A 144,179-nucleotide genomic window follows, 5' to 3' on the forward strand; every position below is an offset into this window, starting at 1 on the left:
AACTTCTTTTACAGAAAAAGCAACTAAAGAGCTTAAAAATTAAAGCAAAAATTAAAAACATCTGGTTTGGGGTCTTTGCATTTGATTGGGTAAATATGTATATAAATTATACTTAGACCTGAAGGTAGTCCCTGCCCGTTTTTACTTTATGATTACCTCAAGTCAATGTCGTGCCTTGTAAAAACATACCTATGCTGCAGTTATTCCATAAACTCTATGAAATAAAACACATCTTTCTGGCTCAGTGAAGTTCAGAAAATCTGGGTCTTCGCTCCTATAAATGTATCATATTGCATTTACTGGCTAATAAAGTCTCAAAGAACAAGATTGCCCTTCTTCTCACAACTTGATCCTTTACAAATTTACAAATGTAATGCTTTAACCTACTTGAACTCAACTCTGGCTCCCTGAGGGAAGATCCTAACCAAGTGGAAGTGTCTGTTCTCGGTTAGCTGGGCCTGGGCTCGCAGCAGCGGGCGCATCGGGAGGGGGCAGCCGTGTGCCTGAGGGTACAGTTGGCCTCCGCTAGAGGTTTATGTAGCCTGAGTTAATGAGGTTAATAAACCAAGGTCAAAACAAGGAGACAAAAGGAGAGAGTGGGCACTGAGGAAGCAGAACACAGGGACCAGGTACCAGAAGGTTTGGTCACAAGACAAGGTCGAGACCTGTTATCAAACCGGAGGCCAACTCCCCGAAAACCAAACAGAGATAAATGCTGAGGAATAGGTGACATTCTTCAGAATCAAAGTGTTCGTTCCCTCCTAGCCATCAAATGCCGGGAGAAATATTTCTCTGCAGAGCTTCTGTATCTAGACAATCACAGCCCCCTTACCTGAAAGGCCTTTGTGACATTCATGTGGCCTTATGGAGGGTCTCATGATAAAAGGCCCTTACTCAAAGGCCACCCAGAACAAGTCATTTTAGTCTGTTTTTTGGTTAAAAGGGTATAGTTTGAAAAGAGAAGCTCCAAAGGAGTTAAATATATAAGAAACTGTAATGACACTGTAGGCAGTAACTTGAACGTGACCTTGTATAAAAATGGCAAGTTCTTTATCAAACAATGAAATGTTTTGTCTCTACAACTCCAAGCATTCTGAACTAGGAACAATAAAACAATGAGTTTGCACTGGACGTAGAGGGAAAGTGGAGAAAAGTAAAATTCAAAGAAGAGAGAAGAAATGAGAGGTAGGGAGAGGGAGGGTTGATGTGTTTTCTCTCCAAAGCAGGGGAGCATGTTTCACCTGTCAGATAAAAAGAGCCCATTTCTGCTGCAAATTATCCTCATGGAAGACTGGATTTTTTTCTGAATTCCCTGCATGTTTGTCGTTGAGTCTGATCACTTAATAAAATGGATAATTAAAGCTGTTTGCTAAATAACTCCAAAAATTGCTTCAGTTTCAACACCACCACAAAAATGCAACCCATGCATTTTCTAGGTAATTTGAAATCAAAGCTTTGGGATCTAAAAGAATTACCTGGTTTTCCATTCTGCTCTGCTAGTTGATCTTCATTGGAAAAAGAACAAACGGTTTCTTAGAGTCTGCAATGCACACGCTCCATTTGTTTTGAAGTTTTTAACTGGGCAGATGCCCTATCCATTACCCGTGGTTAAGAGCCACTTCTAACTACCTCGCGCCCCCTCCAAGAAGAAGCAGTGTGTGATCATCATCAAAACGCTGACAGTAAAATGTCTGTTTCACTAAATTTCAAAATAAACCACTAAAAGCACTGTGACCACTGGCCACCTCGTGCTCGTTTCCTTCATCTTTTAACAGTTCAAAATTTTATGGAAAACAAGTACTTTTCATGAAAATGGTTGGAGCTCTGGCTGTCCCTAGATGAATGTGGGTCCCTCCAGAAATAACATCGCATAAGGTCCCCAACTGCCAGCATTTTAATCCAGGTAAAAAAAATCAAGTGATGTGAGTCTTTGTGGCAACCCTAAAGGGCAAAAGGTCAGCCAGAAGGTCTGCAGGTGGTCTGTGGAGGTGGGGAGGGGCAGTTAAGGAGCCTTGAAAGGCTACAACTTCTGAAGAATGTTCTCAGGAAAACAAGTACCCCGTCCCCCCCAACACACACACACATTTTTCCATCCTCGCTCCACTCCCTATAAGAGGTTTTGTTTGTTTTGTTTTATTTAGCATATTTGGGGACCAACCGCCACCATCTCATGAGTTGCCGTCATAGTCCCACCGGGCAGGGGCTGAAACGACCATCTTTGATTAACATATGGAGAAAATCCACCCTCTGTTTTGGAGCTGAAATGCCAGTTGGTCTTTGTTTTACAAATGTGTCTGTAGTTTTATCTTTACTTCTGATGCAGATGAGGCACCGTGACTTTTTTTTTTTTTAAGATGTAAGAGAAAAACTTCCCAGTGAAATATCTGTTTGCAGTGGTAATGTGCTTGCCTGAATATTTTGGGAAATATTTGCTTATTCTTTACAACAAATATTTGGCAGAGCAACTGTGTTTTAAATAGTAGCTAAAACTCTATAGTGGAGATATGATTACCCAAGGAGTGGTAAACATTTCAATTCAATTCAATGTAGTACTGCTTTCCTAGTCTATGCTTAGCACCCTCTAAGTGCTGGAAGATAGCAAAGAAGTGTAAGAAGCAGCTCCAGCTTTTTGCAATGTTATTGAAGAGAAAAGACAGAAATAACAGACGGTGCAAGAGAGCATGAAACGAAGTACCAACATGTGTCCTGCCAAGGACATATTCTTGTTTTAAGCACTAAAGGAAAAAATAAATTGTACTGAAGCTCTGCTAAGAAAAATGGCTTAGCTCTACTTTCATTGGAGGTAGTATGGTACAGTGGGGAAAAAAAAAAAACAAAATAGATTTTTAAGGTCAGAGCGTAGCAACCCAGGTCAGTGGGGTGGCAAATATCTAAGCCAGAGGGTTCTTACGCAGACCTGGGTTTGAATTCGGACTCTTCCTCTGATTTCGTTTTGTGATCTTGGACAAGGTTAGTTTCCAATTGCAATTGAGGATAATGATATAGTGCAATTGAGGATAATGATATAGTACAATTGATTTATTTCAAAGTCTCAATGAAGTGGGGTATAAACATGAACTGGCTTTACGTTTATCCAATCACTGCTTTGAACATTGTTTTGGGTAACCCTATCTTTCTCATTGGAAGGCTTGTAATTTCTTATCCGTGAGATAAGCTGTACTGACGCCAGGAAAAATGTCTGGTCCCCGTGTTAAACGTTACTTAGATCAAGCAAAATCACTAGGCAGTTTGGTCCGGAAAACACTTGTTTTGGAAGAGAACATCATAAATCCATTCTGGAAGACAAGAGTCAACTAAATAGCTTACTGATCAAGACTAGCTACTTGCTCAACAAGGTTCATTCCAAGACTGGAGTCTTGATTTGCACTTAACCAAAGCTGTTACGTCACAGACCGCCCGGTCTCACCCAGTGACCCCTACTCCTGCCTCGCAAAACCTGCCCCAGCATCACCAGCCCAGACCCTTAGGCCCTTTCCCAACTCCCCACTTTGAGGCACCCCTGAGACTTTGTCAAGGTGGTGTTCTCTCTTATTGCAGTAGATCTAATAAACTTCTCCTGGCTGGATCAATTGGTTTTCTGGTGGCTTTTTAAGAAGTTAATGATCAACGCATCCCTCCAGAATATCTTCAGCAGCTCTCCTAATATTCTGGCCACTCTGGAATTAAAACACAAACCTATCGGGTCTGGCTTATAAAGTTCAATTTCCATCTTCTTCAAAGCACTCACCCAACCTTACTTTACCCCAGATGTGTGGCTCAAGGGACCTGGGAGGGCAAGGTGGGTTGGCCTTCCTTTAAAGTGGGGGTGAGGCAAGAGGGGGAGGGGACATGGCTTGAGATGACCCTTCCCCCTTTGAAGAACTCATACCCCTGGGAAGAGGAAGGTAGCTGGTCACTAGCTGGTTGTGTGGAGAGGTTTTTCTCATATTGCTGCTCTAGCTGGTTCCCTGGGTCCCTATGTCCACCAATATGGTGGCCCCTGTGTAGATGGTGCCCATGGCTTTCTCTGGGCACAGTCAGCATCACGCTGCCCCCTCCATCACTAATGCCCTTTTCAAAGAAGAGAATCCTATCCATCACACCTGCCTCACAAAACCTTTCTTGGTACAGTGTTGCCCTGCTCTGCCCCCTCTTATAAACTTTCTGCTCCTTCATATGGAGCCACCAAGAAAATGAGAATAAAATAGAACATTGTAGTGAGAATTAAACACACTTCTAAAATATATGGCCTACAGACAATAACTAGAAATCTTCTTTCTTCCCTGTTATACAGGATACATTGTGATGGTGACACTCCCTTTGTAATTAAGAATGAAATATGAGAATATTATCTAAATTTACCATTTTCAAGTATACGAAAAGGTTCACAAACCAAACTACAAACTAATGTAAATTTACCATCAAGTATTTAAAAATTCTTGTCCAGACCAATAAGGAAAAAAATTTTGGTGCCAGAGTGGTGCTCTATTTTGACTTTTTGTTGTTGTTACCTCTTAATAAATAAACTTTAATTCCACGTCTTAAAAATGGATACATCGTTGTTGATGTGGTTAGACTCTATTCAAGGTGTGAAATTAGTATATGCCAACATGAAAGGGGCATAGTTTTCTTAATAACACTTTCCATGACATGTCTTAAAGAGTATTGCTATTTGGGGGAGAGCCAAAAGAGCAGAGTGAGAAATACTTACAGCATATGACTGTAATAAAAAAATGTAATCATGAACAAACAATACGTTAAACTGGTAGGACATAGTTTACATTAGATCACAGGAATGAATATCAAAAATACAGGCAATATTTTTGAAAAAACAACCAGCAGTGAAAAATTTATTTATAATGCAAACCAGACACTCCAAAATAATTTGTGGTTTACTTAATTCTTACCGTTCATCCTATATTCTTTTGAATAAGCTGAAGGAAGGCACCCGAGTAACTACCTCAGCTGTTTTTGATTTTGATTCTGAATTTTCAGTGAGATGAAAACTCTAGTCTATACAACAAAAAGAGATGGCATGTCATTTTTAGAAATTTAGATTTTTCCCCCTCATTGTAGATACATAGTTAAAAGAAATGTATTACAATAAATTACTGTATTTCCAAATTGTCTCATTATTTCTGGGCAAACAATAATTACATATAACTTCTGAATAAAGGAATATCACATTGCATCTTATGCGTTCTGCAATAGGCACTCACAGAAAATCATTACAGTAATAAAACCAGCTGTATGTAATAGAAAGCAAATGATTTACAATGTTACTATGAGAAACTACTTTATTTCATATTATCATAAAAAGAGCAGAGCTGAATATTTGCATGACAAACAGAAGAATCCAGGAAATTCCAAATGCAGCTCAGTTTTTTTTTAAATAGGTATTAACGCTGGGAGGTGATTTGAAAGCTTTCTACTCTAGAGAATATTAGCAATTATAATTTGCAGTCATTATTAGTCCAACAATTGAAAGAAAAAAATCTACAAACACTAATAGAATATAGAAATAAATACTTGGAGTAACATGGGCTTCGATCATACAACATCGACATTACAAGAGCTTACATTTAGTGATTGTGAACACTTTATTTCATTTAAGCTGAGAAGTAGAATGCATTTTTTGTCCCTATGTGAAGCTTGACCCTGAAACTTGACCCACACCAAAAGTCTTCAATGTCTGTGTTTTAACGTTTTATATGTCATTCATCGTAGTTGCCTACCAACAGCCTAGTCCAAGAGAATTGGCTCTGTCCACATCCCTGATAAAGGTGAAATCCTCTGCAGACTGTGGGGTCCCAGCTTTCTCCCTCCATCCAGCCACAGCCATGGGGATAGAGTCAGAGCTACTCTGATATGCCCTGCCTCAAGAAAAGTTGAACTGGGTCTGTGAGACTCTTAACATCACCAAACCAGAGAAAGGTCCCAGGATGCAGATATTTATACCTGAAGTCCAAGCTCCAAGTCCCTTGTTAGAGCTACCAAATAAAAGTTGTCTTTAGTGATCATGCTTTTTAGAGAAGCACCTAGTATAGGCTGTTTGATAACTTTTATGGTGGAAGCAGTGGGTGGATATAAAACATATTTTAAATATAATTGAAAAAAATACACTAAATGAGTACAGGAAACTAGCTCTTGGTTTATATTTTCATTACTAATCATCATATATCACAATGACATTAAACTATAATACACCCAATACTGCAACAGAGTAGGCCATCACTTTGAACCTTGGTGTTGTTCTAAGACGTCTTTGCTCCCTAAATTCTAACATCAGTTTTACCTCATGAATGAAAGAAAGCGATTAAGTGATTAACTGTATCAAATGTTGCTAATCTGCCCAATAAGATGAGGACTGACCATTGACCCTGGCAACATGTAGGTGTAGAGTAGGGAAGACAAAATCTGATTGGAGCACTTTCAGTAGAAAATGGGAGAAAGAGAGAGCAAATCTTGACAAGACTTTCAGGAAGTTTTCCTCCAAAAAGAAATAGAAAAGTGGGGTGGTAGCTGGAGGGGATGTAAGGTCAAATGAGCGATTATTGTTTTAATATGAGAAGTATTGGAGAATATGTATATTGATGAGATTTGATCCAGTAGAGAAGAAAACAGCTGAGATGCAGGAGGGAGAAGGGAGGATGGAAGACGCAAAATCTTGAGACGACAAGGGATGAGACGCATTGCCTGTGCAGAGGAAATGTCCTCAGGTCGGGGCACAGATCAGTGATCCACTGCAACAGGAGAGCAGAGTGAAGGAGAATACTGGAGTACCTTCATGAACTATATTTCCATCAATGCATGCAAAATTTGCATTAACTTTGCAAGAAGCCACACCATGATATCAATTTCAACTGCCTTTGGAATCAACCAAGGCTCTACGTCTTTTCCCTGTTTGCTGTTGAGAGGTCAGGTGTCCAATCCACCGCAGGTGATTTTCAGGACCAAGTTCACTAGAGACATCACTTCAGGTTAATACATTTGTAGTGTTTGTTATATATGCTAATACATTTTAACATTTAGTCCTAATGTACCACCGTAAGCTGATAGAAAAGGGGATCCAACACCATCTTATAACATCATGGAGGGACCCCTCAAATCCATGGGCTCTGGCAATCACTTCACTTTGCTTATAATGTATTACCCCTTGTAGTGAGTATAGTATTTTAGGCCACAGCCTGGGGTGATATGTAAGAAATGTAACTATTTTCCCTATTATTCAACTTAATCTCTGTTTTGATTGTTCCATTTCTATCCCTGTCAAAATTCATCCAGAAAACATAGCTGGATAAATTTAATAATTTCAGGTTTTAAACTCGGGTAATAATTTCTGCCTCCCTATCCTTCTCCCTGGGACAGAACTGAAGTTCTAAGGGCTGAACTGAATTTGAGGCCCAGGGGACCAGCCAGGGTGTGTCCATGGCTGTTGGAATCTGTTCCCAATAGCATCTCCTTATGTATAGCAATACGTGTGTGTGCCATTGTGGTCGGTTCCTGGTCTTGGATCCGTGTACTCCAATCCTTTCCAGTCCTGATTTGGATGATCATTTAAGTCTACCAGTGGTTTCTTAGTCATTTTCACACTTCTCTGGGGAAGATGAAATTCTCAGAAGTTTTCTGGTGCCTCTCTGATGACAGGAGGCTCAGGGGGTTACCTTGGATCTTCTCTACCTAGGGTTCCCCTGCCCTGATGTTCTACTGCTACAGTAGCTGCTCCAAGGCAGCGTGGTGCAAAGGAGTGGGGAGCTCTAGTACCTTGCACACCTTCAAGGACCCTCCCAGGAGACAAGATACAAGCGATAACCGCTTTTGGTCTGGAGGCTTTATCAACAATATGCCCAATTCTTATGCTCAACAAAAGCAGGAAGAGAAATACCATGCACACGTTAAAAAACATCAAACAAGCTCGACCTTCTGTGCCAGTATCCTTATTTTTTCCCTTCTCCCTGACCAGTAAAATCTTTGTCCAGTGTAATTCTTCCATCAATTGCATTCTTCCAAAATTCTTTGTTTACTGCATAAACTTTGGCTTTTGTTATCTCTACCCTTACTGGTTACTTTGACATGGCAAAGCTGATACTGGACCCTGGTGCAGTAAGTCTGGTTTTCCTAGCTGCTGCCTGAAACTAGGAGGAAGGTCACAAGGGGACCAGGTATAACTAAGAATGAGAAGCACGTAAGGTGTTATCAACGTATTATCAACCTTAACAACCACATGAGCTTGCTAAGGTGTGTTTTTCCAAGAGGGTACTGGGATTCTCATTCCATAATAAATTTACATTTAGTCTGTCTAAGTACAGTGTATTTGACCCATCACATATATTTATCTATGTAGCTTTCAAGTTATTATTTATTCATTACCCTATAAATTTGATTGAGTTGAACTTAGCTTGAATGATGGTAAACTAGAATTTTCTTTCTTTTAAATCTGTCCAACACTTATCATTCTAAGCAACTATTGATGCTAGAAGAAAAAGTGTGAATGCTAGTAGGTATGCATGTGAGAGATACAGGACTAAAACCTATGATAAAATTTCATATTTGTAAAATTCTTTATAGTTTACAGCATGTTCTTCCATACATTATTGTGTTTTACTCTCCAGCAAATGTCTAATAAATATAATGAGTAGGCTGAGGTACTATGTGAGCCTTGGTCTCCTGAATGAAAACCCAACAATTTCCCAACATTGAGCTATGAAAGCAGAAGAATGAAGTGATATCAAAAATGACTTGTTTTTCAATGGAGAGGGTTCACTAATACATTACAATCCCCTCTAGTTTGTGGATGCCAAATACCACAGAACAGGCTGCTGCTCCAGGGAGTATGCCATGAGCTGCAAAATAGATCAATTGTCTTTTGTTTGTCTCTACGCTTTCACTAAAGCAGTGTTAGGCTCTGGGATTGTGTCAAGGATGCTACGATAATGCTTAAAGCCAATTGAGGTACAAGAGTTGTTCAAAGGATATGAAGGATTTGATTTCCAAGTTTCCTGCCTCATCCTGGTGTGAGCAATGCCTAAGAGGACAGTCTACTGTACAACCTTCCTCCTTCTTTGTGATGGGATAGGAAAAGGCAATGGTGATGTTTGTGTTGGCTATAGCTTTATCTCTTTCAAATTAAATGAGAATGCAATGTTAAAGAATTTAGCGTAAGGTGAGCAATCAGCAAATATTAGCTATTATTATTAGTACAGAGATAACATGCTTAAAATTAGAGTGGTACACGGGAGTTCGAAAACACTGATTAGTCGCTGAATGTTTATGTTACTAGGTGTACCAAAGGATGTCATACTTTTGTTTTTAAATTCGTCACAATTCTAAGTAGAAATCTAGTATATTAAAATATTATCTGGTATATGATCTATTACTTAAGTTTCTAATTCAGCTACTTGTAGAGATAGAAGGTACATAATTTAGGGAGTCTTCGTTATTTTTCTGCAACTCAAAATCTGTCTAATAAAGTTGTTAAAATGATACTTTAAAAAGTCAGTATTAAATGTTAAGTGAAGGTCTGAAATATTAAGGAGTTATTTTATTTTTATTTGGAAAAAAGTGTCTAACAACATTGGGTTTGGCTTGAAACTAAAGTAACTCAGGGTCTCCGCTGGCTGGCTCTCACCTGCTGAGCTAGAGAAGCACCTGCTGCAGCTCCAGACCCTTAACCCCTTGGTGAAGAATAGCCCAGAACAACCGTGCTGCTAGCCATTGCCTTCAGATATGAGGAAAGCCGTTGCAAAGAGAATTGGAATTGTACCACCAACCCAATAGCAATGAACATCTTTTGAGAACTTCCTATGTGCCAGGTCCTCTCTGAACTTTACATGACCCCTCAATTCATCCTCCCAACAACCCATTTGGCAGATGAGCAAACCTAAATTTAGAGAGTTTACATCATTTTCCAGAGGTTGCACTGGTAGTTAGTGCCCAAGGGACAAAACCTTTCCTGGGATGGACACTCAATCAAAGTTGAGTGAATGTTTCTATCTGAGTGAGTGCCTGTATCCCAGGAACTTTGGAGAAAGTCTTGTTTTAGAAAATGTTGCAAGCCCTTGATTCCTGAGGTGCCTAATGCACCGGACTTCATTTTTACAAAGCTAGTTTGCTCCATTCCTTTCCAATGTCCAAGTGTATGTAGAAAAGGCAAACAAAACCCCTTGAAATTACAAAGATGATTTAGTCAAAACTTGAGCTTAGAAATTCATACAATGCACTTTGTAGTTTGGACAGGAGTTTTTTTTTAAAAACTTCCTTAATTTTTCTTAAGACCTCAGGTTACAAGAGCACAGTTACAGGCACAAATTACACCATCTAAATACCTTATCCTCCTGGGTAAGCCTGATAAACAACCACGGTAAAACACAGTTGCTTATTGATGTGAGTCCATTGGGAAGTAGGTCTGGATAACCTGAGATCCAAGTTTGGAAGTAGAAGAAAGGTACAAGTTGCTATTTTACTAAAGAAGAATTTAAGTTGCTCAGGGTCATACATACTGTTGGTTGGTTGACCCAGATGGCCTCTCTCAGTCCAATGTTCCTTCCATTATTCCTTCACTTTTTGGAAGCAAGTATTGCTTTTAGGTCTACTTTGCCAAACTAAGTCCGATGCTTAATTCTGGCTATGGAGATCATCAACGATCATTTCAATAACTAGAAAATGATTATAATATGGTTTCGAAATCATCGTTCCCTATATCATAACCTGTAAGTGCTCGGAAGGTGACCTAATCCAGACCATGTAAAAGATAAGTACCCGGTTCTAAGCCAAAACTATTTTTATTATCAGACATTCAGATGGACTAAAACATTGTTCTGGCTGATTGAAAACCGCTTAGCAGAAATCTGACCTTGGAGCAAGAAGAGTTGGGTCTAGCCCTCAAAATGAAATGCTTTTCCCCAGGCTTTATATCAAACACACAAAATATAACAAATACTTTTAAAGTCCTCTACTTTGTTTTGGATAGATTAAATAAGTAGAAAGGGAGAGAGAGCAGTAGATCTTATGTAGGGGGAGAAAAACATCCCATCAAATGGTTTTGCAAGCTGCTCACCAGTTTAATGCTCTCCCAAAGAACATATATATTAGTTCCAGAAATATTGTAATTCTAATCCCTTATTATTTGTTTCTAAAAATCCTCCATCTTGGATCTTAACTGGTCATGAAAAACTATTAACAGATGTTTACCGAGTACGGGGATGATAAGTTTATGTAACTCTGATAAACATTTCTTTCAATAATAAAGTTATCCCGTCCTTGTTAACTTCCACATAAATCCATACAAGTAGCAATGTTCTGGAAGATTTCAGTAAGACTCATGATGGTGAGACAATCACAACTTGAAGACAGATACCTGTGTATTTGCAAAATCTTTTTCCAATAGCAATAATCTCTGCTTTTCAGTAATTGCATACATATATAAACTTAGTTTACTTTATCAATATATACAATATATGTATACATAGAAACAAATCATATATATTAACATATAACATTATACATTATAATATATATATTTATTAAATTATAATATATTATAAATTATACATATTATATATGCATATATGATATGTTATTAGATATTATATACTATATACAACATGTAAAATTTATAATATATTATGTTGTATGTAATATATAATATATTATGTACAGTATTTTATCTATTTATTTTTATATATAACTTTGAGAATTCTGGAGGTGGAAGGGGCCTCAGAGGCACAGAAAGATTATGACTTGTCACGTCTACAACTCCTTAGATGCAGAGCCAGAATTAGAACTCATGTCTTCTGATGCTCAGGCCCATGGGTTTCTCACACTATCATTCACAAACTCCTAATAATTTCATTGTCAGTTGTCAAAAAGAGGCACGATTACCAAAAAAAAAAAATTCCCTGCACATGTGCATAGGAGACATATATGGATATCTCTGCAGCATTGTCTATGATACTGAAAAATTAGAATCAATTTAAATATCCTTTGGAAGGAGAAAAGATCAAATCGGGCTTATTCATTTGACCCAATACTACTATAAAGTATTAAAGTAAATCAGTTCATGTTCTGTGTGTTAACATGTATTGACTTTGTTGAGGAAACAAAAATTGCACAACATAATAGTAAGATACCATGAAGAGGAAATTAGAAAGCATCCATACTAAACATTTTTATGTACAAATATGAATTCTGGTCCACAAATTCTTACCCTTCTCAGCATGTCTTCATAGATTGAAAAAGCTACAAGTTATATGAATAGAAGTTAGGTTTATTACTACTAATGAAAAGTTTAATACTTTTCAAAACCCCTTTATGTAATTTCTTCCAAATCTTGAGTTGTTCGTGTCAATTTCCTCATGCAGGGTCTATAAATAAAAGTTATATTTACTTCCTTTCTGTGATGGTCATTTTCATCTGGGAGAGAGAGCTCTCATTTTGAAGATCTTTTTCTCCTGAATTAGAAAATCCTTCATTAATAAATTACATAAAAAGGGATCTGCTTTAGTATATTGACCAAATTCAATTAGATAATGATAATGCGATTTGCTTCTTTGTGTTATGGACGTACTACTTCAAATTATTAAATGATAGAAAATGCTTTAAGTGGTTCCTATTATAGACTCTTACTTTACAAATGAATAAACAGAGGTCCAAAGAAGGAAAATTACTTCCCTAAAGATATGTACCTAGGAATCTGTAGCCCTGGGATTAAGATACAGGCTGTTGACTAGAGCACTTTAAACTACACACCACACTGCTTCTCCTGCATCACAAACTGTGTCCATACACTGCCCAATCCCAGAGACAAATTAATCAATGATAGAAACAAAACAATCACCAAAAACCCCAATACTAGTTAATAGCTATTATAATTTCTAATTGGCTTGCCAAGTTTACTTTTTTACTGATTATGTGGAGTTTATCTATGTATGTATCTCCAACATAACCCTGAGTTTTGCCATATTGTATATGTATATATATTTTATATACATTGAGTTGTATGTATATTTGCAGCATGTGTGTGTGTGTGTGTGTGTGTGTGTGTATCTGAAGTCTGAAGATTGTAATGGTACATTGGGAAAGCTTCTTGTTGCCCTGTGTTTCTGAACCTCCATCTGGAAAACAATATCTGGTACATAATGTATATGTTATGCAATGTATATGTGGGCTATTTAAAAACTAAGAGCACTATAATTGTCCTACAATAGATTTGCAAGTCTTAATTTTGAAGATGCTGATGCCCAAAGGGGGAAAAAAATGGAAAGATTCATGATGATGCTTAGAATAAGTCTCCTTATGGGATTTTATTAAAGGTACAGCATTTAGTAAATATTTTCGTCTGTAGAATCCTCCACTATTGAAGAATAAATATTGATTAGTTTTACTTTCTGGCCAAATCATTTTTATTCATTGCAGCAGTATTGTTAACAGTTAGAAATTTCAGCATTTTCCTCCTTTAAGATATGTTATTTTTCCAAGCCCTTGATTTTTGGAATTACACCAAACATTTCTGGACATATCATTAGTCATAGGGTAATTTTTAAAAAGTGACTCCTTTAATTCTGGTATGTTGTCCTTATGAATGCAATCCTTTTTCCCTGTTTAAATTATGGTCCTTGTATATTTTTAAATTAGTAAAAAGAATCTTTAGACTGTAAGACAATAAACATTTTTGTAGAACCACTTTGATCTCAGATCTTACATAATTACCATTATATTTCACAGTGAGCCAACCATATATTTGACTCGACTGACATGTTTTTACTCTTCATACAAATAATCAAAAAAGAAAAAAAACACTTTCTTATAGAAAAACACTTTTATAATGCAATTCAAGTTCTATTTAGTTCATTTTGATTTGTTTGTTTATTTGCTTTCTCCGGGGCAAAAATATACTATTCTTTTATTTTGGCTTAGAACATTAAGTCATGACTTCTGATCTTGCCAGATAGTAAAACTAAACAATTTTGGCTCTAGCCAAGTTTTGGGAAAACTCAAAAGAAATTTAGGTGCAACAGGGAGAGATGTTAGTAATTCCATTTGTTCAGCTCTTGCTTTTAGAGTATTCCCTGAATTTTGTTGAAGTCTGTTACTGCATTGCTGTGAATCATTGCTGCCAACTTCCACCCTAGAGATGGCTATATTTCAGATGGGTGAAATGATACTTGTAAACAAGTTTATAATCATTAATAAAGCTTATCAAACAATTTTAAGCTCTTTAGAAACACACATTCACTATTATAGTTGCCTATTTCTTATTTAATTACAACTTTTAATAGAGACATGATGACTTTTAAAATGCAATTTATAACAATTCTACACTTAAGTTTTTTTCATGATGTTTATCTTGTTTTTGTAAGTTTCAGGTGTCAATTTATTTCTCCCTGGACATACTGGTTGAAATTTCACTGTTGACTATTCCAATGCACCCTTTAAAAATCCCTGAGAATATTTTTCTTTCAGGTTGACAACAGCCCACTCTGGGATCCAGGTGCAATATTAACAGTATGATGATTTTGTTCTGTTTTCTACACATGGCTTTTTCATACACTGTCTCTCAGAGATGGAAAATTCTGCCTCTTTTTTACATTTTATAGTAAACTTTCATCAGAATGACCTAAAACCAGGTCTTTTCATTCTAGATGGCTCAAGATTATTCAAGATTCATCTGTAGTTCGGTTCCCTGAATATCTTGGTGATAAATTAATCTAATGTCTCTTTTTAGAGTGCCTACTTCATGCAGAACATACACCAGCCACTGTGTGTAAGCAGCACTAAAAAACTGTGGTTTCCAATAAATGAAATCTATAGATGCGAGCAAGTGTCAGTGGGTCCCTGAAAGAATGTGCTAGAATCTGAGTAGTCTTGAGGTTTGTGGTGCTGTCCTTTAGAGTCAGGAGAGTATCTTCTTTCCATAAGATTAAAATAATATATAACGTTATCCCCTCTCCCCCTAAGGTTTTCCAACTGTATGGTTGCTCTTCTGACACAAATGCATTGGGCCCTCCCATACCTCCATTCAAAAAGTAATGAAAAGACCCTTGTTTCTTAAGAGTTTTAAGTGCTGCAGCTAGTACCCATGAGGATAGCGAGAAAACATGGAGAACACAATGTTCTCCCCAAACTGAAAAGTTTTAAACATTGCCTGAAAATCATAAACACAATACCTTACACTTTTATAGTCACTTTAAGTTGGAAAAGTGTATACACATCTATCATATTGTTTTACTCTCAAAATTAGTCTTGTGAAGGGAGAAGGGCATTCAATAATTGAGTGTCTACTGCCTGCTAAACACTGTGAAGTGATGATCCATGATACACAAGGCAATCCAAAGAGGTTAGACTTTCCTTGGGAAGATAAGACATGAACAGAAATAAATACAATAAAGATAGAATGTATCTTGTAATAAATAGAGGGAGGAAGGGAGACTTAGAATTATGTTCCATACTATGCCAGGAAATGAATATGTATAATCTCTTAATACCCCTCCCAACTCTATAGTAGCAATTTTATCAACAATTTATGGACCAGGAAATCCAGGCTCCCAGAATCTAACTTCCTTGTCTCAGGAAGCTAAGTGCCCATCACAAGCTTTGTACTGAATTTCTGGCAGTCAGGACATCAAGCAAGGCTCCTGACTCATCAGCCATTACCCAAACTTTTCCCATTAGATCAGGCTGATTTCAGAAAAAATGCAGTATTAACACATCCACATTTTGTTCTCTTAACACCGTCCCTTCCATTCCAACAGCGCTGGTGTCCCTCAGGACTTGCCCTCAGGGCAGGTAAGGAACTTGTCGGTTGCCCTTGGTGAGGGAGGCTGTTTGCTTTTCTTAGTTGACTTAGCCGAATACGACCAGAATCACCTCTGCGTTTGGCGTCTGACGTTAGATAGACTAACAGACTGTGAGTGCCCAAGGGGGTCCTTTGGACGCGTAAGCCCACAGAGTGGCGATGGCGTCTCAGACTTTACGGAGACCTGTTTTACCTGTGAAGAAAACGAGGCTCAGGGAGGGGAAATGACTTGACCAAGGTCATACATTCGACGGTGGCAGATGTGGGATCAGAACCAGGTCTTCTGACTCCAGCCCAGTGCCTCCCAGGATCTAATTTATTAACCCCTGTGTTAGCTTTGGAATCTTTTATCCGCTTCCCTTTTTCCTGTCGTCTGAGTGGGGGATGTCATTCCAGTCAATTAGCAGCCTTCTCTCCTTTCAAAAAGGGAAGAGTGGATAAGGGGTTGGGGAAAAGTATGTTTTCGGCCAGTTAAAGGGACTGATTTATTTCACCACCACTCATCCAACGCCCGCTCGGTGCCAGGCACTGGGCATCCACGGTACAGTAAAGACAGCTTCCAAAGATTGAAACTGGGTCTCTCCCAAGACCGGGCGTGCCCTGGGCCTTGACTGCCTCCTCTCGGAGCAGTCTCCCGCTGTCCCCAGAGCCCCCCTGCTCGAGGAACCTTCAGCACTGGGCGCCTAGCTCACGGCCTCAGCGCCCGCGCGACACGCCCCCGGTCACCACGGCAACCGGGGAGGTGCTGACCCTTGACCCCGGGCCCCGCCCGGCCCTGCCCCGCCCCGTCGCATTCCCGAGATCAAGATGGAGAAGGACAACCCGGAAGTGCCGCCGCCCGCCTGGTGCTAGGAGCCGCCGGCTCGGCTAGGCCGAGACCCGCGCCCGCCGTCCTTCCGCCAGCGGCCCACCCCGCTGTCCTTCCGCGCCGGAGCTGCAGCGTCCCCCGCCCCCGGTCCCACTCCACCCCACAGCGACCCGCCCCCGCCCCCAGGCCCGCCCGAGAGGAGGAGCCGAGGCGAGGGGGAGGAGGCGGGAGAGGTTTGCGAGAGGGAGCGAGGCCGCACGAGCCGCCGGCGGTTCGTATTACCGGGGTCGGGAGGAGGAGCCCAGCCGGGCCCGCGGACCAGCGCCGGGCGGGCGGGAGGCGCGGAGGAGGCGGGCGGAAAGCCCGGGGCTGCGAATTGGGGCGGGGGCGCCCTCCCACCTCTGCCGCCCTCCGTTCGGGCCTTGGCGGCCTGGCCTCACCTGCCCGGAGGCCTGGGAGCCACCAGTCGCCGCCGAGGGCCAGTCCCCGGGGCCGGCGGAGCGTGGAGGTGCGGACGCGAGGCGCGGGCCTCCGCGCGGAGGCCTGGACTGCGCGGCCAGGTGATGGTGGGCCCCTGTGCTTCTCCAGAGGAAAGGGGACCCCCAGAGCAGCTGTGCCCCCAGGCTGCCCCAGCAAGCCGTTTGGACATCAGCCGTAGGGAAGTCGGGCAGCTGTGAGTTTGCCTGTCTCCGTTAAGTGTCCTTAGGATGCAGTGATTTAAGGAATCAGGCTCTCCCTGCGGGAGGGGCCCTGCCTGCGCTGGTGAACTCGGTGCAGAGAAAAAGGACAGAATGATGCTTTCCGAGCAAGCCCAAAAGTGGTTTCCGACCCACGTGCAGGTCACAGTGCTCCAAGCCAAAGATCTTAAGCCAAAAGGCAAAAGTGGCACCAATGACACATACACTATAATTCAGCTGGGCAAGGAAAAGTACTCCACGTCTGTAGCTGAGAAAACCCTTGAGCCAGTCTGGAAGGAAGAGGCCTCTTTTGAGCTGCCTGGTTTGCTAATGCAGGGGAATCCAGAGAAATACATCCTTTTCCTCATAGTTATGCACAGGTCCCTGGTGGGTCTGGATAAGTTTTTAGGGCAGGTGGCCATCAATCTCAATGACATCTTTGAGGACAAACAAAGAAGGAAAACAGAGTAAGTTATGTAATTTATTTTGAATTGGGGGGAGTTTAACTATTATCTCATTTATGGATTTCCTGTTCTTGGAAATTATTTGTCTATCTAGGGCATTGGTTTTTGGACTGAAATATGACCCAGTTTTAAACACCATATTTGCATGAATCTGAAGTAAAAATAGCCCTTGTGAAGAAACATTTTTTAAGTGGAGTCTTTAATGATCCATTACTCTCTCATTTGTTTGAGGTAAACATCTTCAATAGTTGAATATTTTGCGCAGGATTTTAAGTAAACATTGTTTCACTGCTTAATAAGAGGACTGGACCATAGTGTTGACCAATTAAAACAACATATATGTAAATTGTTACAATCTTTAAACATGAACAGTTTTTCAGAAAATGGAACATCAGAAAATTAAGTCTGCCAATATGACGTCTTATATATATATATATATATTTTTTAATTGAACTCTGAAGCTGTTAAGTGGTAAATTACCAAATTTAGAACTCAGTATTTTATTTCATCATTATAAACACAGTTGACTTTTATTTTAGCTCAGATTTAAGGATCAGTACATCTTCATGGAGTCTAAAGCTATTAAAAGAAAAGTTTTAAAAGTATGTACAGATATCCTCAACCTTGAATGCAATTACTTCAAAGTTAGTTCTGTAAAGCCAGTGTGTTTAGACCATATTAAATGCTAGTCAGATTGGAGACAGTGATTAAATTCTTGTGATGAAATGATTTAATGACATCTTCAATAAAAACATGGGCTTTTTAATATGACTTACAAACTTAGGTTAGATGTATTCTAATTTAAAAAACCATAATATAAGTTAAAACTAGGATATATGTCTTAAATTGAAAATAGTATGTTTTCTGAGATAGAGATACTCACCCCTTGCTTAAACTTATAATTTCTCTAGTCTGAGAAAACATTAAAGTTGATGTAATTAGTGAGAGAAAAATATAGGTTGAATTTATGAGGACTTCAGATTCCAAAAATAGCTTTGCTGTTTCAGTTATAACTGAAATTTATTTATGCTTTTAAGAAGAACTTTTATAATAACTTTCTTGAAGTTCATGTTATTTTCTTATATTTTAAAACAGCCATCTCATGTTCTTTCTGTACATATCTTCCTGCAAGATTCTCTTGATTGGAGTTTTTATTGAAAAAAAATTTTTTAATCAGGTCTTTGGTTTAATATATGTGGGATAAAAGGGTAGAGAGATAAGTAATACTAGGAATGCTGGAGGAAAATGGTAAATATTTAACTGAAGAGATGAAAATATTTTAAAAGGAGAGAAAAGGGTTTAAAGAAAAGTGTAAAGTTGAATATATATCAATGATTTTAATAACACTGTTTGATACCTACAAAGTAGCATTCAGTTACTTCTGAGGAGTTCTTCATCAAATTTAAACTGAAAAATGGATAATCACCAAATAATTTATTTCAAATTGCCAATTTTAGATGACCTTACTAAATAATATTTAGAAGTGTTTTGAATGTAAACTTTTAAGTATATTGCATCTGCAAATTTCATACTGCATTTTCCGTACTTTTAGTGTTAATGGTTGATATACTACAGGCCTTCTCTGAAATATAAGTTTTCCGAGTGAAAGTAGGCCCAACTGTGTGAACCCAGAGATTCTGAGGATGAAATAAGCTTTTAAAGTTTCTTCTTGTTTTACTCCTTATCTTTGGCAGCATCACAATTACAATAAAGTTGGCTGTAAGCGATACTCCAATATCGTAGTCTCCGTACAGAAATTCTCTATTGGCTACTATATGAAATGGATTAGAACTTTTGGGAAGGAAAATGCTTTTAAATGTTATCAAGAGCGCTTGTGATGTTATTGCATTCAAAGTGATTTTCATATGTTATTAAATCCCTAACATTTTCTTTCTTTGTGGGTAAATGGGGACCACGTATTTGATGAGATCTCTTTATTGGTAATATTTCTAGTTTTTTAATATAGTTAATAGCTTCCTTTTCCAGCACAGCTGTACATATGGCCCAGTAAGAGACAGACTTGAGTCACCGGTGTGTTGCAAGAAAGATATTTAATATTCTGCACATTGTTGAGCCTTGTCAGCATATTCCCAAGTGCTTTTTAGAAAACCGGTATGAGTGATGAAGGCTACCAGCTGATTTAGAAGTCCCATGGAACTGCTGGGTGTGACAGTTTCTACTCTTGACACTGAAGACAAGTATTTACAGCTTGTCTTCCAGTTGTGTTATGACAAGCCAAGAAGTGTGGTGGCTAAAACTATCATTTTACTTATTTTTATACCTTGAAATTAAAAGCCTTTTTTTTTCTTTCAAGGAGAGGGGAAGAGGGGCCTGAGCCAGAACACTTTGAGTGGGGCATGGAAAGAGAACTTCTGTATCTCCCACTTTAATGGGTGTCTGGGTCGGTTCTGGCACGAGATTTAAGGAAACAATACAGTATTTAATAATAGAATGGTAAAATAGTTCATGCTGTTATGTAATACCGATTGATTTTTTTTTTTAACAGCAGAAGTGGGTGATGTTGATTTTTTTTTTTTTAAATGCTCATGAAAAGTAGTAACTATCAGAGTCCCCAGAGTTAGGTATGACTCAAGCACATGCAGATTTTAGGACTTTTGTGTGCAGCTCTGCAGTGCACCTGCGTCCTGGCCTCTGGCACCCTTACTGCCAATCTTGTCCCATTTCTGACCACACAGTACCAATTGCTTGGGAATAGTTCCCACATGTGTGGTGGTTTTTGAACATGGACCTGTGCCCACTAAAAATTGAACAGAGGCCATATACAGTTTAAATCCAGCACTCCAGAGGTGAAAAAAAAATCAGCATTAATCCACTAAGCCTCAAATGCTATGTCTTCATTTTATCTTTTTGAAGCCTGGGAAAACAAGTGCTATCTCTGGAATGATTCTTGAAGGTCTCATTAAGACTTCCCTATTATATCACTTTCAAAACAAAGCAGCTAGAGTTATTTGTCATGCCTGTATTTTCAGTTGGTATATTAAAGTTCTTCGCAGTTGGGTTTTTGGAGGGTTTTTTTTGACGAGGAGGAAGGAAAATACTGTTTTTACAGTTTATATTCAAACACTGACTTGCTTTATCCATTAAAGCTTACCTAAGTCTTTATCTTTCCTTACCAAAGAACAAAACAGTGCAACACACACACACACACACACACACACACACACACACACACACACACAGGGTTGTAGCATGGCTGTTTTAAGAATATAGTTCTAGAAATGAAAATTCAGTAAACATTTATTTAGTGCGAGGCACACTGCCTTCAAGGAGCTTACAGTCTAGCAGGACAAAACCTACATTGCCTTCTTTGTTGGCTCTCATGTCTCCTGATTAAATACAGTGTCCTGTAAGGTACAACCTGGTATGCGTTTAACCTTATTGACATATGTGATTCATTAGATACAAAACAACTACTATTTTCATGCAGCTGTTATTCATCAATTTTGGCTATTTTCCTTGTTGACTCCGATCTGACATTGAGAAGTTACTTATTCTCTGTGCCTCAGTTTCCTCATATGTGAAATAAGGATGTTAGACTAGATGATTTATTTGGTCTCATTTCTAAAATTTATGAATTTCGATTACCCTTACTCCCTTACATTTATTGGGTTATTGCTTCATTTTTTCCTCAGATTTGCTTTGATTTGTTATACACATGCAAACCCTATATGCTTGGAGTTTTTGTTTGGTTCATTTTGTTTGGGGATTTGTGGGGTTGGGGGGTGCATTTCTTGCAAAGTGGATTCACCTATTTTCTATATAACCTGAGTTGTTAATAGAGCATTTCTCATGGGCCATCCATCGGAAGGATTTCTCCCCCATGGAAAATGCTCTGTTTCCCCAAACTGTGAGTTAATAATTGGATATATAACCTTGCTTCATTTCCAGGCTTTTCGAGTGCTCAACTTTGTTTTGTTGAAGGTTCTCTATTCCACAGAATTTATTGCTGTAATTTTTTATTTCTAGTCTCTGAGTTTTCAGATTTCACCATTTGCCTCAGATAAGGGATTTTCTCTATTTAGGGTTAATGCTTTCTATTATAAGATATTCATGTTAATGCTTTCTATTATAAGATATTCTCTTTAAAAAATTGCTTGTTTTGATGCAACTAGATCTTAATTGATTGAATTGCTTCAAATTAAATAGAAAATATTTCTCTTGCATGTTACTTGCTAAGATGTAGCTGGTATATGTATTATGTGCCAGTTTTCTTTTGCCTGGAAAGGCCTTTGAACCAGTCTTCCAATTGATAGTAAATGTAGCTTCTTCTGGTATATCCTGTAAAATTAGATCAGAGTTCCTTTTGTAGCTAAGAAAATTTAACACTTGCAGAGCTGTATTTAAATGATGACCTGTCTCCGATAATATACGGATATATACGGGATATATCAGATATATACAGGACGGATAATATACTTCATTGTTAAGTAATGTGAAAACATTGTGGAAACTCTCTTCTAGGCTGGCGTTTGTAGTTTTTTTGGCTGTTTGCCCTGTAGACTGACCATTTGTGACACCAACAGCTGGAGAGGTTCTCATGGATAAAAATACTGTAAACAAAACCAAAATAAACTTTGCTTCTTACACATCATTTAAAAATGGGCAGTGTAATTCACTGAAGTGACTAAAAGCATAGGATATGGCTCCAGTTAAAATAAGTTTTATTTGGTATTGTCACAGTACCAGTAGTTAATGAAACAAATAGATTCTAAGAGGACGCACGTAAGCTTTCTTTTTTCATCAAAAACGCTTTACAAGATTTATGACTATTTGTCACTTCTTGCATTTTATTAATTTGCATATTTTATTCAGGAAGAGGCTTTGACCCATTTTATATGAATGCAAATTATATCATATGCGATTTTCATGATTAGCAAACTATATGGAGTAGTCTCCCATATTAACAAAATTCTTTTAATAGCTTTTGCAGAGGAACTATTTTGAGATAGAGGCTAAATGTTTATTATTTTATTAAAAAATTAGTCATTATCATTTTATGGTGCTCAAAAATAGTTTGTATTGATGAATTATTTCAGGGTCTCTATCTTAGTGTCTTTTAATGCTAAAAAATGTTCTTCAGCCATTAGCAACACTTACCCCAGATGGAAACATAATAGGCTATGTATGGTTGGTAAGAATTTTTGATGATGAGTGATTTTCAAATCATGAAAGAAAAAGTTGTCTAAATAGCTTTTCAAAAAAGACTGATTCCTTCTGTATATGCCACATGACAGAGACTTATCTGTTTTTTAAATGAAGCATTGAATAAAACCAGAAGCAGTCTGGCTGACAATTTCTCGTTTAGTGCTTAGATTGCCTTGATGTAGAGTAACTTTACCTAAAAAGCTGTTTGTATACAACAGAGCTCAATAATCCTCTCTTCATTACATGTTACAACCCAGTTTTTCCTTCTCTTTAAGGTGGTTTAGTTTAGAATCCAAACAAGGAAAAAGAGCCAAAAACAGGGGTGAGATAAAGGTCAATATTCAATTTATGAGGAACAATATGACAGCAAGTATGTTTGACTTATCAATGAAGGACAAAACAAGATCTCCTTTTGCAAAATTAAAAGATAAGATGAAAGGTAGAAAAAATGATGGGACATTTTCTGATACATCTTCTGCAATCATTCCAAGTTCTCACATGCCTGATGCCAATACTGAATTTTCAAGTAGTGAAATACAGATGAAATCTAAACCAAAAAAGCCTTTCCTTTTGGGTCCTCAGCGACTCTCTTCAGCGCATTCAATGTCTGATTTAACTGGGGCCCACGTATCCTCGGAGAAGCTGAAGGCTGGCACTGTTGCTCAAACGCATCTTCTCGGACACCAGATAGGTTCCTTTGGAGCAGTTCCGGAAAGTGGTAAGTGACTCATGCATTCTTTCTTGTTGATCCTCCGTGGTTTGAACTACCCTCTTAATTTTTAAAGTTTGACTTCAAAGTTAGAGAATAAGAATTGGAGTTTCTTGCTAGTATTTTCTAAATTTAGTCATCAAATATTTATTGAGTACCTACTGTACTCAAAATTGGTAAGTATATTAAAGGCAGAGCTTGTCTGCATTCAGTACTGTATTTATATTATTAGAGAATAAAAATGATTCTTGGTTTCTTTTCATGGCCTGGCTTCTTTTTCTTAACTGCCGTTTCTCCTGTCTCAAAAGCCTGAAGCATAAATGAATATTCCGTTTCATCAGAAAGTTCCTAGAAAAGAAACCTTTAATGTTCAGAAGTAAGAAAGTAAATTTAATGCTAATGATGAAAAAAAGTCTGAGAATTTATAGCACTATGATGCCAAGCAGAACCTTTAGTTTTGACATTATAATTTGTTTATGTGATTGTTTCTTTCTGAGCTGAGTAAATTACTAATTGTCTAGCAAGATACTAATTGTTATTAGCCTACATACCGCTGTACCTTAGCATTTTAAGGTTGTTTTCCTTGATTATTTTAAAAGGTTAATATCTTTAAATAGCTAATTGCTCTCATTCTAAAAACAGCAGTATGCTCACAGAACATGTCAAATAGTGTGATGTAATGTGTCACTGATTATGTACTAACTACAAAATTGTTTGCAGGAAGTCTCAGATCTCCACACAGAAGAACATTAAGCTTTGATACTTCTAAAATGAACCAACCTGACAGCAGTGTGGGTGAAGGTGAATCGTCTTTCGGAAGACAAAATGACCCATTTACAAATGTGACTGCTTCATTACCCCAAAAATTTGCAACACTGCCAAGGAAGAAAAATCCATTTGAAGAAAGCAACGAATCGTGGGACAGCAGCATGAATTTATTTTCAAAATCAACTGAAGTAAGAAAAGAAAATAAAAGAGAAAAAAGGGAGAAAGTTAGCCTGTTTGAAAGAGTGACTGGAAAAAAAGACAGCAGAAGATCTGATAGACTTAACAATGGGGGATCTGATAGCCCTTGTGACTTGAAATCACCTAATGCATTTAGTGAAAATCGTCAGGACTATTTTGATTATGAGTCAACTAATCCGTTTACAACAAAATTCAGGGCTTCAAATATAATGCCATCTTCAAGGTAAGCTTAAACGGGGGGAAATTGTGCTATTTTGGAAAATATTGTACTTGAAAGTATCAAATATCCTTTTTAAATTCCTTTTATTTTACTTGAAAAATAATTCTTATCTTATTTTTATAATTAATTTTGGAGCCGGGCAGTGTTGCATACATCTTTGGAATTGAACTTTTTATCTTAGAAGGATAAAAGATTCTTAATCCCCACTGTAGTTTATTTCTACTTATGTTAGCCAGAAGCTCACCGAAACTTACAGAGAAAACAGCATAGCTTTTGATGAGACGTAGTGGGAGTGAATCACCAGTGGGAGTTAATTCAAGCCAGAAATTTAGGTGATAAGTTGTGTTTCTAGATGTTATTTTCCGGAGATTAGTTATGGACCAATAGCAGCCTATGGACTATTCTTTAAGAAATGCTGGCTTCAGTATTAATGGTTTTCATAATAGGTGTTAACTATCCTTATTAAATGGCTATTTAGAGTAGTTTTTATTTGTGAATGTTTATTGGAATTCAGTGAACCTTGTGGGTACTATAAATACATCAAAGAGTATCTGTAATGATGACTTATAGTTATAGAAATAATCTATCATGATAAGGTTTAGATTTTCAAAATCTGTTCTCAGTTATGTAATAGTACTTTTCTAATTCCTTAGTACAGGTTGGAACTGTATGGTTTAAATAAAATGATAGATTTTGCAGAAGTGAATGGTGGAATAGCTGATTAAGGAAACCTCAAGCAAAGAGTAAGATGAATTTATTGGAACCTTAAGCAGTCATCATGGAAGAGCATGGTAGGCTGTTTGCCATGTAACATAGACGTTCTTTCCCAAGGCAAGGACGTATGGTGTTCAGACCCCAGTGGGAAACCTGGCTCAGTAGCTCTGTGACCTCTCTCAACCTCAGCATCTCCATCTTTGAAATAAGGAAAATGATATCTACTTGATAGGATTGGGAGACGATAAATGATAAAGTACATGGTACAAAGCCAGGCCCCAAATAGGGAACCCATAAACGGTGGTTGCTGTTTACATTGCCATGTCATACTTTGTTCAAGAACAGTGCTTTGTGTTGTCCTACTATAAACAGAAAATAGTACTAACAATTGCCCTTTTAGGCTTGTGATCTCCTGCCTGTCTTCTGATCTTCTAAAACATGCATTTAGAGTTTTCCAGGGAAAGTTTGTGTTTCTTTTATCAATAAATGGGTATTTGCTGTGGCTTTAGAAAGTATTGTTCAGTTTTCTTTATAGACTGTACTCCAAAGAAATACGTTTTTATCATATGGTATTAATATTTTATTGAAGAGTCCATGGTTTTTTCATGCTATTCTCAAGCATTTCATTTTGGTATTTTACATAGTGTACTTCACATATTGCGGTTAAGTCTTAAACTACAGAGGTAAATAGAAATGTATTTGCTTTTTTCCCCTCTTTAACTGAACTTTTTTTGAAGAGGATTACTGTAAAGAACTGAGATAACTTAGAGATTGGATAATTTACATAATGTTAGAGTCAAAGAAAAGCAAGAAAAATGGGAAACAATAGGAAAATAATTTTTAAATTATGGCAGCATATGGAAAAATAGGTATCCTCAAATTTTTTTTTTTTTTTTTTTAACATCTTTATTGGGGTATAATTGCTTTACAATAGTGTGTTAGTTTCTGCTTTATAACAAAGTGAATCAGTCATACATAAACATATGTTCCCATTATCCTCAAATTTTTAATTGCCTTATACTTGGGCTTATTTACGTGGACTTAAAAATTAATGTTTTAAAAGTGAGTGTGGCATTTTGTGAAATTCAGGCTTTGTTTTGGGTTACTTCGATATTAATACTGTATCAAAATTAGAGCTGTTTCGTGATATTTATATAAAATGATTGCAAATGTGTGAAAAACAATAGGTTTTTTAACTTTAAGAATTTCTCTTCTTCATATTCATGAGATGCCAGCTATAAGAACAGAAACATTTGTAGATTCCTGAGAAGTTACTCTTCCTTTTTGTGTCACAAACCATCTTTGTGATAAATGTGAAACATTTGCAATAAAGGGGTAGGTCTAATTAATAGTATAAAAAAAGAAGGATTGAATATAAATAGATCTAGGAAGAGAGTACAGTTCAAATTCTTGGAAAGCAACTTTGTCTCGAGTGGAATTAGGAAGGATATAGTCTGAGGTAGTTTGGTCTATTCATATTTATCCTCCCAGTATCATTCCTCAGTTATATGGGACATTTTAGATTTCTCACCTTAACATCTAAACCAAATGCACTTTGAAGCTATAGACTCACATCACTAGGACACATGCTGTGAATTATTTTTTTCTGTAGTGCTAAATAGATCCATTTACAGAGTCTCCTGGACTCTTTTTTTTAAAAATTTATTTTCATTAATTTACTTTTTTGGCTGTGTTGGGTCTTCGTTGCTGCACATGGGCTTTCTCTAGTTGCGGCGAGGGGGGCTATTCTTTGTTGTGGTGCGCGGGCTTCTCATTGCAGTAGCTTCTCTTGTCGTGGAGGCACGCGGGCTTCAGTAGTTGTGGCACGTGGGCTTAGTAGTTGTGGCTCACGGGCTCTAGAGTGCAGGCTCCGTAGTTGTGGTGCACAGGCTTAGTTGCTCCACAGAATGTGGGATCTTCCCAGACCAGGGCTTGAACTCGTGTCCCCTGCATTGGCAGGCGGATTCTTAACCACTTGCGCCACCAGGGAAGTCCTCTCTTGGACACTTGTGACTGATGTTTTCTTTTTTTTTCTTTTTCTTTTTTTTTTTTTTTGCGGTACGCGGGCCTCTCACTGATGTGTCCTCTCCCGTTGCGGAGCACAAGCTCCGGATGCACAGGCTCAGCACCATAGGCTCCATGGCATGTGGGATCTGCCTGGACCGGGGCACGAACCCATGTCTCCTGCATCGGCAGGTGGACTCTCAACCACTGTGCCACCAGGGAAGCCCGACTGATATATTTGAGAATGCTGAACAAAGTGAAGGGTAAAATATGTAGCTGTGGAACTGGATTTTGTTCTTTAGTGAGCTGTCTCCGCTATGATTGCAGGTACACAGGAACCATATTATTACCCTCTGGGTGAATAATGTGTATGATTACAACCGTAGAATTTTCTTTATGCCAAAAAAATTTTAAATACTAAGGAACGCTTTCTTGAAAGTTAGTTTTTATTTCTTTGTAAGTAAAGTCCACCTGAAGAAATCACCTCGTAATCACAAAAATTACTGCATTTTGGTTCTGTTCTTGGAATAGATCCCATAGTCTTACATAAAACTGAGAGAGGAAATGAGTTAGGCTTTTTGTTGGGTTACTTCTACAAAGAGCAGGGCTCTTTGAAACACCTTTCCCTGCAGTTACTAATTCTCAGTCTCTTTCCTCTTACCCACCCCCACTTCTTTGAAGCCTCTCTTACTCTTGTAGGAAGAGGTATCTGTTCCTTGTGCTGCAGCATGTTCTTACCTAATCTTCCTTTCTGTGGGCATCTCATTGTTCACTAATGTGACCAGCCACTTTTTTTCCCTCTCACCTCCATGAACAACATGAGGGCAGGGCCTGCATTTCATTCATCTTTCAACCCTTCATCTCCAGCATGATGGGAAGTAGCTGGTATTGGAAAGCATTTTTTGATTAAATGAACACGGTATAGCAGATGGATTTCCTAAAATGCTACTTTCATTCTCTCATTCCCTTAGTCTCCTGCTTCCAGCTCAGTGTGGGCTAATAACACTGAGACACCTGCTAACACCAACAACAGATCCATAAAGGCAGGTGTGTGCATTTTTATATACAACTAAACATGATTAGAAATCTAAGTGAGTTTTAAGGGACTACCAAAATTTAATATTCATATCCTAATTAACATATTTCTGGAGTTTGTTAAGAACTCTGTATTAATTAGGTTAGGTTATCAGCTGCAATAAACAACCTCAGATCTCATTGGTTTGCTCCAGTAAAAGTTTATTTTTCCTTGTTGTCACAATTGAATTCTCTGAGACGGGGCTGGAAGAAGTGGCTGCTTTGTTCCATGCTATTGCTCAGCTCAACACAGTTGCTCAGGAACCAGACGCCTTCCTTCTTGTGATGCCACCCTTTAACACCCATCCTCCAAGGCAGCAGGGAGAGAGAGTGGAGGATCACATGTGGGACGTCTTTATATGCCAGGCCTGGCAGTGGTACCCATTACTTCCACGTGTGTCCCATTGGGCAGCGCTCAGTCATGTCCCAACCTGAGTGCAGCCAGTTAAGAAACATGGTTTAGCTGTGGACCCAGAGAACACTGAATTGGGTGTGGTGAGTGTACCGTATTGTGTGTGTCCTGGATGCCAATTCTAAGAAGTGTGGACACTGTCTAACACTTGGCATGCTGTAAAAGTCCAACTACACGTGTATGTGAAAGGGTAGCTGGGATTATAATTTTCAGGAAAGTGTTTTCTTAATTTACTATTGGTATTGAGTTGTTTGTATTTTAAAATTGCTCTTGCTCTTGCTTTTTAATTACAAATCACAGGTAGTTTAGCAGAATCAGTATCAACTAATTTGTTATGTGGTTAACCCTACAATTTGTAAAATAATGATTTTTTGCATCAGCAGTAATTAACTTTCCAAAAACAAATATTCCTGAATGTTTGTTATACCGTTTTCAATAATTTGTTCACAACCAGTTCTTCTTTGATACTGGGTTATTTTCCCTCTGGAAAGTGGAAATAGGTGGGTATGTTCACCAAACCAGATTTCCCTTTTTTTTACAGAGATGGAGCTAGACCGTTCACTTAGGTGGGGACATGTGACCAAGTTCTGGCTTATTGAAGACTTAGTGGAAGAGATGTACGGTGGGCCCTCCATATCCCCAGGTTCTACATTCGTGGAATCAATCTCGGGTCGAAAATATTTGGGGGAAAAAATTCTAGAAAGTTCCAAAAAGTAAAACTTGAATTTGCTGCATGCTGGCAGCTACTTACATAGCATTTACATTGTATTTACAGTATTCACATAGCACTTACATTGTATTGGGTGTTGTTAGTAATCTAGAGGTGACTTAAAGTATATGGGAAGGATGTGTGTAGGTTACATGCAAATACTATGGCATTTTATATAAGAGACTTGAGCGTCCAGAGAGTTGAGTAATCTCCTGGGATCCTAGAACCAATACCCCACAGATACCGAGGGATGACTGTATACCAGTTTCAGGTCTAGTCCCATGAAAACCTCCTATACAGTCCCCCATATTGCCTGTCTTCCTCCATACCCTAGGCTGAAGGTTGCCAAATCTGGCTTGCTGCTTGTTTTCGCAAGTAAGGTTTTCTTGGAGTGCAGTTCGCCCATTTGTTTATGACTGCTTTTGTGCTATAATGGTAGAGTTGAGTAGTTATGACAGAGACTGTATGACCTACAAAGCCAAAAATATTTATTATTTGACCTTTTACAGAGGTAGTTTGCTGAACCCTGTACTAGCTGGATGGGGGTCTTTAAGAAGGGCAGAGCCATAAGATAGGGACAACCTGGGTCCCTGAATGCATTTGGAAGGCCACCTGATAAACAAGAATAACTGTTGAACCTTGTCTTGAATGATAAATTTTCAGAATATTGTTACTGTGATTTTTGCATTTATTTATTATAGCACGTAGCATCATTATTATTTATCATTTACGGCACAGGGGCCATAGTGCCTCTTGTTCTTTTTAAGAAAGCCTAATTCAAAAACCTTTCAGAACCACTGGTGTGCAACACCAAATCCAAACTCTTGTTCCTAATTTTCAAGGATTATTGTATTTTAGGCTTTTCTTAACTACCCAACTTTTCTTTTACAATTCCTCACCTTTCTGTGCCAGGTGAGTTCATTTCCTTACTGCACCTCTCTACCCTGCGGTCCCTATAAGCCTGGCCAACTCTATTCCTTGGCTCAGCTGTGGAATGCACTCTTCACTCATCTCTGAGTGTCCTAAGCCTAGCTATCCTTGATGTTGAAAACTCTTTAATCCTATTTTGATTGATAACATAGTGTTCCCTTCTGTGGAATTCTGCTGATATAGAACATAATTGCTGTACGATGTTCATTGTGTCTCAGTTTTAGTTGTCCCCACTAACCTGTATCAACTGCTGAACAGTTGTGCTGAATCTTCTTTTGTGGGTGCCTGCAGCACCTAGATCACTGCATGTCATCAGTGCTAGAATCTTCAGTGAGTGGGCCCTGAAATAAAAGTCAGCATTTAAAGAAAAAAAACTTCCTGCTGATTCTCAGGCTTAAAAATTGTTGATCTAAATTATATCATCTATTTCATAAAAGTTCAGTAAGTACTTATTTATGAATAGGAATCAGGAGTCGTGCTGGTAAAGTCATAGTTGAATGGACAGTTTAGTCATATTAGCTTTGTCTACAGGGCCCTAACTAAGTAAAGGGATCAGTGAGGAGATCGGCTTGACTAAAACGGGGGTGTGGAGAAGAGTATGAATTTGGTTGAATGGCTAAGAAACATCTAAATTTACTTAGGCGTTGAAGACCAGGCAGAAATGTCTGACTGTTAAATATTTATGGCATCTGTGGATGGGTTGTTTTTCAGGATTCAGGTAACACCAAGGCATCAGTAGTGATGAACAACATTTAAAAAATATGCTTGTGTTTGTATGCTACCTATAATAAATTGAAGAGACTACATTTGTGAGGTATATTCTTCTGAGGTTCCAGTTTAGGACTGAAGATACCTCCTGGTTAATTAAGAGAGTTCATTAATATAAGGAGAAAATTTGTGGTGTATGTCTTATTCTGAAATTTAAAAAAATATAGTCAGTAATATAAGCATACTCTGTAGGATGAGCTAATGTTGTTTGATGTTAGAGGTAGCTCATCAGAGAGCAAGACCTTACGGGAGATATTTTTACCAGAGAATTTTGTTTTGGGAACATCCTTCTATTTATGACCTGCACAAAGAACACACTTTCCCTTCATTATTTTCTGCCTTGTTGTAGTTGTGAATATACCATGTAGCAAACTCTTAGTTGCGCTACAGAACTTAATGGTATGTTGTATAATAACATGCCTAGTATCATTGATTTTATTAGAGCATGTATGCATATATTTCCTTTTGCAGTAATTGCTGTGGAAGAACCTGTCTACTTCTTTGCTCTGAACTTAGGCCAAAGAGGTATTTTTTAGGGCAGTACATAAATAGTGTCTGAGATGGCGATCTCATATTTATCACTAACATTTTATAATTTTGCATGATAGTATGCCTTTTCCTTTCCGGATCAGGTTAACCTACTTCTCTTTTCCCTTCCTCCGTCCCTGCTTTCTTTAATCAATTCCGGTGATGATTGTACCATACCTTTCTTAAAAGCTGCAAAAAAGTTAGTTATCTAGAATGTATATTTAAATGTGTCTCTAATTTTCTCAAATCAAAAATCACCATAGGCTTTTAAGCATGTAACCATTATTATGAAGTTGTATAATATGTCCATAAAAAGACTTCACTGTAGACTTACATTTTTATTTTAAAAAGTTATAGTAAACAGATGATCCTAAAGAAAAGACCTATATTCATAGTTTTAAAACCTTCATTTTTATAATGCTCCTTATGGACATTTTTTTTTTTCCTGTATAAGTTTAAAGCTCAGTCTTTGGCTTAGTAAACCTTATCCTGCATAAGGTTTACTTTAATAGCAATATTTATTTTTTATCCTTATTTGTCTAATATTAAAGATAATCTCCCTGTTATTCATAGCAGCCTATAAATCTTTTACACAGCTGAAAATTTGTAGCTTCATTTATGAGACAGAAAATAAAAACTTGACATGAATTTTGGAGCCATTAATCCATTAGTGCCCAGGGATTTACAGAATGTGTCTAATGAAACAATGACTAGGAGCATGAAATATGCGATGTGATTAGTTCCCTTAACACTAACTCGAACTTTTATGCTTAACTCCCCAGGTACTACTTGAAACTTTTTTACCCTTTGTCATCCTAATACTCATTATAATAGCTTTCATTAATTGGTACATCTCCCCATGGGTTAATTTGCAGGCACCAACCATGCCATCCTTTTGCTAACTTGCTAATGCAAATTGATATTTATAGACTTCAAAATTGAAAACAATAAAAGCTCTAACAAAAAGACTTTGCTAAGTTATTATCATTATTATTATTTTGAGCTGAGAGATTGAGATACACAGAGAATCTGTGAGAGAAGAAAACAAGCCAAAAAAATCCACAAAAACTACTGTAGGCTAATAAACTGATGTGAAAATTTCTCAATTTACAGCACTTGACAGGTGCTAAAAGAAAAGCATCTTTAATTTTAATGTGTTGTTAGGACCTCTTTAGAGAGACTGTACAAGTTATTAACAAGGTCCTCTGAGACAGGAGACGGGTAATTAACAAGACCTATGGAGGTATAGTTTAGGTAATTAACGAGCTCTTAGGCACTGGACACAGGATAACACATAGCGAGTCCAATAGTTAAAGAGAACAGGTTGTTATGATATGATCAAATACAAGATGTAGTATGTAAGTCTTCTTGCAGTTTCTGATAGAGTATTAAGATTATATTCCAATGACCTTAGTGTACTAATTTTTGTAAATCATATATAAATATTTTGCTTTAAGATAGAATTTGAGAGGATTATTTGCAAAATCAACAAGCAGAGAAGCTTGTTACATGTAGATTAATAATCTTCGTTAATTGCCATTAATGAACATGTATATTTTAAGAGCAATATATTGGAGAGACATAAATTACGTGATTCTAAGTTTAGACTTTTATTCCGTTTACTTTTTACCTGTGGCCTCTTGGCTAAAATTGTCTATTCCAAATTGGCAGTCTACTTTCCTTGTCCAGTTTAAGACTGTCAGGATCTAGGGCAGAGAGAAGACTGTCCTTCCTCAGTTTGTTTTTTACATAATATGCAAAGGTCCCTCAAGTCATGATCTTATGGTACCTTTAAGTCTGAGACTCGAGAGTCCCAATTTCAGGTACTTGGTCTAATCATTTCCAGTGTAAATTTGAAATTGTTGGAGTATGAATCGAGTTCTGGTTCAGAAAACTCCCAGTCAGCAAACCTTTATTATAAACATGTTATACTCTGAAGATTAAGAATATGAAGAAAGAAAGCCCTGCAGGTCTGATTCATTCCATTGCTTCCGACGTGTGGCTGCTCCAGGCCATCAGTATGACTTTTTCCGAATTTCAGATCTGATAATCAAATGATATTTTCATTTTTATTATTTTTGGATGAACAGCAGTACTTTAATAAGATAGAGCAATACTTGCTATAGACAAGGACAGCAGAGGTTATTAAGATATAAATCCTGCTCTTAGAGCTCATAAAAGCAGTCATGTAAATATTAGGTCTGAATTCCATGCTCAGGACTGGACATTGTATAGGCGTTGGGGTACTTTGAAAGACTTTTCAGTTGGGTTGTGATATGATCAGAGTAATATCTTAGATAACTCTGTAGCATGGTGGGGGGGTCTGCTGGGGCCAGGAGTGGGAACAGGGAGGAGGCTTTGGGGCAAGAGAACAAGTTGGGAAGTTACCGTGATTGTTGAGGTGAGAGTTGATGGAGGTCACTTGACAGTAAGGATGGAGAAGAAGGGAACCTCTCTGAGATACATTTCTGGGCTAATATAGATGGGATTTAACCATTCTGCTTGTGTGTGTGTGTGTGTGGAGGGGAGGGATGGTGGGGGACTAGTAAAGGAGAAGAAACAAGGAGGATTATTCCAAGGATGTGTCTTCAATCGGTGTCTTCAATTTGATGAATCACAGTACTGTAAAAACTGTATTACAGCAATGTCAGGTCTGTAGTCTTGAATCAAACTTGGCATTTCAGTCTTGATGGAGAGGGCTACGGTTTTTTGTGTTTTTAATGAGGTGCTGTCTTGTTTATTTTAGAATTTTGTTTTTAGAGAATAGGAATTATGTGTTTTGAGTTATTCGAGACAAGCAAGTTAGTATCAACATAATAACAGTTCTTGAGAATTTGTTTTTGAAAGCTGGAAAATATTTTGGCTTCTTTGAACACAAGAATGTGTTCTGTAACTGCTTGTGGACTTAATGCATTTAAAATGTGTTCACCTTAACACTGTAATTACTCCATGTATTTCTCTCCAGTGGCTTTTGGTTTTACCAAACCTTGCCCCCTTTTGTTAGCTTCTCACTAAGAGAATAACTTCTTTCTTTTATACTTTTCCCTTACTTCTGTATACCACTTTTCCAGGCCTCCTGCTTCTATATTTAGAACATTTCCTTTTGGACTACTGTGACCATATCACCTGTGGTTACCTTTTTTCATAGCAGTAAAGCTTTAATTTTTAAAATATGGGTGCTGTTTCTATATATTTAATATATGGTGGTAGTGTTACCTGATTATTTGATGTGTTAAATATAATTCAGTATTATTATATGACAGATAATAATTATAATGTAAATGTGTAAGAATTAATATAAATATTAAACTACAGTATTATGTAACTATTTTGAATATATTATACATCAAGTAAAAATGTTTTATGTATTTTATATATTTATTTTAAGCTTACATATCTTTTTGACAAAAGTGCTAATACCACTTAAATAGCAATTACATGGATCACCTTGTCCAGGATAAAACTTAATTCAAATTGCCAATTTTTAAAATTATTTTCACAAACATGTCTGTAAAAGTCTACTAGGGCTAGGGGTTGGATGGGTTGAAGATAAGATTCATAGGTTACTAGTAGCCTCATAAACTAGGGAGAGGGATGTGTAAGCAGTGACCTGTAATCCAGGCAGAGTGAACTGTGTTGAACATAGCATTTGCTGCGGGAAGGGAGAGGAACAGCTTGCTAGAAATTAGGAAATGCTTCTTCAAGGAAGAGGCCTTTGAACTTTTGTTCCTGACCGTTGAACATGATTTTTTACGTTGGGGAATGAGTAGATAGACAATTGTTTTAGTAAATAGCGAGAAAGCTTATTTTAAAAATTATGAGATGTGTTTGGAAGGAATGTTTTATAAATTGTGACTGTGTACTAGTATATCATTAGTTGTCTGCTAAACTACTTAGTAATTTTACCATTGCTTTTCTAGTTGGAACTATAGTCTTTGTCTGTTGTTCCCTGCCTGGTAGGTTCCTGAGGAAGTATGTTTGTTACTTTAGGCTACCAGGAGCCAATTAGTGAGTGCCCTGCAGCAGCTCTGCATTAAGTATAACAACCTCTTTGTTATGGAGCCTGGTGTGGGAATGGGGGTATTCAGGTTAATCACATATTTTGTTTACTTGAGGTGTACAATATTGTTTCATGTAGATTTTTTCACTTTAAAAGAAATTAAATGCCCCAAATAAATTTAAAATGGAAATCATACCAAACATAATTTAATATTTGATTCAGAAGGTATATTTAACTACTTCTACCTGAGGATTTTTCAGTGTTACATGAAAGTATAAATATAGTAATAGAATATCTAAATACAGTACTAGTAGAATATCCTAAAGCGAGTATAGGATAGGTTTAAGAATTCAGGTTTAGGACTCAGGTCTGGATTTGAGTCTTTGGAATAGCTATATGACCTTACTTAGCCTTTCTAAGCCTAATTGTAAAATGGAATAACAACCTTGGTGTGTTGTGGAAGAGATTAAATGATGTAAGGCACATAAAGTGCTGAAGGTAGGTTTGCCACATGGTAAACCTGGAAATGGTAGCTCTTGCTATGATCTTATTACAAAGCATCTACAGAATCTGTAACAATCGGTTTAAATAAGTTAAATGAAATTATTTACAAGTAACAATAGATTCTCAACTTTAAAAACCGTAAATAAAAGAAGTTAGGAGCTCATGTTTTTCACTGACTGATAAAGGACATACATTTGGTAGAAAACAATAAACTGGATAAAAGTTTTTTTCAAGATGTATGTTCAGTAATAATCTTTGATGAAATAAACTAAACCACATTCAAATTAAGTAAAAGTATTCCCTGTATTTAGTAGAAAATTTATTTTATGACTTTCAAGGCAAAGGTATTCTAATCAGTATTGCTATAAAATCCTGTGTCCAGAAATTATCGCATAGCACTAATAAGGACAGTGCAGGGTAAATATCTAAGCTGTGGCTTTACCTTAAAGGATGATGAGGTTTTCATAAACTCACATGACTGAGTTCAAATTAAATTGTTCAAAACTATCATAGTAAGAAAGATAAATGCCGCTTACCAAAAACTCCTCAGAGACCCCTTTGGGAAGAGGGTCCCTGCCTTAGGAAATTCACACAGGTAGTAGTATATCCCTTCTAACCAAGGTTTAGAAGTTGGCTCTTTCATTTCTTTGTCAGTGAAAGTACACTCTTTTGTCTTTGTTTTGTTTTTGTTTTTGTTTTTGCGGTATGCGGGCCTGTCACTGCTGTGGCCTCTCCCGTTGCGGAGCACAGGCTCCAGATGCGCAGGCTCAGCGGCCATGGCTCACGGGCCCAGCCGCTCCGCGGCATGTGGGATCTTCCCGGACCGGGGCATGAACCCGTGTCCCCTGCATCGGCAGGCGGACTCTCAACCACTGCGCCACCAGGGAAGCCCCTGTCTTTGTTTTTTAAGCAAAAGTATAAGATTCTACTCGAGTAGTCTCCGAGCTCAGCATTCTGAGAGATAGTATAATGTATAATTTCCAGTAAAATCATTATACTTATCTTTTTTGGGGAGGGGGCTGGAGAGTGTATCTTAACACAAAACAGTAAATTCTTTTCTAGCAAAATTTTATTAATTTCGTAGCACTGTGAAACCAGCTCTTACTTGCCAAGAATGTTTTAAGGCTGGGCTTTTCAGCCTAGGGTGTAGCATGGCCAGAAATCCCCCAGTCACCCCAGCAGCTCTGCTTCCAAGGAGGATACACAGGAGTTTGGGGTTTGTGTCACCAAATGGAGGGTCCCCAGGAAGTCTGGCTGCCTTGAGTGCCTCTCCTTGAAGGGTCTGCAGAGATGACAGGTTAAGGAAGCAGTTGCTTTCTGGCCAGGGGCCTCATTGCAGGGTGTTCTTGAACATTGGAGGCCTTCCTGGTGACCAGAGGGCACCAAGGCTTCTTTTCCAGAACTTGGCTTCGTCCTGGGTACAGAGCCAGCTTGTGGTACTTTTGGCCAAGGGTGTTGTGAGCCAACTTGCTTCGCTCTCCACCTTCCTGGAAGAGTTACCTCTGCCCAGGTTGTCCTCAACCTCTCCTCATAGGAAAAGGCTGATCAGGGATGCTGGGTTGTCCTTGATCGCAGACAGAACCTGTGCTCTGTCAGGCCCTGTCAAGGGCCCTCGTGCCTTGTTCTCATCGCTTCTGTCCAGTTTCACTGTTTGGCTTCCAAAGTAAACAGAACTTGCTTTCCACTCCCCTGTACCCTCAGGTAGACTCTAGTGGATATATGGCAGACAGTGGACCAGGATCTACTCAGAGCAACAGGATAATCACAACACAGTTTCCCAGAGTGACAAGGTTCCTAAAGATTTAAGGAGAAAAGATTCTTTTTCTATTAAGAGAAGCACAATTATGATAGGGAGTAAAACTTAAAAATCTACCTGAATTTTTAAGTTAAATTTGAGATGTCGAGGCAATTTTATGCTTGTTGTCAGATTTATTCTCATGGATCAGGGGTACTAAAGAGAACAAAGTTTGAGAAGCTTAGTTGTAAAGAAATGGAGAATTTTTGGAATTCATACAGATTATGTTTGGAAATTTGTGAATTGTTTGATTGACTGTATTTTAAATAATCATTTCTTTTCTTCACCAGGAGAAAATAGTAAGTTAAACTTGATTGAACGTGATATTCTTGATGAAACATGCCTTAATTTCATGGGTATCTTTCAGCCTTCAAGTTTTAGGACTTCTTCAACAGTATCGTCATTACCATTTCATGATGGAAAACCAGTTAGGTCTGAATTTGCTGTCCATGATCTTTGGTATCACTGACCACAATTTCCTAATTGTCTTGCCTACGAGATCTCATAAAAGATATCCTGTGAGAATAATAATAAGTAAATTACTGTTAATCCCCATAGACGTTTATAAATTAGGTTCTGTTTTGCCATCGCGGTATTAGTGTGCATGCCCAGTCCCAAGAGAGATAATGGAGTATTTTAATCTCTAATAGCATTAATTTGATTTGGTACTCACTCCCCACCCCCCCCCACAAAAAAAAACAGGAAAAAAGCAGTATTGAGTTGCACTGTGGCTCTTAAGCCCTATTTGCATGTGTAATAGACATAATTGAAATGTGCTAAAGGTTGAGTTTACTAGTGGAAAGTCTCTTTGGACACTTCATTTTTTAGGGCTTTTATAAAAGGAATCATTAAGAACATTTCTTTAAACTCCTTTAACATTGAACCTCTATGGAATAAATGTTTTCAGGATTTACCAGAAAATTGTCAGTTGAATCTGTATTGTGGTCAAATACCTAAACTGGTAGACTTGGTTGGTAAACTGGATAAACTGGCTAGTTGAATGGATTATATTAGAAGTCACCAATTTGAAACTTATTTCAATTCATATTGGCAGTTTTAAGTATCAGAGTAATTCTTTCTGTCTTAAAAAGAATGGAAAAATATTCCATTCATATGCTGTCAGGTCTAGATAAAAGTGATCTTTGTTATTCAGAAAAACGATATCCTCTGCTCTTTGGGGACTTGATACCTTGTTGTCGAAACCTGTATTGACCTACTATTGATTTACTCAGTCAGCTATTAGCCCAATTTTTATTAAGCACTGGCTGCTAATTTATTCAGCATACATTTGTTAAGCATCTGCCATACCCTAGGTACTATGTCAGATGCTAGGGCTGAAAAGATTGAGATATCATTCCTTCCTGTAAGCAGTTTGTAGTAGAAAGAGGTGGGGAGGCCAGGGGTTAGGATAGATACCCAAAATGCAAACTTAAAAAAAAATTCATTTTTAGAGCAGTTTGAAATCACAGCAGAATTGAGCGGAAGGTATGAGATTTCCCATATACATCTTACCTGCACACACATAGCCTCTCCCATTAGCAACCTTCCCCACGAGAGTGGTACATTTGCTAAAATTGATGGACCTACGTTGACACGTCATAATTATACGTAGTCCATAGTTTACATTACGGTTCACTCTTGGTGTGGTATATTCTGAGGCTTTTGACAAATGTATTAATATAATGGCGTGCGTTCATCTTTATAGTATCATACAGAGTATTTCTACTGCCCTAAAAATCTTTTGTGCTCTGCCTATTGACTGGTCCCTCCCCCCAAACCCTTGGAAACTGCTGATGTTTTTACTGTCTCCATAGTTTCTGCCTTTTCCAGAATGTCATATAGTTGGAATCATACAGTCCGTAGCCTTTTCAGATTGGCTTCTTTCACTAAGTAATATGCATTTAAGGTTCCTCCATGTCTTTTCATGGTTTGAGAGTTCATTCTTTTTTTAAGCACTGGATGTACTAGTTTATCCATTTACCTGCTGAAGGACATCTTGGGTGCTTGCAAGTTTGGGCAGTTATGAATAAAGCTTCTATAAACATTTGTGTGTAGGTTTTTGTGTGGACATACATTTCAACTCCTTTGGGTAAATACCATGGAGTGCAATGGCTGGATCTTATGGTACAAGTTCCTGTTGCTCCATATCTTTGTCAGCATTAGGTGGTGGTAGTGTTGCGCATTTTGGCCATGGCAGTAGGTGTGTGGTGGTATCTCGTTTTAATTTGCTTTTCCTGGATATCATATGATGTGGAACACCTTTTTATGCCTATTGCCATCTGTATATCTTTGTATCTGTTGGGATCTTCGGCCCATTTTTAAATTGGATTTTTTTTCCTTATTGTTTACTTTTAAGAGTTCTTTGTATATTTTGGGTACCAGTCCTTTATCAGATATGTCTTTTTCATATATCTTCTCCCAGTCTTTTCATTCTATTTAACAGTGTTTTTCGCACAGCAGAAATTTTTAATTTTAATGAAGTCCAGCTTATAAATTCTTTGTTTCGTGGATCCTGCCTTTGGTGTTGTATCTAAAAAATTATTACCATACCCAAGATCATCTGCATTTTCTCTGTGTTATCTTCTAGGAGTTTTATAGTTTTTTGCTTTACATTTGGGTCTGTGATCAATTTTGAGTTGATTTTTATGTAAGGTCTGTATTTAGGTTCATATATCTGAAATTGGAATAGCACTTCGTCATGCAAAACATTCCATTTTAACTCTCTTTTAATCCTAATTCTTTGAAATAGGTGGTAAAATGTCTATTTCTTGATTAAAAATAAAATATGAAATTTAGAGCAATTTAATAGGTTGTACCTGGGTACTGGGTGGTGGGCAGTAGGTTTGGAAAGATAAGTATAGTCAAGCCCAATAGGCTTTGAAAGCCAGGCCAAGAAATTTTGTTATTGTTCCAGAGGAAGGTGGAGGCCAGAAGTTTTTTTTTTTTTTGCAGTACGCGGGCCTCTCACTGTTGTGGCCTCTCCTGTTGCGGAGCACAGGCTCCGGACGCACAGGTTCAGCGGCCACGGCTTACGGGCCCAGCCACTCCGCGGCATGTGGGATCTTCCCGGACCGGGGCACGAACCCGTGTCCCCTGCATCGGCAGGCGGACTCTCAACCACTGCGCCACCAGGGAAGCTCCAGAAGTTTTTTGACAGAAGAATAATGAGGTTAGACTTTAGCTTTAGAATGTCCTACCCAGCCATGTTGCATAGGCTGGATGGGACAAAGGAGTAGTGACAGAGACTGAGAGGAGGCTATTACAGCAGTCCGGGCTGTTATAGTCTAGGTGGTCATGTGGTCTTGTGAGCGGAAAGGTAGCTGTGAAAGTGAGTAGTGAGGAAACAATGAGAGATCCATGTCCAGAAGCTGAATGGGGAGAACTTGGCAGCTTATTGATGAGGCACAAGCTGGAGGCTGGAGTCAGGGGTGCCTCTGAGGCTTCACCTTTGGTGATCAGGAGACTGGCTGTACCAGAAGGAAGAAACAGACAGAACTGATAGAAAAGTCAAGATGATGATTGGTTTGGGAGAACTTTGAGACAAGTTAAGTGCAGGTAAGATATCCAGTGTGAGACTTTAAACAGACATTTGTAAAGGCGGTATTGCAAAGGACAAAGTGATTGTGGTTGAAGATCAAAGATTTAGCAGTCATCTGTCCATTTAATGGTGGCAGTTGAAGTAGTGATTTCCAAGGTAGAGTGGAAAAAGAGGTTTGAAAACAGAACGTTAAGAAATAGCTAGTGTTGGGGCTTCCCTGGTGGAGCAGTGATTGAGAGTCTGCCTGCCGATGCAGGGGACACGGGTTCGTGCCCCGGTCCGGGAAGATCCCACATGCCGCGGAGCGGCTGGGCCCGTGAGCCGTGGCCGCTGAACCTGTGCGTCCGGAGCCTGTGCTCCGCAACGGGAGAGGCCACAACAGTCAGAGGCCCGCGTACCACCAAAAAAAAAAAAAAAAAAAAAGATAAAAAAAAAAAGAAATAGCTAGTGTTTCCCACCTAGGGTGAAACGGGGAAGAAGATAGGTAATCAGAAACATAGGAGAAAATTTAGGCCACCACTTATCACAGAGGGGGAGAGTCTCAGAAAGAACAGTCATCAAAGGGAGCTGAGAGGTTAAAGAGAATGAGGCTGTTACCTTAAGTAAAAATTGCTTGTTGGCCGTGAGTATCGGTGGCGGGGGGATGTGTTTCAGGTTATAAAAGGTGAGGCAGTGAAGTAACGAAGACAGCAGGAGTTACTTGTGAGGGACCTGGGAGGGATTAGAGATTGGCAAAATAAAAGTGGTGGAACATCTGAGGGGTAATGGACTATAAGTATGCTCTGGTGAGACGGGTGAGGAAATACAAACAGGTTAGGAAACAATTGGGATGACAGTGGGGGTCCACAGAGCAGGTCTGATGGGGTGACGGAGTGGGAGAATCGGAAGGTGAGATGGATCAGTTGGAATTTCAGTTGGATGAGATCCTTCTGTGAGTGATCGCATCCCACCTTATTGATTACTGTTCCTCAGTTGAGAGGAACTCCGTTTGTGGAAATGTGTTATAAATTGTAAGGCAGTGTATAACTGTGCAGTGGTACTATTCAAATCCCAGTCACTTCAGTTATACCATTTCAAAAGTGCAGTTTTTCTTTGGCTTCCTTTCTTTCTCTCCTATTTTAAATTATTAAGTGAACAGTTTTTGGCATTTATTATATATTCTTGTATCAGTTAAAGTCCTAGCAGGAAACAAATGACACACTCAAAATGAGTAATTGAAGTAAGTTTAGTGAAGATATCATTTATAGAGGGGTGGCTAGGGTTAGGACACCAAGGAAGGGATAGTAGAGCACTAGGGACCAGCAGTATCTGGAAGGGACTGCCATGCTTAGGTGTGAAGGAACAGCTGTGGCTGTCTGTACAGAAGCTACTGGTAAAGCTGCAGTGCAGCAGGGCGACTGAAGAGGTTGGTAGGATGGGGCTGGAATAAATACCCTGTCTCCCCTTATTTCTGTCCTCCAGTCTCTTGCAGGTGCCTCCCAGTGGCAGAGCACAACTGGAAGCCAATGGGCAAGGGGACCCAGGCGATGCCCTTTCCAGAGATCAGCCTTCTGGGGTGCAGGGAGGGGCAGAATGGAGCAGGAGAGGCAAACAGGAAAAAATTCAATACCTGTTGCTTTTCAGCCTTTGTTCTGTCTCTTTAAGATTGTCTAAGTCTTGCACTTTTCTTAGTCATTCTGACTGGAAGAATCCTCAGGAAATTGTGTTGGCCTGCCTGAAACCAGCTGTCTCTGAGCTCATGGTTAAAGTCCAGTAATACCAGTCGTTGCTAGGCTGGTGTCATTACTCTCTGCCCTTGCTTCGCTGTAAATGGTGTATTTTTCTTTTCTTCTTTTCAGACTCATTAAAGGTTTTGTATTATGTTATAGTTCTCAGTTTACGCCCCTCCGCCTCAACTACATTTGTCACCAAAGTGAAGCTCCAGGTCTCCAGAGCCCACTCTGCTAGCTAAACAAGAAGATCAGTAGGATACTGTCCTTTGAAAAGAATTCATGTCCGAAGTTCTTCTGTGATAAAGTTATACTTATTTCCTATACACCATAAGAAATTGAATGGTGTTTAAGAAAGTTACTCCTCCACTCTGTTTTCCTCTCTTTGCCCCACCTCCCAGACAAGCAGGACGAGGTCCTGAGTTTTGCAAATAACTTGAATTGACTTATTAAATACAAAATGAGTCAAGTTGTAGGCCAAAGTGGACTTAGCTTTATAATTCCAGCAGTAACAGGGCTTGGAAAGAGGTACATGGAAGATGTAATAATAGTTGTTTTTAAAATGCCTTGGAAAGAACTTCAGGTGTTGTTACGTGACTTCTCCTTGAAAGATTTAAAACCCTAGAGCCAGGAATTTACACAGTTTGCCTTGTCTTATACTGACAAGGCAGCTAGTTAATCAGTTTTAATAGATCTTTGTTCTTCTGTGGGCTTTTTTTTTTGTCATGACAGACTTTTTCACTGTTAATAGTCTCTTCCCTTTCTTAGGTATTCTTGCTCCAAAAGAGAGCAAAAAGTTTTAAAAAGAGAAAAGGAAGGACATAGAAGAAAACTCTGATCACTGACAAATGCTTTAGTGATTTCTGTAGTGGTCAGTTTTATCACTTTATAAATGTTGCTTTGCTTTTCTGGCTTATCTGTGGAAGACTAGTCCATAGCAGAAATTGAAGGACAGTTTCAAGTTTCACCAATTTACTTACTCAGTATTTATCCTAACTTCAAAGTAAATTAATGTGATGTTATTGAAGAGATACTAATGATGCCTTGAAATACATTTGAGTACTGTTAATTTTAAAATTTCGAGTTTACCAGGAAAAATTGTTTAAAAATTGGAAATATCACAAGGTAAAAAATAAGCTTTTATTAAACCTAAAGACTTCAGAATGTTAAGGTAAAGCATTTTATTTAAATTATTTTTTAAAATATGAATTTAAAAATATTTTTATCAGTCTCAAAGTTACTTCAAAATCCTCTGCTGCCACCAAACTCTTTCAGTTCCGATTTCAAAAATTAATTGTTTTGAATTCTGAAGTTTAAATTTGTGTAGACTTTTTCAGTGTGAGCATGTCTAAGTTTATTTTTATACATGATTAAAAACACCATTTTCCTTAACCTGTCAACAACTCAGTTGAGCAGACTACATTATTCAGTATCTTGTCTGGCATGAGGAAGCAGTCCAAGAAGGGTAGCACAAATTGGTGCCGCACTTGGATAGAGACATTTCCCCCCAAGCTAATTCATCCAGTTCAGTTAACTTTTTTTTTCCCACTTAAGGACAGATCAAAAAAAGCAGCTGTGAATGACTGAGTTGGTCACGTATTTGATGCGTCAGTTTGTGAATATAAAGCCGAACACAGGAGCGGGGTCCTGCCTTTAGATTCCAGACAATGGCCAGTACCAGAGCCCTGGCCTCAGATCGCTGCACTGGGCTGCTGGAGAGTGTGGGCGAGCTTAGGTTACACTCAGGTACAATGGCAAAGAGCTGGGGCTCGCTGTGCTCCATACCTCTTTCCCTTACAGTTGTGACCATTCTTGAGAATTCTCAGACACTTTTCAGGTTGTCACTGAGTTTCACTTCCCCATAGGCTGAAGACGTTGGATAGTACATATGGTTAGGTTCGTGATTTTGATAAAATTTTTGTCCTAAATGTCTGTTCCTTCAAAACTCTTATTACAATTAATATAATACCAGCATTTCTATTTCTCAGTTCAATAATTTCTTCCTGAGACATATAATGAAATTTATACAGTCATAATACTGTTTATTCTTCAAGGATGTGATAGGATAGATATGAAACATCTAAATAACATTTATGAAAGATTAAATTTGTCAAAAATGGCCTGTTGCTCTATGGATCAGCTCTAAGAGCTCATCTTCTGCATGACAACCCTTCAGGGGCTCCTTCCCATCCCGCTTCCTGTGTACCAGTCTGCTCCGTGTCCCGCAGTGGCACCGCTGTCCGGCATCCCCAGACAGCATGTGTCTTCAGAGTTCTCTTTCTCTGGCCTGCCGAACCTAACCGTCATGTAATTTTAAGTTCTACTTTTTCCTTGACTTAGTAGACCTTCCTTGACTAATGCTGCGATAGAACGTTTCCTTCCTCTGGGTGGTCTAAGAATTTAACTCTCAGGGGTGCTCTCCCCCTACAAGGGCATCTCTCCTGTGTGCTTACTCAAAACATCTGATTGATCCACGCGTCCTGTGTGTTCAGGGCTTCAGCCGTGCGGCCTGTGCTCACTAGGTAGATCTATGAGCAGAAAACAGGGCTAGGACTGTGTCACCTCCAACACTCATCCACTGGACAACCTCACACAAGCTACCTAACCTCTCTGTGATTCATTTCCTTCTTTTGAAAATGAAGAGCATACCTACCTTAAGGGTTATGAAGATTAAATGAGTTAATTTTGGTAAAGTGCTTAGCACAGTATCTGGCACTTTCTAAGGGCTATGCAAATGTTTATTAAAATAATTTACTGAACATGTTGTCTGTTAACCACTGTGCTAAGTGTTTTACATGTGGTCAACTCATTTAATCTTCCCAGTAGTCTTACATGGTGGATCCTGTTACCATCCCCATTTTACAGAGGAAGGAACCCAGACACACTCAAAGGCAAGTAAGTAGAGGGCCGAACCAGGATTTGAGTTCACACCATGTGGTTCCAGGGCCCTCAAGCACTTCTCTGCCTGTAACCAGTACGGTGTGCCGTTACACTGAATGTAAATCAGTTTGTCTTCGAGAATGTCACAGTCGGATGGAGAGAGATGCAGCAGAATGCGTTTCTTGACCTATTAGAGAGCAACATGCTGTGAGATCACGGGACAAGGAGAGATTAGTCCCACTGGTCCCTGGTGTTGACCTCCTTGGACTGAAAATCAGGGAGGCTGAGAACTGTGCATGTTATCAGCTGCTCCCTCGGCACTCTAGGCCTAGGGGTACCACGTGATAATGTATTTTGGGTTTGTATTTGTTTTCTTTTAAGCCACTTTTCTGTCAGGCTTTTGAGACTTTGCCGGTACAGTGACTCTAGTCTGGGACCATACAGAACACAATAAAGACGGTGAGGTACAGGGAATGAGAAAATGTGTCAGCCGAGTCGGCCTGTAAATGGTGCATCGTAGGTATTTAAAACATGTTTCAATCTTCCCTACCATGTCACCCAGCTCTACTGACATACCAGGTTTATCCACAGGAGTTCTAGGTAGAAAAGATCAGCAACCGGTTCTGGAAGCTAGTACTACAAATCTTAGTCATAACAAATGAAACGTTGGATATGTTAGAAATTCTCTTGAGGTGGTTGTACATGCCTGCATGCCCTGTAGATTTACAGCTGGGGATATGTACTTGTAATAATAGATACTTTTCAGTGTCCAGACTTTTTGTGCATACAGTCAAAAGTTTTAAAAGTGAATTTCTTCAAAGGATTCCAGTTATTTGGCTGATAAAGCACAGATAATGAAAAAATATATTTTACAGTTAAGTCTTTTTTTTTTTTTTTTTGAAATAAAAAGGTTCCTAGGACAGTAATGCTTTGTAGAGGTTCTAATGGTTAATACTCTTAAGTGCCGGGTAAAAATTAAACTTGAATAGCAACGATGAAATATTTACTCACCAGATGGCTTTGAAGTTTAGCTTCTTTTTGGTTCCAGTCCCCTTCCTAATGGACATGTTTCAAAGAAGAAAACGATTATAGCATTCAGCTGTGATGTTTTCGTCCTCTGTGCATGCAAGAAATCCATTTTGTTTTGGTCCATTTGGGTATTTAAATTTTGAAGACCAGCTACTTAGAAATTCATTAATGACAGAAATGGTTCACACAGCTCCGAATTCATTCTCCTTGATAGGATAACATTTAAAGGTTAATTTTTCTAATACCTATAGAAATAATTGTTTTAAAAGATTGCTTCAACTCTTTTAGTCTACAGTCTTCCCAACCTAAATTTATTTAAGTCTCTACAGTTTTATATTAGAAGGCCTAAGGTAAGTGAGTGTGTGTATATAAAATGAATAATAACATTATAGAATTTAATTTTATAAAACATCTCACTAGGTAAAATCGCTTATATTTAAAGATGTTTAGAAAGTACACGTTAGAGGTACAGTTCTTCAGTTCTAATAATACTGAAGGGTTTTCCTTCAAAGTTTAAAATTGTAGCTGCTTTAGAATGTTTAGTAAATATTGTTTTTCTGTTACATCCTGGATTAAATTTCACTCACTCAGGTAATATAGGAGTTTAGAAATTGTTATTGCAATGTTGGTTAAAATGTCCTGTTTTTATGTTTCCTCCCACGTGTACTATGATACGCTTTTAACATTTATGTTTGTCTTTTATTGCTCAGTTTTCATATGAATCCGACAAGTAATGAAGACCTCAGGAAAATCCCGGTAAGTTGCAGAGGGGGTTAGAGAATTACCAAAAACCAAGCCACAAGCTGTCTTTCTGTCTGGGGCACATTTCTAAAAAGGCCTCCGTCTCCTTGAATCCCTCAGTTATCCACAGATTATAGCTTAGTATGATGATTTAGGGAGAAAGAAAAACAGCAAAATTCAAACTTTATCTTTAATATACCATAGGGTGTGACTTCTGTATGATCTATGGAAGTGTACGCAAACATAGTTATAATTGAAGCCAATTTAGAATATACAGGTTTTGTTTGCAGACTGTTTAAAAATCGATATGAAAGCTGTATGTCAGCATTATAGTTGTGAAATAAGAGCATGTGGAGAAAGCTGCCATTTTGTTACTGTTGTTGTAAATCAGGTTGAGGGGAGAATAAACCTGCTTGTGAACATTTAACAGTAGGAAGAGCTTCCTGGCCAGAGACCCATTTAACCAGGAGTGTGTGTGAAAGATCCTTTACGACACTTAACCTTCCAAGTCAGAACAAAACCAAATATATTAACAGGCTTTGTAGCGACCAGCCAGATTAGCTCACATATTTTGCAAGGATTATTCAGATATCTTAACTTCATTTCATTGTTATTTGAAGTCCAGTTTTCGACCTCTGTTCCGAGGTCCAGTACATCTTCAGTCTATTCTAAATACTATACTAAGCCTAGAGAGAATAAGTTGCTTTACAAAAATATGGGCACATGTCTTCGTAGGAAACTAAATTCTCACTGAATAACAGAAATAAAGCCTTTCTTCCAAGAGGCTGGTGGTTGCTCTTTGAACCATCTGTCCTTAATGTGTGTGATCCAGATGTGTAATAAGAATTTTTCGAAGCAATAGCATATCACAGTCTTCTGTGGTGTGATAGGCTGAGAAGAAACCATGGTGTTGTGTAAACCATTCTAAATGCAGTCATTTGTCTTTAAAATGGTAGAAAACACTATAGAGGCAGAGGACTTTGTACTGTTTTTGCTGTTTTAATGTACATGATGTGTACGTTTTGATGTTTCATAAATACTCAAGTCTTTATATTATGGCAGACTGGCGAGAAACGTCAGAATATATGAAGTCAGCCTTTGATCAGATAGTAAAATGAATTCTATCAGGCGGTTACTTAATCTCAAACAAAATGCGACATCAAAAAATCGATTTAATGTGCAGCTATTGTTTATTAAGTAACTTAATTACAACTTCTATGTGCTTGTAAATGTACTTTTCCAAATCTTGTAATTTATTGCTGTAAAAGCATCCTTAGAATTCTTTAAAGAAATAAAATGTGAAAATTGTTTTAGTTCAGGGATTTAAAGGTGATAAAAGAATCCTTGATGTGTGATTATTTTTCTCTGGAATACTAACTATTCTAAATGACAGTTAAAGGATTACTAGGTGTTGTTAATTTACTGCAAGATACAATTAAGAGGAGAAAGCTCATCCTCATACTGATCGTTATTGAAAAAAGTATTTGAACAAGTTTTATGTTGAAGATTATAAGATGTTTGAAGTAATTTACCTTAAGTTCTTTAATAATAGCTGTCCACCAAGTTATATTTTTTTCCCCTTCTGGACATAGTATTTTGTAATTAAGTTTGTATGTCTTATATGCTAGTGCCAACACCTGTCTGTGAAAGCAGTGTTTAAACAGGAGCAGTAGCCAGTTGAAAGGGCAGTGTGAGCTCTTTAAGGCCTAATTAAGAACTGAAAGGGAGATGAAGGGAGTAGCACAAAAGATGTGAAAGTAGCTGAGATGATATTCCCAGAGCAAAGTTCCTCATTAGAACAATAATGAGATGATCAGAGAATGCCAAGCCTTCATCTTATCTCTCTCTCTCTCCTCTAGTTGCCTTGGATGTCAGTTAGTACCCCACCAATATTTGGTTACCAGGACAACCTTTCTTTAAATCTTCAGTTATTTTGAGTCTTGATAATTTGCTTTTGTTGAAATTTAAATATTGTAAAAAATATACATTTCCTAGTTTAAAAGGCTAGACTGTGAGTAAAGTAAAAATAGATCACTAGTAATTCTCGAAGTATTTTGCACAACTGTTATTTAAAATTCCAGTTAGACAACTTAATGTAATAATTCTGTTCACTCACCCAACTCTTATTTTCTTATATCTGCATATGGAAATTTTTAACAGAGTTTGGGTAGGAATGAAAAAGGGTTGGTTATGAAACGGGAAGAGAGAAGAAAAATTTACATTAAATTTCAATATAAGAAGACATCTTAGAAACATATGTGCCATCTCTATGGAGTGCTAGAGGAGAAACTGTTGAGTATGTAGGAGTCCCATGTTAGGTTATCTGAGTCTTTACCAGTTTGGAGATTTCTCAATTTTAGTTTTTCTAAGAATAGTATTAAAAGTATCTTTTGAAAAAATAATTCATTTTTACATTTGCCTGAGAGTTTTCCTCTTCAAGCAAAATAATTTTTGTAACCAGAAAATATTTTAATTTCCTACTGTATTTAGTTAATATTAATCTTTATTTTATTTGGAATTATATCAACAAACAGAAGGATAGATGTATTTATTGAGTATATTAGTCAATTTAAGAATCTTATGCCTAAAATTAGAAGGTTTACATGATTTTCAAATATGGGATAAAATGTGGAACTAAGCATAAAACTGTTTTTAATTATTTTATATTCTTTTCCAGAATATAGTTTATAGTACATGTGTTTCTAAGATGTTTTTTTGCATAAAAACTTGATGCAGAAATTTGGGGTAAATTTTTCACATAAAAGGACAAATGGAAAATTTATTGAAAAGGTCAGAACTGTATTTCCAAGAAATCTGTTTATCCATAAGTATTAGATGGTTGTGAGGGGGAAAAATAAGCCAAATGATGGATTTGTATATTCTAGATTATGGCTTATATCTTAAGTGCTGAACAGTATTGTGGGATAATAATTGATTATTTTGAGAGATTAAATTTTAGATTGATTTGTATCATGGCATTAATTTAAACTCCTTATGTCAAAATAAGAATTTTTTGACATGTCTTTCATCCTCATTGTCTGTAGAGAAATGTTAAAAAATTATTTTAACTACATTCTCTGGTAGCACTGGTATAGTGTTAAATGTAACAATATAAATGATTTTCTAACTGCATATTATCACTTAATTAGTTTGGAGAAATCAGTTCATATATGTATAATTTGATTAAGAGAGGCCCAGTCTGATGCTATTATTATGTTAAATTAAGAAAAAAGGTAAAACAATCAATTGGTAATGAATCCCATTTAGTTTAATTTCATTAATCCCTGCAGTTCTCACAAGAACTGCTATTTTTCAGTAAATATTGTTTTAGAAAAATTAAATCACATTAGTTGGACATAATCACTTTTTTAGAATGCAGTTCTGAAAAACCTCTTTGCAGACCAGGAAATGTTAGAGTTGAAAGGGACCTTAGAGAACATCTCATTTATCAGAGAAGGAAAGTGAGACTTAGGTGGGTTTCAGTCTCAAATTTGTGCAGAATTACTTAGGTTAAAGTAAGAAACTTTAGCTTATTTTTAATTAATGTTTAAAATATATTTAGCTCTATGGTATGTCTTATCTTTTCTACAGAAACCTGCTGCGTATAATAAATGTGAATAGGAATGTGTTTAGGAAAATCTAAGTTTTGTATCTCTAGACGACTTATGACCAATTAAACTAGTAAATATGTGTGTATACTTATTCTAACAAAAAGTTAATTGATCTGAAAGAGAAGAGAATAAAAAGTAAACCAACACGTATCTCCAGAATTGTCCTTTAGTTGTCGTAAAACAATATTCTGAAATGTTTTGGGGGACAAAGGTAATCTAATTCATAAAGTTGTATCTATACCCAGTTTCTAATGGTAAAATGAGTCATTTTTAAACTTCCTCTTAGCATCCTCTCTATTCTGTTAATCTAGTAGAGGCTCCTCCTAACTTTTGTCTTTACTATTTAAATAGCTTTGTAACTAATCGCGGTCCCTCTAAATGATTTTACCCACTGCTGCCACTTTCCTAAAACTTAGCTTTAATCATCTTTCCTCTGTTTAGAAACCTTCAATGGGCTTTCTATTTCCCATAACACTAAGTGTGATAGCATCAGACATCCTTGATGTTCTGTTTGGAACCCACTGTTTCAGCCTCTCTCTCTGTGCCCTGTCCTGAACCTTATTTCCCAGCCGTGCTCCACTGATCACCTTTATTAGCCACTGTGCCTTGAACCTTGCTTCCTCCTTTGAACAAGCAGAGCCACTGCTTGAGATGCCCATTACGCATTTCTGCCTGGCAAAATCTTTGAAGGCCTAGTGCAAGCTATATCTTCTCTGCAAAACCTGAGAGATTCTATGGATTGGAGAAGTTTTCAGCCAGGAATATTGTTTTGCCTTTATCCTAGAGAAGGGAGTGTGCTTGGGTAACACAAGCATCAAATTGGTATCTGTGCTCTAGCTTGTTTCTCTGGTGCAGCAAAGTCATGGGGCCTGGTGAGGAGGGGATAAAAAGTTACACTTTGGTTTTACTGATGAAAACTCCTGGATGCATAGCAAATTAAAATAGATCCTGAAATTGAATACAGACAAATTTAATTCTTATGACAAAAAAGGAAAAAAAAAGACCTTTCTACGTTCACCAGTCCTCGTTCTCCGTCCTCCACTGAATAGATTAGATACTATTAGTCCTTAAGAGCAAGGCCAATTTCCTCAGTCTTTTAGTTTATTTTCTTTAAAGCCAAATGGAAATGTTTGGAAAGAAAGTGATGAAAACCATTTTAAGTTGTTGAATGTAGTGATAGAACTATGTATAAGAAGGCATAAAGATTGCTACTTTATATTTTGGCATTATATTTTACATAATGAAACATCTAGATATTATGCACTTTAAATAGATGATGTTACAGTGCCTTTTTGATTAAATTTCTGAGAAATATTTTTCTTTTAATATTAGGATGCTTTGTAATAAAAATGAATTGAATCAATGCCTTTTTTTTTGGTTTATGTTTGTACCTTTGTGTTAAGAGAATTTTCACCAATAGAATGAGGTTAAACAAAATAAAGTAAGTGAAATGGGAGAGAATGCAGATATACTAATCTTAAGTGTTAGCATGACTGTAGTTGAACTCTTGAGTTTCCTGACAACCAAGGCAAAAAGGGAAATAAAATAAATTGTATAGGTATTAGTACTAGGAGGAGAAAATAGACTACTCAGAGGAGAAAAGGTTCTATTTGCCTATAAGTTAAAACAGTAGTTACTCCCATGGAGCTTCTTATAAAGGATGCTCATGGATTTAGTTCTGAATGCCATCAACATCTCATAGCAAACTGGAGAAGCAGAGTTGATATTGCTGTTTCTTGTAACCATCTTCAATAAAAAGGCAAAGGCATAACATTAAACTACAGTTTAGCGGAAGCGATTCCACGAGGACTAAAGTGATATCCAAATGTATAGTTTTCAATAGCTTCTTATATTTCCTAAAGTTAATTCTTACAGATGTTTCGATTTTGTCTATTTTAATTATGTTTATTATTGAGCATTTTATCTCTTAACTTAATCTTAAATTACGTGGTCAGTTTCTTATATTTAAGAATTTAGAGTTGTAATCAAGGCTTTGGTGTATCTGCTTTAGTCCTTTCCTCAGAACTGGCTAGCCGTTCTGTGAACTGTCACACTAGTTCTAGCCAAGGATAGAGAAGAGTTTGACAAGGGTTTGAAACAGTAGAACTTCAGAATAACTCATAATTTGCCCCTGATGTGCTGTCTGTTAAAGTGACCGTCTTTATCCTACTCTAGGACAGCAACCCTTTTGATGCCACTGCAGGCTACCGTAGTCTCACCTACGAGGAGGTACTGCAGGAGCTGGTAAAACACAAAGAGCTCCTTAGGAGGAAAGACTCCCACATCCGGGAGCTGGAGGACTACATCGACAACCTCCTTGTAAGGGTGATGGAGGAGACGCCCAGTATTCTCAGAGTGCCGTACGAACCATCCAGGAAAGCTGGCAAGTTCTCCACTAGTTCATAAGCCAATGGTACTGCATTTATAATTGGGGAAAAAAGAAAGGAAGAAAGAGAGAGAAAAAATAGAAGAAAAGCTCGTTACTGAGAGAGACCACACTATCAGGTTTCATTCCATACTCTCCTTCATTGTGAAGAACTGTTTCACCTGTAAATATTAGCAGGGACTATCAAGAGTGACCTTTGAAGTGAGCTAAATAATTTAAACCTTTGAAGTGAAGATGGGCCAGATTCTCGTGAACAAGCAGTTCCTTAGGATTCACTTAGGTGCTGGTGCCGGCCCGCTAATCTGCCATAGCCTAGGAGTATCTTCAGAAGGACATGACTTATTCCTCAGGAACAGGTTTCTCATCAAGCAGAACTGATACTGTGGTTGGTTTCTCAGAAGTCAATTTGTACAGATTTAGCTGCAGGAATACTGCTCATTATAAACACTACTAAAAAAAAGTTCATATTTTATATACATATATGTACATGAATAATCTGTTCATGTATCTTTGTATATAAAATACATGCATATACCTCATATATACATGTGTTTTTAGAACATTTAAAGACAACTGGTTGCCTCTAAAATTAGGATACCAATTAGGATTTCTTAATTTGAAAATATGTGTGCTCTGTCAATGCAAAACAAATCGTCATTGCTACTATAATGGTTTGTTACACAGAAGCTGCTTCAAATCACTCTTGACTACGTGAACCTTGGTTTCAAAATAAGCTGCTACTATATATTATTCCAGCATCAAATCTTTTCTCTTTTTCCAAAAGTAATGATCTAAAGCCCCTTTTTAAAGAACGATGTATTTTAGGAAACTTCATTAACCTTGCAACAGCATGAATTTCTTGAATTAATTTTTTATCTTAATATTTGAGTTTTGTTTGAGCTATAAGCAGAAGATAAGCAAGTGTGATTTGTTGAGATTCTGAATGTCTTTAAAATATTCAGTACTAGCAAAGAAAATATTTGGAATTTATATCTGAAGATAATTTGGAGTGGGTGGGGGGAAGTAGGTGATCATTCTGATGCCTGATAACCCAAAGCAATGAACAAATTCTAGGAATGAAAAATTAGGCTCGGTTTCAAGTTACAAAAATAATGGAACAGATGGTTGCATTTGGTTTCTGAACCAAAATAAGAGTTACTAAAGGAGGGGTGAGTTTTTAGAATAGATCTTTACCAGCACGACATTTTACACTATTCTACAGCCACCCTGTAAGAATAAATCAGTATTACAGAATTGTGTCAGCTTTGTTTTTAAGTCTGCTCCCCAAAAATGTTGACTACTATCATGAATTTTCTTTATATATTTGTACAGAATTAGTCTTTAAAGTGAAAATGATATAAAAATATTACTAATCATCTGCTGATTTTTTAACTTTAAAAGTCTGAAATACATACTATGAAATACTGAATCTGTGTTTTCTAAAGGAAATTTAAGATGAAAAATTCACCTGTATATGGAGACATATATTCCCCAATCTTTTACCAAATGCATTTCTGTCTAATATTTATCTCTACTAAGACTTCACTGAGAGTTAAATACAAAGGCATATAATAGTTTTGCTCAGTTTAATATTTTGAATCAGATAATACTTGGCCAAGCTTATATTCACAAGCTAAAATCCCTTATTTGTATTTTTCTGAGTTTCTTCAGTTTTTCTATGAGAGCATAACTTTTGAAATTCTGAAAATTTTTCTGAAATACAAATAATTTTTAATAGGAGACAAGGAGAAATAGCTTTCACTGACTTTTTCCTCCACTTCTAAATTTCTGTAATAAACCTCACAATGTGGTATAGAATTTTATTTTGAGGTCTTGGTAGTTCTTTTTAACATGGTGCCATTTTTAGTTAACATTTATTAAATGTTGCACAATTCTTAGTATTTGTTTTTTCTGTTGTTGGTATAACTGAGGCTCTTCTTACACTTTTAAAAGTACTAAAATCCATGTGTTTGCAGTATTATGACATTATCTGCAGATATTTTAATATGCTTTGGCCAAATTTACTCTTTATAGAATGAACCACGATGCCAGTGTTGTACTGGGGATATGTTTTATGTAAATAGAGCTCATGAAAAAGTATGGTTAAGGGACTGCCGTTCTTTTTATGAGGAAATTCATTTTTAAGGAGGATTCTTTGCCTGTATAAAAACTGTTAAGGATTAGACTTGTCCATACGTTAATGATTTGGTTATAACTGCGTCAATATTTTTATCTTTAATTCTGAGACAAGAATTGTATTGAAAACTGAATCTGCATTTATCACTGCCCGAAATGTTCTGTTCCGACGTTTATGAACTTTCTTTCACTCGTGACCTGGAATCAAACTGACTATATATATATATATTCATAATCAATCGGTCCATATAAGGAACTAAAAACAAAAAGTAAAAATGAGTTCCTATGTGAACATAACAGTGTTTCCTGTGTTTGTGGGCAGAAGTGCAAATAGAGTAGTTTTAATTTTTAGCGTTGTAGAAAAAAAGGCCAAAAGATCACATTAGTTTATTTTTGCAAACTATAACTTTTAAGTATTCTAATGGTATATTTTGTTAGTAACTTAGACAAGGAAATAAAACATATGTACTCATTAAATAACGCGCAGCACAGTAGACTTATAGACAGAGTTTACTTTTGCTTTTATGCTTAAAAAAGGCATGTTCAAAAATATTTCCACCAATAAGAGGATTTTTTTAAATGGCAGAGTTTATAATAGTCTCAAACCTGTCTTAAGCTTAACATACTTCTGTTACATAATTAAAAATATTTCTGCTAATATTTTTTAAACAGTATAGTTTTACAACCAGCTCCCCTCCCAGTTCTAAAATTCAGCTTCAAAGTATTGAACATAACTGTCCTACCACTTAGGCTTCAAGTTCATTTATTAAATACCAGGGAATAAATCTTAGAATTGTATATAAAATGTGTCACCCATTCATGAAAAATATTTAAGTATTGCTTTTTGCTGCTGTATTCTGCATTGAGCCTAGTTTTGCCATCCTCCCATGAATGTAGTAGTATCCATAGATTATACATAACTACATCTATTGCTTTTAGCAGTAAGTGAAGATTTCGTTGTAATTTTCCAGCTGTGAAAATGTTGCCTGTATTTAAAAGGGTTTCATGAATGGAAACCTAAGTAAAACTCAGCTCGCTAGTGACAGACTTGCTTTCCTCACATCCTTCACTGACTCCTCCGCCCTCACACCCCACTGCCTACCACCCCCATAAGGGTGCTTATTCTTTAGCAAGGAGAATCTCAAAAAAAAAAAAAAAAAAAAGAATTGCTGTCTTTAATATATCTAGAAATTGTTACGCTAGAACTTCTTTTCCTCTTAGGTTTTTAGAAAAAGCAGCCTACCTTGGATTTGTAAAACAAGGTGAAGCTTTCTGATGTCTGTGTGCTCATATGTCTTATAGATATGGTTGGTGTCACGTGTGTGTGTAAATGAAATATGAAGCATGCTCATTCCCTCGATCTCTTTGAAGTAAAAGGGAAAGGATCGCAGTGCTGCTGGTTCATGATTGTACATGGAAGGGTCTGTCAGCACACACTGAAAGCCCCCGTTTTCACAGATTTATAAGTTTAATAGTCCAGATGCAATCATTGGAGGTATTTAATATGTAATAGGTAGCATCTTAACTAATTAATCTGCATAAGAAGGGTTTTCTGGTGTACTTAATAAGAAGTATAGAAGCTCTTCAAGCATTAAACTGGAGTTGACATTTTATTTCATTTATTTTCCATGTCAAAAAATACACTCTTACAGTGGAATTGAAGTCTGTAACAAATGGTACATTTGGACCTGTCAATCTTCGATCTTAGGGGTGGTTTGATTTTGAGGTACAAAAAAAAAATGCTGCAGATCTAGAAATGTATATATTTAGCAGGTATTTGAAAGATACAAGCATTATTTATAACTGAAGAGTATTACACTTAGTAAAATGCTCTAGTAACTTGTATACATTTTTGCAGGTACAAACTCCAACGTATGTAAGCATTATGTAACATGACAGTTGTATAATTTATGTAATCTGATGCATGAATCAGAATTTTTATATATGATTATTGGTTTATTATAGTTGATTAAAATGTTTAATCTTAATTTGGTTGTCATAATTTCTTATCGCAGATAAAACAGCATGAGTATTCATTTGTACGTGAGCCCTCCTTGTCTTTTAAAAGTACAGTAGGATGCCTCTTATTATTTGATGTATGGCAGCAGGTATTCTGTAAGACCTACAGACTCACTTCACTATGAAAATAGTTTTGAAAAGTAAGGTTTAGTGTGGACACTGTTTAGCAGCCCTTTGTGTATAAGATATCCCCTCACAGGGACAGAACTTACTGTTTGGTAGCAAATTACATCTGCATATTTATACAGAGGCTAAGACCTATGCTGAGTGCTTTCTCTTTATGCGTTATTTCATTTATTCTTTACAACAGCCCTCTACGGTAAGGACTGTACAAGCTTTCAGAGGAAATTGAAGACAGCTAACAAAACAGCTATTTGTGGAACTCAAGAGTAGAGTAGAGTTGGCAAAGCCACGGCATTTCTCACTAGTTTTTAGTGTCCAGCTCATGGCAGAGACCACTAATTCATGCCCACTCGCAGCCCTCTCAGCCTGCAGTCCAGGTGTATGTCTGTCCATCCCAGATGCTGTCTGAGGGAAGCAGGAACCTAAGGGCCTGGGATGATGGTGTGGGTGTGGCAGAGTGTTAAGCAGTTGTATTATTCTATAGATTATGAGACATGATCCACACGTAGTGGTCCTGAAGGTAAGTAATCCACTCTTGGAACAAGGGAGTTCTCTGCAGGCCAGAACACCTTCCTGGTCCTTAATTGCCCTCAATTTTAGAGGCCCATTTATTGTATCTTTTTACTTCCCCTGGAATTTCTCTGGATTGTTCCCCTTTCTGTCTATCTGCAGCACACACGTTTATTTTTTCTTAGTCTACTGAGACAAAGATATTTGAGGTAATTTGAGGGTAGGGAGTTATTATTCTGTTAAAGTGGCTGTTTTCCACATAGGTTTGTTCTAATGCTGTGCCTCTCTCAGAAAGGCCAGATGGAAATGAAAGCGAGGCCAGGGTTGCTAAACCTGATCATCTCAGAGACTGAAAATATAGATTTTATGTGAAATATGATTTCCACGTGTTAGCAGCTGATTCTTTAAAAAAACAAACAAACAAAAAACCCACAAAACCGCAGGCCATTAGTGCACAGTCTTTTCCTTAGTCATTGTTTCTGATGTACCGTCATTGTCGTCATCATCATCATCAGAACAGTGCAGAGTGTAGTTGTTTACTTCCCCCACAGGTGATCTTGTGTTTAATCAAAACCTGACTTGGCCAAGGGGCATGCAGGGCATGTGTGATGTGTAAGACGGAATTACAGCTCAGGACTCCTGGGAGGGAGTGGGGAGAGGATAGGGAGTAACTCTTCAGTGACTCTAGAGTTTCAATTTGTAAGATGAATAAGTTCTGGAGGTCTGCTGTGCAACATGGTGCCTACAGTTAATGACACTGTATTGTGCATGTAAAAATCTGTTACGGGGGTAGAGCTCATTTGAAATGTTCTTACAGCAGTAAAGAAAAAGCCTTTCTCAGGTATGCCTGCCCCTGAGCCTGGCAGTGCAGATGCTTTTCAGAGAGAGAACAGCACGGTGAATCTGAGTTACAGTACAAGGGCCACCGCTCTGGTGTTTCGAGCCTTTTAGAATGTTATCTAGTATCTGATACATACCTTTTTATGGTAATTATGATTTTTCAGTATCTTATTTATGACGGTCTTGCCTTTTGGTAAAAAAACTGTATAAAAACTATTAGTGTCCCAAAGATCAGTTTAGCACCGTCCTGTGTTAAGGTCACATCACGTATGGTATGTGACAACTTCCAGTCATCTAAAGTCAATGTGTTGTTGTGTGTGTGTGTTTTTTTTTAGGGTATAAAATACATATTTCAATTGAAATATAATGGTCATTGATTCCATAGTTTCTTTGATTTTGTACATCCACTATTTAAAATTCCACTGTACTTTTGGACGCCAGCCAGATCAGGAAAGCTGGATGGTTAGATCACTGGTTGTCAAAGTGTTGTCCCCAGAGCAGCATTGGCAGTATCACCTGGGAACTTGGGAGAATGAATGCAAACTCTCAGGCCCGACTCCAGACCTACTGCATTAGAAACTCTGGGGGTTGGACCCAGAAAGCTCTATTAACCAGCCCTGCAGGTGTTTCAAATGCACATTCAAATCTGACTACCATTGAGATAGAGACCCACCCCCACCCCCCTTTTTTCTTAGTTTAATGTACTTCAGAGAATTTTTTTTTAACTTAATGTAATTTTCCTTGCCAGTCCTGAATTTATTTATGAACCTGTTTTTTTAGTTTTTTGATAAAATGGATATTTTGTGTTTTAAAGAAACTTAAGTCTGATGAAACTTAATATAGATAGAATGCTTGTAAGATAATGCATAACGTGTTATGCAGAGTAGATACATAGTTAATACCGTTGATTCTTTGATATCTTGTTTTGTTTGTGCAGTAAGATTTGCTATTGTGATGGGGAAGGCAAAAATGCACATGGGCCTTAATGCGGAAACTGCCATAATGTCTTCCTTTGTTCTGACGTGGCGGCCAAGCTTGATTAAGGAGGGCATCTTTCTCAGCCTCACAGAGGCCTTGAAAACTGAGGTAAAAGATAGTAGTGTAGAAAGGAAACAGAAAATGGAGCCATGTATGGAATGCGGTAGAATAAAAGTTTTGAATGTATGTGTGAAATTGGGCAGTGAACCTTAATATAACAAGTGAAGCCAACTTGTGACTTGAAGTGAGAGGTTCTGTTTAACAGGCACTTTGTAAGTTTGCTAGTTACAATCATTTTGTCAAATAGTTCATAAAAAGCTTACATTATTTTCACAATCAAAACTGAGTCGAGTTCTCGTGTCTAGGGAAATCTAGAATGAAACGTAAGAGTCTTGTTAGATCTTGCATCAGATACTGGAAACACTGGATGATTAGGAAAAGACCATTATGCATTAGGTTAAAAATAACGTAATTTAAAATAAGGGTGGTATGAGAGAGGAACATCCAATAGCAGAGTATTTTATTGGTTTTTATTCCTCGGTGGAAAAATGGCTAGAACATTAACAGTGTAACATGGATTCAGAGACGTCTGGACACTGGCAAAAGTTGTTGGGTTTTTTTTTCTTGTTTGTTTCAATCATCGCTCTCAAACCCTCAGTGGAAACTTCAGTGCCAAACATTAGATTAGCCGCTGGCAGAAAGGGATCTAGAGAGCACGGGTCATTAAAATCACGGCTGATTCTGAATCTTCAACTTGAACTTGTGCTTTCAGCCTCTTTCAGCAAAATTTTGCTAAAGTTAGACAAAGAGTAAGAACATTGGCTTATGAATTTCATTTCCTTTCCTAGTTATGAAGGAGGCATTAATGAGGGGGAAATGGCAGGAAAAGCCTGGGGAATTGGGTAGGGAAGGCGGCAGTGGGCCAGGCTCACAGGAAAAGTAGTTGCCAACCTCAGATTAATTTAGGTTATAATCTGAAACCATATAGGACAAGCACTTTTAAGAAATAAGTCATTTGTCATAAACAGTGACTGATCCAATAGCAGTATTTAGTGTTTTTATGTTTACATTTAAAGATATTTTATTAATATACTGTTACTGAACATCCTTCTTGATTTATAAGCTATAAAATACTTTAATCCTTGACTTACTTTTTACCAAGCTATTCACTTAATGCTATATATGTAGCACTTGAGACCATCTGTTAGGAATACTTGAATCATATGCACACTGTGAAGATATGTACAGCAAATAAAGCAGAAAACACATGAAATACTAATAGGAAGAGTTTGTGAAGACAATCCTTGCATTTTAACTAAAAAAAAAAAATGTCTGAAATCTAGCAGGAAGTCTTTCCAAAACTGAAGCTCTTTTCTTATTCTGGGCAAATTGCTCTGCTGAGTGGCCTTAAGATGTCACTTTGCCTTTAAGTGAATAGATCTTAAATAAAAATATTGGCATCAGTACTACTTAGAATTGTCCTCTGAGCATCCCTCATTAAGTGTGAGAAGTTACTGCAGAGTAATGGCGGCAGCTGCATGGGAACCAGGATAAGCAGGCTGTTTTGTGAAGCGGGCCCAAGAGGGAGGCTGGGATTAGGACAACCTGGGCGTCTTGGGGTCACCCCTGGAGGACGGATTTGGGGGGAGCATCAGGTTGAATTTGGTAGTCTTGGAAACACTGAGCTGGGTGCAGCGAAATCCTAGGCCTTGGATGGTACTTTAATGCTGTTGGAGGTTGAAGCTATTTCTTTCTTTCCTTTGAACTGGCGGAGGATGGGAGCAGGTTGGCGCCCTGGGTGGGTCTCCCCAGAGCAAGGGACCTTGTGAAAGATGGAAAGGTTTCCTAAGTCACTCAGCTGCAGGTAGACTTCTGGATTCTTAGTCCACCCTTCTGCTAGTTGGGAGTGATTCCAAGGAGCCTCGCTCACTCCAGGAGGCTTGTTGTCACTTAAGGGTCACACCACCCGATGAGCTTGTAGCCTAGACACCTGTCATGATGCCGCCTGCCTCTAAGAATGGGCCGGAATGGTATATATGTGGGAAAAAATTTAGTTCCTGCCAGGCCACGGGAATGTCTGGCCAACGGTCAGTCTTAAGCCTGGTACTCACCCTTTAGCAGTGCCTTCTGTAACTGCTTTCAACTCTTGTGTTCTGATGCCTAAATGTCCTCAGAATCAAACCTTCTCATTGTTTAGTGATTGTTACCTTTGGATCTCACAGTAGATGTCCTCAGAATCAAACCTTCTCATTGTTTAGTGATTGTTACCTTTGGATCTCACAGTAGCAGGAGTAACCTCACTCATTGGGTGGACCTCAAACCCCAAAGACACATCTGTCAAAAGCCTTAAGACCACAGCTATGTACCACATCTTAATTTCTGATTGACTATTGTATAGAACTCACTATTTGGGGATATTAGCATATTATTTCGACCTTTTGTCTGATCCTTACTCTTTTTATCACAGACACCCTAGGTACTTATTATTATCCACCTAAACTAATTTGGGACTGTTCCTTCTGTTGATTTCCGCAGACTGGCCAATCATTTTACAAATGCCTTTCAGTTGTCTTTGTGCTGAGTTCTTCCTGTTTGTGGAGGGAATCAACCAGTTGGACAAGCTTCATCTAAGTTTCTCTTCCATTTGGCAATCAGTAGTATTCGGCACTCTCTAGTAGCTGAATGAATTTCAGTATGCATGGTAAACTTACCCATATTTCTCTTTGTCCTGACTCATTTATTTCATCGTTTTGAATTGTATGTATGTTTGTAAATCACCTCAGCTCTTCTGTGGGACGGGGCATCATATGAATAAATTTTTTATTTGGCATTTCTTCCAATCCTGCTCATTCCAGTGCATGCAAAGCGCCCCATCTGATCTTTGCTGACCTCCAGCAAACCACCGTCTTGTACATTTATTTGTCCTCGTTTTTGAGTCTACTAGTTATTTAAAAACTATACACAAAGAATTCCTGGCAAAGACTTTGAGCCTCTGGTCCTTGTATCCCCAACATTGATGCGTAGCACAGTGCCTGGTATTTAGTTGGTTCTCAATAACATTTGTTGAATGAGTGATCAGATTACTTTTTATTAAAATCCATATTATTGTTGTGAACATCTGTTACCAACAGTGATGTTATCATCTAAGGGAGCCAGCCCCTTTGAAATGAATAAAAATAAAGGTTTTTAACAGGCAGTGGAAGTTGTATCTACAGGAGACATGATTGCTACCAAAACCTTGCCAGTATGAACTGGGAACAGGCAGAAATAAATGTTCGTCTTAAATTATAGGCCGTCTACCAGAGTTCAAGAGGCATGCTTAGTCAACATCACTCTTTCCTTTACTTTAGTGGGGGCTGGTCACCTGCAACTCTTCATGTTTGTTCACTTGTCTACACGCCCTGCTCATTTGTATGCAAGCCCAACAGAACCAGATAGCTGGTCACCTTTGCTGCCCTCCCATTTAGAGTTCACGTGTCACATTCCAGGTCCTCAGTAAATGCCTGTTAGAGGAGGGAGGGGAAGGAGGACTTCAGTGGCTAGTGCTTTGAAATATGGTGTAAGAAGTTTGTACTTTTTCATTGTATGTGATTCGGTTGGCAGCATGCTGAGATTTTAATTATCTGTACTTTAAAATATTGCAACCATGGCTATTATAAAAACACTTTCCATTGTCCTTGATGAAGGGAGGAGTTCTCATTCTAATTTGGCTTATATTTGTAATTAATGAGAAAGAAACCTTGAGTGGTCCCTAATTGAAAACAGGGAGTACATTGATCCACTTTTGTTTAGGAGTCTTATGGAAACTTTAGATATAAAAACAGTTTTCTTAATTATATCATGATACAAAAATAAATAAATCATTTCAATAAGAACACCAGGCAAGATAGGCTTTTCTAACTGAAGTGCTTCCTTTAATATACATGTCTTTCGTTGAACAGTTAGGAAAAATGAGTCCAGAATAAAACCTCGGTGCAGTGCGGTAAATAGATTTCATCTTGAGTGTTTAATTGCTCAGTCAACAGCTGCTGTGTCAAGGAAGTTGGTGAAGCCTCATCTGGGCTCTCCCAGCCACCCATTGATCCATCCTTCATTCCATCCTTCAACTCAACAAACTGAATACCTGCTATGTGCAAAGCATTGTTCTAAATGCTAATGATAGAGTTGAGCAAGATGGACAAACGGAAATAGGGCCCAGATCCATCAGTGATGTCTACCAAGGGCTCATGACGTCCATGCCCCGCCCCCATTTTTTAAGGAGCATTTTTGAATTTTTTAAGGCCTATTCAAGTTGAAGTAACCAGTTAAGTACTCTCAAGTTAATCATAGCAGCACCAACTGACTGCACTTGAGTGTTACTTTCTTGTGAGGATAGAACTTCATGTCATCTGACAAATACTGATCCTAGACAATGAGGTAATGGTAGATGTATCTGGTAGTATGAAGAACTAATGATGAGCTCATATGCAGTTTTTCCATGACTCTCTTTGTTAACCCCTGAGTTTAATTTTTTTAAAATGTAGTTGAAACCTGAGAGGTGTTCCAAGCAAGATTGGAACAAATAAAAAAAACACGGAATTATCTCCAGTATAGGGACACTTCTTGGATAATTAAAGGTAATGATGCAGATGGTCTATGTTATCCTTTTCTGAATTGCAGAGAACTCATTTTCATTCACCACTTGGGTTGCAGCCGTATCATTGAGAAATGAAAGATGAATGAAAGTAAATTGTATTTAAGAAACCTTCATCAGCATTTATGACACGGGAGTTTTTGGTTTGGAGAAAAATAAGTACCAACTGCTGAATGGATTTAGAATTGTATTTAAAAGGATGTTTTTTGCCAGTAGCTTCTAAATCAAATAAACTAACTGAAAAATTTTCATACCCAGGATCTAATGAGTCTGATTTAGCTTTTTAATTGAGAGTAATTACCTTCAAAAGACGAAAAACAAACATCAGAGCAATGGGAAAGAGGTGGGTCAGTCAATAAATAGACTTAAGGCAACTGAATTCCATTTGGAAAAATATACAAGTTCAAATCCACACCTCACTCTTTATACCGAAATTAATTCTATATGGATTAAAATTTTAAACGTAAAATATGAGATGTATCAAAACAATGTGGGAGTTTTGTTCTGTTTTGTTTGGTTTACAGCAGAGAAGACCTCTCTATTCAAGTCACAAAACCTAAAGCTATAAAGGAAAAGATATATTTGACCACAGACAACTTTTAAAACATTTGAACACCACCAAAAAATCCAGTAAACAAAATCAAAAGGCAAATGGCAAAAAGGGGAATAGATAGCAGCACAAATGACAGACAAAGTCTGATTTCTCTATAATATAAAAAGCCCTCATATACCCGTAAGAAAAAGACCACGAGGAAAATACTCAGAAGGCAGACAGAAGAAAAATCCAAATAGCCTTGTGAACATCTGCAAATTAGAATAGACGAAGAAGGTGCCATGTTTTACGTATCAGGTTGCTCAGCTGTGTTAAAGCACGGGCTTGCTAGGAAAAGGGGACACGGATACTAGATCATTTGGGGTGTAACTTGAAGCAAGCTCTTTGGAGGGCAATTTTATAATCTCTATGAATATCTTAAATGTGCATCCCTTTTGATCCAGCAATTTTATTCCAGGAATCTATCTTACAAATATTCTGGAAAATGTATACAAACATGTATTTGTCAGGATGTTGACTGCAACACTGTTGTTAGTAACAAAATACTAGAAATTGGCCGCTAATCAAACCCTTTATGTTGTCTAATGGAATAGTATGCAGCAAGTAAAAATCACAAGATCCATGCATAAGCTGGTATGCCAAAATACCCAATTACTTTGTTAAGGGGGTAGAAAAAGGCAACAGAAAAATACAGATAGAGTGCTCTAGTAATTTGCATTTTAAAATACGTATGGGTATGTATGCATTTGTAGGAACATTGCTGGAAGAATATTGAGATGGTGGTTATTTCTGAAGAATACACTGGGTTTGCACAGGAGACAAATTAGTTTCTCATAAATCCCTTTTGGTTTGTTTTAATCTTTCATCATATTCTTGTGCCATTTTCAGAATTAAATAAGATACATCTTTTGATTAATTTAGGAATATTTGACTTTTAGCCTGATTTTAGACTTCAGCCACCCTTATATGATTTGGGGGTCTGTATCAGAGCCTCAAGTAAACCACTGCCCTGCTGAGGTGAGTGGTTCACCATCTGGTCAAGCAGACGAGCCAGGCTCCTCCATTTGCAAAACCGCCAGCTTTCCCACTCGCACATCTGGCATCCAGAACACGTGGTGGGGCCCTTCCCGTTAGAGAACAGAATCCCCCTGACCCAGGCTCTCCATGAAGATTGATGCTGCTTCTGCTGGAGAACCACAGTGGAAGGTGCTGCCCATCATGTTTCTTATGATACATTTCTGGTAGAATTCAGCCCAGGAATTTCATTTTTAATTTTCTATAGGAGTTGGACAGTGAAGTTCTAGAATTGACTTTCTTTACCACATTGCTTTCTTTGCCTAGAATCTTAGCATCAAAATCAGTGTTCAGGGGGCTTCCCTGGTGGCACAGTGGTTGAGAGTCCGCCTGCTGATGCGGGGGACGCAGGTTCGTGCCCCGGTCTGGGAAGATCCCACATGCTGCGGAGCGGCTGGGCCCGTGAGCCATGGCTGCTGAGCCTGCGCGTCCGGAGCCTGTGCTCCGCAACGGGAGAGGCCACAACAGTGAGGCCCGCGTATCACAAAAAAAAAAAAAAAAAAAAAAAAATCAGTGTTCAATTCATAACTGGCTTTTTGATGACTGTTTTAATGATCTGCTTATGACCAAGATATTTATTGAAAATCTTTTTTTGGAGAAACCATGACATCAGTGTAAATTGTAAAGAAAAGAACAGGTTTAATGCTACTCTGACTAGAACCTCTTCTGTCCTGTAGGTGAGATGAAACCTTTAAGGTATGTTTTCCTTCTAGGAAAGACAGTATCGCCTGCATAGTATTCTTGCCAAAGATAAATTAGTTTGAATCTAATCATGAGAAAGCAATCAGACAAATCCAGAACCTAGTTTATTCTAGTCAGTTATCTTATAAAACCTCAATGTCATGAAAAACAATAGACAACAAAAAAGAAAGGTTGCTACAAATTAAAATAGTCTCCTGAGATATAACCGAATGTATTGGACAATATTATTGCCTGAATATTAGATTCTGGATTAGGAACAAGAGGCCAAAAAAAGATATTTGGGGGACAATTGAGAAAATTAAATATGAACTATATATTATTAGATAAAATTAATATTAATTTTCCCAGGTATGTGATGGTTATGGCCTTATTATTAGGAAATGCATGTTAAAATATTTAGAAATGAAGCATTTTGGAGTTTGCAACTTATTTTCAAATGGCTCAGGGGAAAGGTTACAGCTAGAAAGCTAAAGCAAATGTTAACAAAATGTTGACAATTTGTAAATCTAGATGAAGGATATATGGGTGTAAACTGTATTTTTCTTTCAACTCTGCTAAGAAAGTTTGAAATTTTTAAATGAAAAAAATGGAGAGAAAAGATCTAATTTGACTCATAAAATCATACTGTTGGAGAAACAGACTCACAGAGAACAGACCAGTGGTTGCCACGGGGGAGGACAGGTAGGGGAGGGGTGGAGTGGGAGGTTGGGGTCGGCAGATGCAAACTAGTATATATATATAGAGAGAGAGAATGGGTAAACAGCAAGTCCTGCTGTAGAGCACAGGGAACTGTAGTCAGTATACCCTGTGATAAACCAGAATGGAAAAAAGTATAAAAAAGAACGTGTATATATATACATATATAAAACTAAGTCATTTTGCTGTACAGTAGAAATTAACACAACACTGTATATCAACTATACTTCAATTTTTAAAAAATCATACTGTTTGTAAACAGTTATAGCAAAAAAAAAAAGAAGAAAAATGACTTTTTAGGTTAGGCTTCTTTGTGCCTTGCTCCTGATTTGACATTTATCCCTTATTATTACCAGGTGAGGACATTCTCTTGGTAATGTCCCTGCCACTCCTAATTCCTTTGGCCTGTTCTGCCTAATGGGCAGCCCCCGCCTCTCTGCGGCCTCCGTTTCTGCCAGGCTCCTTGACCTGCCTCCTTTACACCTCATCCCAGTGGAGAGTGTTTCTATCAGGGTCCCAGGTGGCTTGTTTTTCTCAACCTTTGCCCCCGACCCCGTTGGCTCCCCAGGTGTCTCGTCTTTCAGGCCTCTCCCCCTCCTCCTGCCTTTGTCTCATTAAACTGAAGCGGTGCCGCCTGGCCAAGTTCTTCCTTCCTGGGCCTCTTTGGGTGGGTTTTCCCTTTTTCCCCCTCTGGGGCTGTGATGAATTTCTTGTCAGCATCTCTGGCCTTTCCTGCCCTCCTTTCTCCCCAGGCTGGCCCTGTGGCTGCCCCAGGTGCCCGGTTCTTAGCTGTGATGGAAATTGCTGATGGCCTTTTCAGAAACCAGGAAGACCCGATTGGGATAGCCTGCACACCTTTGCAGACACAGATTCCAAACATGGGTGCCCGTTAGGTTGACTGCTTGAGCTGGGGCACGTGTGTGTGTGTGTGCGCGCGCGTGTGTCTGTGTGTGTGTGTGGCGTGTGTGGCTGTGTGGTGTGTGTGGGGGGGCTGTGTGTGTGGTGTGTGTGTGGTGTGTGTGCGTGTCTGTGTGTGTGTGTGTGTGTGTGTGTCAGCCTATGTGGCTGGAAGGGGTGCCTTTGCCTCTTCCTCCCTGGGGGCCCTCCTGCCCCTTCTCACCCTGGTGTTGACCTTTTCACTTTCACACTTTGAAATTTAATGCCAAAAGCTTTCCTGTCATTCCACTGGGATCCCCAGGACCCCCAAAACAACACCCAAAACAAATAACTCTTAAACAGTCAAGGCTAATTTAATGATTTACGTCCTGGGTCCATTCAAGCGAGGAAGCCAACTCATGGATCAGTTCTTACCTGGATTTCCCAGATTTGAGCTGTGATCTGGCCGGTGGGGTTGGACCCTTAGTATGGTTACTATAGTATAAAGTGTATTGTGAAGAGAAATGAAGGCTGGAAAATTATGGGGACCAAGAGACAGTCATGCTTTGGGCCAGAACGTGCAGTCTACAACTTATTGCTGACCTTGGTGAAATACTTCAGCAAATGAGCAGTAAACACAGCTACAGGTAAGGGGGGAGCAGTCACACTGCCTTCTTCTTGGATATTCTTCCTTAAAGTTTCCAACAGTTGAGAAGCAGAGATGAATAAAGATGGATGGAGGATCCGAAGAACTGAGTTCTAGCCCTGACCTGGCCTCTGATGAGCTCTAAGTTCCTAACCTTCTGTTTCCCCATTTCATAAAAAGAGGAAGTGGGTTGGAGGGCTGGTAGATTTGATGATCTCCAAAGTCTCCCCCAGCCTTAAAAGTCCACGTCTGGGGCTTCCCTGGTGGCGCAGTGGTTGAGAGTCCGCCTGCCGATGCAGGGGACACGGGTTCGTGCCCTGGTCCGGGAAGATCCCACATGCCGCGGAGCGGCTGGGCCTGTGAGCCATGGCCGCTGAGCCTGCGCGTCCGGAGCCTGTACTCCGCAGCGGGAGAGGCCACAACAGTGAGAGGCCCGCGTACCGCAAAAAAAAAAAAAAAAAAAAAAAAGTCCACGTCTGGAGTTTTACATTCTTCCCCTCTATTTTTTACAAAGTGCCTTTTAAACATCAAGAGGAGGTCTTACTGTTTTTTGTAATTTGAGAAGCTCAATTTTGAGCAGTCAACCCTGATCTGAACCCAGGGCTAAGACGATACAAAAGGAGCCCTGTGAAAATCAAAGACCGCAGTGTGTGGGAGACACCTGCAGAGCATCGACACCCAGGTGTCTTCCTTATTGATGGGAAGCTCAGGGGAGCGACTCTGCAAACACCCTTGGACGCCCATGCCTGCGTGTCTGCATTCTACACCAGAGCCCTGCCTGGTTTCATCACCTCTCCCTAAGTGTTTGACGATGGTGACTTTGATCTGAGCCCGAAATCCCAAATCAGAGTGATTGTTTGTTTAAAATTGTCACACATCCGGAAATTCTAAAACCCAAAACAGAAAGCACTATAACAAGGATTTTTCTTTCTAGTCTGTTAAGGTCATTAAGGAGCCCTGTCCTGATTCAGATAGCTGCCTATGCTTAGAATTACTGAGTTTCCCCAGCAACAGGTTACAGAAAGAGTATACTAAGTCATGAAACAGAGCAGAAGTAAAATGAAAAGGTAGAAAGAAAAGTATGACCAAGTAATTTCCTTTGACAATTACATAATTTAAATAGAAGGCAGATTTAAAATATGGATCTAAAGAATGAGGTGAATTTTAAATTTGGAGGGTATTTGCTAACACATATTCTGGTTACCACAATAAGAATAGAGCTGAGAATTCTAGCCCTAGTGAAGCCGGTATCATTTTAACACCACATTCCCTCTATTTTACTAAGCATTCACCTCCACGGGTGTATGTCTCTATAGAAAGGCAACAATTCCCACTCTGCTTCCAGAAGGAAAAAGCCTTTGGAAGCTTCCAGCTTCTCTCGACCCCGTCCCCCGCCAAGAGGGGGCGTGGCTTACCTGATTGACAGGTTTGGGAAGGGAGGTGCGCGTCCTTGGCTCCGAGGCAGCTTGGCCACAGGCTGCCTGCCTTCTGGGGTGTTCGGTCACGCAGTGAGCTCACAGATTCACATCTGTAGGGGGACTTCCAGCTGGCCAGAGCTGCCTATGACTGGGGGCCAACTCCATCTAATTCAGGGTGAAGGATTCAGAAGCCCAATCTGTATTCACAATGCCGCCATGCCCTCTAATTTCGCTTTATCTTGAATAAAGCTGATTTTTTTGTCTCCAGTTGTCTGACTCCTCTGTGTATCTCAGGCAGGGAAGAAGGGGGTGTTCTTTATTGTGGTCGCTGCAATTTCAATAGGTACCTACGGGGAGCCAGGTTCATTTCCAGGAAATGTCTATAAAGAAGGGTAACACTTGGTCTTTGTCCTGAGAAATCTGCAGTCTAGGATTATGAAATTCAATTTCATTAGGTATATTGTGGATGGGGTTCTTCCTCACTCTTTTTTGTTTTTTAATCTCTTTGGGTGTTATCACTGTGTCCTATAAATAAGTAAACGGCGTTGCGTTTCTAATGTGAATTACGGCAGAGCTATTTTGGTCCTCTTTGTATTACACTTGGGTTTTAACAGCTCACAGAGAACAAATTTGATTGTGTTTATATTTAAATGTTCTTAATAAGGGAAACAGAAGGATTAGATTCAGTAAAAACAGGAGCAGCATTCTGAATGTGTTTAAACAAGTCTTCCCCACTGATAAATAGAAGTATTGAGCATCATTTTCAACTAGACTGACAAGAAAAAAGTCGTCAGTTCCCCTAAAGAATTTGTACAATGCTCCAGGCGAGTTACAGCTGGATCCTCTTAAAGAAATCAATCTTTCCTAGTAAATGACTCATAAGACCATTTAAATCTATGAAGCTTTTCAGTAAATTTATTCAATTAAAAGGATTTTCAATATTTTAGAAAATATTAAATTACCCATAATATTCTTGCAATGGCAGAATGGAAAACAAAACGCAGCACACACCCAAGCAGCCCTGTGCCAGAGCTGACAGCCTGTGTGTCAGCAAAGCCCTTCCAGCCTTCTGACAAGTCTCGTGTAGATTGATGCAAGTTACTTTGGTGTGTTAATGCTGACAAATTTACTGATCATTCGTGATAATCACACCTGCTGCTTTAGGGAAAACATTTTTTAAGTTCTAAGTATTGGAGGATTATATTATGCCGTACTGAAAAGGAAAAAAACAACTTCTGTAATGACAAGGCAACATCAGTAAAGACTCTGGACCAGATAATCATAATATGCTCTTATTAGAGTAACCTCTCTGTGTCCAGGGTGTATTTCACCTCAAATTGGGACTGTGACTTTCTTTTTTAGTCACTTGAAAAAGTTCACTTTACAGACTATGCTTTGGATTTCTATTGGGTTTGGCCAAAAGGTTTGTTGGGTTTTTTCCATAAGATGGCTCTAGTAGCACTTAGTTGTCTCTAACTTCATTCGAAACAATTTTGTTAGATTGTATGTGACAGCTGTCATATCAGCGTGCATTTAAAAAAAGACATCAAAATTGGTGAGGTTTTGTGTAGCCATTTTTTAAAATTGAAGATGGAAGAAAAAAATCAACATTTTTGGCATATTATGCTTTATTATTTCCAGAAAGGTAAAAACGGAACTGAAAAAGTTGCAACTGCGTTTTGCAACTGAAACGCAAAAAAAGATTTGTGCAGTGTGTGGAGAAGGTGCTGTGACTGATGAAACGTGTTAAAAGTGGTTTGCGAAGTTTCGTGCTGGAGATTGCTCGCTGGCCGATGCTCCACGGTCGGGTAGAGCAGTTGAAGTCGATAGCCATCAAATCGAAACAATAATTGAGAACAATCAACGTTATACCACGTGGGAGATAGCCAACATACTTAAAATATCCAAATCAACTGCTGAAAATCATTTGCACCAGCTTGGTTATGTGAATCGCTTTGGTGTTTGGGTTCCACAGAAGTTAATTGAAAAAAACCGTCTTGACCATATTTCCGCGTGTGATTCTCTACTGAAACGTAATGAAAACATTCCGTTTTTAAAACAAATTGTGACAGGCAATGAAAAGTGGATACTGTACAATAATGTGGAATGGAAGAGATCATGGGGCAAGGGAAATGAACCACCACCAACCACACCAAAGGCCAGTCTTCATCCAAAGAAGGTGATGATGTGTATATGGTGGGATTGGAAGGGAGTAATCGATTATAAGCTCCTTCCAGAAAACCAAAGGATTAATTCCAACAAGTACTGCTCCCAATGAGACCAACCGAAAGTGGCACGCAACGAAAAGCCTCCAGAATTAGTCAACAGAAAACACATAATCTTCCATCAGGATAATGCAAGATCGCATGTTTCTTTGATGACCAGGCAAAAACTGTTACAGCTTGGCTGGGAAGTTCTGATTCATCTGCCGTATTCACCAGACATTGCACCTTCGGATTTCCATTTATTTCGGTCTTTACAAGATTTTCTTAATGGAAAAAAATTCAATTCCCTGGAAGACTGTAAAAGGCACCTGGAACAGTTCTTTGCTCAAAAAGATAAAAATTTTGGGAAGATGGAATTATGAAGTTGCCTGAAAATGGCAGAAGGTAGTGGAACGAAAGTGTGAATACGTTGTTAAATAAAATTCTTGGTGAAAATGAAAAATGTCTCTTTTTATTTTTACTTAAAAACCGGAGGCACTTTTTGGCCAACTCAATACTTATGTAATTCATTTTTCTTTGAATTTGACAAAACATCATAGTAGAAAGTACATTCTAGTGATTGGAATACTGAGCTGAATAGATGGAGGAATACAATGGCTAGAAAGGCAGTTCTCACCCATCCCACCTTGCCAGTAGGTGGAATTCACAATTTAAGAGGTATAATAAGATTTTGGCTTTGCCTTATGGTGTGTAGTGAGTCAACTATCAAATGGGGAGAATCATCTACCTTTCAGGTCTGAGGATGAACACAAAGAGATTTTAAAGTCTGTTGAGGTCCCCAAGAAAAATGATTGTGTTAATTCTGGAAGTACTCATTGGACTTGGAGCAATGAAGTATCACTTTCCATGAGGCTGGGAAGAAGAAAGTTGGACGATGCCAAGTGTTGGTGAGGATGTAGGAATCTCTGCATCTTCCTACCCCACCTGTGAGAACAGAAGGCAGTGCTGTGCACAGTAAGCATGAGTGCCTTATGACTCAGCAATTCTGCCTTTCAAGGTATGTCCCAAGCAGATGCTCATACAGGTTTCTACAGGACTGGTATGAGGACGTCCATTGCAGCATTGTTTCTCATAGTGGGACTTGGAAGCAGCTGGGAAGAGTGGGCATGGTGGGAGGTGGGGGGTGGAGAGGAGGAGAGGCATACCACAGATGCCATGCAGCAATTGGAAGTAACAGAATAGATATCTGCAATGCAACATGGGTCAACTTGGAAACATAGTCCTGACAAAATCAAGAAACAGAGTAAGATCTATATAACAGCACTGCTTAAGTAAATTAAAAATACATGCAAAACAGTATTCATTTTACAAGAAAACATACAAACAAAAGTTTCGAGTCAATTGGAGTGATTCCATATGGTAGGGATGGGCAGTAGGAGTAGGGAATAAAGAATAAATAAACAGTGTAATTAAAAAATGTGCAAAAGGGGGTCACGCATGGAACAATAACTAGCGTATGGTGTAGTGGTGTACTATGAGCTCAGGATGATGGGCTCACACCTGTGCATTTCAAGTACCGCCCCTCCGCCAACTCTCTCTCCTCTCTCTCTCTCTCTCTCACACACACACACACACACAATTGCCCGGTGGTGACGTACGGGCCCAATTAGGGCCTATGCAATACATAAAAATGGTTTGAATTAGTTACTAAGACTTAAAATCCAGCTTTTCAACTACTCTTAAAAGATCCAGCCAGCTTGGGCTGAGGGTCTCAATCCCCAGCTGTGCCCGGCAACTGCACCATGTAAAATAAGCTTGTAGTCTCCCGGCCATCGAAGCCCTCACCTCACCCCGCCCCTGACAGAGGATGAGGGTCAGCTCCCAATCACCTTTGCATTCTGTGCTAAACCAGACGCTTCTCCCGTTCTGTTTCCTACCTGGGCCTTGAGCCGGTGCTGCCTGACATAGATGTCAGATGCCTTCCACGTCCTTTTTCCTGCCAAATCCTCTCAGAGGTTTGGTTCAACCAGACCAAGTGAAGGAAAGGGAGGAACAGGGATAACTCCTAAAACTGGTTAAAGCATGTTGGGCGGGTGTGGGCCTTTCCCTGAAATGAAGGAGACACAGGTAGGATCAGGCTTGAGGGGAAATTCAAGAGTACCCCCCCTTTCCATCAGGAGATGTTTCAGATGCCCTTAGGAAATCCAGATGGCGCAGTTAAATAAACAGTGGCTGTGTGAATGGGGAGTTCTAGGGAGAGGTGAGAGGTCAAAGTTGGAGGATAACCAATGGACACCAGCAACAGAAATGTGGTATTTAAAGTTCTGGGACTGGATGAGATGACCCAAGGAAAGTGCAGAAATAGAGAAGGGGAGGGAGATTTAAAAAAAAAAAAAAAGAAAGAAAAAGGGAGGTATGAAATAATCTCTGTTGAGAGGGGGAATGTGAATGAAATATGAAAATTTAGGAGCATTCCCTGGCAGCATACTTTTATATTTTTCCTAGAGCAATAGTCAATTGGATAGAGCTCAAAAAAAATCACGTTAAGTGCAAAATGCATGCTGCAGACTGGCCTGTGTAGTATGGTACTGTTTAGGACGATTGAAAAGAATATTCATGATTATTGAAAAGAATCTGCAAAACAATGCAACGTATTTTTTCATGAATCTATGAGGCCACAGCCTTTTGAGAGGGACCAGGGAGAGTGGGGCAGGGGAGGGGAGTAACGGAACTGTAACAATCTCTAATGTTCTTTTATTTTTATGATTTTTTAAAAGATTTTTTAAAATAAATATGATATTGAGCAGTTTTAGTGAAAGTGCAGATGAAATTGGGAATATTGGAAATCTGCATAGTAGCTCAGCTACAGCAATCTGTGTATAAAGTAGATGTAAACTCTTAATGGCATGTGTGATGGTTAATTTTATGTGACAGTTTCACTGGGCCATGGGAGACCCAGATACTTGTTCAAACATTATTCTGGGTCTGTTAGTGAGGGCTTTTCTGGATGAGATGAACATTTGAAGGGGTAGACTCAGTAAAGCAGATTGCCCCTTCCCTAATGTGGGTGGACATCAGCCACTTCATTGAAGGCCTGAATAGAGCAAAAGTGCTGAGTAAGAGGGAACTTCACCTGCCTGACTATCTGAGCCGGGGCATTGGTCCTGCCCACAGATTAGAATTTACACCATCAGCTCCCCTTGTTCCCAGGCCTTGGACTTGGACTTGGGCTACACCTCCAGCACTCCTGGGTCTCCAGCTTGCCAATAGCAGACTGGAGGACTTGTCTGCCTCTACAATCTCTTGAGCCAATTCCTTTAAATAAATAGATAAACAAACAAATAAGTAAACAAACAAACACAGCACATAATAACAAAATTATTCTTTGTTTTATTCTCAGCAAACTAAGAACCAGGTCACTCGACATGTCTTTTATTGCTGGTGCAAGTTTTTTTTTTTTTCTTCCCTCAAATGTATTTTTGTCAAAGTAATAAATGCAAATAATTTTAAAATGTCAAAAATTGCTAAAAGGGAAAAAATTAAAAATAATAGTTCCATGCCCTCCTTGCCCACTGTCGAATCCTACCTTAGCTAGAGGTCCTTCTATTTCTTTCTTCTGACATGTATCTCCATTTCTCTCTATTAAATGTATAGTGCACTCCATCAGATCATGATTTCTAGGCATTTTCGATTACTTTTCTCTTGTGCAAGATGAGGTCAATTTTATCTTATCCTTACTTCCATTCTCCTCCCACCCTCCCTCCCATCCTCAAAATACAGGAGTACCACAATTCTAGGTTAAATCCAGATGGAATGTTTTAATTAGGATTACTCTGTGAATCTTAGATTAGTGGGTCTTGGAGCCACGCTACTGGGTTCAAAACCAGTTCTGCCCCTCGGTGGCTGTGTGAGCTGGGCATTATTACAAGTACTTTATAAACAAGTACAAAATGGTTGCGTGAGATGTTGTTATAGATCCCTGATGAATCTGTTCTTTGGAGTGAATGTGTAGTTTTCTATATTTTAACCTTACAGTTTTCTTAATTGAAAGCTGCTTTGCTTTGTCTGCTCTGTGAATGCTTCACAGAGCCACGGATACATCTGTGAGTAGCGTCATTTCTAGGACTGTGCAAGCATTTGCGGAGCAAGTGTCTGGAGACCCACTATGTGCGACGGGCCCGCTACACGCTCCAGGCATGCTGCTGGATCCTGAGGATCCTCCAGGGGTAGAGATGAGCGCAAAGTCCTTGTTCTCATGGGGCTTCCAGTCCGGGGGGACGCCGGGGCTGGCACTGAACACACAGTCAGATAACCCAGCTCGTGATTACAAGTAGTAGTACGTCTGGGAAGGAAAGAATAGACCTCTGTGAGTCTGTAAAGTCAGGGAATCTACTTAAAGACCAGGAATCTGAAAGGGCTTCCCTGGGGCGGTGACCTCTTTGTGGGTCCTAAGACGGAAGACTAAGCCCAGTGATGGGGGAAGGGCAGACGGAACAGCACGTGTGAAGGCTCAGGGCAGAAAAAGAGTTTGAATCTTTTCATTCAGTGCTTTGGCTGGGGTGAAGGCGATTGGTGGAGACTCATAAAGACAGCCAGAGAAGGAGCTCACACCCACACCTTTCTCCTCAGGTTGCCCTTGGTAACTGCATTTGTCACTCAAAGTCATTCTTGGTCTTCTTATGGCCGGATCTTATCAGGGTAATCCCAGTGGGAAGAGGGGAAAGGTGTGGTTTGAGTGGACAGTGGGGTTTGACTTAACCCCACACCTTCCTAGGGAATACCCTCCTTTGAAAAATACCCCTTAAAACGACAGACGCTTTTTTTCAGCTGGCGCTACAATACAGTGTTGTTGGTTGTTTATCAATGAAGCAAAGTAACTCCAAAGGCCCATCAAAGACAGTGAAGACATGAGGTTTGGTTGTGCCAGACTGCTTGGTGGGGGGCGAGATGGCCCACATCTTGCAGTGAACCCTCCACGTGACCTTGGGCAAATCCCTTCTTAGAGATAAGTTGTTATCAATGCACATTAGCCAGGCCCCTGTATGGGTTTCACGGAAGCCATTTCTGGACCACAGAGACAGCCCTGACAGCCCCACATCCATCAGAGAACAGGTAAGAATATTTCAAAGGCAAATATCAAAGTGTTTGATGGGACCTCCTAAGCCATCAGCACTCAGTGAGAGCCCATCTTTTGCTCTGTCTTAAAAACCACAGTAAAATAGGCCAGGAATGTAGCGAGTTTTCTTTACTTTTATTTGTGGGTATGCAGACAGGAGCCAGCCACTCCTGGGAAATCCATGTCATTGAACATCTGCGCTCACCTTCCTTTTAAAGATGAGTAAGCAAATCCAATCCTAAAAGCAAAACTCTCCCCCAGGTTATCTCTGCTGTCTCCTTAGCACCCTCCTTTGCTACCTTGCCTTTGTATGTGACAAGTTACATTTATCAGGGCCCCAGTGCAGGTTTCATTCATGCAGGTTTCATTATTTATTTGACTTTTGCTTTTCTTCTGACCTTTTGCTTTTCCAGAGTTTCTCTGTAATCTTTGCTTTGGCCCCAGCATTGTGAGATCCTTCCGGATACCCCCCTGCCTGGGATTACTCTGTGTTTTCTATTTTATTGGTATTAGTCTTTACGTTTCTTTCCTCCTGAACTTCTGACCTGAATGTTCTGCTCTTACGGGTTCTCCTGTATGCATCTCTTTCTCCTTGGCTTTCCTCCTATTTTAGTTTTCTCAGTGGTTTCATCATTTGGAAAAGCATCAAGGTAGCATTAGCATTACTAAACACCAAGTCTCCATCAGCTGGATTTAGTCACATTAAGGTCTAATCACTGAGCTAAATGGATTATGATTCCATACTCTCCTGCTTTGGTCTGTGACATGTATTTTCAGCAAGGGGCAAACCTGCCGCATAACCTGGGAAGAAGTTTTTTTTTTTTTTAAAAAAAAGAGGATGCTAACCCTTTGGCTAAAATAATACTGTTGAGTATTTATTGAGCTGCTATTATGTGCTAGGCACTGTGCTAATAATTGAGCATAAACTAATGAATGAAATAAATATGAGCCCTGCTCTTAAGGAGCTGAGCTCAGAACTAACCCAGTCTGTTTGGTGGTGCGATCTAAAACACTGGACTGCAAATAAATCGGCCACTTGGTGTGTCTGTTTGGGGAAGCGTTGAGCAACCAGGGCCCTGCTTTGGTGTCATGAACTCCTGGGGTTGTGGGTAATGAAAATCCTCCTGAGAGAGAAACTGTGATCCCCTGGACCTAAGCCTGACCAAGGGACCGAAGTGCAGCCCCTCCACAGGCCAGTGGCCAAGGTTATGGGGTCTGGCATCATCAAAAGACCTGGGTTCAAGCCCAGGCTCCCCTACTAACGAGTTGAATGACCTTGACCTTGTTACTTACATTCTCTAAGCCTCATCTCCCCACAGTATTTCTGTGTGACACGAGCAGCTCTATAGTCAACGTGCTTAGTGTAGCGCTTGTAGCACAGAGGATGTGCTCCATGACTGCGGCTTTTGTTATCTTCTTTCATCATTAATTGCATTACTGAGGGAAGTTATTGAGTTGGTAGCTCCCCAAAAAATTTTTTTCTTTTTTTTTTTTTTGCGGTACGCGGGCCTCTCACCGTTGTGGCCTCTCCCGTTGCGGCCTCTCCCGTTGCGGAGCACAGGCTCCGGACGCGCAGGCTCAGCGGCCATGGCTCACGGGCCTAGCCGCTCCGCAGCATGTGGGATCTTCCCGGACCGGGGCATGAACCCGTGTCCCCTGCACCGGCAGGCGGACTCTCAACCACTGTGCCACCAGGGAAGCCCAGCTCCCAAAAATTTGAGTGAAGGTGATGAGCCATGGTAACTCCGAATGATGGAGAAGCCAGCATAGTGGTTAAGAACGTGTGCTCTGGAGCTGGACGGCCTGGATTTGAATCCTGACTCTGATGCTTCCTAGCTGTGTGGCCTTGAGCAGTCACTGAGGTTCTCAGAGCTTCAGTTTCCTCATCTTTAAAGTGGAGCAATTGGTCGTTGTGAGAATGAAATATATGTGATACACTTAGAAAAGGGCATGAGATGTAGTCTTGGTAAACATCAGCTGCTGGTATGGAAGGGACCCTGCTGATGGGAGTCAGGAGGAATGGAGGCCGAGTCAGAGTAAAAGGTAAGGATGGGCTGTTGTCCTCAAGAAGCCTGGGGCAGGGCTCTTAGTAGAGTTTCTGTTGGTCATGGTCTGGTTTTTCCCATTCCTTCTTGCTCCTTCCTTCTCTAAGGAAATTTACCTTGAGATCCACAAGGCAGAGGCTGGCAGACCTCTGGAACAGTCTGCCCCTGCAGATGATGGAGTATGCAGTCATGCAGAGGTGAAAGAATAGTGTCTGGGGTGGGAGCAGGTTCACCCTGATGGACCATTGAACACAGGTTATGGGACAGGAACCAAGGATAAAGGACAGTTTAGTGTGTGATGAGGAAGGTAGCCGTGGGAAGGAGAAGAAGGAGAACAAGAGGGGACTGGTCTCCACGTGCTCTCAAATTTCATGTGCAGAAATTTGGAGCAAAGGCTGAAGTTGAGGTTAGACCTTCACACCAGAAGAGTGAGCTGCTCACAGCATAGAATCCACACTGAGTGATGTTACCGTGGTCAGTTCTGCATGTTGCCGTCTTCCTGACCATCCATATGCTGTTTGGAGTTTCCTGTGATTCTAGGGAAGCTGACCCCAGCCTCCTATCCCAAGGTGGAGCTTCTGATGCAGATGAAGCGAATCAGCACTTATTTTCTTCTCCTTCTACTCTCCCCACAGTGACTGGTTCTAAAGAAGGCATGTGCCTAAACTGGTTCCATAAGGTAATCTCAAGTCTTTGGTTCTAGGATAAAAAATAAGAGAAATAAAAGTGTGTGTTTGCATAAAAAGCTGTGCATGGATGTTTATAGCAGCTTTATTTGTAATTTCCCAAACTGGAAACAACCGTGATGTCCTTTAACAGATGAATGGTTAAAAAATGCTGGTGTATCCGTACAATGGACCACTGCTCAGCAGTAAAAGGAATGGATTACTGATACAACAACCTGAAGAAATCTCCAGTAATTATACTGAGTGAAAAAAGCCAGTCGCGAAGGGTTACGCACTGAATGAGCACATTTACAGAGCCTTCCTGCAAAGACAAAATTATCTATGTGAAAGGGACCTCGAAATGTTTGGTAAGGAGGTGGCACCCTTCTTAGCTTCCAGAAGTAAGTTTACTTCTTTTCGCCTTTTTTGATGATTGGATTTGGGAGAGTGTGGTTAGACATCTGTACTTACTCCATCATCTTATTGGAGGCCTACCCCTAATATCTTAAACATTAGTCGTTTGTTCATTCTTCAGTTTATAAAGCATTCATTGAAAACAGTACATTTTGGGCCCTATGTTTCTCGCTATGGATAAATAAGTTAACGAGACTGACATGGTCTTTGCCTAATGCAGCTTGCAAGCCAGCAGCTTTCTTGTGTCTTTCCGCAGGACCCTAGATAAACTCATTGCATATGGTAGACAGTCAACATAATAGTTTGATAATGAGGATACACCACCGTGTTACTGCTTGCCCTTCCATGGTGATCATACTATGTTCCAAGCACATTAAGCTCACAACCATCTCCAGTGCCCCACCTTGATCCCATTGACTAAACCGCCCATAAAACTTCTCAGAGATTTAATCACTGTGCTGTGATGTCAACACATTGGACGTCTAAGTTTTTCATTTCTTTTAAAGCCAACAGAACAGCCGAGCCCAGTGTACCCAAAGAAAGTGCCAGGGGATATGTTCCATCCACCTGATGTCCTGATGTGGCAGTTTAATGATCTTTTGTCATTAAGGAGGTTTTCCATAAGTGGTGGTAATGATACACCTGATGAAATGGACACTGTTTGGAACTCATGTCCCCAACAGTATCAGCAATGAAAAATGAGGGAGGACAGCATGACTGAACAACCAAGTTCAGTGGCATTTAGCCACGCCACTTGTAGATTTTGCTGCTGAGCGTTTGAATCCAGCTTTGGAAGTGTGTTGCTGGTAGAAGGCACGCTGATTGTAGCTATAACCTGGGCTCCTTTCTGTGACAAACTTGGAGGAAAATTCCCTACCCATAATATGGAATTTTACCTACATAATTCTTCTACGAGCTCTTTGGGCTTACCTTGTGTTTTTCATGCTTCTTAATTTCACTGAGCCAGAACCATAGGATTGGGGCTAAACTAGATGATGTTTCTGAAGGAAACAGACCACTTATTGGTCCCAGGTGGCCCTGAAGCTTTTGATCCTAATATAACCATTTTTAAAGCAATGCCTGGGACTTGTAAAATTGGTCATTTTATTACAGAAATGCATTATTCTTTTGGTTAGAAAATGCCCTCCTTGGGAGCTGCCACCTGACTGGTCAATGATGCAATCAACTTTTGCAGTCACTTTCTAAGCAGATAATATATCAGGTTTTTAAAACATTTTTGCTTGTGTGGCTTAGGGAGAGAAAAATCATTCTTTAGATACAACTGAGCACACGTGGACAAGAAAATTACTCAACAAAGCCACAGTTTATTTTAAATGGCATCGAAACAAAAATTTGCTAGCTCATGAATTATTATTAACAATGGCGCTAAAGCTTTGCAACTATCGCTTGTTATCTCATCTCTCTTGATCCTCATAATGACCATATGGGATGGGGAGGGCAAGAGTCACCGTGCCTACTGGTCAGATGAAGAAAATAATGTTCATGGAACATTAATTAATCATGGAAATGATTAAGTCTATGTGACTAGAGACAGAGGTGGGTCTAGAATTGATGACTTGCATTCCACTGATCTTTCCAGACTGTGTGTTCTTGGCTCATTCCAAATCCAACAATGTTCTAATGCTGGGAGCGTCTTGAGAGGAATCTTATGGTCCAGGGGTTCATAGATGAGTTGATCTCTTCTGCGAAAGGGTAAGGCGTTAGGTGGTGATATAGGCAAGAAAGAAGCAAAATGGAAAATAAGGAGACCCTCCCGTTTCTTCTTTTCTTTCTTTGTTTTGTTGGCTAATGAGAAAGCAGTTGAACTTGAAGACCACTAGGAACACAGCCTATCATCTGTTATTTTGCTTATAAAGGACCAACTCTTTTTAGTGACCAACCCCACTCGATCATCATCTTTTCCAGTGGAAATAATTCCGTTAAGAGCCATCCTGCTCTACGAGTGCACCTTTATGGAGCGGACCAGAGGGAAAAGTAATTGAATTTAATAAAAGCTGTTCTCGATATAAAGCCACAGGGAAATACATTTAACTTCAAAGCCAAGATGCATGGTTCCTAAATATAATTAATTGCCTGGCTGTTTCTTCCATCAAATCTCAATTTGACAGTAAAGAAGTGAATTCTTTGGCATTTTTTATTTTATAGTAACATGAATTCTCCATTGATAATTATGGCTAGATTGATAAAAGTCAGTCTCAGAAATGTCCCTCTTTAGATATGTCAAAGTTGCCACAGCTGTAACTTTTTGCCCCATCTGTTTAGGAGAGCTAAAAATAGGATTAGGTAATCTTAACAGAATTGTCAAAGGGAAACTTTCTGCACATTAACCTCCTTCCCACCTCTTTTTTTAACACTTTCCTTCACAAGAAAAAAAAATCTTCAGAGAAAATTCTTCCCTAAGCAACCCCATTAAGAGAATAGTTCTATTTTTGGTGCCCTTGTTTGCAAGTGCTAAGGATTAGTTAAACACAGATTTAAAAGTTGGGAAGTTTGCTCAGCAGTGTCAGAATCACACTAAAAGGAGAATGCCTGTAACTTAGCAGATTAAGGAAGAATGAGTGTAGTATGTTCTCAGGGAAGTCTACACCATCCTTGCTGGAGGGACTCCTGACTTGCATGGAAACATCGCTCTTCTCTGGCTTACAGCTCCTTTCCTGGTGACGGGCCATTGTTATTAAGGACAGGCCCCTTTGTCCTCTCCCCTCTCCCAAGGGAGGGGAACTTCTTCATTCCGTGAAGCTGTATATGTAGATCTAAGAGGGGAAAAGTTGTTGCAAGAACTGAGACTAGAGAAGACCTCTGCCCCAAATTCTCTTCCACAAAGAAAAAGCACAGGACATCCTGGATGAGTCTGAATGGGAAGTTGACCAAAGCAACATCTGAATCTTTAGGATCACAAGTCATTATGAGAGACAATTTTTCACCAAAAGGCAGCTGCACACTAAATTGCTTTCATTTGGGAGTACCTTTAGGAAAAATAATGGACAGTTGAAAAGAAGATATGGTAATATATACATGAACAAATGTATTTTTAAAATTAATAATATCATATTTCCAACAAACTTTGAAATAAAAAAGTTATATGCATGAAAATATCAACTGCATGGTTATCCATGACTGCAAAATACTAAAATCACATAAATCTCCAAAAGAAAGGTATTGCTTAGATAAATTATAGTCCATTTACTTGGTAATATAATAATGTAGTTATTAAAATGTAAGCTACAAAGGGTGGAAGGAATATGGAAAAGTGTTTATGGTACAAGATAAAATTTAAAAACACAAGTATGTACATATATGACAACTATGTAAAAAAGTTTAAGGGCAAAGACTAGAAGTAACTATATAAAGAAGAAAATATTTATGTTGAAGTAGTGAAATTACAGGTGGTTTAGAAACTTCTACACTTTATTTCATGGCATGATTATATATATATATATATATATATATTTTTATATAATGAAAAAACATAGTAGAAAAGTCAAAGCTGCCATTAAGCATTTATAGAGTTCTCGTCAAGAACTTTTAGCTTTTGTGCCTTTCATCCACCATCGTTTGACTGTTGGATTTTAGCCACAGGCCCAGAGAACAGGAGGGGCCATGTGTGACTGGAAAAGCATTGCTTTCTCCATCTGCCCTGTGAGCCAGACAGACCCTTTGATTTCCCTCTGTTCACAGCTCTGCCTTCTCAGAATTATCTAATCCTCAGCTGGCCAGATGGATCGGCAGTTGGGCTGGGCCTCCTTTGGGTTTTGTGACGAGCAAGGCAATTTGAATGGCCTGAGATGATTGAATGATTTAGGGTGACTCAGTTCCCATAAGGAGGAATTGATGAAGAGCAGTTGGGAGCTGGGGGGGGCGCTGCTGACTATGGCTTAGCCTACCTACCCACCTTTCCTAAATAGCGGCTCCCAGATTACATTTCTAGAAGGCTACGGGGTGCCCTTGGTCTGGGAATGGGCTGACAGGACCACTCAGGAGGCTGTCTCCATCAGCCTAGAAGTCAGCGTGTCCCGGGCATGAGGCTTCTGCAGCACAGCCTGGAAAGGACTGGCCAGTGAGCCCTTCTAAGTCTAAACAGGGCATTGGTCCTCTGATGGTGGCCCAAGTCACCTGGCAAGAACAGGAGGAAGGAGCTGACTTGTCTCTTAGACCCATGTGCTGGGTAAGCAGACCTTACGCAACATGGAAGGGGGACCACGTGATCTGGCCCACGTCCACTTGCCCACTCTGGCCCCTCACTCACTGCCCTCCCCCCCACTGGGCTTCACTCATTGTATCCAACATGCCAGATACTTGTCCATTTCACAGATTTGTGTCTTCCCTTTCCAATTCTGGGAAGATCCTTTCCCCCTTTCTCTTCTCCAAGTCCTATTTCTTTTCATCCTTCTTAACTTAAAGAACCATCATAGAGGGGGCTCTATCTACCCCCTATTTAAAGTGTGTTATTTCCCAATTTGATTATTCTCTATTTCAGCTTGTTCTTTGTTTCTTTCCTAGCTCTTGACCAGAGAAGGTGTAATTTTTACCTACTGGCTTTTGCTTATTTGTTTTCTCTCTGTCTCTCCTGCTAGACTGTAAACTGCCTGAGATTAGGGACTATGTTCATCTTGCTCACCACTGCATACCAGGGCAGCCCAGCAATCCTCTGTACTTGAGAGTCCAAACGTGGGCCTAGGGTCCAGCTGCAGCCCTTTTCACAGTGTGATTCTGGGACTCTCCTGAGGTCACTGGAAGCCTGGGAATGAGGCCGAGGTGCCGGGCCCAGGTGTCCCCGCCCTTTGGTACCTGAAAACCCATCCCTAAGGGTTGCCTATCATTCCTAAGATCTCAACACGCAGCTCCCGTAGCCAATTAGAAAAAAACAAGAGAGCGAACAATGTAGGGCCGTTGCAATAAATTATATTGAGGCTGTCACGGAAAGGAACAGTTGTTCCTTTAAAAGAATTAACTAATTTTAAAACATGGATTTATGGTAAGGGCTCCATAATCAGCCTACTCTACTGCTTGGAAGAATAAGGGCATTTAATGGTAATAAATATGTGTTTACAAATATGTATGTGTGTATATATACGTATTTTGTAATACACTACTTTAAAAATTTCATGCCTTTATTCTTGACCAAGGTAAATTCTAGCTTCTATCCTTGGCTGCCTTGGTTATAATGTGTTGCTCTTGCCACCTTCATGTGTGAATGGGTATTAATATATTTTTATGTACTATGTTTTAATATTTATATATACTATCTTATATGTATTGTACTTATATAAAATATATAATAGTTTTATATATTTTATGTTCTATGTTTTTATATATTTTACTATATTTTTATAAAATGTAAGTATGTTGTTATACAATTACCTTTATAATTTACATATAAATTTAAGATATAATTATATATAAATTACTCTATATTATATATAATTTTATAGTCTACATATAAATATATGAATATAATATTTTAAATTTCTACATTTACATGTACATAATTTATTTATAAGTATGTAAATAGAATATTAAAATTTTTAAAAAATTATACATATTTAAATACGTATAAGTGTATACTATGAATTAGTGCACCTTGGCCTATAAAGTGGGGAGGGGTGATCAGTATCAACACCGCTCACATGAAAACAAAGATGGGTGATTAAAAATAAGAAGGGCAAGTTTCCCCCTCCTGCTGTGAGATAATACCGAATCTCCCAGGCAGCCCAGGTACAGCCTCTGAGCTCTCCTCACTGCATATCAGTCTTACAAGCCTGGTAAAGCTGCAGGCTTGTTAATCTAGAAGGCTGTACAGATGGACTAACTGAAGCTTTAGTCATTATACTTAATTGGGCGAGTGGCCCTCAGAGCTGTCTATAAACTGTGTGTTCACAGTGAGGTAATTAATAACGCCACTTCCTTTTGGGAGACATATCATTAGCCATTATTTCTACAAACATGACACTGATCTCTTTATTCAGAGAGGTAATTGCAGGTTTCTGAAAAGGGTGTATGGTTTACCCAACAATTCCCCACAAATGACATCATCTCTGAAAAGTAAAACCCACAAAATCTGTCATTTTGAATCCATAGTTGGGATTTTGTTCCCTAGGTGGTAAAAGAAGACGCTGGGAAAAAAACAAACAAACAAACAAAAAACCTATTTGGTATAGAAATAAGAGTGATAGATAAGATTTGGTTTTTTTGATATTAATAATTTCTCTGTGAGGCTGGTTAAGGGGGTTGAGTTTGCGCTTGTTAGGATTACAACAAGAAGTGAAATAAAGTAATAATAAATTTTTAAAGGTTTACAACTGTCTTCAGATAACAGTTTTCTTATTGTGTCTTCAACATGCTCACAAATGAATTGATTTCACCATTAACATGTGAATACTCATACATTCCAAAATCCAACTTAACATTTAAAGGAAGTAGGGAAACGCAACACAGGACTTGACATTTTGCATTGATTTGATCCCATACTGTAAAGCCAGAATCATAGGAGGATTTCAGCATAACCTTTGCTAAAGCCTGTAGCTGACTTAACCATCAACAATCCTACTTTCAGTGTCCACATTAAATTGAAAAAAAATCTAACTTTGCCACGTTTCACTCTTTTTAGGGACTTTATGAGGTAGTGGTAGGATTAAGGAGAAACAAGACCTTTATTCTTTTGGATTATTTTCTTGCCAGTTTCAAATCCTTGCCTGGTTTTTCGAACAACCTGAGTCCATTTGAGAAAGGAGAGTTTAGCAAATTAGAACATGGTAGCTTATTTAAATCAACTGCAAGATAATCTGCTTCCCAACTCTTTTGTAAACATTACACTGTGAACCTTTCAAATGTTGATCACTTTTTCAAACCATGATTTCTCCAGAGCATCTTTCTTTTCATAACCTTGTTTAGCACCAAGTTCTCTGCTTTTTCAGGTAGAGTTCTAAATGGAAATCCTAAAACCTCTACACTTGCCATAAACCAGCCTTTCTCAAGGGTACTAAATGGGACATCAAATGTGCAAGATGCTGCAGATAAATTTGGACTATGATGTATATTTCTGTTCTCCTCTTGAAAACTGCTTCTGTATATTGGAATATTAAAGGCCCTGAGAAGGCCTGTAGTGAAGGAAGCCGCTAAGCTTTGCTCACCTGGAGGAAGTTTTGTAAGCCGTCTATTCTTCTAACTTTTCTGTATTTTTCAAATGTTTATAATAATGGGTTAAAGCAAAACTATTTTATATTTTTCCCCATAATACCTGTTAACATCCTACAGAGTTAGTATTTCTTAAAACCCCATAGGACACATTTGTCCTAAGTGACTCCATTTAATCTATTTGTTGAGTTTCTGTTCTTTTCAGATAAACAAGAGAATCACCTGAATGTGGATTGACTGACTAAATATGAAAACTTTAAATTTGGAAACTTTTGAACATCACAGGTGTGAATTCATTTCTCAGATATAAAAGAATTTTCATTGTTAGTCAAAGCTGGTTAAGATGGCATTGACAAGACTGTATTTGCATTCAGCCTAAAAATAGAAGCGAAAAGATGTTTTTCATTAAACAGCTTTAATCAGCACTACATTTAAGTTCCCAGAAATAAATTCAAAATTTTAAGAGTAACTTGGTGAAAGAAAATGTCTTTTAAATTTTAGGTTCAAATAAATGATGAAATTAAAAATGATGTTCAAATGCCTAAATAATTATTTTAAAGATAATCATAAAATGTCATTTAATGTCTCAATACCAAATGGGTAGATACTGGATTGGAAAATTTGGCATTTTAGGGTTTTGGAGAATTGAAGAAGGTATTTACAGCTTATGGGCTTTAAAACCGAAATCTTGTGATGAATTTGGTCAATGTTATTAAAAACCACATCTTAAATATCTATTCTTCAGTTAATATATTAAGTTTATTAGTACAGCTGTCTGTTGGATTTTATTTTTAACCTGGCAGGAACATATGCATTTTAATCTAAATTTAATCTAAATGCTCAAATTTATCTTCCAATGCTTTACTTAGTTAATTATGCAGACATATCTTGCTAATGTAGCAAACAACTCTATCCAAGATGTACTTTGGATGCCTAATTATCCATAAGAATTAAAAATTATTTGATTAAAACAAATCACTCCCATTAAGAATCAAACCCTCTGTTTTTCTCTCCTAAATTCACACCCTGACATATCCTTGTTCATTATATTTACCACCAGTGGGGATTTTCGCGGGGGATGGGGACACGGTGGGAAAGCCCTGAGACGGAGCCTGGGGCTAGGTACTGCGAGGGTTTCTCTGAAGGGCATCCTTCTAGGGTTTGTTAGTTTTAGGGATATTAAAATATACTGATTAATCTAATGCTTTCCTAATGTTTTGGATTATTCTATGTGTGACAAAAACAAAGAAAAGTCTTCTAAGGGGTATTTAAGTTAAGCAAATAAATTCTAGCTACGTCAAGTTAGTGAATCAAGATGTTTTGGTCTTTCTTTTCCTGCCTTGGCGGGTCTGATAAAATCAGAAACTTCTCAACTCTTTGGATTTTTAAGTAGGAAAGAAAGACCAGATTTAGGCCTGGATGCCTCTCCCTGGGCCCACTGAACCCGAACCAAGTGGCTGTGGATTGCAGAAACAAGAGTTTCTTTGTCATCTTCATTAATCAAACCCACCAAGCCAGATGAATGGGAGGCATTTTTTTCAAGTAAAATAATTCACTAGAATTTGGATGTGTTTCTCTTTAATTAATTTGATGAGCCCCAAGTCTGAGGACTTGTCAAACACCTGGTATTAACCCTGTGCTACTGACCTAGGGAAAGGCAAAGGGATGGACGGGGGAATGAGCTGAATGGGAGGCCTTTTCTGTGCAGCCTGTGCTCCAGATGAAAAGAATCATTACCACAATGATACTTCTAATTATACTGTCATTAGGATATGTCTTCGGTTTGCTGTGGGGCTGGGAGCCTTGCCTTTAGACAACATGATCCAGGAGACGGGGAAAGCGGGGAGGCCTGGAAGGCACTTAACCCTTTCACTAGATGCACACGGCTTACATCCTCAAATCATGGAACCCAAGAGCGTCCTTGCCACCTGACGTGTAAAATGGGTCCAAACAAGTGATACATGTGTTGCTGTAAGAAAACGTTATCAGTGAGGGGATGTTCAAACAGCCATCACCCATATCGTACGTGGCATTTCCATTCTCTCATGTCCCAAAGTTCCGCCCAAGCTCAGCCAACAGACACCTTGTTTACTGTGGAACGTATTGATCTAACCACCTCTGCACCACTGGATAACAAATGACCAAGCAACAGTGCTTTAGTATTCTTAATTCTCATGTGTGTTTACAAAAGCAAAACTGGGTACTGCAGAGTTAAGGGTATAGGGCAATGTGTCTGTCCTCAGAAGGGTGCAGCTCAGAGGGGGAAAGTATAGGCTTTGGTGTTTGATGGATCTGGATTTGAATCTCAGCCTGTTAACTTGCTAGATCTTTGGCCTTGAATAGATTACAAATTTCTAAGAGTAGATTGCCTCAGCCGTAAAACGGGGATTCATTATAGTACCTACTTCACAGAGCTATTTGGAATACATGATAGTTCACATACACTGCTAAACAGTACTTGGAAAATGTGTAGCAAACATTTAAGAGGATGGTTGTGAAGTGGTAGTTTTAAAAAGTTTTCTTAAAGTGAGTCTACTTTCCCCAGAAATTATCAATCTATCAGAAGTACCTGATAGCCTTTTGATGAAGAAACCTATTCTGAGGTTAAGGGCTAAGTGACTTTCTGTAGATTCCAGTTGCAAAGTGCCTAAAGAAGGCTGGTTGGTGAACTAAAGTCTTTACTTTCTAAGTCTGTTTTGAATACCACAAGCTCCTCAAAACTGTTTTGGAATAAGCACCCGGTAAGACACATTTTCCCAATAAGATAGCATGCTTTATGTTGGTGACGTTTGGATAGCGAGAATGATATTGTTAGGAAGAATCTTTGACTACCTAGGGGACTTTATTCAGGATACTGAACCCCAAATGGGGTCATGGATTTTAGCATGAATAAATCGGGTCCTGGGCTTCCCTGGTGGCGCAGTGGTTAAGAATCCGCCTGCCAGTGCAGGGGACACGGGTTCGAACCCTGGTCCAGGCATATCCCACATGCCGCAGAGGAACTAAGCCCGTGGGCTACAACTGAGCCTGCGCTCTAGAGCCCGTGTGCCACAACTACTGAGCCTGCGTGCCACAACTACTGAAGCCTGCGCGCCTAGAGTCCATGCTCCGCAACAAGAGAAGCCACCACAATGAGAAGCCCGCGCACCGCAACGAAGAGTAGCCCCCGCTTGCCGCAACTTAGAGAAAGCCTGCATGCAGCAACGAAGACCCAACACAGCCAAAAATAAATTAAAAAATTAATTAAAAATAAATAAATAAATCCGACACTGTTGACATCTTTTAAAAACTGTGTCTACCCCCAGCCTTCAGATGAAGCTGAGATTCTAAAAAACATTTTATTTCATATATTCTTCATACATATAAATGGATTTAATGTGTAGGATGAGAATTTAAGCTATTGGGAAGAAAAGCACTATTTATATTAAAAGTATTCTTATACTTCATCGCTATTCTTCTTAAGATAGCAAACATATATGTGTTTGTATTGAACAATAGTCTAGAGAAACCACAATTTGAACTATTTCAAAATAAGTCAGTCCTGAATTTCACACTTAGAAGGTGTGGATTTTTCATGACACGTAATGAAAAGCATATATTGGGAGGATTTGTTGTACTGACAAATACTACTCAAGATCTACTGTGGTGAGTGGTTTGGGGCTGGTACAAAGCAAGCATGAAGGGGAGTGGGTGTCATCAGAGCACACACACATACGCTTTCTCTCTCTTTATGCAAATTTTACACAAAATACACATATGCAAATATACATTTATATATACATCTCGGACAGTGGTATAACTACATATAAACACATTCCAGATAATTATTGACCACTAAAAATATATTCAGCATTTTTGTCATACATTTCTAACTCAGTAAAGGGATTTTCATTAGGTGAAATTATTATTATTTATTTTTAAGTCCTTGCTATGATTATTTTAAAGTTTATACATCTTGAGGGTTTTGGTATCACACTAAAGTCATATTATTCTGAACTCTGAAGGATCGCTAAATCCAGGATCTAGTTATTTTCTATGACCATTGTAAAGATGACATTGTATTGCTATGCATTTTAATTAAAATGGCAGGCTTTGTTTAATCCTTTTATTAAAAAATCTCCCTACAATGCAAATAAAAAGTTTATGCAAGAAAGCAGTTAATTTTTTAGATGTTTGGATATCATTTCTGTTCAAATCTCATAAATGGAGCCCTCCATCCATCCATTTTTTCCTTAGAAGGCATTTTTCCACCTATTTTGTACAAAAAGTAGGGCCTGGAATTTGCTTTAAGTATAATTAGGGCCCTAAAATGTATGGTTGCTCTCTGAAAACTATATCTCCGAGCTCTTTTGCAATACAAGTTAATTAACTGGATTTAGATATTTGCAAGATGATATATTTAATGGGATTACTGCTCATATAATGTTCTCAGTGACTGATTTGCAATCTAAGCTCACGGATCCGAGTGCCGAATTTCCAGCTCTTTGAGAGTTAATGTTGTGTTAAAGGAAAGTACAATTTGAACCTCATTGTTCATGAATAGGTGAGTTATTCCTGTGAAATGGAGCTGGGCCCTACAAGGGCTGCAGCGGGCAGATGCGTGATCAGGAGCTCAGAAACCATCACATTCCAGCCACTGCCCCAGGTAGCTGGATCCCCACACCTGAAATCCTGACAAGTTCAAGGCAATTGTGTGTCTGTCAAAATATAATGGCCCATTATTCACTGTCTGTCTCCCAAGTGGGATCAATTAGATGCTTCTGCTCCACAGGCTTAAAGATAAACACCTATGTTTTGGTTGGTTGAGAGTTAAAATGAAACCATACATAACCATTCTGCATCCCTAGACCTGACCATTGTGAGCACTAAATGTTCTAACTCCACCTTTCAATGCAGTCATTCAAAATATTTGTGATTATTTTATCAGACTAGGTGGAAAGGTAAGTAATAATTTTCTTTGAAGGAGGATTAGTAGAAAAATGTCAGCCTTCCAAAAGAAATCTCTTCCTAGTCACATCTGCCTTTGTCTTATTCTCTCTTGTTTTTGTTAAGCAAATATATTTCTGCCCATCAGTTGGGCTCTCTCTAATGTTATGGCTTCAGCCACTGAACATGATATCACTAATGAATATAATTTAAATCTTCCTGATTGGAGGACTACATAAAAATAGCATTTTAACTAAAATGTTGAAAATTTTATTAAATGTATAAATATTAGCTCAGTCAAATTACTATTAAGAGAAAATGTAAATCCTCCCTTGGTTGGAAGGCTATCTCGTAGCACATCCCGTTTCTCGTTTTCATTGGAACTTAGTGAGTGAACGGTTCTTTGTATTTGACCCAACGAGATCATTTCCAGAGATCCAGAGATGCAGTCTGTGCCTTGTAGCTGAACTTCCAGATCACCACTGAACTCTCTCAAGCAAAAGGATGACTTTAAAAGGAAGTGTCTTTCCATAATATAGACATGACAATTTCCCTCCGTATTTAGCTAAGTATTCATAAGGGTGAGCTGTTAGGCAAAAATGAAAGTATCATTTGAATACAGAGGTCAAAAATCAGAAACTAGGATCACCAAATGCAGAGGCTAAGTCAACGGAGAGGTCATTTGGTCTAGTTCACTTTATGGATGAGAAGGCTGTAATCCAAAGAGGTCAAGTGCCTTACTGGATGGTCCAGGCTGAAAGGGGAGGCATATGAAGAAGTCTTTTACTCTTTCTTCTCGAATACCCTACAACATTTTGTAGAAGAAGCTCACAGGCACACACTCGTACAGTTCCCCTCGGTAAACCTGCCACAGACACCTGTAAATGGGCAAGCCCTTCGCCGGTAATGGCTGGGGCTGGCACCTACCTCAGCAGCCCTGCAGTGATTTGGGGTCTCGCTCTGAGGGCTCCTAACTTGAACTCTTGGGGTATGTGCCCACCCCCTCTACCCCTCCCCCTGCCCTTCTAATTTTCCCAGAAGCTTAGGGGTTTTCTAAGCCCCAGAAGCCTTCTTTCCCAACCCACCTTAGATGAGGCATCACTGTTTTTCTGTATATTTATGTGTTTCAGCCTTGGAGGTTCATGAAAAGAACTATCTTCCTACCTTATTGAGTTTTTCCGAAGTCAAGGCAGTTGGATACAACCTCCTAGCTCTTTTCACCTCATGAACCTCTACCCTTCCTATAGATCTCAGCTCATTTTCAAGCCTTTCTTGACCTTCACAACAAGGTCAATCCCGCTAGCGCACGTTTCCATCACATCATGTACCTTTCCTTTGCAGCACTCAACATAATTGTAATTTTATACGTATTTATGCGCTATTTCTCATATAACTTTCTATTTTGAAGTAAAAACTCACAAGATTTTGGAAAAGTTGTAGTGAGAATTCTTGCGTGTTCTTCACCCAGATTCTCTGCTGATAACATAAGTGATAATATGGGATATAAATGCAGTATATTGTCAAAGCCGGGACCCGACATGGTGCAATATTATTAATTCAGGTAAAAATCTTAACTTGGATTTCAACAGTATTTACTTGAATATTGTTGTTGATTTCTGAAATTTTAGATTCTAGAAACTCTCACTACAATCAGGGTACAGGGCTGTTCCTTCAGCACAAAGAAACTCCCTTGATCACCGCACCCTTTCTCCAGCTCTAACCCCTGGCAACCAATGACCTGTTCTCTATTACTGCAGTTTTACAACACGTTGGGAATGTTATGTACATGGAATCATACAGTGTGTAGCTCTTTAAGAGTGGCTTTTCACACTCAGCATAGTCCATCCAGGTTGTTTGCATCCATCAATCATTTGATCCCTTTTACTGCTGAGTAATATTCCTTGGTATGGATGTACCACAGTTTATTTATCCATTCATCTGTTCAAGGGTATTTGGGTTGTTTCCAGGTTAGGGTTATTACTATAAACTTACATGAACATTCGTGTAGAGGTTTTTGCGTGAACATACGTTTTCATTTCTCTTGAATAAATGCCCAGGAGTGTGACTGAAAGGGTGTGTGCCAAGCTGTTTTCTAGCCAGCCTGTACCATGTTACATCCCCACCAGCAGCGTATGAGATGTGGTCTAGTTGCTTTACATCCTCATCAGCACTTGGTGTCAACAGTGTTTGTGTGTTTGTTTTATTTTAGCCATTCTAATAGGTGTGGAGCGGTGTCTCATTATGCCTCTACTTTTATGTATGTAACCTTAATGGCTAATGATGTGGACACCTTTCCATGTGCTCATTTGCCATTTATATGTCCTGTTTTGTGAAACATCTGTACAAGTCTTACCCATTTTCTAATCGGGTGGTTTGTTTTCTTACTGTTGAATTTAGAATAGTTTTTATATATTTTGGATACAAGTCCTTTGTCAAATATGTGATGTGCACATATTTTATTCCAGTCTGAGGCATATCATTTTATTTTCTTATAAGGGTGTTTTGAAGAGCAAAATTCTTAATTTTTGTTAAGTCCAGTTTATCCATTTTTTCTTTTATGGATCGTGCATTTGATATCATGGCTGAGATATCCGTGTCTAAGAAGACTTTGCCCAATCCTTGGTCACAAAAGCCCCAGGTGATTCTATCCAGTTGGAGCATCAAGAGTTGGGCCAGCTTAGGGTCCTTTCGTATGCAAATATCTACGATGGGTTCAAAGGAAGCACCTAGTCCTTTAGTTCATTACAACAACCAGAGAGTGAGGGCCTCCTAAATGCAAAGTGTTGTTGGCTGCAGAGATGACATTGACTTTGCCTTTGCAAATGTACAGTCAGGTAGGAGTGGGATCTCCAGTGAATAAATGGCTGTAATAAGGGTGATCAAGGAAGGTCTCTATTGGCTAAGTAGGCAAAGGTCACATCTGTGAGGGGAATTAGGAAGTCTCCGTGGACCAGTGGGATTTGGTAACGAATAGGAAGATTTCAGCAGGCGGGAGCTGGGAGTGGGGAAGGGGCTTCTGATGGAAAGGACAATGTAAACAGAACTCGCAGATAGAAAGTACACAGTGTTCAAGACAACACAAAGCATCCAGTTTCAGAGTGGAAGAGGAGGGGGAAGATGATGGGAAGGTGGTTTGCGAGCACGTACGAAGGCTTTGAAAGGCAAGCAGACGTCTTTCTACTTAATATTCTAGGAATAGATGGAACCAAAATGAGAACTTTTGGCCAGAAGATGGACTAGATATACTTTCGACTTGGGAATATATAGCTGGCATGGGGCGTGACATGGTTCTTGGACTGGGGCAGGGAGAGAACACTGGTTGCTATGACAACCCAGGTAAGCAGCCTTTTCTTCGTTACTTGTGTGTGATGGGTGCTAACTCATTATAGCTTCACGGGAAAGAGGAAGAATGACAAATAGGACCTGGGAGTTGAATACTCCTATGAATTATCTGTTAATGAATGAAAGATGTGTTTCTTGAAACAGGCTTGCATTTGTCCAAATTATTAGTTATCCAAACAAGATTTTGAGCAACAAGAAAAATTATGCATGTGTTAAAATGACGTTATAGAAGACCGTTAGGTATATGGTATATCCCAACTGTGCAAAAAGCCTCCAATTGTTGTATGTAGAAGAGCTAATTCTACTGCTCCCAGCTTTCAAAACCAGGACATTATAGCTTCTCTAAAAATTGAAGGAGTTTATAAAAAACTAAAAATAGAACTACCATACGACCCGGAAATCCCACTACCAGGCATATACCCTGAGAAAACCATAATTCAAAAAGAGTCATGTACCACAATGTTTATTGCAGCTCTATTTACAATAGCCCGGAGATGGAAACAACCTAAATGTCAAATCGACAGATGAATGGATAAAGAAGATGTGGCACATATATACAACGAAATATTACTCAGCCATAAAAAGAAACGAAATTGAGTTATTTGTAGTGAGGTGGATGGACCCAGAGTCTGCCATACAGAGTGAAGTAAGTCAGAAAGAGAGAAACAAATACCGTATGCTAACACATATATATGGAATCTAAAAAAAAAAAAAACCAATGGTTCTGAAGAACCTAGGGGCAGGACAGGAATAAAGACGCAGACGTAGAGAATGGACTTGAGGACACGGGGAGGGGGAAGGGGAAGCTGGGACGAAGTGAGAGAGTGGCATGGACATATATACACTACCAAATGTAAAATAGATAGCTAGTGGGAAGCAGCCGCATAGCACAGGGAGATCAGCTCGGTGCTTTGTGACCACCTAGAGGGGTGGGATAAGGAGGGAGGGAGGGAGATGCAAGAGGGAGGGGATATGGGGATATATGTATATGCATAGCTGATTCACTCTGTTATACAGCAGAAACTAACACACCATTGTAAAGCAATTATACTCCAATAAAGATGTTAAAAAAAAATTGAAGGAGTTTATACTCAGGTTGAGACCAAATTCTGTTTAGGGGAAAGGTGTACTACATGTGCACTGTAAAAAGCACAGTCCCTCCTAGTGACCTTGGAAAAGGTGATGGGTATCCATGGAAACTGCAGCATGACTTACCAGTTCAACCTAAGCCAACGTCATCGGGTACAGAACCTTTTCCATGACATGACATCTAGGGAATTACTGAACTCTAAAGACAAAATTCTGGATTTATTTTCTCAAAAAAATAAAAATAAAAAGGAAATGACGGAAGGAGGAAAGGAAGAGAGGGAAGGAAAGAAGGAAGGAAGGGAGAGAGGGAAGGAGGGAGGAAAGAAGGGAGGAAGGAAAGAAAAAAGGGAGGGAGAAAAAAGAAAAGAAAACCCCTTAGTCTTACACATTTCCATAAAGTACACCTGTACTCCTCCAATGTTCAAACGCTGAGAGATGGCTTTAATAAAGAGTATGGAATTATTCATCTTGTTACTTGTGAGAAGTCAATCTAATCATTTTTTGAGAGAGAGGGTCCCACAACTGCACACATCCAGGGGGCGATGTCTATACTCCCTGGCCTCTCTCACTTTAGACTTCAAGCAAATTCTGTATTGTAATTTCAAAGATCCTAAAATATAGGTCCCCATATGATTTTTTTTCTCCAAAATCTTATACCACTGAGCTTTCCCAGGTGTTAGAAAGACGTCGACTCTCAACATCATCAGAGATGAGGATTCCTAGTCTTATTTTTAAAGGACCAGGAGAGAGGAAACCACTCTCAGAATTTTTGGAAACCAACACACCAGGAACAAAATAACCCATTAAAATTCAACACAATACCCTGGATTCCTGTTAGTCATTTTTGAAAAGAGAAATGGGCATTGGTTACACAAAGATAAGGCCAAGATGCTTAACAGCAGGTAACTGAGATCCTCTGTAGCAAGTGGAAGGAGGAAATGGGGGCCAAGTAGAGACAACTTTAGACTTTGCCAGGGGGAAGCATGTCACCTCTATCCAGCGTGCACCATGGCTTGTCTCTCTGTCGCCACCAGTTTAAACAAACTATTTAGTGTCCTCATGAATTTGTATCCTGAGATGTTAGGAAAGAACAGTCCTTCTGTGTATTAACGAGCAAGTGGTCAGGTCACTCCTGCAAGCAAATACTTTAAAAAATAACACTACCAAGGCTCTGCCTCTCCCTGAAGCAAGCACGCATTAACTCCTTCAGAGAAGGGGCTGAAAAGCTTACATTCAGGATACATTAATCTGAAAACAAGTGTACTTTTGTGTCTGGGGAGGATTCTTTTCATTGCCATCAATTTAGTACATCGATAGACGGAGATTCTAGCTTCGCTATCAGGTTGCCCTCCGAGCCGAGACCCCTCCGAGGGCCATGCTGAGTGAAACTGTGTATCCTCTCTGATTTCTCCCATCATCAGGAACACTCTTATTTCCCTTTCCCTTCAGTAACCTGCTCTGAGTTTCTTGGGAGGAAAAGTGACCTCCAGGTAATATGAATAGTTATTCAGCTCTGCTGATGGTATGTGAACTGGGGGCAAAAGAAACACACACACAACACATTGCAATAACAACGAAAAGCATTTTGCCCTTTCGCACCAACACATCATGGTATCGTATCACAGATTTTGGCACTCTTGGGGGGACATCTAGGCACTTGCAGGCTGATAGCACTTTTCTGCCATGCTGTGAGCTTTCTGAAGATGTTACCATGCTTTGAGTTAAACTCTACTGATGTTGGGGAAAAAAGTGGTCTTTTGCAACTTGTGCTCTTTGGGTGATCAGAACCCTGTGTGGACATTCAGGGGTTCTGTTTTGTTTTAATGCCTTTGTTGTCTTAGTAGTTAGAAGAGTTGGAAGTATCTACAAAGGAATTTCTATCTTTTACATTTGTAATACTTAGAGCATCACATACTTCAAATGTTTAATTGTTAATTACAATTCCAAAATAATAATATTAATGGATTGAGGAGTTACCCTGGGCCAATACAGAGTGAGACACTTTTGCCTAACTTAGTTCTAATCCACGTCATACTCCAACATGTCAGAAGTGACAACAGTGAGTCAGGAAGGTTTGGTGACCTGCTCATCCAACGCAGTTCATTCATGGCCATGGAGGGAGCTCCAAAGCCACGTCCTTCCACCACATGACGCTATCCAAGGGAGAATGTTGGAAACTTCAACAGAGCTTCATCAGCCAGGTAGTTTTCAAGCTTGTGATTCAAAAAGAGGGAGTTAAAGTTATTGGTTCCCCTTCTGTTGGGGTTTTTTTGGTTTTGTTTAAACAAAAAGAAAAGGGTAATGAATTTGAAGGGGCTTAACGTCGTAAGTTCTAGGTCTGTGTTTTCAACAACAGTTTGCTTCCAAAATTGTTCATGTTTCCAAATTCTAGTTCTGGAAAACTCAAATTATCCAATCAAAGATGAGGTTATCAATGTAGGGTGTGGTGTGGCTCAAAACTCTGTTCCCCTTTATTCTTGGAAAATGTGCACCCCAGAAGCTAGAAATGTCATCAATTGACAAATCGGAAAGGGCGCTTAGCCATGTTGAATCCAACCACTTTCATTTCCCCCAGACGGGAAGCTGAGGTTCAAGGTTGCTGACTGGATTAGGACCTGGGTACCCTGCCTCCCTCTCACCATTGTAGAGATTGTTTGGGGACTGCTCAAAACAAGGTCCTTGCCTTCCTCTCGCTGTCCCTTGACCGCCCCCTTCCTTCCCTTGCCTCGATCTCTGATGTCCTTGGTCTGACCTTTGCTGATCACTATCTTGAAATTACTTTCCTTCCTGACAAAGGCCCCAGATGTGACCCCACGAGCAGGAAAGCCCATCTCCTCTACCGCAGCAGCCTGCCTCCTCAGCCCTGAAAATTGAATTTTAAAAGCACTTTGCAAGTCTTGTTGAGTTAATCCCCATAATCTTGGGGAATGGAGGTCACTATTAATTTCCCCATTTCACTCCTTGAGTGAGGAAATCCAGAAGCCAAAGTTTCAAGGGTTTCCCAGGATCCCTGGGCACTTTCCTTCCCAAGGAGGAGAGGCTGCGGGGGAGTGTAGGGCTCAGCCCTCTGCTGCTAGGCTCTGGCTCTCCCCTGCCTGACTTCTTCTTGTGCTTCTGGGCTCTCCCAGGTGTGCTGGTGCCTGTCACCTGGTGAGTGGGGAAGGGGATGGAGGAGAATCCTCTTTCCCATCACTGCTCAGGGGACTTCCTGGGTTTTCTTTCATTCATTTAACAAATATTTGCCAAGTGTCTTCCAAGTACTGGGCCTTATGATAAATGCTAGGGATATAGTAGGAGAACAGACATGTTCATTATGCTCATGTGTTCTGTAAAACTCAGAATTTTGGCCATTTATTCTTTCATTAATTCCAGTCCTTCAGTTTACTCTCCAGTCACTGTGGGAGCACCTAATCTTTGATTTTCAGAGAGAGCTGAAGGAAGGAGGAGGTACCTTTATGTTTTCACACACACGTACCCTCCAGGGCTGGGGTGAATTTTAAGCATCAGGAAAGGATCCTCTCTGCCCCCCACCAAAATCTCTTCCTTTCTGACTGTGATGAGCTAAATGTTTATGTCCCCCCAAAATGTATGTGTTGAATCCTAACCCCCAGTGTGATGGTATTTGGTGGTAGAGCTTTGGGGATGATTATTAGGTCATAAGGATGGAGCCCTCATGAGTGGGATTAGTGTCCTTATAAAAGGGACCCCAGAGAGCTCCTTCACCCCTTCTGCCACACGAGGACACAGTTAGAAGACCCTCTATGAACCAGGAAGTGGGCTCTCACCAGACACCAAATCTGACCATGCCTTGACTTGGACTTACAGCCCCCAGAACTGTGAGAAATAAACTTCTGTTTTTATAAGCTACCCACTCTATGGTCTTATGTTACAGCAGCCTGAATGCACTAAGACACTGACCTTCCTAATCTGGAGGATGTGGCCAGTATCCCAGTCATGTCCCATTACATGTTTGCAGTGCACTCATGCCCTGCCCAGGATAACTTCCTGCCTTGTGGTTTAATCCATCCAATGCTGAGTGCCTTCTGTATGCAAGCCAGCTCTGTTCAAGGCATCCTTCTGCTCACCTCTGTTGTTTAAAGGAAGTTAGTGCTGTGCGCAGGGCCCTGAACACTTGTCCAACTGCTCATTGTCAGTCAACAAACGTGCACCATCCCTGTACAGAGGGTACAGCAGTGAACGAGGCAGACACAGTCCCTGTCTCACTCTAACTCAGTCCACAGTGGAGAGTCTAGACCTTGGCATCTTTGTTATTGCCCAGCATGATAACCAAGCAGTAGACAGCACTTCAGAAGCTACCAGAGGCACCCTGTCTTAAAAAATTACAAAGTTTCCCAGCACAAAAGCAATAGGGCTCACTAGATTTTGAAAACAAAACATAGAAAGAGGAAACATCATCATCTCTAGTACTACTCCCTGTTCTTTCCAGTCTCTTTTCTCTGCATTTTTACATAGCTGTGCTTACTACACCAGCAACTTTTATTTATAACCCTGCTTTTTGAGAACATTGCAGCATGAATGTTTTTCATGTGGTTACAAAGTCTCACTGAATATTTTTAATGACTACACAACATTCTAGGAAATCTCTCAAGGCTCCTACAGACTGTGATTCCTGTAGCTGCTATAACAGATTACTACAAACTTGGCAGCTTGGAACAGCAGAAATGTATTCTCTTACAGTTCTGGAGGCCAGACATCCAAAATCAATATCAGTGGCTGAAACCAGAGTGTCAGCCGTGCTATGTTTCCTCTGGAGGCTCAAAGGGAGAATGAGTTCCTTTCCTCTTCCAGCTTCCAGTGGCTGCCAGCATATCTTGGCTTATGGTCACATCACTCCAGTCTTCAGGGCCAGCATCTTTACATCTCTCTCTGTTGTGTTTTTACATAGCTTTCTCCTTTTCTGGGTGTCAAATCTTTTGCCTCTCACTTACGGGACACTTGTGATTACATTTAGGGCCCACCTGGATAATCCAGGATAATCTCCCCTTCTCAAAATCCTTAAATTACTCATCTCTGCAAACACCCCCTTTCCAAATCTGTAACATTTACAGATTCCAGGGTTTAAGACCTCATATCTCTGGAGGCATTATCCAGCCTACTAAATGGACAAATGAGAAAAAATCAAAGGAAAAGGTAAACTTGTTGGCATGAAGGTAACTAAGGAAGGGAAACAACGTTCAGAGAAGGCAGGGATCAGGTGAGCTAAGCTCCAGAGATCAGTAAGGTCTTTATAGCATAGATGGAGGAAAAAGAGGGGACCCTGATGGATGAAAAACAATAATACTAACCCCCATTCTCCTAGCCTTTTGCAGCCTGCAGTGTGCTTTCATAACCATTCTTTCATCTTTTAGATATTCCAGAGTGTTTCTGAACCCAGATCTTGATGTCAAGTGTATGGGCCTTCATGTCACAGAAATGCCACTTCCTACTGGGTGACTGGGAGGCAGAATTTCAACATGTCCCCTAAGACTCTTGCCTCCTGTGTACATGTCCTGTATAATCCCCTCCCCTTGAATGTGGGCGGGACTTGTGATATGATGGGATTTCACTCCTGTGATGAGTGCACATTATATGGCAAAAGTGAAGGGACTTTCATAAGGTTAACAGCTGATTTCTCAGCAGAAACTCTACAAGCCAGAAGGGAGTGACACGATATATTTAAAGTCATGAAAGGGAAGAACCTACAATCAAGATTACTCTGCCCAGCAACGATCTCATTCAGATTTGATGGAGAAATCAAAAGCTTTACAGAAAAGCAAAAGCTAAGAGAATTCAGCACTACCAAACCAGCTCTACAACAAATGCTAAAGGAACTTCTCTAAGTGGGAAACACAAGAAAAGAAAGGACTTACAAAAACAAATCCAAAACAATTAAGAAAATGGCAATAGGAACATACATAGCAATAATTACCTTAAATATGAATGGATTAAATGCTCCAACCAAAAGACCCAGACTCGCTGAATGGATACAAAAACAAGACCCATATACATGCTGTCTACGAGAGACTCACTTCAGAGCTAGGCATATATACAGACTGAAAGTGAGGGGATGGAAAAAGATATTCCATGCAAATGGAAATCAAAAGAAAGCTGGAGTAGCAATACTCAGACAGAATAGACTTTAAAATAAAGAATGTTACAAGAGACAAGGAAGGACACTACATAATGATCAAGGGATCAATCCAAGAAGAAGATATAACAATTATAAATATATATGCACCCAACATAGGAGCACCTCAATACATAAGGCAACTGCTAACAGCTATAAAAGAGGAAATTGACAGTAACACAATAATAGTGGGGGACTTTAACACGTTACTTACACCAATGGACAGATCATACAGACAGAAAATTAATAAGGAAATGAAAGCTTTAAATAATACAATAGACCAGATAGATTTAATTGATATTTAATTTAACCGATATTTAATTTAATTTAATTGATATTCATAGGACATTCCATCCAAAAACAGCAGATTACACTTTCTTCTCAAATGCACACAGAACATTCTCCAGAATTGATCACATTTTGGGTCACAGATCAAGCCTCGGTAAATTAAAAAATTGAAATCATATCAGACATCTTTCTGACCAAAACGCTATGAAATTACAAATCAATTACAGGGAAAAAAGCATAAGAAGCACAAACACATGGAGGCTAAACAATACGTTACTAAATAACCAAGAGATCACTGAAGAAATCAAAGAGGAAATCAAAAAGTACCTAGAGACAAATGACAATGAAAACACGACAATCCAAAATCTATGAGATGCAGCAAAAACAGTTCTAAAAGGGAAGTTTATAGCAATACACTCCTACCTCAAGAAACAAGAAAAATCTCAAATAAACAATCTAACCTCACAACTAAAGGAACTAGAGAAAGAACAAACAAAACCCAAAGTTAGTAGAAGGAAAGAAATCGTAAAGAAATAAATGAAATAGAAACAAAGAAAACAATAGCAAAGATCAATAAAACTAAAAGCTGGTTCTCTGAGAAGATAAAGAAAATTGATAAACCTTTAGCCAGACTCATCAAGTAAAAGAGGGAGAGGACTCAAATCAATAAAATTAGAAATGAAAATGGAGAAGTTACCACAGACACTGCAAAAATACAAAGCATCGTAAGAGACTACTACAAGCAGCTCTATGCCAATAAAATGGACAACCTGGAAGAAATGGACAAATTCTTAGAAAGGTATAACCTTCCAAGACTGAACCAGGAGGAAATAGAAAATATGAACAGACCAATCAAAAATAATGAAATTGAAACTGTGATTAAAAATCTTCCAACAAACAGAAGTCCAGGACCAGAAGGCTTCACAGGTGAATTCTATCAAACATTCAAGAAAAGCTAACACCCATCCTTCTTAAATGCTTCCAAAAAATTGCAGAGGAAAGAACACTACCAAACTCATTCTACGAGGTCACCATCACCCTGATACGAAAACCAGACAAAGATACTACAAAAAAAGAAAATTACAGACCAATATCACTCATGAATATAAGTGCAAAAATCCTCAACAAAACACTAGCAAACAGAATCCAACAACACATTAAAAGGATCATACACCATGATCAAGTGGGATTTATCCCAGGGATACAAGGATTCTTCAATATATGCAAATCAATCAGTGTGATACACCATATTAACAAATTGAAGAACCCCCCCCCCCATGATCATCTCAATAGAGGCAGAAAAAGCTTTTGACAAAATTCAACACCCACTTTCTGGAGAGTTTTTATCATAAACGGGTGCTGAATTTTGTCAAAATTATATATATAGAGGGAACCTACCTCAACGTAATAAAGGCCATATATGACAAACCCACAGCAAATATCATTCTCAATGGTGAAAAACTGAAAGCATTTCCTCTAAGATCAGGAACAAGACAAGGATGTCCACTCTTGCCACTATTATTCAACATAGTTTTGGAGGTCCTAGCCACAGCAATCAGAGAACAAAAAGAAATAAAAGAATACAAACTGGAAAAGAAGAAGTAATACTCTCACTGTTTGCAGATGACATGATACTATGCATAGAGAATCCTAAAGACGCCACCAGAAAACTACTAGAGCTAATCAATGAATCTGGTAAAGTTGCAGGATACAAAATTAATGCACAGAAAATCTCTTGCATTCCTATACACTAACAATGAAAGATCAGAAAGAGAAATTAAGAAAGAAATCAAAGATGACACAAACAGATGGAGAGATATACCATGTTCTTGGATTGGAAGAATCAATATTGTGAAAATGACTATACTACCCAAAGCAATCTACAGATTCAATGCAATCCCTATCAAACTACCAATGACATTTTTCACAGAACTAGAACAAAAAGTCTTAAAATTTGTATGGAGATACAAAAGACCCCGAATAGCCAAAACAATCTTGAGGGAAAAAACGGAGCTGGAGGAATCAGACTCCCTGACTTCACACTATACTACAAAGCTACAGTAATCCAGACAACATGGTACTGGCACCAAAACAGAAATATAGATAAATGGAACAGGATAGAAAGCCCAGAGATAAACCCACGCACCTGTGGTCAACTAATCTATGATAAAGGAGGCAAGGATGTACAATGGAGAAAAGACAGTCTCTTCAATAAGTGGTGCTCGGAAAACTGGACAGCTACATGTAAAAGAATGAAATTAGAACACTCCCTAACACCATACACAAAAATAAACTCAAAATGGATTAAAGACCTAAATGTAAGACTGGACACTATAAAACACTTAGAGGAAAACATAGGAAGAACACTCTTTGACATAAATCACAGCAAGATCTTTTTTGAGCCACCTCCAAGAGTAATGGAAATAAAAACAAAAATAAACAAGTGGGACCTAATGAAACTTAAAAGATTTTGCATGGCAAAGGAAATTATAAACAAGACGAAAAGACAACCCTCAGAATGGCAGAAAATATTTGCAAACGAATCAATGGACAAAAAATTAATCTCCAAAATATATAAATAGCTCATGCAGCTCAATATTATAAAAACAAAATACCCAATCAAAAAGTGGGCAGAAGACCTAAATAGACATTTCTCCAAAGAAGACATACAGATGACCAAGAGGCATATGAAAAGCTTCTCAACATCACCAATAATTAGAGAAATGCAAATTAAAACTACAGTGAGGTATCACCTCACACCAGTTAGAATGATCATCATCAGAAAATCTACAAACAACAAATGCTGGAGAGGGTGTGGAGAAAAGGGAACCTTCTTGCACTGTTGGTGGGAGTGTAAATTGATACAGCCACTATGGAGAACAGTATGGAGGTTCCTTAAAAAACTAAAAATAGAACTACCATATGACCCAGCAATCCCACTACTGGGCATATACCCAGAGAAAAACATAATTCAAAAAGACACGTGCACCCCAATGTTCATTGCAGCACAATTGCAGCTATTTGCAATAGCCTGGTAGGTCATGGAAGCAACCTAAATGCCCATCGACAGATGAGTGGATAAAGAAGATGTGGTACATATATACAATGGAATATTAGCCATAAAAAGGAATGAAACTGGGTCATTTGTAGAGATGTGGATGGACTTGGAGACTGTCATACAGAGTGAAGTAAGTCAGAAAGAGAAAAACAAATATTGTATATTAATGCATATATGTGGAATCTAGAAAAATGGTACAGATGAACCAGTTTGCAGGGCAGAAATTGAGACACAGATGTAGAGCACAAATGTATGGACACCAAGGCGGGAAAGTGGGGGGTGGTGGGGTGGTGGGATGATTTGGGAGATTGGGACTGACATATATACAGTAATATGTATAAAATAGATAACTAATAAGAACATGCTGTATAAAATAAATTAAATTAAATTAATAAAAATGAATAACACACACACAAAATTGAAGGGATTTTGAGATACAGTTATGGTCCCTTATCAGTTAACTTTGAATTAATTAAAAAAGGAGATTATCTTGAGAGAACATCACCTAATCACACTAGCCCTTTAAAAACACCCATCGTTAAAGGTCCCAGCACGGTGTTAAAAGAACTTCCCAAGCAGCTGGACCTGCAAGTTGACCTGACTTTTGCAGTTTGCTGCAGCCCATGAAATGATGAGGGTGCAAATAAAGTGCAGTTTATCCCAAGCAGCTTTCTAATGGGCACATTATTCAGTGACTAATACAAAATATGGTTCTACCTAATGTTTGTGGTGAAGCTACTCATGGGTTTCCCTAATTCACCACCATAAAAATTGTGATAATTTAAGGCTCGTTTTAACATTAATTATGACTTGCAAAAGCATGTTTAAAACTTTGCAGTGTGAAATATGACCCTTGAGCAAGCAGGAACTTCAGTCAGTCAGCTTTCCCTTGAAGTCTGCATGAATGATAACTGTAAAATAGTCCATTTCTCTGGCAGGTCTAATTTAGGGTATATATTACACAGGAGGTGCATTTTTAAAAACAACAACTTCCGCTCTATATTAAAGGCTTAATAGCTTTTTCTAGTCTTTAAATTCAGTCTTCACATGCAATTTAAAACCCAGTAATAACTTAAATAAGGTACATATCAGAGATCAGGGTGTTTTTTTTTTTTTTCTCTATATCCACATGAGCATTTTATAAACCAAGAGATACTGTGTTTCAAACTCTTTCTCTGGCTTCATCATTTTGTTGGAAAGAGAGAGTAAGGGTTAGCAATCTTCCTCAAGTAAACTTTCCCTAGGAGCCGGTTCTGTGCCCAGGACCGGGATGGGAGGACAAAGGTGCGATGAAGATGCCCTCTGGCAACACAGAGGTGTCTGGCAGGTGGATTGCAGGGCAGATCATGAAAAGAACACCCAGAAAGGAGGACCTTCACTTTCCCAGCGTGAAGATGGCATTAATGTCTTTTTTAAATTAGCAAAGCAATTTTGCCTCATGGTTAAACCTGGGTCAAGACTGGTGTTGCCACATACGAGCCACATGACTCAGGCAAGTTGATGATCTTTTCTGGGCCTCTGCGCCCGCTTGCAAACTGAGGGCAACGGTAGTACTGATGTCATCCTGTATCAGTTGTGAGGCTCCAATGGGGTACTAGATGTAAAGCATCTAGAACACAGAGGAAATGCCTCTGTGCTTTGGTCAACATTGTGACTCAGCACCACCAATGCACACTCATTGAAATCAATGGGAACAGTTCAGAAAAAGAGGGGGGTGGACAGCGAAAATTGCCTGCACTCCCGCCACCCTGAGATAGTCCTATTTTGGTGGCCATACTTCCACTCATCTCTTATTGACGAGAAACATGCCTGGAAATATATATTATATTTAAAAATATATATAAACAGTAACGCTTTTTTTGTTTTACTTCTCTCTCTTTTCCCAGCCTCCTGCCCATCCTGCTCCTGGGATGTTAAAGCAAACATTGATGTGCAACCTTCTACATCTTCCTTGATCCTCCAACAATCAACGCGTTGGGGAGGAAAAAACTGAACTTAGTCTTGAAGGACAACCAGAGTATGGAAGGTAGAAAAGAGGGAAGAGTATCTCAGGTAAGTTTCTCTTACTGCTTAAGCCTAGAGTTATAGCTGGGGCTTAAGATGGGTGTTGCGAGCAGGGGAGACCAGATGGGTAGGAGTGAGGGGCCGTGTTCAGGAGTTTTGATATTGTCTAACAGGATATGGGCAAACGACAGACTTTAAACCAATTTTATCGCATGAGTGTTTGGAGGAGATCACTCTGGTAGCAGGTGGTATGTTGATTTAATTTGCCGGAGCAATTGAAGCCGCAAGTCAAGGAGATCAGGTGGGATGGTAGAGGTGAAGACATGGGGACATTTCAGGGGAAAGGTCACAGGACTTCTCGGCCAGATGCTCAAGACTTTGACCAGCTTGAGCACATGATTGGCTCTCAGTCAAAGAGCTATGACACTGCCTGGGGCAACCACCCAAAGACACAGATACCCCTGTGGCCTTTAGCTCCACCACTTTGGAAAAGTCTCCCCAAATTCTAAAGGATTACCCTGATCTCACATTTATGAAGTAATATCTGTTACACGAGGGACTATCTTTTATAGCCCTGTGCTCTTGGCAATGAACAAACATCTCAAATTCCTAAGAAGAAAGCTGTGGTTCTATTATGAAATTAATTTTCCCCTGACCCAGGTCCAGAAGGCTGTTTGAAAGATAAGTGTTGATTGAGGGGCCTAGGAAGACTTCCATCCAGCCTTGCAAAGTATGAAATCTGTAAATCTGCAAGTAGAAATAGGGTCTTTCTGGAAAAAATATTACTACTGTACCTTGGTGTTACCAGGTGATTGCTTTTCAACACCTGGGAGGACTTTTAAATGAACAATTCCTAATTACATCTTCCCTTAAATAGCATTGGAACTCCCAGGCATCTTATAAAAGTTTGAAACAGGCCTGTGTTGCCGAGGTCATAGCTTGATTAATCATACAGAAAGCGCAAGCCCGGCCACGTTACAATTATAGGGGGATCATGTCTCAAATGAGCCAGGCACCTGAAATGAGTGAATGTCTAAATCCTAGGGGTGATTCTGAGAACAAAAATGCAAGGAATGAATCCAGAGGACAATATTGAAATAGATGGCAGGAGGTGAGTTTAAGAAAGAATTGAAAAATGAGAGATGAGAATAGAATGATAGAGGCAGGACCCTGAGGGCGCGTTTCCATAGCAGCAGGCAACTCGAAGGAGGGGTAGGAGAGAACAGAGCAGAAACACACAGCCACAGACTCTGGAAAAAGGGAAAAGTGAAGGAGGCCTTGGAAGCGTTGAATGAACCCTTTCTCCTCCCTGTCTTACAAACGAGGAGACGCAACGATCAATCCTTACCAACCCAAAGCTCACTTCTGGGGTCTCCTTTCTGTTCATCAGGCTGTGCTTCCTGAAGCCCCAGCCCAATTCTTTCTGCACCTACACAGGGGAACAGCTGGAGTATTAGACGCACATGGATTCTGTCTCCATTTGCCACAAACAAGGAAATGAGACTAGAGGTTCTGTGAGATATTGAGGCACAAATACTGACTCAAGGGAAGAAGTACAGATGCAGGAAAAACAGATGCAGGAGTTTTCTGCTTTGTTTCGTTATGTTTTACAAACTGATTTAGGAAGGTGTGTGAGCGTGTAGAACCTCCCATGATGGGCAAAATGACAGTTACACCCCAAAAGAGTTCCCATCCTCATCGTCAAAACCCCTGAGTATGATACGTCACATGGCAAAAGGGACTTTGCAGATAGGATTGAAGTCAAGGACCTTGAGATGAGGAGATAATTTTGGATTATCCAGTTGGGCCTAATCTAACCCTGTGAGTCCTTTTTTTCCCCCAAGTATTTGTTTTTAATTGTCTTGATAGTTTTCTCATTAACCTCAAAGAAGAGAATCTTCCATGCTCCAGAGAACTAGAGAGGCAGTTTGAGAAAGACTAGGCCCAACATTGCTGGCTTTGAATATGGAGGAGGAAGATGCAAGCCAAGGAATGCAGGAGGCCTCCAGAAAGTGGAAACGGCAAGGAAGCAGATTCTCCCCAGAGCCTCCAGGAGGAACAGAGGCCTGCCAACACCTTTTATCCCAATGAGATTCTTGTAAGACTGACCACCAGAACTGTAAGAAAATAAATTTTTGTTGTTTAAGCCACCAAGTCTGTGCTAATTGCTTACAGAAGCCATAGAAAACTGATACACTCACAGAGCTGGTGAAGAGAGAAGCCTGCCATGATGAGAACATCACCAAGAACAGAATGAATCAGAGTTCTGCCAAGATTTCATCTTATGATTTGTCTTAGCTCAGTTCGCTATAACAAAATACCATAGACTGGATGACTTAAACAACAGATAGTTATTTCTTATAGTCATAACAGACATTTATTTCTCATAATCCAGACTGTCTAGAGGCTGGGACGTCCACGTTCAAGGTGCCAGCTGATTCAGTTCCTGTTGAGAGCCCCCTTCCTGGCTTGCAGGTGGCCACCTTTTCCTGTGTCTTCACATGGTGGAGAGAGAGAGAGTTCTGACTTCTTCTTCTTCTCATAAGGACACAAATTTCATCATGGGGCCCCACCCTCATGACCTCACCTAAACCTAATTACCTCCCAAAGACCCGTCTCCAAATACCATCACATTGGGAGTTAGGACTTCAGTATAGGAATTTGGAAGGAGGACACAAACATTCAGTCCAGCAAGATTTTTGAAGGATCGATGGGCAAAAATGAGAGTAAAACAGAGTAGTTATTTAAATCTATAAGCAGGTTAATTTTCCTTGGAGGTAGACATTAAATGTTGACTACAACTGATATATTAAAATCTCTCTGAGACATGTTTCTTTTCACAGAATGGGTATACCTTTAACTTACTGCTTGTTCTTGGAGACATGCATGTATCCTGGGCAAGCTCACAGGCTATCATGGCTGCCATTATGCAAGACTACATGGAGGGTATGCGGGCTGGTCATCATGATGATAGGAGGATCAAGAAAAGAAACTGAACCCGACCTGATGAAGTTCCATCTGGGTTGTCCTCTGGGTAGTTATGTCCATTAAAGTAAAGAATATCTGCTAGCTAACACAACCCTGAATTCCAGTAGCCTAAGTCAACATAGGTCAATTTCTTACTTATACAGCAATCATGCAATTTACCAGCTGCCAGTTTGGCAGTTGACATTCTACATGATGATTCAGGGAACCAGACTCCTTCCATCTTGTGACTCTGCCCTTTTCTAGGGCCCTGGAGTACCTCGCATGTGGCCAGTCAATGGGGGAAAAATGATGGAGAAGACGTGCCTCTACTCCTTAACCACTGTGGCCCCAAAGGGATTTGTTACTTCCACTCACATTCCACAGGTGACGATCAGGCCTGTTGTCTTACCTAGGTGGAAGGGAAATGATACATGTCTCTGCACTAAGGAAGGAGAAAGAGAAATCTTTGGGGAACAGCCAGCATTCTCTGCTGTAGTGTCCAACACACTGTGTTTTTAAGAGTCAGTAGCCTAGACTGGGAAATGTACTGACAATGGACATTATGTTCTGATAAAACTGTCCAACTTGGAGCAGCAAGAAAAGAAGTGTGTGTTTATTCCATCAGGTAATGAATATTCACACTCTCAGTCACCCTGAAAGAGGCTGCTCCTGGGAGAGGAAGGGAGGGCGGGAGAAGTGGCCTCAGACCAAAGAGATGGGGAAACATCTTTCTCCCTCTGGGCTGTCCTGGTTGGGTCTGGATGAAGATGCAGATGTGATTTCCATCTCAATGGCTTAAGAGAGAAGCTGTTGCCAAGTAACAGGGCAGGAGTTAAGCAAGCTAGTGTCCTTCAAGTAGCCAGGGGATTTGGTATAGGCTTGTGAGATTTGAGGATGCCCCTGTGCAGGAGTGGTTATAGCTGTGCTCGCTATCGTTTTCTACAAACTATCAGTGAAGTCATATTAAAAGTTGTGAAACGGTAGCAGTTCTATTGCAGAAATTAAAGGGAGGGCCTGTGTTAGGGGCTGAATTGCAAAATTCAGCCAAAATTGTTACAATGAGGTCTTAACCACCGCCCCCCCAACCAGCATCTTAGAATATGACCTTATTTGAAAATAGCGTTTTTAAAGAGGTAAGTTAAAATGAGGTCATTAGGGTGAACCCTAATCCACTATGACTGGTGTCCTTATAAGAAGAGGAGATTGGGAGACAGACATGCACAGAGGAAGACCTTGGAAGGTGATACGGAGTGAAGACACACGAAAACAAGACATCCGCAAGCCAAGGAGAGAGGCCTCAGGAGAAAACAACCCCGCGATACCTTGATCTCAGACTTCTAAGCTCTGGGATTGTAAAAAAATAAATTTCTGTTGCCTGAGCTACCCAGCAGCCCTCAGAAATTAATACAGCCTGGTTCATACTTGGGGTAGAAGGGAGAGGGGAGGGCAGGGCATTCTCCCCAGGGCCATCATGCCGGTGTTAGGGGCAGTCATTGGCATAGGCAGGTGACACCCAGTCAGCAGTGACAATGTCGAATAGCAGGAGTGGCAAGGTGCTGGATCAGGAGGCCAGGCAGGTAAACACGAGGGGTCTTATTCTGAGAACACATCTAACTTGTGGAACTTAACTGGGGACCGAGTTCTTCCATGGCCTAGTGAAGTTGCGGTCTTCCTAGTATCATATTAGTGGACGTACACATGCCCACTTTGGGAAATTCCAAGGTGGTGAAGCCAAGCGTCACGTGGGTAGCAAGAGAATGAATGTGCTTGGGCTTCAAGGAAACTGACAGTGTCCTTCGAAATCCAAACTCCTCCTCTTCCTATCTGTGTGCCCTTTACTTAGCCTCCATAAACTTGGCTTTCTCATCTGTAATACGTTAATAATAACAATTTTTGCTTGGATATAATATAGTATAATTAATATAATTAATATAATCCTGTCATTAAACTTAAATGCAACGATATAAGGCCCTTAGTACTGGGCTTGACATATATTATATGCTCAGTAAATGACTGCTGCTGTGTTTATTATAGAAAAACACTTGGTAATGAGAGGAACATGGTCCTTGAACCCTGCTGAGCGGAACACAGTTATACGAAGGATGTTGGCCGTTTGTGTATTGGGGAGAAATTGGGCCAGCTCTTTGACCAAATTTGGCATCAGTTGGACCACCTGTGGGATGAAAAATGACTTCAGAAAGGGAGTAGGATGGCTGAGCCATACAGAGGTCCCTGGTTCTCTTCTGTCTCAAATATTAATTCTGTTACAGGTCCAAATTCAGGCACCCTCGTCCGCCCAGAGTCATGGGCCAGCGCTGCCCTGAATTCTGTTTCTCATGGCTTTCGTCATTTCTGAAGGAGGCTCTATGTGTCTGAACATAAGTGTGTTAGCCATTACCAGAAAGAGGATTCTCAGAGCCAGGTCACAGAAGGAGAGCTGCCCAGTATGGTTAGTTGTCTATACTGCACTTGCTGTGTCAGGATACACAGTGATCTGCAGGAACTTAAGGTGTATGTGGGAGGAGGGGGGAAATGTCGAGTCTCTGAGCGCAGAACAGTTACTCAGCCCGTATTCAATTTCTTGGTTGAGCTCCCTGTCATCGCCTCCCTCTATCTGGACCCTCAAGCCTTTCAGTGTTGTTGCCTTTTACTCTTTAGACTGATGGCATTGGGCAAACTTTCAAAACATTTGGACCAGAATCGCTGCCACGCACACTGAGCTGGTCTGGGCCTGGTTACACACAGGCAGCCGCACCTCCCAGATGCCACCGGGATCACAACACTCTCTTATGAAGTCGGACTTTTAAAGAGCTGGAGTCAAGTGGCAAAGTCAGTGGCTGTCAACAGCCTCAGTCCTGAGTGAGCATCGTTCGCTGGGTGAGGCAGCTCTGGTTAGTCTCCGATGGCCCCATCTGGGATCGGGGGAGGGGAAGAGCCAGGAGGCCAGGAAAGTGGAGGCCAGCACCCGGGGCTGGGGCGCTGATCATGCATCTCGTCCTGGTTCTGACCCTGGACGCTGTCCGCTGCCTCAGCTTTCATTTTGCTCCCAGAGTCCCTGACTTGGTCATCTGCTTGGACTCCATAGGGCTGGGACCACCCCCCCTCATTCTTTTTCAAGCTATGCTCCTGAATTTTCACCCAGATTGGTGAGAGGGTGAGGTTGGTCGAATTAGTCCAGAAGTATCAAATTGGCTACCGAGTTGAGGGCCACAGGTGGCCACACCATAGACACATCACAAATGTCCTATCTTATCAACTCTGAGAGTGGGTATCATTTTTTTCCTCTTTCTATAGATAGGTAAACTGAGGCTTAGAGAATCGAAATGAATTACCTAAAGTCACACAGCCCGTAAATGATGGAGATTCAAACTCGGGACTGTTTGGATCCAGAGCTCTTTTTGTTTTTTATATCACAGTGGTTGGTCCTCCATTCAGAAAGGGAAAAGCGTAGCATCCTTGGAGAAAGCATTTCAGAAACTGCCTCATACTTTTTCAAAGCCCCCAAAACCGGGATAATGCTGAACACACAGCAGGAGCCCAATGAGCACATGCTGTCAAAATAATGCACGTGTTAATTGCTCTTCCCTTATGAGTGAATCATAAGCCGTTGCCCTACACGTACATGTTACGTATGAATCCTGAGAGAGAGAAAGTGATAAATCTTTTTATAAGGAAACCTTTTAGCAAAGGTATTCGAAGTAGGTCTGGAAGTTTCCCAGTTCTCAAAATAAGAAATACCACAGACGTTTTGCTGACAAGTCTTACTTTGCTTTTGTTTTGTTTTGACTTCATTCTTTTCTTTTTTCTGTCTAGTACTATATGAAGTATAATTCAAAAAATGCCATTAAAAAGCCAGTGAGATCTTAGCTCTTTATCCTAACTCTGTTGCTTTCAGTAGAATTTTATATCAGACACACTGCTGAATTCTTGGGCAGGTGCCAAATTCCAGAATCTGCTTACTATCTCTAAATTTTAAACAGTGAGATTCAACTTACTGGGAACTTTGTTATCTCAAACACACTTAGAAAGAAAATGTTGAGTTTATCTTATTTATGAATGTAATTCAACTTCTTTATATCCCAAATCATCCTGTCAAGGATTTGAGGGCTTATGGCAAAAACACGTATCATGAACTGGTAACCTAAGAGTCAGATTTAAAAATCTGAACCAGGGAAAGTAGAACTTAAAACAGGAAGTCAAACCCAGGAGAAAAATGGAAGGCGAGTATCTGGCCTCAAAGAGACTGCGTTGGAGATTGCAAAACGGCAGCCCCTGAGACAAACCCAACTGAAGTTACATTTTAGCCTGTTTCACACATCAGTCGGAGGAGACACTAACACAGAACAAAAGGGATTTAAGAGCTGGAACTACCAAGTGCAATGTGTGGACTTTGTGTAGTCCAACTGTAAAACCAGCTTTGGTTTTGGATTTGGAACTTTTGAATATGCATTAAGTACCAGAGGATATTAAGGAATTATTGTTCTTTTGGTTAGGTATGATAATGGTATACATACCAGTAAAACCACAAGATATCTGAGATTTACTTTAAAATACACAAGCAAAAATAAAAAACTAAATGGGGGCTTCCCTGGTGGCGCAGTGGTTGAGAGTCCGCCTGCCGATGCAGGGGACGTGGGTTCGTGCCCCGGTCCGGGAAGATCCCACATGCCGCGGACCGGCTGGGCCCGTGAGCCATGGCCGCTGAGCCTGCGTGTCCGGAGCCTGGGCTCCACAACGGGAGAGGCCACAACAGTGAGAGGCCCGTGTACCGCAAACAAAAACAAAAACACACACAAAAAACCCTAAATGGGGTAGGTAAACAAGATTAGCAAAATGTTGATAATTTTTGAATCTGAATGATGGGTATATGAGGTTTTTTTACACCTCTCTGTTTTTATCTATGTTTGAAAATTTCCATCATGAATATTTAGAAAATTTAGACTATGACTGTCTGGAGGTGAATGATGTGCTTTTTAGCTCAATACAGTCTCCACCCGCCACCCTTCTTACCCCTCAACCCTGTTGCCACAGTCTCAGGCTGTTCATTTAATTCCCTGCCTGGCTTGCCTTATTACTCTAATTATGATTCCTAAAGTCAGATAGAAAAGGGACACGTGGTCAGCTGTTGAAGAGGAATAAACATCCCAGTTCCTCAACTGGGAAGGACTTAACTAGAACTAAACAGTAAAAGAAAATTCTTCCAAGGAGCATCGCTGGGAACCAGAGTAATGCAGACAGTATTTCTCGACCAGCTGCAGGAGAGACCAGACCCCAACCCCATCTCTGGGCACCAGTGACCCTGCAGTACGGGGACTGGCTCCATCTACAAGCCACACTAGGAGTAGCACTCCTCTACCCCAGCACCCTCAGCAAGGGCCAGTAGAGGCTGACCAAAATACATTTCAGGAAAGCCTTTCTGCATGGCCCCAAAGCAATAGGATCTGGGCATGCGGCTTTTTGATGGGCTGGCTGGATCTAAAGACAAAATGGGGTACAAGGGAGACTCGAGAAGATTGAACAGAAGGCACAGTCTTCAAACAACCCTCGGTAAGCATCACTCATTGTTGTGGGGTGAATAGTAGCCCTCCAAAACATATGTTCCTATCCTGACCTTGGTACTTGTGAATGTGATGTTATTTGGAAACAGGGTCTTTGCAGATGTAATCACATGAGGATACGGTCAGGAGTAGGGTGGGCCCTACCAATGGCTGGTGTCCTTATAAGAAGAGGTCAGTTTGGACGCAGAGACACACAAGGAGAACACCACGTGATGCTGGAAGTAGAGATGAGAGTAAGGCATCTTACAAGCCAATGACGGCCAATAGCCCCCAGTAACTAGGAGGGCTGCATGGAACAGACTCTCCCTCAGCACCTCCAGAAGGAACCCGCGCTGCTGACACCCTGATTTCAGAGTTCTAGCCTCCAGACCTGTGCGAGAATAATGGAATTTTTTACGGCAGCCCAGGAAAGAAATAGACTTACCTCACTCAGGCTTTTGGTAAGGTTTTGGTAAGACAATTCGTTTCTGAGGTGAGTTCCTAGGGGACAGATGTTCTATGCGTTTGCTGGCAGGCAGCCCCGCGCTGGGAGAGAAGGGGCCAAGGCAGGCTGAGCCCCTTTGGGGGAGGAAGTTGCCCTACTCCGCTGTCTTAGTTAATGACCTGTCATCAGGCAGCTCAATACCAGGACTGTTTTTGGAGGACATTGTTAAGGGTCCACTTTAGAATGAGAAAGTTAAGGTCAGTAGAAGCCTCTTTGGTCAAAGACTCATAAACCTTAGCTGGAAAGGGTATTTAAAATTCAGATCCCTGAGGCTTACTTTAGAGACTGATTCAGTAGCCTTCAGTGAGGCCAAGGAATCTGTGACATTCCAGAGGCTCCAGGCGACGCTGATGCAGGTGGCTGGAGGCACGGTGCTTTGGGCCCAGGTGAATTAGAAACTGAGCTAGAAATATTAGTTCCTGGATAGACAATCTGTCATCACCTTTTAAAGAGACAACTCCCTATTTTGCATCATTTTCTCACGGACAGACTGAGAGTAGTAAAATGTATAAAATGAAAATGACACTACTTTCATTCTCTGAAGAAAATGTGGGGTTTGTGCAGTTTTATTTTTTCAAGTACAAATTTCTTAAGATCTGTAAAAATGTCTACGAGCATGAGGAAAGGATAGAGGCAGGCATGGAAGGATTGCGGGGTTTTTTCTTTGTTTTAATCTGTCACTTAGCAACAGCATATGTATGGCTGACAGTCGGAGTAATCTTTGAGCTGGCAACATTGAATTGTTAGGAAGTTTAAATTTGTGTTTTATCATTGTTAGCGGTGTTTTAGCAAATCGTGGAAGGTACAATATGTGCGTTCTGCTGTTTTGGAAGGGAGACGTTTTAAGTCAGAAATATTTGACTGTAAACATATTTCTCACTGAACCCTATTTTCCTTCTACATAGAAGAAAAACCAAAGCTTACCTAAACACAGTCAGAAACCTAGTTAATCACCACTATAGGATTAGAGGGGAAATGGTCTTCAAAAGTAGTTTATGAAAGTTTTAATTACACACACAATCATGAAATGTGCAGTAATTGCTGCGTATTGATTCCGTTTTTTTCTTCTGGAAATGCTCAAACTATTTCAATATACACAGAATCAATAAACATAATTAAAATATGAGCTCATCAAAACAGTAATTAAATGTACTTAACAGCTTTTGTGGCTTTTCCCCATATGGTTACTGTGGGAGTGTGAATCTGGCGCGCTAGATAAATGTAACAAAATAAAGTGGAAGCCTCGGAAAGATTACTGTCGTATCATAATACAATAAAACCCGGCTCTGCAGCAGCGGCACTAAATCAAAAAGTTGACAAAAGGAGTGGTGTACGCAATTATTATACATTTGGGGGCTGTTTTCTATTTATGTGAGATTAACACTACCATGGTCTACATTCAGAGGGAACAGTGAAATCCTCCAGCGTGAAAGGAACCGGGGGAGAACGCCCTGAATTCTTAATATGACAATTCCCCTTTTAGGATATTACTAGAAAAGAGTTTGATTCTCACCTAGTTCTAGGTTGGTCTGCCTCGCAGGGGCCCAGTCACATGACTCCCAAGCCCCGGCCCCCACGGTTCTCAGACTTGGGACTTGTGAAGATGGTTTTTATTCGTTCTGCCATTCATTTCAGCAGGCCTGGGCAAGAGAAGGGAAAGGTTGTTGAAGTCGAAGTCTTGCCTTTCGTGAGCGCACAGCCCAGGTGCCTGGAAATGGTCTTGAATCACCAGGTAAGGACAGGAGATCTATCTTAGGGTGGTTCCCTCCAGAAGCAGATCCTGAGACAAGGATGTGAGTGCACGGAGTTTGTGAGAGAGGCCATCCTAGGAAGCATGGCCAGGGGAAGGGAAGTGGCACAGGGAGAGAAGAAGCTAGTGAAAGTGCACGACCAATAAGCAGGCTGCCCCGGGGCAGCTAGCTCTCCATCTCACCCGCAACAGTGACAGACAGTGTAGACTATCTCTGAGTTGTCCCACCCGAGGAGAGAGGAAGTCTGGTATTTATCCTCTAACTCCGCATCTGGATTTGCCTGAAGGCTACTCTCTGATACATTAACCTCCTGGTCCTCTGGCCCGGAGAAAACACCCAAGGGGCAAAGTCTTCGTACTTGCAGTCAAATGCCACTGGCACGGACTAGAATGGTTAGGGCTGAAGTCACAGGTGGGGAACACAGGCCTTCTACCATCCAGTCTGTGATCGGCTGAACCCTCCCAAAATTGTCCATGTCTTAATCCCTGGACTCTGTGACTGTTACCTCATAGGGCCAAAACATTGCAGGTGTGATTAAATTAAGGCTCTTGAAATGAGGATATTATCCTGGATTATCTGAGTGAGACCTAAATGCAAGACCTAAACTCCAAGTATCCTTATAAGGGAGGCAGAGGGAGACTTCAGACGGAAGCGGAAAAGGCAATGTGACCTTAGAGGCAGAGCTTGGAGGGATGTGGTCACAAGCAAAGGAGTGCTGGCAGCCAGGAGCTGGATGAGGCAAAGGCTGGACTCTTTCTTTCCCTGAGCTTCTGAAGGGAGTGTTGAGACAGGCTGGGACCTGGGACCTGGGACCTTTTTCTGCAGAGCTTGCACCTGGGCAAACATCTACAGCAACAAAATACAAAAAACACTATAAAGGGGCTAAAAATAACTGCACACATGTGCAGCTGGGCTACAAAAATTACAAAAAGGCCCCAAACCAGCTGCCACTTCTGAGGTATCGGGAGCAAAAGCAGGGTGCCGTGCATGATCCCTGCGCACAGCGCCACCAAGCGGTGGGCACAGCACCTAAGCTGCCCCTCTGGCCCGACTCACTGATCGGTGCCTACCCTCGCCCCACTTAAGGGACCAGCTCACCAACCCCGCCCCCCAGGAGCTGGCAAGGGCACCTGTCACTTGTTCTCTCTCCCTTGTGCTGCAGCAAGAGCCCCAGTAAAGGCTTGCCAGAATTTCTCATCTGACCTCTCATCAATTTCTATTGATGAAACAATCCAAGGACCCAGGTGGGTAGCAATGTAACCTTACTGACATCTCGATTTTGGCCCATTGATACCAATTTTGGACTTCTGGCCTCCAGAACCAGGAAAGAATAAATTTCTGCTCTTTTAAACCACCAAGTTTATGGTTGTTTGTTACAGCAGCCCCAGGAAACACATAGAGGGTCCTAGGAAGAAAAGACTCTTTCAAAGAGGAATATCCTTTGGTAGATAGAGAAGAAACAGAGCCGGTGAGTGTGTGGTGGGTAATCTCATCTGAAATTGAGATCCATTTCAACACCACCTTGACTTTTTTTTTTTTTGCAGTACGCGGGCCTCTCACTGCTGTGGCTTCTCCCATTGTGGAGCACAGGCTCGGGACGTGCAGGCTCAGCGGCCATGGCTCATGGGCCCAGCCGCTCCACGGCACGTGGGATCTTCCCGGACCGGGGCATGAACCCGTGTCCCCTGCATCAGCAGGCAGACTCTCAACCACTGTGCCACCAGGGAAGCCCCTGACTTCCTGTTTTCTTACTCTCCCATTTCCCTACGTTCTGCAAAATCTCTTGCAGAATTTTTTTCTCAATAGCTTCATCTGCACTTGACGGTTGGACCCAGCTCTGTCCTTAGCTGAAATGTCTAAAACAGCCATTCCTGTTCTGCGTTTTCCCGTATCTTGTCCATGGAAGGGTAGATTCAAGAGTGGTCTTTTGGTCTTCCTCCAGATTTTCTGGAGGATTCCTAGCGGCACGCTTGGAAGGGTCCTCCACATGCTCCCTTCCATCCCTGGGCTCACCTACTGTAACATCCCACCCGGGGTCCAATTAGTATGATCACTCGACTTTGAACCCATCGGAGACATTTCTTTCTACCGTACAGAGAAAATATACTGTGTTGCCTCCAAAGAGGCCATAATTAGACTTGGCTTCTAGAGTTGAAGAACTACCTCACCTCTGAAAATTCAAGAAGGTGAAGGAAGGAAAAGGCATGAAGAAAACGAACTCTAAAACTTCTTGATCACTTTGGACTTGGGACACAGATGGGACTTCCTCTTGTGCCAAAAAAATCCCTTGAACGGCACCAGCTGTGGGGCAAAGAAAATCTGACAGAATCACCATTGCCGCTCACGGGAGGAGCTGTATTAAGGAAGGAAGGAAGTTTTGCAGAACAGTTGATTTCTCAGTGAATCATGTGGCCAGATGAAAAGCCAATGACTACATCTGCAGGCATATTGTACTAGTATTAATATTCATGTGGAGACTATCAAGAAAGCTGTTTCCTCTGTATTTTTAGCAGTATGGTAGGTCTGGAGGAAGATCATTTCTTTTGTGTTAAGGAGTTTCTGCTGCATTACTTTCAAGCTTTATGAGGATTAATTTTAAAAGAGCACAGGGAGTGAAAAAATCAGGCCTTACGCAAGGGTAATATTCCAAATATTATACAATCGGCAAGGCCGGAACTGACCAATCAGAGCAGACGCTGTGCCAGGTGTTAACATTTCGCTTGCTGGATCATGGGGAGGTCCAGGGATTTCTGGGGGTGCTAGGGTGACTGGAGGTGCTGGGGGCTATTTGGGGACTCGGCGAGGGGGGGTGGCTGTTTACAGCATGGCCATACCAGCGTGTGCCAGCTAAACGTGATCTCTCACTATACGACACATAAAAATGCCAAGCTCTCTCTTTACCTCTTCTTAACAATGGAAGTAAAAACATATACGAGAGATTCATTAATCTAATGCATGATCTTTGAGCCTTACTGGGCGCCAGGCATCGCACTAAGTGGTAGACACACAAAGATGTTGCCGATGAAGAGCTAGTAGGAAAGTGTACTAATCTTTTTTCAAAGTCCAAGTGCTTGTCCTATTCAGGACTTGGGTAGTTTCAAGTGATGAAGAACCTAATGCCAACTGCCTTGTGTAAAACAGAAAAAGAGAAGGGGATTTATTGGCTCAAAGGACAGAAATGTTGAGGGATAAGTACTGCTGGGTGCAGGGGATTGTGTGTGTATGCATGCGTGTGTGTGTGTGTGTGTGTGCGCGTGTGTGTGTGTGTGCGTGCACATGTGTGTGTGTGTAGGTGTGTTTTCCTGCTTCATCTCTTTTGGCTGACATCCTATTTGGGTTCCCTTGAAAGGCGAGTCTGAGACAAGGACCGAGGTTCAACTAATTTATCTGGAAGGGGACCCCAGAAGTGGAAGTGAGGAAGAGGGAAAGAGACGGAGAAAGGAGGAGAGCCCGCAGGTACTGCAGTAAAGAGCTGACTATGTCCTGCTGGGGGCAACCAGGCCTCAGTCCTGCTGGGGTACCTCTGAAGAACCATATAGAATTCAGAATTTCTACAGAATTTTCCACAGTGGAGGACAGGGGTGGCTAGGACACATCCACAGATCCCTGTCTCCCACTGGTTGAGGGTTGCTCCCAGGGGCATTAGGACCCACCCCCTTACTTCTGGATTGTGCCTTCTTGTGCCTGGGTGGCCTTCTAGGGCACACCTGACATGGGACCCTGCAACAGGGTATGAGGGTCCACTACAGCTGCACTAGAAACAGGTGGGCCAAGGAGATGCGGCATGGTGCAGCATAAACGTCCGCTCAGCTGGGCTTTCCTCGGTGGTGGCTCTCATCTTAGGGTCTACGTGGCAGTGCGAGGCTCCCGTCACATTGAGACCTGGTGGGAACTGGAGATCTGGGGATCAGTGGAAAGGGCAGGTGAGCTAGGCCGCCTCTCACTGGCATTCACAGAGCTCATTAGAGTAGAATCTAAATTCTGAGCTCGTCTGTGATAATTTCAGAATGTCACCCAGATTTTAAATTTAGAGTCACCCCCCCAAACTAAGTTCTGGGTTTGTTTTACTCTATCTTAAATGTGGGCAAAATTCCATAGAACTTTACTGATTGCCCACTGTGCACCTTGAGAGCGCCAATGAATTCCCTCAAACTTGAGCAGAGCCAAGTTTTGGGCTCAAGAAATAGCGATCGGGGTTTCTTTCTGTAATGAGCTAACTGTAAACCAACCTGACTCGAAAACTCCGAAGTCAACGTCCCAGCAGCCCCTTCGAAAATTCCTTGCTATGCTTCAAACATGTTTCCATAATATTGTATCGCGAGGTTTAAATGTCACATCAGGCTGGAATATTTGTTATATATCGGAAAAGAATGAAGTGAAAATTGCTGGGTTTTGCCTCTCATAGAAGATTCATTTGTTATTGGGGTTACCTGCTTGGCTCCAAGCTATAATGTGACTCTTCCAGACTGGTCCAATTTTAATGTCAACCTTACAGGCGGTGACCGTCCCTGTGAGGCCTCAGCCACTCCACTGGGCTTCATCCTAAATACTCAGCACTGCCATTCTAGTAATCTTTAGGTCCCTGGCCCAGGAATCCCTGAGGCTGTTTTCCCCTAGAGTTTCTAGTGAAGTCAACCAATATACATCACGTCAATCATGCTGGTCAGTATTTTTTTTCTTCATAAGTTTTGGGTTTTGTTTTTGGGGGGAAGAGTGTTGTTGGTCAGAATTCAAAGAGGAGGGTTGCTTTTGGCTGGGGTGATCTTGGCAATTGTCTTAACCCCTCGCTGCATTAGGTCTCTGTGGACATAACCCACTGATATATCCTTCAGGTCTTTAAGGTCAAAAGCATTGCCTCCTGACTCTTACCTTTGTGGGCCTGATTATGTTTGAAAGATAGATTTTCCAGATGGACTGCAGGTCACAGAGGCTTCTTGGTGACATAAGGGACTCTTAAGCTGATTTTACCTGCTGCCGAGAGCCGATAACAGAGCGCAGGGTTTCTTTCTCTCCTGTGGGAGAAGGTGGTAAAGGCCACAAGTGCTGTGACTGACTCTGCATTAGGGCATTCCTGAGACCATATGTGGAATGACGCTCCTCTTTCATTGCAAAGCTATTCAAGGTGGAGGGTACTTTCTTTAAAAACCCCTTGAATTAATCTCTTGGCACCAATACCTTTTCAAATTTGTTTCTGGACTTTTATTAACTTTTACTTCAAACGTAATGGTCTAAGGGCTATGAAAACCCAGAGAGAAACTTGAGTGAACACCTACTATACCTTGAAGTGGTTATAATTTATATCCTGTGAGGAATGGCTTGCTGAAAGTGCATATTCATTTCCATTCTAGGTTGGCTTTGGGGCTGATCTAATTCTTTATCACCATTTAACTTATGAAACACCTTTTGGTGCAGGCTGAGGTGACCTTTTACATTCTTACTGACAGTTGATAGATATGCATAAATTAGGATGTAGAAGTTTCTTTTTTGAAAATCAGTGGCTTTTAACCCTTCTGAGAGTTAAGAAAGCAATTAAAATATATAATCTTTATTTTAAAAAATTTCCCAAGTCCTAGTATAATACTTATTGATGTCTTAGGTAGTACTTTAATAGAATATAATATTGGTTAATGCTTTCTCCTACTGTTATCCACTGCTGTCTGCTAGTAAATAGAGCAGTCTACAAGTATCTTATCCTCATGCACTGATTGGCCTGAGGATGATGTCACAAGGAGAGGTTACTGATGACCGTTTTATAAGTCATTTATTTATTTAAGTGGTTAATATCACATGCGCTGAAATTATACCACCTAGTTTTGCATCCTGACTACTCTACTTACTGTATATGTAACTTGGGGCAACTTACTTCTACTCTCTAAGCTTAATTTTCCTAATCTGTGAACAGGGATAATAGTAGTACCTGCCCTATAGTTGTGAGGACTAAATAATAGCATATATTGAGAGCTGAGAACAGTGTCTGTCACATAGCCAATGCTAGATAAGTGTTAGCTCTCCTTATTATTTAAAAATTATTTTAGTGTTATTATGATTACTGTGTGCCACATGTTGTTTAAGGCTCTAGGGCTACAACGGTAAGCAAGACACAAACTTATTAATTAAACAAATATATTTTAAGCCCCTAATTGAAGTCCTAGACTCTGGGGACACAGTGTTGAGTCAAAGAGAGCCTCTATTCCTCCCTGAAGTCTAGCAGAGTAGACAAAGTATAAACAAATCAGCAAAAATATGAGTGATAAAAGTAAGAAGGTTAAAGTAGGGTAACAGGATGGAGAGTGAAGAGTGTAGGAACCATAGGCTTCTCTGATGTGGTAACATTTGAGCAGAAGTGGGGAGCCACTATATAAGTATCTGGGGGAAGGGCTTTCTAGGTGGGGGAACCAGACAAGCGAAGTACAAAACTCTAAATACCAAACAGACCGTGGTGCTGGGAGCACAGTGATGAAGGGGAGATATTAGGAGAGAAGGGCAAAGTGGGCACCAGGGCTGAACTGAGCAGAACTTGTATGTGATGATAAGGACTCAGGTACTGATTCTGAGTGAGGTGGGAGCCCAGAGGCAGCGGGGCAGAGCTGTAGAGCAGAGGAGTGACATGAGCTAACTCACATCTTTAAAGGGTCCCTCTGGATACTATGAGGGGAACGGGGCAAGAGTGGAAGCGGGGAGAGTGACGAGGATGTAAGTGCAATGATCCAGGTGAGAGGTGGTGATGGCTTGGGCTCAGATGAAGGCTAGATTGGTGGCAGAAGTCTCTTCCCACAGTTACACTTAAAGTGGATCTGATTGATAGATTTCTGATGTTGGAAGTGGAGCTCACAGTCTAGTGGAATGTGTCAGAGATGAAACATGTGCTAAGTAAATAAATAATTCACACAGTGACCAGTGCCATGTAGAAAATGAGAGAGAATGCTGGGAATGAGGGTGGTCAAGAGAGACCCCTCCGAGAAGAAACCATCTGAAATGAGATGTCAGTGACAGCTGAGTGTTTTAATCGTCTTTTTTCCTACACCAGTGGTTAGGAAGAAATTCCCATCCTAGACTATAAGGATAGTCCAACACATGACACTGGACACATGAGATGGAAGTTTATTAGTTACATATACTTACAGCCTGGGAGAGGAGGACATCATGCAGGCCACACAGGACTTGTACTGGGGAGCAGAGTAAACAGCCAGGGGCTGTGGAAGGCAGGCCCTGTAGTACTAAGAGGGTGAGGTGATCCTGGGTTTCTGCAGGAGGATGTAACTGGTTTGTTTGAATAATTCTGAGGATTGGCAGGGGACTGAAACCCGCTACCTGGGGAAAAGCAGGAACTTTGTCCCCTGGATAAGGAGAGTTGTCTGGGTAGAATTTATCTGCAGGAGCAGAGCTGGGAGGGAAAACCTGTGGTTATGCCATCTGAGGCTCTCTGGTTTCACCATATGTCAAGGCGGTTCATAATATAGGGTCTTACCTTTAGGTTTTGCACCACACCAGGCCAGGAGAGAATGATATTGACCTGAACAAGAGAGATAGCTCTGGCTATGGGGAGAGGCAGGAATTCGTTTGACATTATAGAGGTGGAGCTGATAGACTTTGCTGATGAACTAATGTGACTGGGGGTGAGGAAAAGAGAGAAATCAAGGATGTCATCTAAATTTTTAACGTGACCAACTGGTGAATTGTGAAGTCACTTACCCACTGGGCAAGATGTGGGATAGTGAGTAGATTCTAACTGGGAGTAATCAAGAGTTCATTTGGTATATGTTCCATTTCAGATAGCTGTTATACACTCGAGTGGAGATACCCATTAGGATGATGGACGTATCCATCTAGAGCTCAGTGGAAAGGAAGGGGCAGAAAAAAATCAATGTAGGAGTAATCAGTATAGAGGCAGTATTTGAAGCCAGTGGCTAGATGAGATCAATTTAGGATGTAGAGAAGAACCTTGCAGTCCTCCAACATCTAGAGGTTGAACAGAAGAGAGCCCAGGAAAGGAGACAAAGGAGTTTAGTGAGGTGGGAGGAGAGCCTGGAAAATATGATGTCTTGGAGTTCTGGAGAAGAAAGTCTTTGAAGAAGGAAGGAGTGGACAAACATGTCGACTGCCTGCTCCTGAGAGGTCAAGAAATATGAGAACAGAAAAGTGTTGGATTTGGAAAAATGGTGGCCATTGGTGATCTTAAATGCTGGAAATGACAGAGACAAAGCACGGGAATGGAGATCAAATTTCGGTCACTCCTTGGAGCAGCTTAGCTGTAAAAAGGAGGAATAATATGGAGAAATGATACTGAGAAAGAAATCTGTGAAAATTGACATAAGCTGGTAAGAGGGTAAAGAGATGTAACTTGTGATGCAGAAAAGATCAGCCCTGCCAATCCAGGAAAACCGTGGATAGTGGATGCAGTGCTTAATGAAGGGATCAGTACTCCATGCACATCTTCAGGCTGAGAATGTAAGTTGGAGCTCCAGACAGTGCTTGCGAAATTAAGGATATCTGGGATATGGACGGCCCTAAAGAGAATAGGATTCCTGTAGGATGGGCCCCAAATAGAAAGATGGAGATGAATTATTCTAAATATATAGGACAGAGGTATATGGCATAGCACTCGTGTTATTTCTATATCACTGATGATTTTAAGACTCAGAAAATTAAGATGTTATCAGCTGCTATAATTCTACACTGACAATGTAAGTGACAATTTTAAAATGTCTTTCTTTGTGTGATTTCATGTCTTTATTTAATCATTAACCCTATATAGATCTTCCTCGACTTACAATGGGGTTACTTCCCGATAAACCCATCTTAACTTGAAAATATTGTAAGTCGAAAGTGCATCTGATACACCTAACCTACCAAACATCACACGTTAGCCCAGCCTACCTTAAATGTGCTCACAACATTTACATTAGCCTACAGTTGGGCAAAATCATCTAACGTATTTTCTAATAAAGTATTGAACATTTCATGTAATTTATGGAACACTATACTGAAAGGGAAAAGCAGAAATGGTTGTACGGTTACAGAATGGTAATAAGTGTGTCAGTTGTTTACCCTCGTGATGGCCCAGCTGACTGGGAGCTGTGGCTCGCTGCTGCTGCCCAGCAACACAACAGAGTATCACTCTGCACATCACTAGAAAAAATTCAACATTTGAAGTATGGTTCCTACTGACTGTGTATAGCTTTAGCACCATGATAAAGTCAAAAAATCGTGTTGAACTATTGTTAAGTCGGGGACTGTCTGTACCATTGAAGAAGGTCACCGTGGTAGAGTGTTAACAGCAGTACCTTTAGAGTCAGAACACAGATCTAGGTGTGAATCCTGGATCTGTCAATGAGTAACCATAGTCTTGGGCACTTTTAAGTGCCTCAGTTTCCTCATCTGTACCATGGAATACCATTACCAGCTTACAGAGTGTGCCAACTAGAAAAGGCCCAAATGACCTATTTGTCCTTCCTCAGTACCTTATGTTGAAGGGACCATAAGAGGGTATCCTAGCTATCCAGTGTAAGAAGTGGAGAGAATAGCAGATCAAGAGAAAATCTGATGCTAGCCTCTTCCTGCTACACTTAAGGTAGCAAGACTTATATTAGAGTCTGCCATTTTTATGTTTATCTATAGGAACTCTCATAACCTTCCTCAACTTCATCAATTTGTCAGACAAGGTATGGGTCCTGCTTTCCTCGGTAAAACCTCCCCAAAAATGCCCGCTGCACATTGAGTTCTTACAGCTTAGACTACTCTCTATTAAGCCCCCATACTGCCCACCAGTTGTGATGACCAAAAGTCAGCCATGTGTGTTCCCAAACCTATTTATGCCAGTTGTGCTGGCAACTGTAATATGCAAATATTATATGCTTGTTATTTACACAACTCTTGTGTAAAGTGATGAAAGATTTGATGATGACAAGTTGCTATAATAAATTGCTATCAAATAAGGCGTATGTAAAACACACAGAAAAGACTGGGGGAAGAGCAAAAATGTAGAACAATTGCTTTGTGAGTGTCTTAAAGGTCTCATTCTGCCTTAAGGAAACCAAAACTGGAACTTCTGGGTGATGCATTATGGGTGGTTTTGAAAGAAAGACGGCTTGGAACTCTGATCAGCAGACCCCAACACAAAGAAAGGGCCTTGGCATGACTTCAAAAGAGTGGCAACTGAATGAGCACCCATATGTTTTAGGTTAAAATTAAATCTTTAAGGTATGTATGTATCACATTTTATGATTCACTGCTTTAATTAACTTTTCCAGTTGACTTGCCAGCTGCCAGTTCCAACTTCACTGGACAACAGTAAAACTGTAACGTTTATTTTTCAGTTATTATGAATGTGTACTCATTGTTTAAACCACTGTAAAAGTTGAAAATGTATAAAGAAAGAATTAAAATTTACTAATCCCAAATCAATCAGTAGCAATAATTTAATGTAGTTCTTTCTGGTCATTTTTTTCATAAATATATTTTTTGAAATAAAATTATTACTATTATATGTTTTGTCTTCTGCCTTTTTCATGACATATTTTATCATAAACATTCCCTATGTTAATATTCATCTATAACACTATTTTGTTTGTTTCTTTTAAAAACTTTGGAATATTAATAGCATTTGTAATAAAAATGATATTCATCTGTGTTAATTTCAAACAATACAAAAAGTATACAAAACAAAAGCAAGAAATCACCGTGAAGCCACCGACCTAGAAATAGCCAGTGTTGAATTTTTATAAACCTTATCTTAGACTTCATTTTTCATAAAGATGTAGTATATGGGTATATGGATATGATGCATAATATTTTTAAAGAAACATTTTATATTGCAATTATTTTATTTTATTTTTATTTATTTTTTTTGCGGTACGCGGGCCTCTCACTGTTGTGGCCTCTCCCGTTGCGGAGCACAGGCTCCGGACGCGCAGGCTCAGCGGCCACGGCTCACGGGCCTAGCCGCTCCGCGGCATGTGGGATCTTCCTGGACTGGGGCACGAACCCGCATCCCCTGCATCAGCAGGCGGACTCTCAACCACTGCACCACCAGGGAAGCCCAACAATTATTTTAAATTTACTGAAAAGTTGTAAAGGTAGCACACCCTCACCCAAACTCTCCTACTATTAACATTTTATATTACCATGGTAAGTTTGTCACATCTAAGAAATAGACATCAGTACATTACTATTATCTAAACTTCAAATTGTATTTGGATTTTGCCAGGTTTTCCACTACTGTCCTTTTTTACATTTCACAATCCAATGCAGGGCACCATGCTGGATTTAGCACACTATAGATAAGTGTTATTTATTTTTAACAGAATAAAAGAAACTGAATAAACATAAAGAAATCTTAAACCACAGATTAATGTTTCTCTACCATAAAGATTTGTCTCCTAAATGATCACTCTAAATTTTTTTTGGCTGCATTGGGTCTTCATTGCTGTGCACGGGCTTTTCTCTAGTTGCAGTGAGCGGGGGCTACTCTTCGTAGCGGTGCACGGGCTTCTCATTGCCGTGGCTTCTCTTGTTGCAGAGCATGGGCTCTAGGCATGCGGGCTTCAGTAGTTGTGGCACGTGGGCTCAGTGGTTGTGGCGCACAGGCTTAGTTGCTCTGCGGCATGTGAGATCTTCCTGGACCAGGGCTTGAACCTGTGTCTCCTGCATTGACAGGTGGATTCTTAACCACTGTGCCACCAGGGAAGCCCCTACTCTAAATTTTAAAATAAATATTATGAAAAAAATTAAGAAGTTGGAGTCATTAAGTTTTTAATTACACATTTTATTCATCTGTTAAAAAAATAAAATTATTTCTTTTATATTTCTTACCATCTCTCTCCCCAAAACCCACCCCCCAATTTCATTGGTTATATAGCTTTGCAGACTTTTTCCAGATTAATAATGTATACATTCTGTTCTGCAATTAAATTCTCACTTTAGATCTTAGACTATATTTAGTTGGATTCATGTTTTGTCACCAGCCTTTTAAACCACAACTTTTCTATGCTTAAATTCTGTATTTGATTCATCTCTTGGTTGGCTGATTCCCTCTGTTAGAAATTGTTTTAAAAATGGGTTATGGATGCTATATTTCACCATATTTTTTCATGTTTGAGAATATCTGCCTGTGACCTTTATATTTAAACAATAAATTGTCTTGGCTTCATGTCTTAGAAAATCATTTTGTTTTCCTTAGAATCTTGTAAAAATTCCCCATCACCTTCTGACACTGAAAATCTATAGCATGTCCAAGACCAACCTCATAATTTCCCTTTGCTGGTGGCTTGTGTTTACTCCCTTATAGCCTGAAGAATTCTTTATTCCTTAGGGAATATAATCTATAGTATTATAATAACTGTGTATGGTGACAGATGGTAACTAGACTTATCATGATGATCATTTTGTGATTTATAAAAATATCAAATCACCATGTTGTACACCTGAAACTAATATAATCTTGCAAGTCAACTATACCTCAATAAAAAATATATTTAAAAAAATCTTTCCTCTTGAGTTTACTATTTGAACCAAGACACATCTCCACATGGACTCCTCTGTCAATTTTCTTCTGAAACATAGTGTGTAGATCTGGTTCTTCCTTTCAAAAATTTTTGGTTTTCACTATTATATCTCAAAAGAACTTTTCCTGTTCTTCTGGAGTATCACTTCAGGGAAACCAATTATCCTTATGTTGGATTATCCTCATCTTCCATCTTCTTTTAAATTGCTTTACTCTCCACTTTTACTTCTGTGTTCACTATGGTGATCCCAAGAGTTTCTCCATTCCAGCAATTTAATTTTTATTTACATCTATTCTTTTCCTTGCTAATTTTAATTTATGGTAATGTTATTGTTTTAGTTCTCAATGTTTTAATTATCACACCAATCTTTTTCTTCTCACTGTTATTTTATTATTCTCATTTTGCTGTTTTGTTTTATTGACTCTGTAAGTTTTTCTATAGCATGAAACAATCTCTTGGAATGATTTCTTCTGTTTTTTAAACTGTTTTCATCCAGACTGGATTTCTCATCTATGTTTTGTTGTTTCATTCCCTCTCTCTCTTTTTCTCCCCTTCCTCCCTCCCTCCCTCCCTTCCTTCCTTCCTTCCTTCCTTCCTTCCTTCCTTCCTTCCTTCCTTCTTTCTTTCTTTCTTTCTTTCTCTCTCTCTTTCTTTCTTTCTTTCTTTCTTTCTTCCTCTCTCCCTCCCTCCTTTCTTTCTTTCTTTCTTTCTTTCTTTCTTTCTTTCTCTTTCAGTGTAAAAGGATTCCCACCATTGAGCAAATTAATACATCCATCACTTCACATACTTATCCCTTTTTTGGTGATAACATTTAATTTCTACTCTCTTAGTACATTTCAATCATATAATACAGTGTTATCAACTATAGTCACCATGTTTTACATTAGATCCTCAGACTTTATTCATCTTATAGCAGAAAATTTATACCCTCTCCTTCCTAAAGGACATTTGCATGGTTGCCCAGACCTTCTTTATGCCACAGTATGGTGTGGTAATTTCTCCTTCATAATGTTCCTAGTTTTTCTGGGGCCTCTCTGTGTTCTCTGAGTTTGAGGGTATTCTTAACTGTTTCTTTTTTTCCCTCACCTTAACAGTATAGAGTGGAACAAGGAGATGCAGGAAGCTCATTAGAGGGAACTTAGCTCTGCTCTTTCTTCCGAGGTCCTGTTAAGGATCTTATACACTAGCTTGTTTCCCAAATTGACACTGTAGAAATGGTAGACCTTGGCACCCTGTCCTGCCTCTGCTGACATCCATGTGATATGTAGGGGATGCAATAAGAAATGAGTTTTCCTAAGGTCTTCTCCAGGTCACCTACTCACTTCCTCAGTCTTCTCTCCAAATTGAAAGGTATTAATGAGACATCTCAGCATTTCACTAACTCGCTTTCTTTCTTCAGAACTGTGTGGGGGTGTTGTCAGTACTGGCACAGCAAAATCATTTATTTCCTTCTTTAGCCACCACTTTAGTAGTTTATGACATGGACTTTTTTCTTGTTTAATTGCTGCTGCTGAATTTTTATCCTTTTATAAAAACTAATTGTGTACATTTCACTAGGTACTGGGTTGCATATGCTTTAGTGAGTTAGTTTTAATTTTCTACTATTATCCTGCAGCCTGTAAATGATTTGTAGTGGATCATCCATATTTATTGAACCATCTTCCACTTTTTGGCCATGTAAGTTTTTCTTGAATTTTTTATTATAATAAATAATACTATTATAAACATCCTTGATAATAAATTTTTCTTCACATATTAAATTACTTCCTTATGGTGGGTTTCCAAAAGGGGAATTACTTGGTCAAACAGCTTAGACTTTTTTTTTAAGATTCTTGATACAAGTTGCCAATTTGCTTTCCATATTTGTTGTATTTTAAAATATACTTCCAACAGCTAATGTCCGAACTCTCAAAAACAAATTTGTTGCAATGGGTTTCAGAAGAAGTGGAAACAAATCAATTCAAGAAACAAAGATAATTGTTCATCTGAAAATGTAAGCTACCAAGGACGAGAATGTTTTTGGAGCCAAAATGGTATGAAAGCTGTGATCAGCGAAGACGGCAGAGAGCAGTTCCAAAACCTGGTGAGAAGGAGATGAATCCCCAGTCAGCTAGGTGGAATGCACCACCAGAGTCACCAAGAAGGAAATTGGCAGGGGAGTGTCAAAAATCACTCCAAGTTTACAACATATTAATTGCATCTATAAAAAGTATTTAGAGATAGCACTCTTTTTTTTTTAATTCCCACAAAGTATCTGCTATGTTTTCAGTGTCTGCTGCAACAACAAAATAGTTTATTTTTACTCAATTTTTCTCCCCATAAAGAAAAGTCAACAAAGTATTATCATGTTTCTTAAATACAACTGAATTCATCTTATTAGGGAAAAGTGAAGAAGGATGTGTCATCTTATTAGAAATGACATGATGTATATACAGCCATATGTTTTCAAAGGATTTTATGTCAGTGTTAATCAAAACTCCTCCAAATTTATGAACCTCCAGAGCAACATGTCAACCATATGGGAAATATCTCCCCTTCAATATTGTGAATTTGAATTAATAATAAACATAACTTAGTGAACCTAAATGAGAAAAACATATCAATGTTGAATCTCAGAAAAGTAGAAACTTATAAAAAAAATTCCCCTGGGTGTTAATTTTTTTAGCATTCTATCTAATATCTCTACCACACTGCTCTGTTTTTGTTTTCACTCTGCCTGCTCATTTACTGGACAGAGAAGAGGTTGCAATCTATTTCATGACTGCTACTAAAGTATGAAATAATCAGTATCTCATATTTCCCCCCTTTGTTTTGTATTGTGTGGGAAAACAGAAATTTGGGCTGAAAAGAAACCAGGAAGAATATTCTTCTTACTACTTAGTGTCTAAAATCTGTCCATTGAGATCTTTCCTAATCTTTGTCCAGGGCCTTCCCACATCAAATTACTAATATCTTCTTTGCCTAGTAGTCACCATCAGCTTTTTGTTATTTTAGGAGATAATATCATTTTAGGATCTGTGTTATTTAACTTAGACTGATTTCTAACATCGATTGGATGTGGGCATCTGTTAGGGTATCATCAGGCGAGCAAGTTCTTCTTAGTTGGAGGAAACAATTTTGATTCTTGTGCATGGATCTTAAATATAAACTTTCAGAAGACTGGGGGGAGGTGGTGGTCATAATTGGGAACAGGCTGAAAATGAGCCAGAAATGTACAGCTGTTGACCATAAACCCACTACAATGGGCTGGGAACTAGACCAGGGGCAGGGAAAGAGGGGCTCATCTATCTTTACAGTACTTTCTCCATTGTTCAGAGAATGATTTGGGTGAGGATGAAGATGATGATAGTGATGATGATGTTGATGATGATGATACTGTCTAGTTTGGGCCATCATAATATTAAGAAACTATGCAAAAATTATAATGGTTTTAAAAAATGATGTGGCTAAAATGACCCCTGGTGAGCCAGACCCTCTAAAATCCTTTCCCACTGAGTTTGGTTGGACCTGTAATTTGCTTCTAGTCCATAGAATATGGCAAAGGTGAAGGGAATTACCAGATGTAATGAAAGTTCCAAAATGGCTGATTTTAACTTAATGAGAAGCAAGATTGTCCTGTGTGGCCTGACTGAATCAGGTGAAAGGCTTAGAAGACATTCTCCCTGGCCATGAAGAGGTCGGCTGCCATACTGTAGGCAGTCCTGTGAGGGGGCCATATGGCAAGACACTGCAGTGGTTTCTAGACGCTGAGAGCTAGCAAGAAATGAGTACATCAGTCTTAACAGTAGCATGGAACCTGATTCTGCCAACAACTCATGAGCTTCGAGGAAGTCTCTGAGGCCCACAAAGGAAAACAACTTAGCCAACATTTTGATCACATTATTTTGAGATCCTGAGCACAGGACCCAGATGGCTGAGCCATAGAAACCGTGAAATAATAAATGCATGTTGTTTTAAGTCACAACTGTTGTAGCAATTTGTTACATAGCGATAGATACCTATACAAAGGACCAAATAATATAAAGGTGAGAGGTTTTGTCTGGGAATTTGGTCATGAATTTGGGATTAGCTGTTACAGAGAAAGCTGGGGCATAATTCTTTCTTCAACTTTACTTATAAATATAAAACATTTATAGGAACAGAATTAGTTATTTTCTAAGACTACAGATAATAAAACAAAAAGGTATTTTCACTAATTTTTTTTTAGAGACTCTCATCTCCGGAGAGTCTGGTCTAATTGATTTCAGGTCCTATCTGGGCATCAGTATTTTTCTTTTTCTTTTTAAAATGAATTTATTTATTTATGGCTGCGTTGGGTCTTTGTTGCTACACATGGGCTTTCTCTAGTTGCGGCGAGTGGGGATTACTCTTCTTTGCGGTGTGCCAGCTTCTCATTGCAGTGGCTTCTCTTGTTGCGGAGCACGGGCTCTAGGTTCACGGGCTTCAGTAGTTGGGGCACTCGGGCTCAGTAGTTGTGGTTTGCGAGCTCTAGAGCGCAGGGTCAGTAGTTGTGGCGCACGGGCTTAGTCGCTCCGTGGCATGTGGGATCTTCCTGTACCAGGGATAGAACCCATATCCCCTGCCTTGGCAGGCAGATTTTTTTTTTTTAACATCTTTATTGGAGTATAATTGCTTTACCTTGTTGTGTTAGTTGTGAACAAGCTATATGTATACATATATTCCCATATCCCCTCCCTCTTGCATCTCCCTCCCACCCTCCCTATCCCACCCCTCTAGGTGGTCACAAAGCACCGAGCTGATCTCCCTGTGCTATGTGGCTGCTTCCCACTAGCTATCTGTTTTACATTTGGTAGTGTATATATATCAATGCCACTCTCTCACTTCGTCCCAGCTTACCCTTCCCCCTCCCCATGTCCGCAAGTCCATTCTCTATGTCTGCATCTTTATTCCTGTCCTGCCCCTAGGTTCATCAGAAGCTTTTTTTCTTTTTAGATTCCATATATATATGTGTTAGCATACAGTATTTGTTTTTCTCTTTTTGACTTCACCCTGTATGACAGACTCTAGGTCCATCCACCTCACTACAAATAACTCAATTCCGTTTCTTTTTATGGTGAGTAATATTCCACTGTATATATGTACCACATCTTCTTTATCCATTCATCTGTTGATGGACACTTAGATTGCTTCCATGTCCTGGCTATTGTAAATAGAGTTGCAATGAACATTGTGGTACATGACTCTTTTTGAATTATGGTTTTCTCAAGGTATATGCCCAGTAGTGGGATTGCTGGGTCATATGGTAGTTCTATTTTTAGTTTTTTAAGGAACCTCCATACTGTTCTCCATAGTGGCTGTATCAATTTACATTCCCATCAACAGCGCAAGAGGGTTCCCTTTTCTCCACACCCTCTCCAGCATTTATTGTTTCTAGATTTTTTGATGATGGCCATTCTGACTGGTATGAGATGATATCTCATTGTAGTTTTGATTTGCATTTCTCTAATGATTAGTGATGTTGAGCATCCTTTCATGTGTTTGTTGGCAATCTGTATATCTTCTTTGGAGAAATGTCTATTTAGGTCTTCTGCCCAATTTTGGATTGGGTTGTTTGTTTTTTTGATATTGAGCTGCATGAGCTGCTTGTATATTTTGGAGCTTAATCCTTTGTCAGTTGCTTTGTTTGCAAATATTTTCTCCCATTCTGAGGGTTGTCTTTTTGTCTTGTTTATGGTTTCCCTTGCTGTGTCAAAGCTTTGAAGTTTCATTAGGTCCCATTTGTTTATTTTTGTTTTTATTTCCCTTTCTCTAGGAGGTGGGTCAAAAAGGATCTTGCTGTGATTTATGTCATAGAGTGTTCTGCCTATATTTTCCTGTAAGAGTTTTGTAGTGTCTGGCTTTACATTTAGGTCTTTAATCCATTTTGAGTTTGTTTTTTTGTATGGTGTTAGGGAGTGTTCTAATTTCATTCTTTTACATGTAGCTGCCCAGTTTTCCTAGCACCACTTATTGAAGAGACTGTCTTTTCTCCATTGTACATCCTTGCCTCCTTTATCATAGATTAGTTGACCATAGGTGCGTGGGTTCACCTCTGAGCTTTCTATCCTGTTCCATTGATCTATATTGCTGTTTCTGTGGCAGGCAGATTCTTAACCACTGCACCACCAGGGAAGTCCCATCAGTGCTTTTCAAAGTTGCCCAGGAGATTCTAACGTGCTGTGCTGGGTTGACAGCCGCTGGGCTTCTCCGTGAGAAGAAATATGCTCCTCCTCCATTGATTGCAGATAGTATTAAAGTCTACTCTCTGAAGGTAAAGTGTCTTAAGTCAAAGTGGACTTCAGAAATGCTAATGCAGAGGCATCCCTGGTTGTCCAGTGGTTAAGGCTCTTTGCTTCCACAGCAGGGGGCACAGGTTCGATCCCTGGTGCGGGAACTAAGATCCTGCATGTGAACTAAGATCCCTCTGGGTGCAGCCAAGGGGAAAAAAAAGCTAAGCTAATGCAATAACTAAGTGAATGGGGAGAGAATGCCAGGCCTGCCAGGACAGAGCTGGAGTGATGTGTGAAAGGAAGCAGCCTAGAGAAATTCTGGTGGGAGGTCTGGGGACTGTTGAATGAACTTGAAGGAGTGGTGTTGCCAGACCCTTCTTGGTAAAGTCTTGATTCCAGATCAAGCTACTCTCCTGAGTTCCATTTGAGTAGCTGAGGCATTCTCATCCTCCCTTTGGCCTCCATATTCAGCCCAGCATGTTTTATTTTTGTTGTTAATCATTTTTTCTCCACATTCTGCCCTCTAGAAAAATTTACTTAGCCAAAAACCTTTCTGGCTAAGATAGATGATTTCTAAAGAGAAAAAAATTCCTGAACCATAGGAGATGGCAGTTCAGCAAACAGAAGTACATTTGGGAATCTTCTATGATCTTGTAGAAGATTACAAAGAAGATCTTAGATTAACTGGGTAATACATGCTACTTTGGAATAAGTAATTGGCACACTGGATTAGACGATTTGCCCATAAAGAACAAGTAACTCTCCATCCTAAACAGGGCAAGTCAGGATCAGCCAGGTTTTGCTGCAGTAACAAACAGCTCTAACATCTCAGTGACTTTAAAAAAACACAGGTTTATTTCTAGCTAATGTTCCGTAGTTCTCTTAGTATGACCAGCATGGTTGGGGGCTTTCCTGCATGTCATTCTCAGTCAGAGACTGGTTGATGGAACCTCAACCATCTGGGGCTTTGCCAGTCAGTGTCAGTTGAAAAGGGGAGTGGCAAACCACATACTGGCTCTTAAAGGCTTCTGCCAGGAAATTACACATGTCACTTCCACTCACATTTGACTGGCCAAGGCAAGTCATGAGGCTCTAAAGGTGAGGGAAGTGCAATTCTACCCTGTACCTAGGAGGAAGAGAACTAGATATTCGGGAGAAGCAGCACTAATAACTACCACAAGGATTTAGCCCAGAGTTTCCCTGAGGCCACAGACTTCTGGAGGGCCACAGCAATACTTCCAGGGGTCTATGATTCCATATTGGCTAAAAGCACTGTCTAAAGACCCCCAAATTACTATATATTGGACAAATGTAGTTCTATTTAGAATAGCTATAGAAGTGTTTTACTGAATTTCAAATTATTCTTGAATTCATAGTAGCTTTTACCCTTGAAGTATTTGTTTTCAAAGAACTTGCATTAAAATTACAACTAATATTCAATTGAACAAGGTTTCTGAAGTTAAAAGAAATGTCCTTGTGTTTGAGAAGGTTGGGAGCCACTGAATTAACTATTGACCTAATTCAGTGCTGTGAGTCAGCCAGATGACTTTCTTAGGTAATTTCCTTCTCAATTTAGGTTGCATGATGATGCTGAAACAAATGTTTCATGAATATTGAAAGGGTTGATTGAGATATACACTCCACCTCCAATCCATCTATTACCATTGTTACCATATAAATTATACATGATAGTTTCATTCATCAAATTCTCCACCCCTCCAGGGTATACCTGAGTATAGAGTTGCCTTTGAAATTGCAAAGTGGCAGAGGCACTAAAACTCTTTATTGTGAAGAAATAAGTAACTTTTCTTTGTACCTTTTGACTGAAATCAGTTGTAGCTAAGTAGCTAATATTCCTAACTTTTTGTGGCCAATTTGGTAAAAATTCAGTTGAATTTAGAAGTTACTACTTTCTGAATGTCCACCTGTAATTTATGGTTCCTGCTTGGGAAGAGTGGGAAGTGAGGATTTTTGTTCTTAAATCTTTTGAGAAATATTCTGTCACGTTACTTTCTCTCTGCTTTTGAATTCACCCTGAAGCCAGTTCCTTTCAGTGGTGCTGGTTGAAAATATGTGGAATAAAACCAGCATATTCTGAGGGGACACTCCCTCTGCACCTGTTCTTTTCTTCTGATAAAGACTGGCCACAAAGGAACCAAGTATTAGGAGGAGAATTCTCAGTGTTCTCCCCTACTTATCCTTTCCTCTGTCTCTGGAATTTTCTTACACTATAACTATTGGTTATGCCATACGATATCCTGCAGAACTCTTTCACCCACAAGAATTTTCCCTAGACCTGGAACCCAGCATCCACCTGCAAACTGCCTGATGATTAAAAAACAGCATTCCTCTTTTGGTTGGCTATGTACAGTTTTGAAAAACTCTGCCCGGGATCTAGAAAGAGAGAGCAGTCCCATGAAATTGGCATCTTTTAATAATTTCTGCATCAGACGAAAATGAAGAATTTTCTAAGTACAAGTGGACACGCCACAAAGAGGAAAAATAAACTGGAAAACATCTTAAGCCCTCCAGTGCAGGTGTTTTGGCAAAAATTTTCATACAACTTTCACATGATTCCTGGTGCTGAAAGAAAAAATGTTTACACTGACGGCTCTTGAGAAGAGAGATATTAAAGGATGTCCTCTGTAACTGTTTTGTTTTTAAATTTAGTTTTTATTTGATTGTAAAAGTGACCTAAACGTTGTAAAAAGACTTTACAAATACAGAAAATAATAAAAGGAAAATGCTTCTCCAATAATCACATTGCTCAAAATGATAAATATTAACATTTTGCTGTGTATTTTCCAACACTTTTTCTATGCATAAAAAGCATGCATTTTAACTCAAATTTTATTATGCTGAATTCTGTGTTTAAGGTGCAAGATTTATAGCTGTTGATTCAACTTTAGTTTATTATTCTAATACTCTATTTATTGATTTTTAATGAACTTAATCAGACAAGGACCAAGAATGGGATGTTAAAAAAAATACCCAGTTCAAAAATCAGTCTATCAATTTCTTATTGTATTTTTAATAAGTTGTGTTCTCTAATTTTAATTTTTAACATTTAAATATACACAAACTCATATATCTTTATCATGCATTGTGGATTTTAAAAAATCTTGAAGATAGATATTTTGCAAAATATGAAGGCTTTAAAAATTATTTTTCTTGTCTCTCTAGTACAGGAAGCTTATTTGGAGGAAAAATATAGAATTCAGAAGAACATTAAAGATTGTGACTTTGGCCAACATAGAATGACCTCTCTGACTCATTGAATTTTTTTGGTTTGCATTGGACTTTGATGCTAAAATGTCTATCCTTGCTTTGTTTTATTTTATATTTACTTGCTACATTTTGTTTCTATTCTTATATTTAATCAAATTGTAGGAGGGCAGGGAGAAGAAATGATGGTATATGTGTCATAAAAGAAGAGAGTTGGATTTTTTTTAACCCAATCAGGGGCTTTACGTTTCATTAAGGTGTTAAACACATTCATTTATTACTGGTTTGAGTTGCACAGTACCATACCTGCATCACCAGTTCATGCTTGTTTTTAAGCTTCTTTTTGCTCTGACTTTTGTTGTTTGAACTCTGTTTGGCTGGTCTTTTTTTCCTCTAGGACAGGAATCCTTAGTCTTAGCTCTCAAACACCCTTGAATGTCAGGGTTTCTGAAGATTTCCTGAAATTGAGCAAAACTCTGTGTGTGTGTGTGTGTGTGTGTGTGTGTGTGTGTGTGTGTGTGTGCGCGCGCACATCAGTGTGAATATGTGTCAGAACAAGTGTTTATTTGGGGAGAAGATCCACACCTCCCCTTACTTCTCCTCCCCTCAAACCTCCAACACATCCCCCCTTTACTTTCACCTGCTGAGAAAATAGAAGCCATCAGAAGAGAATGTACCCCATCCTCGCCGCCTAATCTACCAACTTACCTGTTTGGGGCCCACTGGTCTAAAGGTCGTGGAAGAGGAAGGAGCCTCTATTTGAGAGACTACGGGAGAAGGGGGTCCTTGGGGCAAGAAAATGGAGGGTGTTAAGGGAGACTTGGAGGATGCAGAGGGCTCCTGAGGCTGAACAGTACCTGCCCTGGACCCCCAGGATGAGGTCCTAGGGGTTAAAGGGAAACCTGGGAGCCTGGGCTCAAGTGGCAAATGAGTAAACAGGTGAAAAAGGCCCAGGGAGATGGGTCCTGAAAGTTCCAGGGCAGAAGGTGGTGGTGGCTGGGCTGAGATGTTGGCCTGGGAATGGGGGCGAGCGCAGCCAGCAGCTGACTGCCAACGCAGGGGGGACGGCCAAGGGAGGGCGTCTTTAAGTGTGTTTTTAAATGAAAAGGACAGCTCTACTATCTCAAGAGAGCTAATTCCTTGATTTGGAAAAAAAAACCTTTCACAGATGTACATTTTGCATGTTACAGGGTGGTATGCTGATTGTTCCAATATATTTGACACACTAGACCTACCACTGACACACCTCTTCCACACTGCAACACAGCTTTCAAGATTCAATCCTGCATGAGACCCCCATTATGTGGATGGACCATAATTTCCTGAGGCATTCCCCAAACACAGGACACTTGTCTTGTTTGGCCTCATGAAATGGAGCTGCCTAAACCCCATTGAACACGCAGCTTCTCAGCCACCAGGAACCGGCCCAAAGGGGAATCACCTCCGCTGTACCCTGCTGCGGCCCCTCTAGTGCCTGCTTTGCTCCAGTATTGGCCTGGCACTGCTGCCACCCTCTCACCAGCCACATGGACGTATAGGCCCACCTGCTCAGGTGCTCAGGACCAGGCTTGACCATCTGCGGTGGAGAGCGGGTGAGGTAGGGCTGAAGTGTCTGGCATCTGCTGGGGAAAGCAGGTCCCATGTGCTGAGAATTTCCCAAAGCCAGCAAGAATGTACCCAAACTGGCAGGCAGGGAGGAACATGGCCGCTGTTGAGTAGAGGCTACCT

The 144,179-nt window shown here is 39.8% G+C and overlaps 1 protein-coding gene across 1 annotated transcript; it reads left to right on the forward strand.

Annotated features, from left to right (window-relative positions):
- Positions 1–16,636: 16,636 nt before the first annotated feature.
- Positions 16,637–58,253, forward strand: RAB11FIP2 (RAB11 family interacting protein 2). Its single transcript, XM_060033996.1, has 5 exons — positions 16,637–17,745; positions 23,184–23,626; positions 24,338–24,806; positions 48,108–48,153; positions 53,925–58,253. Exons 1-5 carry the CDS (start codon positions 17,393–17,395, stop codon positions 54,153–54,155), a joined length of 1,542 nt encoding a protein of 513 aa, XP_059889979.1. The 5' UTR covers positions 16,637–17,392; the 3' UTR covers positions 54,156–58,253.
- Positions 58,254–144,179: the final 85,926 nt, after the last annotated feature.

This window comes from Delphinus delphis, chromosome 16, assembly GCF_949987515.2.
Source record: "Delphinus delphis chromosome 16, mDelDel1.2, whole genome shotgun sequence".
Lineage (NCBI taxonomy): Eukaryota > Metazoa > Chordata > Mammalia > Artiodactyla > Delphinidae > Delphinus > Delphinus delphis.

What these genes read in the sequence shown, in the direction of transcription:
- RAB11FIP2 (XM_060033996.1), top strand. Translation starts at nt 17,393, where the DNA reads ATGATGCTTTCCGAGCAAGCCCAAAAGTGGTTTCCGACCCACGTGCAG. An exon ending in AAACAAAGAAGGAAAACAGA is followed by an intron (nt 17,746 to 23,183) that starts GTAAGTTATGTA and finishes CTTCTCTTTAAG; the next exon opens with GTGGTTTAGTTTAGAATCCA. An exon ending in TGGAGCAGTTCCGGAAAGTG is followed by an intron (nt 23,627 to 24,337) that starts GTAAGTGACTCA and finishes AATTGTTTGCAG; the next exon opens with GAAGTCTCAGATCTCCACAC.